The 142,542-nt window shown below is 34.9% G+C and overlaps 8 protein-coding genes and 2 long non-coding RNA genes across 12 annotated transcripts; 4 read left to right on the forward strand and 6 right to left on the reverse strand.

Moving 5' to 3' along the window:
• Nucleotides 1-529: 529 nt before the first annotated feature.
• Nucleotides 530-7,937, reverse strand: LOC147076953 (uncharacterized). Its single transcript, XR_015069743.1, has 3 exons — nucleotides 7,721-7,937; nucleotides 2,747-2,899; nucleotides 530-2,406 (listed from the first exon to the last, which is right to left on the reverse strand). It is a non-coding gene; the product is annotated as an uncharacterized LOC147076953 (long non-coding RNA).
• A 2,417-nt stretch (nucleotides 7,938-10,354) lies between these two features.
• Nucleotides 10,355-39,199, reverse strand: LOC147076954 (uncharacterized). Its single transcript, XM_085940951.1, has 10 exons — nucleotides 38,959-39,199; nucleotides 36,095-36,247; nucleotides 35,294-35,770; nucleotides 30,403-30,585; nucleotides 27,870-28,022; nucleotides 26,709-27,530; nucleotides 20,982-21,200; nucleotides 14,510-14,662; nucleotides 13,596-14,169; nucleotides 10,355-10,359 (listed from the first exon to the last, which is right to left on the reverse strand). The coding sequence occupies exons 1-10, from the start codon at nucleotides 39,133-39,135 to the stop codon at nucleotides 10,355-10,357; spliced, it is 2,916 nt and encodes a 971-aa protein (XP_085797077.1). The 5' UTR covers nucleotides 39,136-39,199.
• Nucleotides 39,200-50,410: 11,211 nt separating this feature from the next.
• LOC147076955 (uncharacterized) lies at nucleotides 50,411-56,437 on the reverse strand. 2 transcript variants are annotated; one of them, XM_085940582.1, is made up of 3 exons: nucleotides 56,184-56,437; nucleotides 52,029-52,178; nucleotides 50,411-51,910 (listed from the first exon to the last, which is right to left on the reverse strand). In XM_085940582.1, exons 1-3 carry the CDS (start codon nucleotides 56,358-56,360, stop codon nucleotides 50,708-50,710), a joined length of 1,530 nt encoding a protein of 509 aa, XP_085796708.1. In that variant the 5' UTR covers nucleotides 56,361-56,437; the 3' UTR covers nucleotides 50,411-50,707. The 2 variants fall into 2 exon arrangements, with proteins under 2 accessions (XP_085796708.1, XP_085796709.1); XM_085940583.1 differs by lacking the exon at nucleotides 52,029-52,178.
• Nucleotides 56,438-58,175: 1,738 nt separating this feature from the next.
• Nucleotides 58,176-72,552, forward strand: LOC147076956 (uncharacterized). The gene is made up of 5 exons (XM_085940584.1): nucleotides 58,176-58,410; nucleotides 61,817-61,969; nucleotides 64,469-64,627; nucleotides 71,609-71,641; nucleotides 71,945-72,552. The coding sequence occupies exons 1-4, from the start codon at nucleotides 58,261-58,263 to the stop codon at nucleotides 71,633-71,635; spliced, it is 489 nt and encodes a 162-aa protein (XP_085796710.1). The 5' UTR covers nucleotides 58,176-58,260; the 3' UTR covers nucleotides 71,636-71,641; nucleotides 71,945-72,552.
• A 10,264-nt stretch (nucleotides 72,553-82,816) lies between these two features.
• Nucleotides 82,817-84,314, reverse strand: LOC147076957 (uncharacterized). The gene is made up of 2 exons (XM_085940952.1): nucleotides 83,932-84,314; nucleotides 82,817-83,847 (listed from the first exon to the last, which is right to left on the reverse strand). Exons 1-2 carry the CDS (start codon nucleotides 84,104-84,106, stop codon nucleotides 82,817-82,819), a joined length of 1,206 nt encoding a protein of 401 aa, XP_085797078.1. The 5' UTR covers nucleotides 84,107-84,314.
• Nucleotides 84,315-85,004: 690 nt separating this feature from the next.
• Nucleotides 85,005-93,414, reverse strand: LOC147076958 (uncharacterized). The gene is made up of 4 exons (XM_085940953.1): nucleotides 93,238-93,414; nucleotides 91,141-91,494; nucleotides 86,017-86,169; nucleotides 85,005-85,025 (listed from the first exon to the last, which is right to left on the reverse strand). Exons 1-4 carry the CDS (start codon nucleotides 93,412-93,414, stop codon nucleotides 85,005-85,007), a joined length of 705 nt encoding a protein of 234 aa, XP_085797079.1.
• Nucleotides 93,415-94,466: 1,052 nt separating this feature from the next.
• LOC147076959 (uncharacterized) lies at nucleotides 94,467-102,180 on the forward strand. Its single transcript, XR_015069393.1, has 4 exons — nucleotides 94,467-94,669; nucleotides 96,762-96,905; nucleotides 98,315-98,458; nucleotides 99,666-102,180. It is a non-coding gene; the product is annotated as an uncharacterized LOC147076959 (long non-coding RNA).
• A 1,693-nt stretch (nucleotides 102,181-103,873) lies between these two features.
• LOC147076960 (uncharacterized) lies at nucleotides 103,874-107,811 on the reverse strand. Its single transcript, XM_085940586.1, has 2 exons — nucleotides 107,637-107,811; nucleotides 103,874-105,447 (listed from the first exon to the last, which is right to left on the reverse strand). Exons 1-2 carry the CDS (start codon nucleotides 107,791-107,793, stop codon nucleotides 104,792-104,794), a joined length of 813 nt encoding a protein of 270 aa, XP_085796712.1. The 5' UTR covers nucleotides 107,794-107,811; the 3' UTR covers nucleotides 103,874-104,791.
• A 1,137-nt stretch (nucleotides 107,812-108,948) lies between these two features.
• On the forward strand, nucleotides 108,949-116,770 carry LOC147076961 (uncharacterized). Its single transcript, XM_085941402.1, has 3 exons — nucleotides 108,949-109,190; nucleotides 114,951-115,103; nucleotides 115,204-116,770. Exons 1-3 carry the CDS (start codon nucleotides 109,017-109,019, stop codon nucleotides 116,656-116,658), a joined length of 1,782 nt encoding a protein of 593 aa, XP_085797528.1. The 5' UTR covers nucleotides 108,949-109,016; the 3' UTR covers nucleotides 116,659-116,770.
• A 14,932-nt stretch (nucleotides 116,771-131,702) lies between these two features.
• On the forward strand, nucleotides 131,703-138,324 carry LOC147076962 (uncharacterized). 2 transcript variants are annotated; one of them, XR_015069745.1, is made up of 4 exons: nucleotides 131,715-131,968; nucleotides 135,042-135,194; nucleotides 135,317-135,939; nucleotides 136,025-137,216. XR_015069745.1 is itself a non-coding variant. In XM_085941403.1 (3 exons), the coding sequence occupies exons 1-3, from the start codon at nucleotides 131,792-131,794 to the stop codon at nucleotides 135,569-135,571; spliced, it is 585 nt and encodes a 194-aa protein (XP_085797529.1). In that variant the 5' UTR covers nucleotides 131,703-131,791; the 3' UTR covers nucleotides 135,572-138,324. The 2 variants fall into 2 exon arrangements, 1 of the variants encoding a protein (XP_085797529.1); XM_085941403.1 differs by having other exon boundaries at nucleotides 131,703-131,968; nucleotides 135,317-138,324.
• Nucleotides 138,325-142,542: the final 4,218 nt, after the last annotated feature.

The raw sequence follows: 142,542 nt of genomic DNA on the forward strand, positions 1-142,542 counted from the left end.
ATGTAAATATATAAATGCCTTAATTTAACAGAGATGTTAATCATGAGCAACCACTAATTTATTTATCTCTTTAATGTAGTTTTAACATGGTAATTCAACCGCAATTTCTAATTTTTTTTCCCCGCGCGACGCAGAACAGCTGATCCGAATATTTCGGCGTTTTATTTTACGTGAATTTTCAAGGTCGAGAACTATATTTAGGTACTAAATTTTAATACCTTATTTCTTCATTCATTTGAAGTGCGATTAAGATTTATTGTTGCTTATGGGTAGAAACCCATGTAAGGCAAGGTCTCGAGATTCTCTACTAGTTATTTTTACAATATTTAATGGAATTCGCGGGTTTTTAGCATATAAAAAATCTGTATTTTATAACTACGCGTACATAAACATATGTACGAGTTTACAATATTTTTACAATAATAGCTTAGCTCTACCTTAATCTAATTTAATTAGTAGAAATTTTTATTGTTCATAATTGTACAGTACAAGAATTTATAAGTACTAATTTTTCTATTTTTATACATTTCTAATACTTCTACCAAGTGTAATCAAGCATGTACTTATAAACTTTCATGCAACCAATTTTTCACATGTTTTATTTTCAAAGTTCAATAGACAATAATCAAGTAATTCACATTTCAAAATAATAGTGACAAAAGTCTCCCGAATGAGTATATTGGGGTCTTTGATCACAGCGTTACAATTACGCATGAGAACTCTCGATTTCTGAACTGAAATTTTTACATAAATTTTTCATTACATTTATTAAAAAGTGTTAACAATAATACATTTATCTTCGATTACTAAACGATTATTCTTACTTACTACCTGTATATGGTCTTTTGACCAATTTTATTTCTTCTTCTGCCATAGTGTGTACTGAGAAGTTGTTTTTGACTTGCCAACAAGAACTATGGGACTTATATACATCTTATTAGTATTTTATCGCGAAGTGGTCGCACGGCTATTGAGTGGCATAATTGACTACATGGCTAGATTTGTATAGTTATGTCGTTAACCATACTCTTTTTCCAACACTAACTGAAGGTCGGCAGTTTTGTTCGTGTCACTTTCCCACTCGCCTTTTCCCCCCTAGGTTTCCTTCGAGGATCTTTTTCGGTATCCGTGACTCAGGCATGCGCTGGACATGGCCTGCCCAGTTTAGCCTCTGGAGATTTATGAAGTTGGAGAGTTGTGAATCTTTGACATGACTAATTTGCCTGAATTTTTTAAAACACACATCATATTGATTTGGCTTCTCATCAATTTGTTTTTATGTAACCTGAGACTTCTAAGATGCGGAAATTTCATAAAACACACATCGCATTGATGTGGTGTTTCACCAGTATGCGTCATTTTATGTATTTTGAGTTCACAATTGTTCACAAATTTTTCATTACACACATCGCATTGATATAGTTTTTCATCAGTATGCATCATTTTATGTGCTTTGAGATGATAAAATTGCATGAATTTTTTTAAACATACATCACATTGATGTGGCTTTTCAGCAGTATGTGTCATTTTATGTATTTTGAGACGATCAATCCGTATGAATTTTTTAAAACACACATCGCATTGATGTGGTTTTTCACCAGTTTGTGTCATTTTTTGTATGTTGAGATCACGAGTATGCATTATTTCATGTCTTTTAAGATTACCATTTGTCAGGAATTTTTTTAAACACACATCGCATTGATATGGTTTTTCACCAGTATGTGACATTTTATGTGTTTTAAGTTGACTCATTCTCAGGAATTTTTTTAAACACACATCGCATTGCTGTGGTTTTTCACCAGTATGTGTCATTTTATGTATGTTGAGATCACCAGTCTGTATGAATTTTTTTAAACACACATCGCATTGATGTGGTTTATCACCAGTATGTATTATTTTATGGTTTTTAAGATTACCATTTGTCAGGAATTTTTTTAAGCACTCATCGCATTGATATGGTTTTTCACCAGTATGTGACATTTTATGTATTTTAAGTTGACTCATTTTCAGGAATTTTTTTAAACACACATCGCATTGATGTGATTTTTCACCTGTATGTGACTTGGATGACTTAAGATGCTCAGACTTTATGCATGAAACGAAGTGACAATTAAGATGATTTACTGATTCAAACACTCCAAAACAGTCATGGCAAATAAAGTTACGTGGAAAATATGTCACTCTTCTCAACTTAATTCGAACCACCTTAGGCAAGTATAATTTTTGAATTTCCAATTTGACGTCCTGTTCATCGATAGTTATTTCTGAATGCTGTATCATCATACGTTTGATTTTACTGGTTGCATACTCTATGTTAGTGTTGACCGAGCGATTGTCAACTGTGTCTTTTCTTTCGATGTCCAGTGGTTTACTGTGACGTGCTGTGAAACATTGCTGGGTATAAACCTACAAAAAGAACAGGATTAATATTTTCATTGTATTACACAGTTGTAGAATACAAAGTAATTGTGTTATCTTATACTAACGATACTGTGTATTGTTGTTAAACGCATTTTTTGTAGTAGTACTTATTCCAGTTTTAAAAAATAGATTAGGACCGGTTTCGTCCGCCTCAGAGGGATATTTTCAACTATCTATCTATTTATTAAAAGTCGAAGAATTACTACAAAAAAAAAATTGCGTTTTATTAAACTAAAACAACAATACAATGCAGTTCCACCATGACTTGACAGTTAACAAAATAAAAGAGATACTGTGTGTTTTGACAGTTTATTGTTATAAATACCTGATCTAATGGCATGTATTGTGTATCAGAGCATCCAGGTTGCGGACTTTTATTAACGGTTTGGCGGATTGCGTTGTCAACAAATTCTTCTTTGATGACGATTACCTCATTATCATTCTCAGACTTTATATTGATCACACCGACATCACTTGTCTAAAATAACATTATTTAAAATTATGTAACACGACCAGTATTATGAATCTACTCGTAATATTCCGATTATTTTTATTACACTATTCGTACACATTGGTTGATTATTATTCTAAAAGAATAACAGGACGTTATTATTTGTTGACATTTATTGACATTATAATATTATTGTAAGTATTGTGTTTCAGGAGGAAAAAAAAATATAAAAATATGAAAACTAGTTATACAAAATAAATCCAATAACTATAAATACACAAATAATATTTAATTAAAGTGATTCGCAATTAGTGAAAAATCGTTGTTTACGGTTACAGAATTATGCCATGATGAGAGATAGGTATAATATTAGAATTAGAAATAATTTGTATATTGATTAAAACTACCTTACATTACCATTTTGGTGTGTCGGTAACTCCTTATATATTTCAAGTAAGAAAATGAATAAGTAATAAAAGTTATTTCATAATTATACACACTGACGATTAATTTCGACATTCGGTTTTACAAAATAAGATACGTCATGACATGACTGTACATTGTCTGTACATACTCAGTACATTGTACAGAATTAGCGAAGGTAAAGGAAAGTATGGCGTATTAAATTTCGCGGATTTTTAATAGTTGTTCAACAGTTTTAATTTGCAATAATTAAAATATTCCAAACCTACTGTTACACGCATGATTATTGGGCCTCTCCCGGTCTAAATTACGTGATTATTAGGTGTAACCATGTCACCTGACCTCCTAGTCAACAATGGCCGTACGTACGTCCAAAACTCCTTGATTAACTGTCAAAATGTTCAACACGTGCTTAGAACATAAGAATTGTATCTAATTATAATAATAGTATGTCAGAGAAGAATGTGATTTGCCGAATAAAAGAGACGAAAGCCAAAGGAATTTAAAATAAAGAGTATGTAAGAGCTTGTCCACATAGCGCGTTTTACGCGCGAGTGACAAATCGCGCGTTCTCCAGGTACATGTGACCTAATTCAGCTGTCCACAAGCGCTCGCGCGTTTTGACTCTCGCGCAACGATCGTTACAAATAAATTACATCACCTAGGTTGTAAAGTACGGAAAATAGGTATTGGAAGTAATTGCGAAATACAAAATCTCATAGAAACCGACTAACACCATCGAGTTGTAGTGCTATTTTCTACACTCGCGTTTGTTTTTTATGATGATTCAAAAATGAATTACGTCACCTATTGTTTTAATCGCGCCAACTACGCCGTATCTAGACGGAAGACATTTCTGGTTCTCGAGCGTAAATCGCGATGGAAATCGCGCCATGTGGACAGGCTCTAAGGGAAGCATGGCAACGCTGCTCGATATGAAAAGTCAGTCTAGGGTCGCGATTTAAAGAGTGAGCATCTGCCTTCATGACTCGGGAGTAGAAAAACAAATACAAATCGAGCATGGAAGTGAAAAATGGGATACGGAGTGAAAGGCGGATTAGAAGTTGTGAACGATAATAATTATTAATAACGAAACTTAAATTAAGAGCGTCAAACATTTGGAAGTGAAACTAACATGAGTAATTCGAGTGCTTAAAGTCAGACAACGTTATCTACAAAAAAGTGTTTTTTTTTTTTTGAGATAACGTTATTTTACATTTACGGCTACATGATAGTCAAACAACGTTATGTCAATCTTTTCTAATTTCTTATTAAATCGCCAGTAAAGTTTAACGCTAACTACATAAGTAACCCTTGTTTTCATATTTTTTTAAAACTATCCCTATAAATTTTAACATCATCATAAGCAAGATAAATGTACAATATACAATAAATTATAAAATATTGACATTAGGTTTTAAATAAACATTTCCCTTGTTGAGTTACAAGAATCTAAAATAACGATTTTTGGCTCTCCTGTAAAGTTGCACTTTTGTAGATAGTGTTGTTTGACACTAAGCCCTCGAATTAATCTAAGAATATAAATCGACCAAAATAAAACGAGTTTCATTCAATCCTACCATGAAACAGATTTCAATTTAGTTTAATTTTTGTGACTGCCGGGTCCTAGCAACATCCCGAGCTAGCCACAGGACCCGGGATATCTCACTACCTACCAACAGTATCTTATTCAATGGCTTTCTTGTCGACACGTTATTAAATTGTACCTTCTCATGTAATCATTATAATAATAATGAGTTAATGACTGTTGACATTTATTGACATAAATATTATTGTAAGTATTGTGTTTCAGGAGAAAAAGAAATATATATGTTGTCTATTTGTTCTCGATGTTTGTATAATGGTCTAATTATTCCATCTAACCAATTCATCACAACGCAATAACTACTATACTAGTTATATATTATATTCTCTACCGCTTCCCAAATAGTATAATCTGACAATTAGTATTCATACATTTATTATTAGATAATATTATATTTCTCGCAGTGATTATTTAAAATCAAATTTCATTGCTTTAGTCGATATTTTGACAGCTGTCAGTGGCGACGCGGTCATAACAAAAGTAGTATGTACTGTCACGACCTCGGACTTCGGGTCTTATACCTAGAGTACCTTTTAGGGGTGTAGAGTGGCCTGAACACGCCATTGGCCTCGTAGTCAAATAAACTGCACCGAGCCGCACCCTTGATCACCCAGAGGGACGTTTCTTTCCAGAAATAAGTCCCACGACCCGTGTCTTTGAGGCTGAGGACACGGTTCGTGGAAGACCAGGTGAATAAGTAAGAAAGTATGCGAGACGACGAATGCAATTGGGCTTCGCCACTTAAACAGCATAAAAAGTGACCAACTGTCGCTAATAATAATGTATGAAACATGTCAGTAGAATGTATAGAAAAAAACCGCCAATAAATTGTAATACCATGAATAAAGAATGAATGGGAAAAATAACTTGTATTGTGACTGAGAGAGAGGAATGTTAGATAGTGCAAGGAGAAGAAAAAGAGTTGTTAGAAAATAATTAAATAATGTTGAATATCTGCTGGCAACAATGCCATAAATTTGACCGTTGGAGATATTTCAACGTCGCCTTGAAAAAAACCGTTGAAAGCGGAAGACAAGATGGCGGGAGTGTTCGGAAAACAGCCAAACAATAAACTCACGAATTCTGTCCTCCGTAAAACAAATTTAAAAAAAATGTAATAATTATATAACATCCACTTAAATATACCCTGCCATATATAAAACAAATTCCGGTGTTACTTCGTCCACCCCAAATTCTAAAAACCATACTAACGATAAAAGTGACAGTTTACTAATTACTAACCTAAAATTATGATACCCACCTTCAAAAAAAATTGAAACTGAGCTAGGCCCGAAGTGTGGTGGTTTATCAGTACCTATATTGTTAAGATTGTGACTAGGCGATGCGCGGATTGTGCAAATGACGCGAGCCGAATGAAATATAATTTGTCATAAAAATCTAACATTCGTCCATTTCATGTTATGTTTATTGTTATATTACTAATAATAATAGTATGGTCATTGATATGCTTTCTTTTTCAAGTACATGCGGAACGTTTTTTAGTCATATTTACAAGATTTAAGAATATATTACTACGACGCCATCACAAAACAAATTGTTTTGCTCACAAGACGACTATCGCTCTCCGACTAGCAACACAGCCGAAATTACGTCCCACATAGTGTTGAAAATTATTTGCCGTTTCACTTAATATGTACGCTCTTAACCCAATGCTTACGGGCCGCACGAAATTGTGTTTTTACTAATTGCTTTTCAAATGCAAATTAACACGTTAATTAAAAAAATAATTAAAGGGGCCCGTAAACATTGGGTTAATAGTTAAGGCGTTATTTTCGGTAACTTTAAGATAAGGTTCGTAAGTTGAATTGTACAGTACCTACGCCAGGGCTCGAAATGGACCGGAGCGTACCGGAGCGCCGTTCTTGTTCGTGAAATCGGTATAATTATCGCTCCGTCTCGTGGAAAAAATAATTTGACCGAATGAGCTAGATAGGCCATATAATAGAAAATCGAATACATATATTTTTATAAAAAAAACACATACAATTTAAAAACTATGTGAATATCTTCAGAAAACTGTAGACCGCTCCGGTTCGTAAATTTTCCCATTTCGAGCGCTGACCTACGCTCTTAATCATTGATATAAATCAATACCTACTCAATTGTCTGTTTAATAGTATTACTAGGCACGATGCACTGTCACTAAAGTGGTACGAGTAGTATTCATTTTTGGGGTCTTGTGACTGGTTATCCACCGACGTGCACTGCCATCTGTCAGTGAAGGCAGTGTTGCCAACCGAACTACAATTATAGTTCATTTTGGTCCGCGTACTATTAAAGAAAGTACGTCAAAAATACATTTTTTTTAAATGGAATTAAATTCGCGGGTTAGCGTCTTTCGGTCGTAAGAGGTGTTAAAATAAAGCAGGGCATCGGAATTTCTCGAATTCTCCGTTATGTTTATGTGACAAACAAAAAAACTTACATTTTCAACACGTCCTATAATTTTTGCCGAAATACTATGATGTCTTGGACCGCGTACTGTAATTCGATGACAAAAAGATAGCAGAATTCAACAATGGCGACTGACAGCTGAAGACGGCAGACAACCAGTCACAAGCACCCATTTTTGCATTACCTACCTGCTGATTTCGGAAAATTGAAAGGAAAACCCATTGTATAAACCTTATTGTCACCTACCTTACATGATAAAACAATATGGTCCAGCAACACATTACAAGCAATATTTGTTGTCAACCTTGAAAAATAGTCGTGCTCACTTGCGTTTAGAAATTGATTGCGCGTTTGTCAACAAAATTATGAAAACCCTCGCCTTAACAAATTACGAATTTACTTACCTCTTCTACGTGGATACTATTGCTGTCGTCATCGATATTTTCCTGTTTGACTGACATGTCAAATCGACCCTTTCTTTTGAAGTGATTTACGTCAATCCATTGGTATGAACCGTCGCCGATTAATTCAGCCGTTTCGTCTGGCAATATTTCATCCTTAATATCGGTTTTTACTTCCATTTTATGCGGTATTTCGTATGGATCAATATCAGCTGTCAATAGCTTAACCATAGACTAATATAGCTTAACGTCCTCTGACGTTGAGCTTAACTGCTAAATATCAGTGTTGCCACCTATTTAATACACAGTCGAAGAAATAAGAATATAGTATTTCAACAACGATAATTATCGTAGTACGCGTTGTCATCAGAATTCTAAACTTTAGTACTTTTAGCGTATTTGTAATGTAGTAATTAAATCTTTGCGATATGAATACCTACACCTTTCCAATTCTTAACTTTATTGTATTTTGTGGGCACGTGGACCAAAATAATTGTCATACAGATACTATTGTTATAATTGATGGTTGGTGTCACTGATTTTCTAACTGTATTCCCATGCAAATTAATACCTACTTCAATAAATATTAATTTAAAACAAAAGAAAATTATGCCAGATGAAAAATAAGTTTTCCGAAATAGGGAAAATGCCGTTGAATTCGATGATATTGTAACCATTTTCATTTGAAAGAGAAGAGGGGATAGGGACTACGGGAAGCATAGGGACGTTGTCGATACCTTAATTTCAAAGTGGTACAAACTGAGTATGACTCGGTTGTTTTGTTATCGGTAGTTGATTTTTTGTATATTGTCATATCTGTTTTAAGTGGCAACACTGGCTAACGATAAAACGAGACTAAACTTGAAACAAATGTCAAAACAGACTGTCCTGGTTGGTGTACGTTTCTTAACCCTGTTTTAACTTTGCTGTGAATTGCAAAAAGGTGAGTAAAACGTATCGTTTTTATTTTTTTTAGTGTATAAGTTCATTTCCTACATTCATAAGCATAATTATACTATATTTTAACGTTTTGGTTGCATGTTTGGATCTTTTTCTCATTCGTCTCAATTTCTGAATATATCGGGGTTAATGGCGACCGGTAAAGGGTGAATAGAGACCCAATGGGGTGAATAGAGACCTCCTTCAAGGTAAATAGAGACGAGCTATGGGAAATAGAGACAGTGATTACACTATATGTAGAAAAAAATATATTTAAATAACGGTGATTGTTTATTAATTATTTTTGTTTGTATTCTTTTCCAGAACATTTCATCAAATTATACTAGATAAAATGCCACGTGTCTTTAAGCCAAATCCTCGAGGAAAAAGGTACACAAAACACAATGAAGAAATTATGCAGCAAGCGATCTATATTTTTTCGCAAATAAATCTGTCTCCAATGGGTTAATATCGAATAAAAACCTAGTATTCTAAACCTACCTATCAACTCTTTAATTTATATCATCAAATTCATCAATTCCCTACTCACTACATTTGTCTTTAATAACCCCCCTCTCGTCATATATTCACCACAAAGCTGGGTAAATAGAGACAAGAGACAAAAAAAATATTTAATTTAAAACCTTACAGTAAACACCATTTTTTGGCTGAATCAGGTAGAAGGGCGTTAAAAACTAATACTAAATTAATGATGTTTACAAAAATCATCTTAATTAACTAACACCACTGTCTCAAATTATCAAACCCGTCTCTATTCCCTCCAAGGCACGGTAGGTTCAGACTTTAGAAACATGCTCCTACCTTGTTATTAATTAATGCAATCACATTTATTATAACAGCAGTGATATGGTCACGTGTCTATTAGAAAGGTAGGTACAAATACCTAATTATTTAATGCTTTTACATATTACACGGAATAATTTCGACAACGCTTCGCTAAAATTACATATCTATTGAAATATGATTAAAATACATACAAACGAACTCAAGCAAGGACACAAAGAAAACACCAGAACACGATATTATTATCTAGGTACCTATTATATTATACCAACCAGTGGGTCTATTCTATACTTATCGAACACTAAAGTAATAAATAGTATCAAACTTAGGGTAGGTTTGTATCAAAATATTAGCACTTATTGTAACAATTACACGAAGCTGGTTTTTATTGTTGCAATAAGTGCGATATTTTAACAGCAGCAAGATAGTGCTGTTAAAATATAGCACTTATTGCAACAATAAAAACCAGCTTCGTGTAATTGTTACAATAAGTGCTAATATTTTGATACAAACCTACCCTAAGTTTGATAATATTTATCACTTTATCACTTTAGCGGTCGATAAGTATAGAATAGACCCACAGATGTAGAAAAGAACCCTCAGCCTAATGCAGCGATTGAGTATGCGAAGTACATGATAAATATTTTAATTTCGTAATAGTTAGAGGACAATTTATTTTAACGAGCCGAGAAAAAATGTAGTATGACGATATGTTAAAAAAACTATTAAAACAAAAGAAATTACCACCAGATTTGCCGATAAATTATATTGCCCGAACAAGGTATGCTAAATTGAATTAGAATATTTGTTGGACAGCAATTCAGTGACAAAAAGATGGCTACACTAGTCACGTGGAAGTCCGTCAGATTGCGTGAAATTACAGGTTCGTAGCATTCAACCTGAAATGGACAAATAAAAAAGGTCCATTTACCTGGATCACCCAATGTTAAAACTCCAATTTTTTTAGGTGCGTTTGTTTGTGCATCGTTTGTGCATGATTTTTTTTCGTTTGTGCACCTATAATAATCGAAAAATTCCAAACTATTATTCCGCCTCCCTGACCTAGATAAACTGTTTTACAAGTTTCACAATGCAGATAATAAACACCTCTTCTCTGAAGTGTATATTGATCTATCTAGTATCAACGATGAAACAAAGACAGATGACAAAATGACTAAGATGGTTATACATAATTATTATATCTTTCAAAATGAATGTTTGGTGTTCTCCCGAATGTCCAACTATTCGTACCTCAATATCCAAGTTAATTTCGGTTGAAATAGATCTCTGGCTGAGTGTTTATTTCCCGAATATGACTTTAAGCCAATCAAACCGGGCTGACGCCGTGCATCTCGCTCTCACATTCACGCTGTCTAGCTCTAAATCAATCACGCCCACTTTCATATATTTCGGCCGCCCGGAGTATTCTTTCAAATTTCGTCTTATTGATATTGTTTTTAAAGTTAATATTGTTTTAACAGTGAATTCATCAAATTTGGAGATATCATTCATAGCTGATACATCACCAGTTCGCCCTGAACTTACAGTAGAGTTGTGGAAGTGACTATTTTAACCTAAATAACTGCATTTTGTTTTGATAAATGACACAAAATCCCAACGGTTATATAAATTCTACAGTGTGACCCGGCAACTAATATGACGTAAAAAATAATTATTATTTCAAATTATAATTAATCAAACATTGTTTGTCTTTATTTTACTTTTAATCTAGGTATTTCTATGAAAATAAAGGCGATGCTATTATTTATTTTTGATTGCGCTGATAGTTAATTTAATTTAATATGACGTATGTTAGTAATTATTTATTTGGTGGGTATTATATACTTATGGCAGCACGCAGCCAATGGTAATTAATTTATACATGCTATTATTTTGTGTTGTTATTCCTTACAATAGTAAATATATAATATTTATTTGGTGGTTTGTAATAAGTTTAATTGTTAATTATAGAAATATATAGATATAATAATATACAGATAATATATATAAATAGATTTTTTTTTGGAAAAAAGTATTAATATAAAATTGTTAGCAAGTACGAGTGAGTGCCATCATAAAATATTGGAGATATCCGTGACGTCGGTAGTAGATAATATCTACTTTTATTTAATAAACAAAAACTGATCGCCGATAGTCGCTTGATTTTGAAGAATGCTGATGAGCAGGTATTAAAAGGCCAATAGTTAAAGTTTGTCGTCATAAGTATGTCACCTCATAGCATAGTGGATAATTCGTGGACTGGGGCGTAAACCCAGGAGATGCAGGGTTGATTCCTGCTGGGTGTCTTTCTTTTTTCAAAAAGATTTTTTCTATTGGTTATAATATATTTTCTCAGAAGTGATTTTAAAAATTATGTATGTTCAATTATTAGAATGGTACATTCTTAAATCTTGTGAATTATTCGTTCAATAAAAAAATAGTTAATTACTTTATTTTATTATTTATTACTTTTATTTATTTCTTATTTATTTAGTACTTAATCCGAAAAAACCGAAAAAGCGATTGCCGCATGTTATTATTACATACGAACTTGGGTAATTACGATCATTAAGTATTTAAATAGTAGAGGTAATTATTAACAATTATCGTGTAAATAAATATAACATTTGAGGAGAGTACTTTTTGACCACTCAGTAATCTGTGGGCCGTGCAGCAATACGCTACGGTCTTAAATCCCGAACGTCCAAATTTTGTCCCGAATATCCATTATTCTGAGAGAGCGCTAAAAAAATCCCGAATATCCACAGTGAGTACTTGTAAATAAAACGCATTTTCTGTGCATTTAATGATTTATACCAGTATATTAGTCTTGGAATCTATTCTCAGATAATGTTGCAATCATACAGTGTAGAAAGAATGATTGATACATCTACTGATATTAAAATATACAACAATGAAATTTGTTTTTCGTCTCCTGTAAAATTGACATTTGGTCTATTCGGGAAAAAAATCCTATAGCGACGAAAAGTGTGGCCTCTCCTGATCTATACCTATAGAACAATAGTTGGATATCAAAAGTCATTACACCATGTGAAAATCATTGACAAAGTTCACTGTTGGTGTCATAACTCACATATTATTTCAAAGAATATTGCGAGTATTTACTCCAAGGCCTCTAACTAATCAGGGAGCTCTATTTCTCATAGTGTCATGGCGGATTTCGCATCTCAAAAAGAAGTGAGTTTTCACTTCTTTAGTTAATGTCTTTGCTGATTTTGGCGATTTTTGTTAAATGTCGACTAAAAATATTAAAAAGAATAATTATTCAAAATGGAAATAAAAATAAGTGTATCTCCAGCCATAGGTGGAGTCGTAAGGAAAAGAGGAAAGTATCCTTAAACATGGAAGAAAAATAAAACCAAGATTAACAGCTCAGTACCAAATTGTGATATTGAATTTCCATTAATAATATCTTGTCTTTTAACATTCTTGTCCCATCTGTATAAAATATAAAGTCTAATATTTATTCTTTTCAGACTGAGTAACTTTATTAAGCCAAATAAAAAGAATCTGTCATTAGCTGATGCCAGCCAACTCGCTCTGGATCTATAGGCGCTATTGTTTGACGTAACTTACATGAGGTTGTAAAAATAATTTTACACTACCTAGTATATACATTTGAATGAAGTAATAATATGTTAAAATAATTTGGTAGTATTAGTTATTTTATTACTATGCATAATGGTACTGTAAAAATAAATTCAGCTCAATGCTTTAATGATTAGTTAATTTACGACCATGAGTATAAAATCTCCATTGAGTTATCAAAATAAACTTTACAATGAGTGAGACTTTTTTTTTCCAAGAAGTAATAATATTTTCGTACTGCATCGCACTGAGGTAGTTTTTCACCAGAATGTATCATTTTATGCCCTGTGGGATATGGATTTTTATGATTTTTTAAAAATACACATCTCATTGATTTCGTTTTTCACCAGTTCGATTCATTGTATATGTTTATTCACCAGTATGCGTCATTTTATGTATTTTTACTTTGAGAATTGTGTCATTTTGTGTTCTTTGAGATGACGAATTAGCATGAATTTTTTAAAACACACATCGCATTGATGTGGCCTTTCACCAGTATGTATCATTTTATGTGGTTTGAGACTACCAATCCGTGTGAATTTTTTAAAACACACATCGCATTGATGTGGTTTTTCACCAGTGTGTGTCATTTTATGTATTTTGAGACTACTAATTGACAAGAATTTTTTTAAACACAGATCGCATTGTTGTGGTTTATCACCAGTATGCAACATTTCATGTCCTTTAAGATTACCATTTGTCAGGAATTTTTTTAAACACACATCGCATTGATGTGATTTTTCACCTGTATGTGACTTGGATGACTTAAGATGCTCAGACTTTATGCATGAAACGTAGTGACAATTAAGATGATTTACTGATTCAAACACTCCAAAACAGTCATGGCAAATAAAGTTACGTGGAAAATATGTCACTCTTCTCAACTTAATTCGAACCACCTTAGGCAAGTATAATTTTTGAATTTCCAATTTGACGTCCTGTTCATCGATAGTTATTTCTGAATGCTGTATCATCATACGTTTGATTTTACTGGTTGCATACTCTATGTTAGTGTTGACCGAGCGATTGTCAACTGTGTCTTTTCTTTCGATGTCCAGTGGTTTACTGTGACGTGCTGTGAAACATTGCTGGGTATAAACCTACAAAAAGAACAGGATTAATATTTTCATTGTATTACACAGTTGTAGAATACAAAGTAATTGTGTTATCTTATACTAACGATACTGTGTATTGTTGTTAAACGCATTTTTTGTAGTAGTACTTATTCCAGTTTTAAAAAATAGATTAGGACCGGTTTCGTCCGCCTCAGAGGGATATTTTCAACTATCTATCTATTTATTAAAAGTCGAAGAATTACTACAAAAAAAAAATTGCGTTTTATTAAACTAAAACAACAATACAATGCAGTTCCACCATGACTTGACAGTTAACAAAATAAAAGAGATACTGTGTGTTTTGACAGTTTATTGTTATAAATACCTGATCTAATGGCATGTATTGTGTATCAGAGCATCCAGGTTGCGGACTTTTATTAACGGTTTGGCGGATTGCGTTGTCAACAAATTCTTCTTTGATGACGATTACCTCATTATCATTCTCAGACTTTATATTGATCACACCGACATCACTTGTCTAAAATAACATTATTTAAAATTATGTAACACGACCAGTATTATGAATCTACTCGTAATATTCCGATTATTTTTATTACACTATTCGTACACATTGGTTGATTATTATTCTAAAAGAATAACAGGACGTTATTATTTGTTGACATTTATTGACATTATAATATTATTGTAAGTATTGTGTTTCAGGAGGAAAAAAAAATATAAAAATATGAAAACTAGTTATACAAAATAAATCCAATAACTATAAATACACAAATAATATTTAATTAAAGTGATTTAATGTCTTCGCAATTAGTGAAAAATCGTTGTTTACGGTTACAGAATTATGCCATGATGAGAGATAGGTATAATATTAGAATTAGAAATAATTTGTATATTGATTAAAACTACCTTACATTACCATTTTGGTGTGTCGGTAACTCCTTATATATTTCAAGTAAGAAAATGAATAAGTAATAAAAGTTATTTCATAATTATACACACTGACGATTAATTTCGACATTCGGTTTTACAAAATAAGATACGTCATGACATGACTGTACATTGTCTGTACATACTCAGTACATTGTACAGAATTAGCGAAGGTAAAGGAAAGTATGGCGTATTAAATTTCGCGGATTTTTAATAGTTGTTCAACAGTTTTAATTTGCAATAATTAAAATATTCCAAACCTACTGTTACACGCATGATTATTGGGCCTCTCCCGGTCTAAATTACGTGATTATTAGGTGTAACCATGTCACCTGACCTCCTAGTCAACAATGGCCGTACGTACGTCCAAAACTCCTTGATTAACTGTCAAAATGTTCAACACGTGCTTAGAACATAAGAATTGTATCTAATTATAATAATAGTATGTCAGAGAAGAATGTGATTTGCCGAATAAAAGAGACGAAAGCCAAAGGAATTTAAAATAAAGAGTATGTAAGAGCTTGTCCACATAGCGCGTTTTACGCGCGAGTGACAAATCGCGCGTTCTCCAGGTACATGTGACCTAATTCAGCTGTCCACAAGCGCTCGCGCGTTTTGACTCTCGCGCAACGATCGCCTGCAAACGCCAGACTCTGGACAATCGCAGCGTTTACAGCCATTACAAAATGAAATACGACCGCTTGGCGCTCGAACGCGAGACTTTTTATTGCTACTCCCAAATAAATTACATCACCTAGGTTGTAAAGTACGGAAAATAGGTATTGGAAGTAATTGCGAAATACAAAATCTCATAGAAACCGACTAACACCATCGAGTTGTAGTGCTATTTTCTACACTCGCGTTTGTTTTTTATGATGATTCAAAAATGAATTACGTCACCTATTGTTTTAAACGCGCCAACTACGCCGTATCTAGACGGAAGACATTTCTGGTTCTCGAGCGTAAATCGCGATGGAAATCGCGCCATGTGGACAGGCTCTAAGGGAAGCATGGCAACGCTGCTCGATATGAAAAGTCAGTCTAGGGTCGCGATTTAAAGAGTGAGCATCTGCCTTCATGACTCGGGAGTAGAAAAACAAATACAAATCGAGCATGGAAGTGAAAAATGGGATACGGAGTGAAAGGCGGATTAGAAGTTGTGAACGATAATAATTATTAATAACGAAACTTAAATTAAGAGCGTCAAACATTTGGAAGTGAAACTAACATGAGTAATTCGAGTGCTTAAAGTCAGACAACGTTATCTACAAAAAAGTGTTTTTTTTTTTTTGAGATAACGTTATTTTACATTTACGGCTACATGATAGTCAAACAACGTTATGTCAATCTTTTCTAATTTCTTATTAAATCGCCAGTAAAGTTTAACGCTAACTACATAAGTAACCCTTGTTTTCATATTTTTTTAAAACTATCCCTATAAATTTTAACATCATCATAAGCAAGATAAATGTACAATATACAATAAATTATAAAATATTGACATTAGGTTTTAAATAAACATTTCCCTTGTTGAGTTACAAGAATCTAAAATAACGATTTTTGGCTCTCCTGTAAAGTTGCACTTTTGTAGATAGTGTTGTTTGACACTAAGCCCTCGAATTAATCTAAGAATATAAATCGACCAAAATAAAACGAGTTTCATTCAATCCTACCATGAAACAGATTTCAATTTAGTTTAATTTTTGTGACTGCCGGGTCCTAGCAACATCCCGAGCTAGCCACAGGACCCGGGATATCTCACTACCTACCAACAGTATCTTATTCAATGGCTTTCTTGTCGACACGTTATTAAATTGTACCTTCTCATGTAATCATTATAATAATAATGAGTTAATGACTGTTGACATTTATTGACATAAATATTATTGTAAGTATTGTGTTTCAGGAGAAAAAGAAATATATATGTTGTCTATTTGTTCTCGATGTTTGTATAATGGTCTAATTATTCCATCTAACCAATTCATCACAACGCAATAACTACTATACTAGTTATATATTATATTCTCTACCGCTTCCCAAATAGTATAATCTGACAATTAGTATTCATACATTTATTATTAGATAATATTATATTTCTCGCAGTGATTATTTAAAATCAAATTTCATTGCTTTAGTCGATATTTTGACAGCTGTCAGTGGCGACGCGGTCATAACAAAAGTAGTATGTACTGTCACGACCTCGGACTTCGGGTCTTATACCTAGAGTACCTTTTAGGGGTGTAGAGTGGCCTGAACACGCCATTGGCCTCGTAGTCAAATAAACTGCACCGAGCCGCACCTTTGATCACCCAGAGGGACGTTTCTTTCCAGAAATAAGTCCCACGACCCGTGTCTTTGAGGCTGAGGACACGGTTCGTGGAAGACCAGGTGAATAAGTAAGAAAGTATGCGAGACGACGAATGCAATTGGGCTTCGCCACTTAAACAGCATAAAAAGTGACCAACTGTCGCTAATAATAATGTATGAAACATGTCAGTAGAATGTATAGAAAAAAACCGCCAATAAATTGTAATACCATGAATAAAGAATGAATGGAAAAAATAACTTGTATTGTGACTGAGAGAGAGGAATGTTAGATAGTGCAAGGAGAAGAAAAAGAGTTGTTAGAAAATAATTAAATAATGTTGAATATCTGCTGGCAACAATGCCATAAATTTGACCGTTGGAGATATTTCAACGTCGCCTTGAAAAAAACCGTTGAAAGCGGAAGACAAGATGGCGGGAGTGTTCGGAAAACAGCCAAACAATAAACTCACGAATTCTGTCCTCCGTAAAACAAATTTAAAAAAAATGTAATAATTATATAACATCCACTTAAATATACCCTGCCATATATAAAACAAATTCCGGTGTTACTTCGTCCACCCCAAATTCTAAAAACCATACTAACGATAAAAGTGACAGTTTACTAATTACTAACCTAAAATTATGATACCCACCTTCAAAAAAAATTGAAACTGAGCTAGGCCCGAAGTGTGGTGGTTTATCAGTACCTATATGGTTAAGATTGTGACTAGGCGATGCGCGGATTGTGCAAATGACGCGAGCCGAATGAAATATAATTTGTCATAAAAATCTAACATTCGTCCATTTCATGTTATGTTTATTGTTATATTACTAATAATAATAGTATGGTCATTGATATGCTTTCTTTTTCAAGTACATGCGGAACGTTTTTTAGTCATATTTACAAGATTTAAGAATATATTACTACGACGCCATCACAAAACAAATTGTTTTGCTCACAAGACGACTATCGCTCTCCGACTAGCAACACAGCCGAAATTACGTCCCACATAGTGTTGAAAATTATTTGCCGTTTCACTTAAGGGGGGACATGCTCGTCGAAGGTCAAAATTGAGTTTTTATTGTATTTTCAAACCACGATCCTGGACACTCCTTAAACGTTGTAGATAATCTATTTATATAATTTTGAAGCCTTATTATCCTTTATAGTTATTTTAAACATTTGATGACTGCATAAAGTATTTTTGTTACATAAAATAGTATTCTTTTAAACCTCTCGCTCTAATGTTTTGGAATATAGTCATATTTCGGTACATAACTGTGCAGTGGTGTTACGATTTTTTACATTTATTAATTTTTAGACGCATTTATAAAACCATTGGTATAATTTATTACGAGATAATTTTTGTAAAATATTCACGATAAATAATTATATTGATAATCTCTGTGATCCCAAATTTGACAAGAATTAGGCATTTTATTATTCAAAAAATCGGCAAGATTAACACATTTGAAGATGATTCTAAAGATACTTATTATAAGCTATATCTTCGACCATTCAAGTGTGATAAACACCTTATGAATAATGATTGCTTTATAATAATTATTGACCTAAGAATAAGGTAGTGTTTTTTTGAAATACGCCATTTCTTTTGGCATTCCCCAGTGTTTATGCTACAACATACGGCCGTAGCCATAAATTGACAAACTATAATTGAAGTAGGGAGTAAAATGATATTGACGCGCGTGTTTGAACATGTACCGTTTAAAAAAAAATAAAAAAAAATTCGGTTAGGTACATGATCAAATACGCGCGTTAACATAATTTTACTCCCTACTTTAATTATAGTTTGTCAATTTATGGCTACGGCCGTATGTTGTAGCTTAACCACTGGGGAATGCCAAAAGAAATGGCGTATTTCAAAAAAACACTACCTTATTCTTAGGTCAATAATTATTATAAAGCAATCATTATTCATAAAATGTTTATCACACTTGAATGGTCGAAGATATAGCTTATAATAAGTATCTTTAGAATCATCTTCAAATGTGTTAATCTTGCCGATTTTTTGAATAATAAAATGCCTAATTCTTGTCAAATTTGGGATCACAGAGATTATCAATATAATTATTTATCGTGAATATTTTACAAAAATTATCTCGTAATAAATTATACCAATGGTTTTATAAATGCGTCTAAAAATTAATAAATGTAAAAAATCTTAACACCACTTTACAGTTATGTACCGAAATATGACTATATTCCAAAACATTAGAGCGAGAGGTTTAAAAGAATACTATTTTATGTAACAAAAATACTTTATGCAGTCATAAAATGTTTAAAATAACTATAAAGGATAATAAGGCTTCAATATTATATAAATAGATTATCTACAACGTTTAAGGAGTGTCCAGGATCATGGTTTGAAAATACAATAAAAACTCAATTTTGACCTTCGACGAGCATGTCCCCCCTTAATATGTACGCTCTTAACCCAATGCTTACGGGCCGCACGAAATTGTGTTTTTACTAATTGCTTTTCAAATGCAAATTAACACGTTAATTAAAAAAATAATTAAAGGGGCCCGTAAACATTGGGTTAATAGTTAAGGCGTTATTTTCGGTAACTTTAAGATAAGGTTCGTAAGTTGAATTGTACAGTACCTACGCCAGGGCTCGAAATGGACCGGAGCGCACCGGAGCGCCGTTCTTGTTCGTGAAATCGGTATAATTATCGCTCCGTCTCGTGGAAAAAATAATTTGACCGAATGAGCTAGATAGGCCATATAATAGAAAATCGAATACATATATTTTTATAAAAAAAACACATACAATTTAAAAACTATGTGAATATCTTCAGAAAACTGTAGACCGCTCCGGTTCGTAAATTTTCCCATTTCGAGCGCTGACCTACGCTCTTAATCATTGATATAAATCAATACCTACTCAATAGTCTGTTTAATAGTATTACTAGGCACGATGCACTGTCACTAAAGTGGTAGTATTCATTTTTGGGGTCTTGTGACTGGTTATCCACCGACGTGCACTGCCATCTGTCAGTGAAGGCAGTGTTGCCAACCGAACTACAATTATAGTTCATTTTGGTCCGCGTACTATTAAAGAAAGTACGTCAAAAATACATTTTTTTTAAATGGAATTAAATTCGCGGGTTAGCGTCTTTCGGTCGTAAGAGGTGTTAAAATAAAGCAGGGCATCGGAATTTCTCGAATTCTCCGTTATGTTTATGTGACAAACAAAAAAACTTACATTTTCAACACGTCCTATAATTTTTGCCGAAATACTATGATGTCTTGGACCGCGTACTGTAATTCGATGACAAAAAGATAGCAGAATTCAACAATGGCGACTGACAGCTGAAGACGGCAGACAACCAGTCACAAGCACCCATTTTTGCATTACCTACCTGCTGATTTCGGAAAATTGAAAGGAAAACCCATTGTATAAACCTTATTGTCACCTACCTTACATGATAAAACAATATGGTCCAGCAACACATTACAAGCAATATTTGTTGTCAACCTTGAAAAATAGTCGTGCTCACTTGCGTTTAGAAATTGATTGCGCGTTTGTCAACAAAATTATGAAAACCCTCGCCTTAACAAATTACGAATTTACTTACCTCTTCTACGTGGATACTATTGCTGTCGTCATCGATATTTTCCTGTTTGACTGACATGTCAAATCGACCCTTTCTTTTGAAGTGATTTACGTCAATCCATTGGTATGAACCGTCGCCGATTAATTCAGCCGTTTCGTCTGGCAATATTTCATCCTTAATATCGGTTTTTACTTCCATTTTATGCGGTATTTCGTATGGATCAATATCAGCTGTCAATAGCTTAACCATAGACTAATATAGCTTAACGTCCTCTGACGTTGAGCTTAACTGCTAAATATCAGTGTTGCCACCTATTTAATACACAGTCGAAGAAATAAGAATATAGTATTTCAACAACGATAATTATCGTAGTACGCGTTGTCATCAGAATTCTAAACTTTAGTACTTTTAGCGTATTTGTAATGTAGTAATTAAATCTTTGCGATATGAATACCTACACCTTTCCAATTCTTAACTTTATTGTATTTTGTGGGCACGTGGACCAAAATTGTCATACAGATACTATTGTTATAATTGATGGTTGGTGTCACTGATTTTCTAACTGTATTCCCATGCAAATTAATACCTACTTCAATAAATATTAATTTAAAAAAAAAGAAAATTATGCCAGATGAAAAATAAGTTTTCCGAAATAGGGAAAATGCCGTTGAATTCGATGATATTGTAACCATTTTCATTTGAAAGAGAAGAGGGGATAGGGACTACGGGAAGCATAGGGACGTTGTCGATACCTTAATTTCAAAGTGGTACAAACTGAGTATGACTCGGTTGTTTTGTTATCGGTAGTTGATTTTTTGTATATTGTCATATCTGTTTTAAATGGCAACACTGGCTAACGATAAAACGAGACTAAACTTGAAACAAATGTCAAAACAGACTGTCCTGGTTGGTGTACGTTTCTTAACCCTGTTTTAACTTTGCTGTGAATTGCAAAAAGGTGAGTAAAACGTATCGTTTTTATTTTTTTTAGTGTATAAGTTCATTTCCTACATTCATAAGCATAATTATACTATATTTTAACGTTTTGGTTGCATGTTTGGATCTTTTTCTCATTCGTCTCAATTTCTGAATATATCGGGGTTAATGGCGACCGGTAAAGGGTGAATAGAGACCCAATGGGGTGAATAGAGACCTCCTTCAAGGTAAATAGAGACGAGCTATGGGAAATAGAGACAGTGATTACACTATATGTAGAAAAAAATATATTTAAATAACGGTGATTGTTTATTAATTATTTTTGTTTGTATTCTTTTCCAGAACATTTCATCAAATTATACTAGATAAAATGCCACGTGTCTTTAAGCCAAATCCTCGAGGAAAAAGGTACACAAAACACAATGAAGAAATTATGCAGCAAGCGATCCATATTTTTTCGCAAATAAATCTGTCTCCAATGGGTTGATATCGAATAAAAACCTAGTATTCTAAACCTACCTATCAACTCTTTAATTTATATCATCAAATTCATCAATTCCCTACTCACTACATTTGTCTTTAATAACCCCCCTCTCGTCATATATTCACCACAAAGCTGGGTAAATAGAGACAAGAGACAAAAAAAATATTTAATTTAAAACCTTACAGTAAACACCATTTTTTGGCTGAATCAGGTAGAAGGGCGTTAAAAACTAATACTAAATTATAGATGTTTACAAAAATTATCAAAACCGTCTCTATTCCCTCCAAGGCACGGTAGGTTCAGACTTTAGAAACATGCTCCTACCTTGTTATTAATTAATGCAATCACATTTATTATAACAGCAGTGATATGGTCACGTGTCTATTAGAAAGGTAGGTACAAATACCTTATTATTTAATGCTTTTACATATTACACGGAATAATTTCGACAACGCTTCGCTAAAATTACATATCTATTGAAATATGATTAAAATACATACAAACGAACTCAAGCAAGGACACAAAGAAAACACCAGAACACGATATTATTATCTAGGTACCTATTATATTATACCAACCAGTGGGTCTATTCTATACTTATCGAACACTAAAGTAATAAATAGTATCAAACTTAGGGTAGGTTTGTATCAAAATATTAGCACTTATTGTAACAATTACACGAAGCTGGTTTTTATTGTTGCAATAAGTGCGATATTTTAACAGCAGCAAGATAGTGCTGTTAAAATATAGCACTTATTGCAACAATAAAAACCAGCTTCGTGTAATTGTTACAATAAGTGCTAATATTTTGATACAAACCTACCCTAAGTTTGATAATATTTATCACTTTATCACTTTAGCGGTCGATAAGTATAGAATAGACCCACAGATGTAGAAAAGAACCCTCAGCCTAATGCAGCGATTGAGTATGCGAAGTACATGATAAATATTTTAATTTCGTAATAGTTAGAGGACAATTTATTTTAACGAGCCGAGAAAAAATGTAGTATGACGATATGTTAAAAAAACTATTAAAACAAAAGAAATTACCACCAGATTTGCCGATAAATTATATTGCCCGAACAAGGTATGCTAAATTGAATTAGAATATTTGTTGGACAGCAATTCAGTGACAAAAAGATGGCTACACTAGTCACGTGGAAGTCCATCAGATTGCGTGAAATTACAGGTTCGTAGCATTCAACCTGAAATGGACAAATAAAAAAGGTCCATTTACCTGGATCACCCAATGTTAAAACTCCAATTTTTTTAGGTGCGTTTGTTTGTGCATCGTTTGTGCATGATTTTTTTTCGTTTGTGCACCTATAATAATCGAAAAATTCCAAACTATTATTCCGCCTCCCTGACCTAGATAAACTGTTTTACAAGTTTCACAATGCAGATAATAAACACCTCTTCTCTGAAGTGTATATTGATCTATCTAGTATCAACGATGAAACAAAGACAGATGACAAAATGACTAAGATGGTTATACATAATTATTATATCTTTCAAAATGAATGTTTGGTGTTCTCCCGAATGTCCAACTATTCGTACCTCAATATCCAAGTTAATTTCGGTTGAAATAGATCTCTGGCTGAGTGTTTATTTCCCGAATATGACTTTAAGCCAATCAAACCGGGCTGACGCCGTGCATCTCGCTCTCACATTCACGCTGTCTAGCTCTAAATCAATCACGCCTACTTTCATATATTTCGGCCGCCCGGAGTATTCTTTCAAATTTCGTCTTATTGATATTGTTTTTAAAGTTAATATTGTTTTAACAGTGAATTCATCAAATTTGGAGATATCATTCATAGCTGATACATCACCAGTTCGCCCTGAACTTACAGTAGAGTTGTGGAAGTGACTATTTTAACCTAAATAACTGCATTTTGTTTTGATAAATGACACAAAATCCCAACGGTTATATAAATTCTACAGTGTGACCCGGCAACTAATATGACGTAAAAAATAATTATTATTTCAAATTATAATTAATCAAACATTGTTTGTCTTTATTTTACTTTTAATCTAGGTATTTCTATGAAAATAAAGGCGATGCTATTATTTATTTTTGATTGCGCTGATAGTTAATTTAATTTAATATGACGTATGTTAGTAATTATTTATTTGGTGGGTATTATATACTTATGGCAGCACGCAGCCAATGGTAATTAATTTATACATGCTATTATTTTGTGTTGTTATTCCTTACAATAGTAAATATATAATATTTATTTGGTGGTTTGTAATAAGTTTAATTGTTAATTATAGAAATATATAGATATAATAATATACAGATAATATATATAAATAGATTTTTTTTTGGAAAAAAGTATTAATATAAAATTGTTAGCAAGTACGAGTGAGTGCCATCATAAAATATTGGAGATATCCGTGACGTCGGTAGTAGATAATATCTACTTTTATTTAATAAACAAAAACTGATCGCCGATAGTCGCTTGATTTTGAAGAATGCTGATGAGCAGGTATTAAAAGGCCAATAGTTAAAGTTTGTCGTCATAAGTATGTCACCTCATAGCATAGTGGATAATTCGTGGACTGGGGCGTAAACTCAGGAGATGCAGGGTTGATTCCTGCTGGGTGTCTTTCTTTTTTCAAAAAGATTTTTTCTATTGGTTATAATATATTTTCTCAGAAGTGATTTTAAAAATTATGTATGTTCAATTATTAGAATGGTACATTCTTAAATCTTGTGAATTATTCGTTCAATAAAAAAATAGTTAATTACTTAAAAACTATTTTATTACTTAATCCGAAAAAACCGAAAAAGCGATTGCCGCATGTTATTATTACATACGAACTTGGGTAATTACGATCATTAAGTATTTAAATAGTAGAGGTAATTATTAACAATTATCGTGTAAATAAATATAACATTTGAGGCGAGTACTTTTTGACCACTCAGTAATCTGTGGGCCGTGCAGCAATACGCTACGGTCTTAAATCCCGAACGTCCAAATTTTGTCCCGAATATCCATTATTCTGAGAGAGCGCTAAAAAAATCCCGAATATCCACAGTGAGTACTTGTAAATAAAACGCATTTTCTGTGCATTTAATGATTTATACCAGTATATTAGTCTTGGAATCTATTCTCAGATAATGTTGCAATCATACAGTGTAGAAAGAATGATTGATACATCTACTGATATTAAAATATACAACAATGAAATTTGTTTTTCGTCTCCTGTAAAATTGACATTTGGTCTATTCGGGAAAAAAATCCTATAGCGACGAAAAGTGTGGCCTCTCCTGATCTATACCTATAGAACAATAGTTGGATATCAAAAGTCATTACACCATGTGAAAATCATTGACAAAGTTCACTGTTGGTGTCATAACTCACATATTATTTCAAAGAATATTGCGAGTATTTACTCCAAGGCCTCTAACTAATCAGGGAGCTCTATTTCTCATAGTGTCATGGCGGATTTCGCATCTCAAAAAGAAGTGAGTTTTCACTTCTTTAGTTAATGTCTTTGCTGATTTTGGCGATTTTTGTTAAATGTCGACTAAAAATATTAAAAAGAATAATTATTCAAAATGGAAATAAAAATAAGTGTATCTCCAGCCATAGGTGGAGTCGTAAGGAAAAGAGGAAAGTATCCTTAAACATGGAAGAAAAATAAAACCAAGATTAACAGCTCAGTACCAAATTGTGATATTGAATTTCCATTAATAATATCTTGTCTTTTAACATTCTTGTCCCATCTGTATAAAATATAAAGTCTAATAATTATTCTTATCAGACTGAGTAACTTTCTTAAGCCGAATAAAAAGAATCTGTCATTAGCTGATGCCAGCCAACTCGCTCTGGATCTATAGGCGCTATTGTTTGACGTAACTTACATGAGGTTGTAAAAATAATTTTACACTACCTAGTATATACATTTGAATGAAGTAATAATATGTTAAAATAATTTGGTAGTATTAGTTATTTTATTACTATGCATAATGGTACTGTAAAAATAAATTCAGCTCAATGCTTTAATGATTAGTTAATTTACGACCATGAGTATAAAATCTCCATTGAGTTATCAAAATAAACTTTACAATGAGTGAGACTTTTTTTTTCCAAGAAGTAATAATATTTTCGTACTGCATCGCACTGAGGTAGTTTTTCACCAGAATGTATCATTTTATGCCCTGTGGGATATGGATTTTTATGATTTTTTAAAAATACACATCTCATTGATTTCGTTTTTCACCAGTTCGATTCATTGTATATGTTTATTCACCAGTATGCGTCATTTTATGTATTTTTACTTTGAGAATTGTGTCATTTTGTGTTCTTTGAGATGACTAATTTGCCTGAATTTTTTAAAACACAAATCATATTGATTTGGCTTTTCACCAATTTGTATTTATGACTTTTGAGTTGATAAATATTCCGAAATTTTTCATAACACACATCGCATTGATATGGTTTTTCACCAGTATGCGTCATTTTATGTACTTTGAGATGACGAATTAGCATGAATTTTTTAAAACACACATCGCATTGATGTGGCCTTAAACCAGTATGTATCATTTTATGTGGTTTGAGACTACCAATCCGTGTGAATTTTTTAAAACACACATCGCACTGATGTGGTTTTTCACCAGTGTGTGTCATTTTATGTATTTTGAGACTACTAATTGACAAGAATTTTTTTAAACACAGATCGCATTGTTGTGGTTTATCACCAGTATGCAACATTTCATGTCCTTTAAGATTACCATTTGTCAGGAATTTTTTTAAACACACATCGCATTGATGTGATTTTTCACCTGTATGTGACTTGGATGACTTAAGATGCTCAGACTTTATGCATGAAACGTAGTGACAATTAAGATGATTTACTGATTCAAACACTCCAAAACAGTCATGGCAAATAAAGTTACGTGGAAAATATGTCACTCTTCTCAACTTAATTCGAACCACCTTAGGCAAGTATAATTTTTGAATTTCCAATTTGACGTCCTGTTCATCGATAGTTATTTCTGAATGCTGTATCATCATACGTTTGATTTTACTGGTTGCATACTCTATGTTAGTGTTGACCGAGCGATTGTCAACTGTGTCTTTTCTTTCGATGTCCAGTGGTTTACTGTGACGTGCTGTGAAACATTGCTGGGTATAAACCTACAAAAAGAACAGGATTAATATTTTCATTGTATTACACAGTTGTAGAATACAAAGTAATTGTGTTATCTTATACTAACGATACTGTGTATTGTTGTTAAACGCATTTTTTGTAGTAGTACTTATTCCAGTTTTAAAAAATAGATTAGGACCGGTTTCGTCCGCCTCAGACGGATATTTTCAACTATCTATCTATTTATTAAAAGTCGAAGAATTACTACAAAAAAAAATTGCGTTTTATTAAACTAAAACAACAATACAATGCAGTTCCACCATGACTTGACAGTTAACAAAATAAAAGAGATACTATGTATTTTGACAGTTTATTGTTATAAATACCTGATCTAATGGCATGTATTGCGTATCAGAGCAGCCAGGTTGCGGACTCTTATTAACGGTTTGGCGGATTGCGTTGTCAGCAAATTCTTCTTTGATGACGATTCCTTCATTATTATTCTCAGACTTTATATTGATCACACCGACATCACTTATCTAAAATAACATTATTTAAAATTATGTAACATGACCACTATTATGAATCTACTCTTAATATTCCGATTATTTTATTACACTATTCGCACACACTGGTTGATTATTATACTTTACAAACAACATGACGTTATTTGTTATGGTACAGTCCGGCGTTTAATAATTGCAGTTAATTTATTTACAATTCGTTTCGGATAAATCACTGGATGGGTACTTTAAACTTGCCGATAAACAAATAAACTAAAAATGTCAGTGAGGGGTTTCATCATTAGATTGGTTACCTACAATATTGGTTTTACGAAAAAGCCGTGTTCTCTTTGCAAACAATAATCAAATTTTACCAAATTTATTTAGTCCCGCGGCATGGCTATTTACATAATACAATTTGAAGCTCAAAACATTTATTTTGTAGAAAATGTTTTGAAAAGATTATTAGTCTTATATCACGCCATTTTATGGTAGAAATGTAGCGTAAAGAGTTTGGGCGCAAATGCATTGTATGCCGGCGCTCCATTGGCACGCAAGTCAGACGATTTACAGTCTTCGGACTTTTTTTTCGCGTGGAGCACCCCAGGTCTGCGGACTTTTTAATCCGCAGACCAGGCTCGTTGGATTTCAAACATGTTTGATATTTTACCTCCGAGTTGCCAGACTTCGTCCGTCGATCGCAATGCAAATTTGATTTGACATTAATACGCAATCATTCGGACCGCAAAAAAATCTGTAATTGTTTTAAACATTTTCATTGATTTATTTGTTAATTTACACATTATAAAATGAGAGATTTACCAATTATTTTTTTATTTTTATTTATGAAATTCATAAAAGAAAACGTAAATCTTGTGTTGTTTTCACTGCTATATTATTTTACGCAAGTCTACATATAAATAACACAAAATTATAGGGTTATCAGAAGACATTACGATAATCGCAATTTTTGACTTTTGACAGCTCGACTTTTTTATTCGTTCATTGATCAGTAGCAGGGCATAGACAAATCGGACGATTTATTGTCCTCGGACTTTTGGCTCGCCAATGGAGCGCTGGCAGTAGCGATATAAAAACAGTACCATACTTGACCATCGTATTAAATTTCGCGGATTTTTAATAGCTGTTCAACAGCTTTAATTTGCAATAATTTAAATATCGCATACCTACTGTTACACCCATGATTATTGGGCCTCTCTCGGTCTAAATTACGTAATTATTACGTGTAACCATATCACCTGACCTCCTAGTAAACAATGGGCGTACATACGTCCAAAATTCCTTGATTAACTGTCAAAATATTCAACATGTACTCAGCACGTAAGAATTATATCTAATTATAATAATAGTATGTCAGAGAAGAATGTGATTTGCCGAATAAAAGAGACGAAAGCCAAAGGAATTTAATAATGAGTATGTAAGGGAAGGATGGCATCACTGTTGATGGAAAAAGGTCAGTCTAGGGTCGCCATTTAAATGGGAACATTGGCCCTCACGACTCAGAGAGTAAAACAAATAGAATTACCGGCGTACAACCTGTACCGAAATGATTTTGTATTCTTTTTTTTAATGATGAAAAGGTGAGATAGGTGAGAAATAAAAGTGACAGCGTGATGCATTTGACATTACTGATAAACGGCTAGCACTAAGCTTGAGCGATAAAACAGTAGGTAATTTTTATTGCTATTTGATTTTCTTTTTTTTACGAGAACATTCGCAGATTCAAATAAGTACAAAATAATATTGAGTGAAAGTCGTAACTCGCAACGATTGCCGCCGAAAACAGCGGCGATAAAATATCTTGCACCTATTCACCACTCCAAAAAAATACAATATACGAAGAGCGTTCGACAATAATTACGTCTTTCAGGTCGAATGGCGGTAGATGGCGCTCGATGATGATATCTCTATGATCATATCTATGCCATTCTGACATTTATTTATTATCCATACATATTATATGACAGGTATGTCATCGTATTTACACTCTGTGACACAGGACGCTAACATAAGAAACGGGTTTTTCGGCATAATATACCTATGTGCCAGATCGTCATCGTGTCTGTTTCAACCATTAATCATTAATACAAATCGATACATACTCAATTGTCTATGGTTAATAGTATTAATACGATGTACTGTGTTACTGTTACTAAAGAGGTAAGTGGGTATTTATTTTTACATTAATTACTGATTTCGTAAAATTGAGAGGAAAAAAGCACGTCATAAACCCTTTTGATAGGCACCTTCCATTTAAAACCATATGGTGCAGAAAAAGAATAAGAATTCTTTTTAACCTTGAAGAATAGTCGTGCTCACTTTCATTTATATTACGCATTTGTTAACAAAATTGTGTACATATACCCTCGCCTAAAAAAATTCGGAATCTACTTACCTCTTTTATGCAGACACCCTTGCTGTCGTCATCGATATTTTCCTGTTTGACTGACACGTCAAATCGACCCTTTCTTTTGAAGTGATTTACGTCATTCCATTGGTATGCTCCGTCACTGCTTACCTCCGCCGTGTCATCAGGCAATATTTCATCCTTAATTTCGGTTTTTACTTCCATTGTATGCTGCATTTATTATCAATATCAGCTGTCAACAGCTTAACGTCTTGTGACGAGTTTCACCGCTAAATACCAGTGTTGCCACCTTTTTAGTACGCTGTTCAAGACACTATGCGTTGTCATCACCTACGATTTTGTTTCTTACATGTGACATATAATGTGCAATTTTTCCTCAATATGTAAATATGCCGCGGCAATATAAACGAAAGACAGATAAAGAAGCTTACGACAAAGGGAAGTTATAATAAGCAGCTGAATTTGTAAAAAAAACAATCTATTGTCAGGATATGAAGCAACATACAATCATTAATCATGTTAACGAAAGAAGAGAAGACAGTAAGTACATAGTTTTAGCAGAAGTACAATATTACCCAAAGAGATTGGACTCCTCCCACAGAGGGAGCACACAAATTCAGTGCGTACTCGTTTTGTGGGCCAAAGTCGTATCCTACTGGAATAAGGTAAGTACCAAGGCCTGAACAAAAACGATGCATGAGTGCGAGTGAGAAAGTATTTGGCACCCTTATAATCTCTGCGACACGCGCTAGAGTAAGATAAAAAATCTACATTTTTTTGAGATGGTTTCCAAAATTATTGCCGGCAAATCGTGCTGAATCGCTTCACGTAGCATTGATAATCTGCGAGTTCGTGGTGGTAAATTTGCTATTTTTTGTGGTAAACATGTCAGTGATAAATATTTTAAGTTAATTAAGTAGGAAAGGTGGTTTTGCGTGTTGTATTAAAATATGGTAGCCGTACTGATAAATAAAAAGATGGTATTACGTTTCATAGGTAATTTGATACAAGTTCGTGACAATTTATTTGTATATTATTATTTATTTAATATCATTGACCTAGTGTTTCTTTAAAATAACTTAAATTATGGATATCTTTACCTAATTGGTTGCATTTTGACCGCTTAAAAATACTATATAACGTAAAAAAACAGAAAATTATATTTTAATTCTGAGTCTGCGTCTAGTGCGAGCACTTTAGGCGAGCACTAGCGAAATGGTCTATGGTCTCGAACATTTGTAGGCGAATGCGTTCACTCGCCAACAAACCAAACGCACGGCACGTAGCTTCATTTAGCAATGCAACGGGTGGCGTCTAGATGTATCTATAGTCTATGGTAAGTACACTTTGCTGCAAATGGAGCGTACTCAGACGTAAAAACGCGCCCAATTGAGTATTTTTTTAACAATACTTCAGCTTACAACCAATTAATTAATATAAACGTATTTTCATTATGAAAAGTTCCTGGAATACTAGCTTTATTAGGATTCAGGGTAAGAAAGAGTAATGCAAATGGAAGTATTTTATTTTTAATGGCAATACAAAAAACAACATATTTTGAAAAAATAGTTTCATAATAATATATAAAATAACATAGGTAGTATTATTGTTTAGATAAAACTGTCAAATACAAAACACAAATATGTTAAAAAATAATTAAGTACATAGTTAATTACACACAAAAACAGAAGTTTATTATATTACCTATTTACACATGTGTATTTTGAAAATATTTATTGAAATAAAACTATAACATGGGTTCGTTTTTGGCATATTGTTTATAAAATTACTTGTTTATATAAACCTATTAGACACAAAATACAGGTATGTTGAAAATTTGATTATATAAATAACTAAGTACAATATTTTATCAATTTTGCATATTACATAATTCGTACAAAAAAAACATTAAATAATTTATAACATTACAAAATTGCTACATTATACTCCACTAATACAATTTTTTGTTTCACCTCTTCTTAAATACATAATTAGTTCTGAAATGAATTATTTATCTATGTAAATAATAAACGTCATTAACTACCACTAACAGTTTTTACTTCGAAAAACACATCGAATATTTTGGGTTCAAAATAATATTATGACATTTTCACACTATACAATCATTTTGGACGTTTACGACAATACGCCATTTCTTGTCAACCCCCAGTGGTTAAGCTACAACATACGGCCGTAGCCATAAATTGATAAACTTAAATTTAAGTAGGGAGTAAGATCATGTTAACGCGCGTGTTTGAACATGTACCGTTTAAAAAAAGATTTTTTTTCGGTTAGGTACATGTTCAAACACGCGCGTTAACATGATCTTACTCCCTACTTCAGTTTTAGTTTTTCAATTTATGGCTACGGCCGTACGTTGTAGCTTAACCACTGGGGGACGACAAAAGAAATGGCGTATTTCAAAAAAACACTACCTTATTCTTAGGTCAATAATTATTATAAAGCAATCATTATTCGTAGGATATTTATCACACTTGAATGGTCAAAGACATAGCTTATAATAAGTATCTTTAGAATTATCTTCAAATGTGTTAATCTTGCCGATTTTTTGAATAATAAAATGCCTAATTCTTCTCAAATTTGGGATCACAGAGATTATCAATATAATTTTTTATCGTAAATATTTTACTAAAATTATCTCGTCATAAATTATACTAATGGTTTTATAAATGCGTTTAAAAATTAATAAACGTAAAAAATCGTAACACCACTGCACATTCATGTACCGAACTATGACTAAATTTTAAAATATTGGAGAGAGAGGTTTAAAAGAATACTGTTTTATGTAAAAAAAAAATACTTTATGCAGTCATCAAATGTTTAAAATAAATATAAAGGATAATAAGGCTTCAAAATTAGATAAATAGGTTATCTACAACGTTTAAGGAATGTCCAGGATCATGATTTGAAAATGCAATAAAAGCTTCATTTTGATCTACGCTGAGCAAGTCCCCCCTTAAGACATTTATTGTTAAAATTGTATATGTTCAATCTTGAAAATACATAAGTTTAATGGGGTAAATAATATTATAATATATAAATAATAATGTAAATTTAATATGAAATTGCTGTTTCTGATAGTAAAGACTTAATACATGGGTCATGGTTTATTTATGGCCTTTCCGCTTCATAAATCTAATTAGTCAGCCAAATATGAAACTGCCGTAAAACGTATGAGATCATGGTAGAATTACTTTGTCAATAGTGCGAAGCATTGTAATTTATGTGAAAAAATAAAATTAATCGGCAACTTACAAATGGAATAAATCAACTTTATTCAATTATTTGTTATTAAAAGTATTTTTCTGTTATATTTTCGTTTTTATTTTATTTTCCATAAAAATTGATCCCGAAAGTTTCGGAATTATGTTTATTAATCCCGGGATTCATAGGTATCAAAAATAACTTTACTCGGAATCCCGGGATTGGAATCCCTAAATAATAGTGTGTATATATTGTTCAGAAATGCTGTGACCAGTGGCGGCCGGTGATTTTTGAGGGTGCGCTTGAAACTTACCTTATTGAAAAATGAAATCAATTCGGCGTTATTTTTGATTTGAAAAAACGTTGACATTTGGGAAATTACCCGTATATTTTATATTTTTAATAGAACATGTTGCGAGTTACTTAAATCTTTATTGGATTAGTTTTAAGAAACGATTGCATCTCTTATAGTAGATAAATACCTCTTACTTTTAACGTAATCCATCTTATTCTATATAGGTACATTATCTTTAGCAATTTGTACACTGTATGAATAATGATTATTATGAAACTGCACTATGTGAAATAGTAACTAAGATTTATTAGCTTATCACTAGAATTCATGAATTAATAATTTTCTATACCTATTATAATTAACCGACGTCATTTTGCGTTTAGTCAGCACACATGATATTGAAATAATAATTTTCCAGAAATGCGGTAGGTAGGTACTTACCAAATTTATTGTTATCTTCACTGATTTAATTTGCAGTACATATAAATCAAAATATCTACATACATTGTATATTTCTTACCCATTTTAAATTTAGTAAATACTGAATTCTATTGTTTTTAGTTAAACAGGCATTTTACATACGAGATAGCTTAATATGATACTAAACATAAATTGAGCTTGAAGTCGCAGTGTCTATAATACTAAACCATAATTCAAATCTGTAATTGCTCTCTACTTAGAACAATATGATGCCATTTTACCCGGTCGGCGCACGATATTCTCGAACATAGGCATATACGTCAACGATTTGCACGGTTTAAGTTGTTTTATAATGGTTTTAGTTAATACTAAGCTTTGGGTTCATTTTAAGTAAACAAAATATATTGCCGGGGCGCAAACGATTTCAGTGAGGATGACGTATACGGAGCATAGTGCCTGTATTATCGCCGATTGGCAATATGGGCACATCGGTTTATGGTTTGCACTATAAGTGAGCGATAATATTAAAAACCTATGAAGAAAAAATATGAATACGATGATATACAAAAGGCCATGAAGAAGCAATACTGACCTGCGTTGCATAATGTCAGAATAAATTCAGCTCAATGCTTTAATGATTACTATACGACCATTCATATAAAAATATAAAAGAATCCATTGAGTTATCAAAATAAACGTAACATGGGTGAGGCTATAATTTTTTGAAGAGGTAGTTATATTTTCGTAGTGCATCGCACTGATGTAGTTTTTCACCAGTATGTATCATGTTATGCCTTCGGGATGATTATTTTTACTGATTTTTTTAAAATACACATCGCAATGATTTGGTTTTTCACCAGTTCGATTCATTTTATGTGTTTATTCACCAGTATGCGTCATTTTATGTTAGTTTACGAATTTACTATTTTCTTTAAAACACATCGCATTGATGTGGATTTTTACAAGTATGTGTCATTTTGTGTTCTTTGAGATGACTAATTTGCCTGAATTTTTCAAAACACATATGATATTGATTTGGCTTTTCACCAATTTGTTTTTATGTTTTTTGAGTCGATACATGTCCACAAATTTCTTATAACACACATCGCATTGATATAGTTTTTCACCAGTATGTATCTTTTTATGCATATTGAGATCAGCTTTCCGTATGAATTTTTTAAAACACACATCGCATTGATGTGGTTTTTCACCAGTATGTGTCATTTTATGTATTTTGAGACTACTAACTGACAAGAATTTTTTTAAACACACATCGCATTGATATGGTTTTTCACAGTAGTTTTTAGGCAAGTATAATTTTTGAATTTCCAATTTGACGTCCTGTTCATCGATAGTTATTTCCGAATGCTGTATTAAGCGATTGTCAAGTGTGTCTTTTCTTTCGATGTCTAGTGGTTTACTGTGACGTACTGTGAAACATTGCTGGGTATAAACCTACAAAAAGAACAGGATTAATATTTCCTTTGTATTACACAATTGTAGAATACAAAGTAATTATGTTAACTTATACTAAAGATACTGTTTATTGTTGTATTGTGGTACTTATTCCACATTTAATAAATATATTAGGACCGGTTTCGCCCGCCTCAGAGGGACATTTTCAACTGTCTATCTTTTTATTAAAAGTCGAAGAATTACTACAAAAAAAATTGCGTTTTATTAAATTAAAACAACAATACAATGCAGTTCCACCATGAATTGACGGTTAACAAAATAAAAGAGATACAATGTGTTTTGACAGTTTATTGTTATAAATACCTGATCTAATGGCATGTATTGTGTATCAGAGCAACCAGGTTGCGGACTCTTATTAACGGTTTGGCGGATTGCGTTGTCAACAAATTCTTCTTTGATGACGATTCCCTCATTATCAGTCTCAGACTTTATATTGATCACACCGACATCACTTATCTAAAATAACATTATTTAAAATTATGTAACATGACCACTATTATGAATCTACTCTTAATATTCCGATTATTTTATTACACTATTCGCACACACTGGTTGATTATTATACTTTACAAACATCATGACGTCATTTGTTAAGGTACAGTCCGGCGTTTAATAATTGCAGTTAATGTATTTACAATTCGTTTCGGATAAATCACTGGATGGGTACTTTAAACTTGCCGATATACAAATAAACTAAAAATGTCAGTGAGGGGTTTCATCATTAAATTGGTTACCTACAATGTTGATTTTACGAAAAAGCCGTGTTCTCTTTGCAAATAATAATCAAATTTTACTAAATTTATTTAGTCCCGCGGCATGGCTATTTACTTAATACAATTTGAGGCTCAAGACCTAGGGGCGGCATGGTATATGAAAGTATGGTGAAACCGGCAAGCATGGCGAAAAAGTATGGTGAAACAGGTTGGTAATCAATTTGCGGCAAAATTTCCACGTTAACATTATATTCTATGGGTACGTTATAATGACCAAAGTAAATCCTCCGTGATGCCCTGCATTTTTTTTATCGCGTCGCCATTTCTCGTGAGTTATCGGCTGTTGTCGGCATGCTTCATTCAGTTCTATGAGGAATCCAAATCGTTGCCTATCTCAACTTTTAATACATCTATGCTCAAAACATTAATTTTGTAGAAAATGTTTTGAAAAGATCTGTGGGTGCCTCACGGATCTTGAGGCAAAGTGTACTTTTAAGTTAACATCTTAAGTTTGTTTTAATACCCTAAAGCTATGTTACTGTGTAAAACTAGTATAAAGTATGTCTTTCAAATCAATCTCAAACCAATTGTCATTGGTATATTCTGCGGTTAGTGAACTCGGTTGAGCAAAACGCCTCACAATAACATGTTAATAATATTTCTTGCTAAATTCGCTATTCATAAGAATTTATACAATGCAAACGTATCAAAACAAGTCACTTATTATTGCGAGAGAATTACTAGAACGATTGTACAAAATGCAATAACGCAGTTTTGTATCATGATATACGTTATTAAATTAATTGATAATGTTGTGTCATAATTCAAACAGAGACAGAATTCTACGAAATTGTTAACAGAGCTTGAACTTACCCTCGGTCATGCGATAAACAATGACATGCAACCACCGGTCATTCGTCCCAAGCCAACTTGGCGTTTACTTCTATTCAATTTAAATTCAATTCACTATAAAAGCCGAGGAGGCGAATTATCAAAATAACACAAGTATAAACGCCGTTCTACTTTCTAGTCGCATCTACGATCTCACGATTGGTAATTTTCTCGCAACACACTTACGTTATTATTAATTATAATTTCATTAATCTCATTGTACGAGTCTGTATTAATGATTGTATCTTTTTGTGGTTAAGGGAATAAAACTGGGCCAACTTTATCACGTACAAATTCTGTAACCTACTGGGTCATCTTCACTACTTTATCCCTTACCTCAGTGGTGACCCCGAGATATTTTTTTTAGATTTTTAGTGGACCTATTAAAACACGTTAGGTGAAGTTAGGGAATCGTGCCTTAACTTCGTCTATATAAAAAATAGTGATTTATTGTATTATTTAGTATGAAAAGGGTATTATTTCAACATGAATTAAAATAAACACTATCATTGTGCATTATATAAGATCTATAAGACTTCATATTGGTGGATATTTTGGTGGCAAACCGACTTTCTGTTAAAAAAACCAGGTGAAGTTAGGGGGTTTTACGGTATTCATTTTTGGGGTTTCGTGACTGGTTATCCAACGTCGCGCACTGCCTTCTGTCAGTGAATGCAGTGTTGCCAACCGAACTATAATTATAGTTCATTTTGGTCCGCGTACTATTAAAAAGGTATAGTACATCAAAATACAATTTTGAAAAATGGAACTAATTGAATTCGCCAGTTAGCATTTTTCGGTCGTAAGAGGTGTTTAAATAAAGCAGGGCGTCGGAATTTCTCGAATTCAACGTTATGTTTATGTGACAAAGAAAAAACTCAACACGTCCTATAATTTTTGCCGAAATACTGTAATGTCATGGACCGCATACTATTATTCGATGACAAAAAGATAGCAGAATTAAACAATGGCGACTGACAGCTAAAGACGATGGACGACCAGTCACAAGCACCCGTTTTTGCATTACCTAGCTACTGATTTCGGAAAAATGAAAGGAAACACCATTGTATAAACCTTATTGTCACCTACCTTAGATGGTAAAACAATATGGCGGAGCCATACATTTCAAGCAATATCTGTTGTTAACCTTGAAGAATAGTCGTGTTCACTTTCTGAAACGGGTTTTTCGGCATAATATACCTATGTGCCAGATCGTCATTGTGTCTGTTTAAACCAATAATCATTAATAAAAATCGATACCTACTCATTTGTATATGGTTAATAGTGTTAAATTCGATGTACTGTGCTACTACTCGTATTACTAAAGTTTTTAGTGGGTATTTATTTTTACATTAATTACTGATTTCGTAAAATTGAGAGGAAAAAACCACGTTATAAACCCTTTTGATACCTTCCATTTCAAACAATATGGTGCAGCAAAGAATAAGATTTATTGTTGTTAACCTTGAAGAATAGTCGTGCCCCCTTTCGTTCAGTAATTGATTGCGCATTTGTCAACCAAATTATGAAATCCTCGCTCTAACAAATTACGAATTTACTTACTTCTTTTAAGTGGATACTATTGCTGTCGTCATCGATATTTTCCTGTTTGACTGACATGTCAAATCGACCCTTTCTTTTGAAGTGATTTACGTCAATCCATTGGTATGCACCGTCACCGATTAACTCAACCGCTTCGTCAGGCAATATTTCATCCTTAATTTCGGTTTTTACTTCCATTTTATGCGGTATTTAGTATGGATCAATAACAGCTGTCAACAGCTTAACGTCCTCTGACGTCGTGCTTAACTGCTAAATACCAGTGTTGCCACCTTTTTAATACACAGTCAATAGTATTTAATACACGATCATAGTATTTCAACAAAAATAATTATTATTGTAGTATGCGTTGTCAATCAGAATTCTAAACTTTAGTATTTTAAGCGTATTTGTTATGTAGTAATTAAATCTTTGCGATGTGAATACCTACTTTTTTCCGATTTTTAACATTATAGTATTTTGGGGGTACGTGGACCAAAATAGTTGTCATAAAGATGCTATTATTATATGACGGTTGGTGTCAATGATTATAGTACTGTATTCCCATGAAAATTATTACCTACTTCAATAAATATTAATTCAAAACAAAAGAAAATTGTGCCAGGTTAAAATTAATTTTCCGGAAATAGGGAAAATGCCGTTGAATTCAATGATATTGCAACCATTTTCATTCGGAAGAAATAGGCTCCTACCTTATTATTAATTAATGCAATCACAGTTATTATAACAGCAGTGATATGGCCACGTGTATAATAAAAAGGTAGGTACAAATAAGTACCTAATTATTTAATGCTTTTACATATTACACGGAATAATTTCGTCAACGCTTCACTTAAATTACATAGCTATTGAAACATGATTAAAATACATACAAACGAACTCAAGCAAGGACACAAAAAGAAAACAACAGAATACGATACCTATATTATGTACCTATAATATACCAACCAGATGCAGAGAAGAGCCCTCAGCCTAATGCAGCGATTGAGCATATAAAGTACATGATACATATCGTAATAGGTAATAGGACAATATTTATTTATTTAACGAGCCGAGAAAAAAAAAGTTGAATGACAATAGGTAGGTAAGTATGGTAAAAAAAGCTCTCAAAACGAAAGAAATTGCCAACAGATTTGCGGATAAATTATATTGCCCAAACGAGGTACTTATACTAAATTGTATTAGAATATTTTGTTAGACAGCAATTCAGTGACAAAAAGATGGCTACAATAGTCACGTGGAGGTCCGTCAGATTGCGCGAAATTACAGGTTCGTATCATTCAACCTGAATTGGACAAATCAAATCAATCAATGCGCAAAAGAGAGAAAATTATTTTTGACAGTAAAATTTTAAACACGTGTATTTCGATCTCCGCAAAACTTATTGAAATTATATAAAATGTAGCCCCAAGTATTCTCCAAATAAAAATCGCCGTTTTCGACCATTCCGGTGTATTATTGTTCACTTCCAAGTCCAAATGACAGACGATGTCAAAAACATCCATACCTACTGAGTGAGAAGAGGAAGCATCTTCTCGCTCTCTGACTTGATGGGAGAAGACAGTACCAACCTACATGAAATTAAAAACATAACAAGTGTATTAAATCATTTATTAGGTAACATTACAAAATTATTTAAACGTCCGTTAAGGATAAAAACCGTTATGATATTAAAAAAGAAATAATTACTTAGGTACCTACATCCTATATTATCTCCTATATATTATTATCCTAAGAGATTTTGGAAAATACGTCAACTTTTTTATTTAAATACCACTTTGTTGATTATTAAAGGAATTCACTTCAATTTTTGGAGTCCCGAATCTACTTTCATTTGAATCGGGCACAATCTGATAAAACTCGACACAATCACAGATAAAATCATTTTTAAATCGCGTTTTACATCAGTCACCATACATGTTCGCTACTTTACTGTCTATCTACCGCAAATTTATTATAATGTCGCTTAATACTTTCTGTATAATCGAAATTTCAGAAATCAGAATTAATATTCCACAAATCTATTTAAATCTGTAAGTAGCACATTGGCGCACTATTGAGTTTTAACTAGAAATAAATACATCTTTCCTCACTAATTACTACGAAAATATAATCTAAAACCATGTCACTACTTTTTATCTGTCAAACTTATAGACTAATAAATGATTGTCATTTGTTTTCTTTCGCAAAACAAGTGCATTTGACGTGTCAGAATTCAATTTTAGAATTTGCAGAATTAATCGAAAAAATGTGACATTTCTATTAGCACCCATAAATAATCAATATCAATCAAGATGAGTTTTCTTTTAATTAATAACAAATTTGATTTTTTTTAAATACTTCTTTGTGGCTGTTTACGCACTATTTTTTATTGAATAATTACCTAGGCTACTAATTTCCATAGATATAGTCATATTAAGTTGCTATTGCAAACAATGAAATAAATTAATACGAATTGTTATAGTTGACAAAATTTGTGATATTGTATATCTACCTATTTTTACCATCCTTATCATCATCAATCTGGACCTATCCACTGCTGGATGAAAGCCTTCTCAGCCTTATTCTACTCCTTACTTACACATGAAAATCAGTGATATTATACTATCTATATTTATAATACCATTTTTATCACGAGCCTTAATAAATCCACTGCTGGAGGACGGCCTCTCTACGTTGATTGTATTCTTGATAGTCTTGAATTTCATCATCATCATCAATCCACTGCTGGACGAAGGGTTCTGCAACGTGATTCTACGACTATCGGTTTAACGAATTTGTGATATTATACCTATTTCTATGATCCTTATCATCATCGACCTGAACCAATCCACTGCTGGATAAAGGCCTCCCATAGCCTGATTATACTCCTTTCTGTCATATGAATTGCTGTATTTATCAAAATCGGTGATATTATATTTATCAACATATCCATATCGTCACCATCATCAACCACAATCAATCCACTGCTGGATGAAGGGTTCCGCTACCTGAGTCTACTACTATAGGTTTAATGAATTTGTGATATTATACCTATTTCTATCGTCCTTATCATCATCAACCTGAACCAATCCACTGCTGGATAAAGGCCTCCCTAGCCTGATTCTACTCCTTTATGTCATTTGAATTGCTGTATGTATCAAAATTGGTGATATTATATTATATCTATTTATATTGCCATTAGCATCATGAGCCTGAATCAATCCACTGATGGATGAAGGCCTTTCTAATTTGTTTGTATTTCTGTCGATCATATGAATTGCTATATTTATCAAAATTGCTGATATTATATTTACTCATTCATAATATCGTCATTATCATCATCAACCAAGATCAATCCATTGCTGGATGAAGGTTATCCCAACCTAATTCAACTCTTATAATCACATAAACTGCCATATTTTTTTTAAATTTGTGATTTTATATACCTACCTATTTATATCGTCATCAACCTGTATCAATCTACTGCTGAATGAAGGCCTCTTTAAGCTGATTCCACATTTTTAGGTTTTATAAATTCCTGTTTTTATCAGAATTTGTCTATTCCTCTCAGATATAATATGTATTGCTTTATTATTTATTAACATTTGTCTCAATATGAATGTCCCGCACCGGGAAACTATATTGGCTAAGGTTAATTTTGAATTCAAAATTTGATTTGTAAATATTATTCTATTTTTTACATACATTTATTTTTTATAGACAATGAAACAAAACAATGTTTAAATTTGTTTTGGTACTGTTCGGTTATACCGGAGGCAGCGGAAAACGCATTTTGAAAATAGTCGATAAACTGGATTATTTGTTAGTTTGGGTTAGTTTAGGTTCGGTTAGGTTGGGTTAGGTTAGGTTAGGTTAGGTTAGGTTTGGTTAGGTTAACCTAACAAATAATCCAGTTTATCGGCTATTTTCAAAATGCGTTTTCCGCTGCCTCCGGTATAACCGAACAGTACCTTTGTTTTTTATGCTGCTAACCTTTTTCTATTATGTAAATAGGACCCGAAAGAGATTAATATTTGGATATAATGGGTCGCTTTTTATGATAATCACATAATATTGCTGTATATTCGAATGAATGAGATGTATAATTATTTATCATATTTAAATGCACATACCTACACATATATTGTATTAAAATTAATATGTCATTGATAGCAATCGGCGATTGTCAGCTGTTCTGCTAGGCCTAGCAGCCTGAAGTGGTGTCAGGCGATATTGTGAAGGCCTGACTCCAGAATAGACTACGCATATGACTCCAAATTTGTATTGGCAGTGACGAGATGCAAATCGTAAAACTGACAAATCAGCGAAATGTCAAAATGTCTGACGTAAATGAAAATCCATCCCGAAGGGAAAACTATGGCGCCGTTTATGCATACTTCACAATTATATTAATATACAATACCGCCAAGCCGTCTGCAAGACCTAGCGAGACAGACTGGCGAGAGCCAGCTGGCTCAGCTAGTATATATAATTATAATTACATAAGTATACTATTTTCTCTTATTTCCATTTCTACTACAGTAGAGTAGGTATTATTACTATAGTCGTAATAGGTGAATTTTGACATACTAATAATTAAATTACTAAAGTCGTCAGGTTCGTATCATTCAACCTGAATTAAACAAATCAAATCACACTGTTGGATTTGTATGATTTGGGACTGTTTGGTAGAATGTCCACGGAAACGCTTTTCTGACGTTTGACAGATCGTCGTTAGCCTATGAACCGTCCGAATCGGATTGACGTTTCATGTCAAACCATTTCTGATGGTCCGAGAACGGTTTGATTTTCAATGGTACACTGAAGCAAACAGCGGCGCACCCAGGATTTAATATTGGGGGGGGGCAAGGAGGAGAATGTAAATTAGTTCCATAGGCTCTTTTTCTTCTTCACAGTTTATCGGTCTTTTTTGCACTCGGTGTACCTACACCATGGTCCCTAAATCCTGAAACGGGCCCGCCAAATATCCTATCCTGGGCCCCCTACCTACCGCTAAGATTAAGGAAAGTGTGAAACACTACATTAACGTTTTTCAAATTGTGTTTTAGTTCAAATTAAGGGTACTTATACAGTGAATTATTGAGGATTTTTAATACATCTACTTTAATAATGAAGCTGTCGAGTATCGACACATAATAATTAAAAAAATATATTGCACAATTATATAAGTAATTGAAAATGTTCATGGACATGAAGTGTAATAGCGCCGCAGGCGACTTTTTCTTACTAATAAAGCTAATTTATGATATGTGTTTATCTCACTTATCTGTTCAACCCGATACACCGAGCCCCCAGGCTAGAGCCCTGTCAGCCCTCCCCAGCCATGACCTACACCACTCCGGAATTCGGGTGGACACCGAGAATTTTTTGACAGTTCCATTAGGGATTGGGTTTCTAAAAAAACCTGACATTAGTGTTTCAAAATTTTTGTGTTAGAAATTAAAATCTAAGAAATTTTTCTAAAACGGGTGCTGGAGAATTACAAATCACTTTTTTGCCGTGTTTTTATTTGTCTAAGCCCAAAGGTATAGTTTATTGGCTTTCAATTTCAATGTTTAAAATCATTCTGATAATTTTCATGTTTGGGGAGTGCCAGGGCCCCTTGCCCCCCCACCCTGGGTGCGCCACTGGAACCAAACGTCAAATTGTTGTTTTTATTTAATAAAACGCAATTTTTCTGTAGTACTTATTCCACTTTTAATCAATATATTAGGACCGGTTTCGTCCGCCTCAGTGGGACATTTTCTTTTTCAGTTGAAAATGTCCCACTGAGGCGGACGAAACCGGTCCTAATATATTGATTAAAAGTGAAATAAGTACTACAAAAAATTGCGTTTAATTAAATAAAAACAACAATACAATGTAGTTCCACCATGAATTGACAGTTAACAAAACAAAAGAAATCAAACGTCAAATCTCAAACCATTTCTGGAGTATGTTCTACTTATACAATTTGTACGTAGGTATATTGTATATGGTTTAGTTTGATTCAGGTTGAATGATACGAACCTTACCTACTATACAATATCTTCTTGGCTACGCGTTAAAACCGTGAACTAACTAGCTCCTCACATTTTGAACGGCACTTCGATTATAGCGACGTTCGGTTAGCGACGAGTTGTCCACGTGTTAAAACTGTGAACTTACAAGCTCCTATTGCAGATAATTATTAGGTACTGCTGCTAAGTTGGGTGGTGTTGTTGTTTTGATAAGGATATCGTTATTATCAATTTGTATGTAGGCTTCTTTTATGCTACGAGAGTACCTATATAAATTAACCATAGAATTAACAAAAAACTTTCTTTAAGGTCTGCCATGAGAGTTTTATCACGTAGATATTGCTTAGGGGGTGGGAGGGAGACATGATCCCCTGGGAGACTTGTTCACCCACCAAGAAATCGTAATTGTGTTAAAAAATTCTTTCAATATTGGTAACACTGGCTGCCCGCCATATACCATAGACGTCAGAGTATATTCAGAACTGTCGAAATCAATTAAGTAAAGAACACGTCTGACCGAACTCTTTTTGACAATTTAGACAAGTTTTTTAATTATTAAAAGCATAAATTATCATGTAGAGTTTAAGGTCAATAAAATATTTTCTTTTAATAACTAGAGGTATTATTTATGATTATGATTATCATACATATGTGGGATCCCCCCTAATCAAATCTCCCATATGTAGTGATCAAGTCACCCTCATTGGGGGTGATGTTGAAATTTCAATGTTGAAATTTCAACTTTTTTCGAGTGCATTCATTTGTGCATCGTTAGTGCACGTTTGTGCACGCGTTTTTTTCGTTTGTGCACGCACATTAAGGGGGTTATTCGCATTTCAATTTGGGTGACCCAGCTAAATGCTGGATACTTGTGTCACTAAACATGTGTTTTTCCTTAAATTTAAATTGTAAACACTTGTGCGTTGGTAGTGAACGTTAGTGCACGATTTTGTCTTGCTTTTTCACCTATATTCAGCGCGCTATTTAATTTTAAAGTTTGTATGCAAAACCTGACTGGGTAGGTTTAAAAAAATATTATTGAACAACATATCGTTGGATAAAAACATATTGCATTTTTCAAAAGTATGCATACCTAATTGTATTCTAATAACTTAACGGTATTTATTTTTATTACAGATCATTTTAAAAAACAGTAGGTAAGTATAATTATATAATTTACTGCATTTTTCCTTATGAAACTGACATTGATCCATTCAAAATCAAAAAAAAATAGATAAATGTTAAGAAAGTTGAATGATTTTGTAATTTGGACACTTTTGTGTAATCAAATTGTCAATTTTGAGGTAGTCTATTATAAACCGACATATTTAGTGAGCCTTTTGGCTATTTTGAGGAGACTCTTTTGACTAGATGTTCCAAACGGATGCGGTTGTTTTTGTTCGGGACATTTTGACGGGTTACTTAGTGAAAATGGAAAAATGCGAATTTTTCGCGTAATTTAAATGGAAAAACAAGAAAAACTTCATGAAAAATCATGTAAATAAATTACTCAAAGGTGTGCATTTAAAAAAATGTGGAAAAAAAATGTTTGGTTTTTAAACTTGATGGCCACTCAAAATCTAATTACTAGCTTAATATAAGAAATAAAAATTTTAAAAATCGTGCTAAAAGTTTACATAAATAAACTTAATCGGATGCACTAAACAAAAAAATTTTAAGGCAAATTTAATGGTTCAAGTATCAAGTCACTAAATTTTAAAAAATAATATCTCTCACGATATAATCGATAAAACAAAAAAAGCACGTGCACAAACGTAAGCCAAGAATAGACAAATTGATGACCTAATAAAAAGTTAAAAAAGTTTGTTGGGTGATTCTACTTAACGTTCATCAAATATTTCATATCGAATAACTCACGCACTATATGAGAAAAAAAATTAAAAAGTATGCAGAATTGCGCAATAGCTATGCAACAAGATATTTCACTTAAAAATATTTTTTTAAACCCACCCAGTCAGGTTTTGCATACAAACTTTAAAATTAAATAGCGCGCTGAATATACGTGAAAAAGCAAAACAAAATCGTGCACTGACGTTCACTACCAACGCACAAGTGTTTACATTTTAAATTTAGGAAAAACACATGTTTAGTGACACAAGTATCCAGCATTTAGCTGGGTCACCCAAATTGAAATGCGAATAACCCCCTTAATGTGCGTGCACAAACGAAAAAAACGCGTGCACAAACGTGCACTAACAATGCACAAACGAATGCACTCGAAAAAAGTTGAAATTTCAACATTGGGTGACCCAACGTTTAGCTGGAACACCCAATTTGAAATTGGAATTTTTCGGTTATTATAGGTGCACAAACGATGCACAAACAAATGCACGCAAAAAAAGTTGGAGTTTTAACATTGGGTGTTCCAGGTAAATGGACCTCACTTTTCCCTTACCTGACAATTTGTTAAATATATATTTTTAAAATCAGTTATCCACATTTTGTGAATTATAAACGAATACCTAGATAAATTTTGCAACTAAGTGGTTATAAAGAATTACTACAATCACAGTAGGAGAAAAGTTATAACAACAAATATAAAACGGGGATCAAGTCTCCCTCCCTTCCCCTACCTATGTAGTTCAGCTACAATAATTCTGCGGTTAAAATGAGGTTAATAGGGGAGTCACAGTTTTCCAAATTAAACAACACAGAAAAGAAAAATAAATAGAACTCTGATCCAAGGTCCTGCAAACGCTGCAAATTGAAGCAGGATTTTAGAAGTGTGCGTTAATAGGGTGGACGGACAAAACATAGAGCCGCATCATTGATGTCTACTTTTTATTAGAAATATTTCATACGAAACAATATAATATTATAAATACATATTACTAATATTGGTGTTTTAACACGTTTTTTAAATTAACAAACTTTTCACACACAGTTATGAATATACTTTATAGAAATTGAAAAAAAGGATATTAATTGTATTTTGTAGTAAGTATATTTCTATGTTTGTACATTGTACAGAATAATTATGAAAAATATTAAATATAATTATTAAAACCTCATCAAACTTATACGTGACATAATATATAAGATTAAGTAATAACAAGATAAGTACATAAATATTTACATACAAAGGTAATTCTAAATAGGCATAACATTAATCGCATTTATAATTATATATTAACAGAAAATATCATTATATAACATATAAATCAAATATCAAGTTTTTTGACTATTCTGTCGCATGTATAATGGAAGATCTCTCTAAACATGGCATCATCACTTCCCTTCCGAATAAATATGGGTAGGTACAAAAAGAAATTTTAAATAATTGCTTACTTGATGACAAAACGGTATCTAAATACACTACATTAACGGTGAGCAATAATTAATAACTGAAACATTTAATCACTTGATTTTTTATAATTAAAATGAATATTGACAGTAAATAAATGCACATTTACCTATGCATATTGCATATGCAACAATAAATCATTATGATAAACGAAAACAGTTATCCCTAATTGATTATTATAAATATTGTCTAATATTCCCTGTCTGAAATGCGGCCCTGTTATTCAAACAAAATACACGCATTATATGCATTACAGTGGTGTGCGTCGCACTCGTCAATAACGTTTAACATTGTCTGTGCGTGAACGTCAAATGCCATGCAGAAAATAAATTTTAATGCATGTTACGATATTGACATAAATATTCAAAATAACAATAAAAATATGCTTACTTGTGAAATGTAGTTGTACTATTTGTTTTATTTTTCATATTTGTATCATTACCACAACTTTTTACTGAACAGATTGCTATTTTCAATTTTAAATGAACATAAAACCGACAGTAGTTGTCAGGGCAACGCACAAGTTTAGAATAACGTTTTATTAACACGCGTTTAATGTTATCCTTACCCGAGATCGGTTGCCTGCGTAGCCTTACCAGTTGGGTATTTCAGTTCCCATTATTTCTGAGTTCCCTGTTAAACAATTAGTATAAAATATTAATCGGCACTGGAGTCAATATTAATACACGTGTGGTGAATATTAAATTTAAGGTGCATTCAAAAATTAAATTAAACCTTTTTGATTGGCGGCTCTCGTAGTGCAGTGCATAAGGCGCCTGCCTTTCACCCGAGAGTTCCTGGGTTCGATTCCCGGTCAGGACACACAATATTTATGTGTTTTTCTCAAAGCCCGGGTGTTTGTGATTGTTCAAAATTACTAACAACCACCTTGTACGAAAAAGCAAGGACATGGTTATTAATAATTCTAAAAAAAAAAACCTTTTTTGATGTAGGTAGAGTATTCGTTTTATAACTTTTTTGCACTTTTTACTAGACTAATACGCCTCTATGCCTGATTACCTCACATAAAATTAGATCAAATGATATTCACTCGTATTAATATCTGTAGTAATAAGAAAATATAATATGTAAAAAAAAATTTGAATATTATTACATCACTAATATCATCCTGCCACCGGAGTGCAAAGTTATGAAGCAGCAACTCTACTTATCTATAAACAGTTTAGTGTGTCAAGCGCCGGTTACTATCAAAAATCACATGGCAAAAAGAAAAATAAAAAGAATCACGAAATAGTTTTTTTTAATTCGGAAAATTAGGAATTAATTTTTAGAACGCGATCGCCAAGTACCTACGCGTTGAAGAGGCACTAAAGATTTAAATTTATTATAAATAAAGTTGAGGTCTTGCGTCTCTTTGATGACACGTTTAGGAACTGCTGGTTTACCGAGAGCTGCGAATCTAGCGTCACGAATCAGCTGCTCGCCGTACGCGCTCGCGTATGACGGCACATCACTACTTCGTTGATCGAATGAATTTTTTATATGTCGTAAATATACAAGATAAAATCACGATACAGAATGACGTGGATGTGGATGGATGAGTTCGTCTTGATGGGTCTATGGGAGGTTTATAGCGCTCTCAGGGACCTCATGATTCTGATCTGATGATAAATTAGTCGAATAGGTTGAGTCGTCTTTGTTATAAAAATTGGTCAGAGTAATGTACTGAGACCGCCAAAAAGTGTCAAAGCAATAATAATGCTCCCCTAGCTCTTCACGTCGCCGTACTGCGGACGTGAAGATCGTGATACGCTCGATTAAGTGCTTTTGTGTCGTCTTTAGAAGGGATTAAAACTCAGTAACAGACCATAACAAAACTGCATAAATTTTGTCGTCATCCATCATATTTTCCAGATGTAGCCCTCTGCGACTAATCCCTATTTCCAGATTCAAATAAATCGGTCGACATAAAGGATTTGGCACTGACGACGAGATTGTATTAACATAATAATCATAAATATATTTTAGCTTAATATGTAATTGGAAAATATTATAGAATTTCAATACTTTATGAAGCGATTACTAATAATTTCATTTGCAATATTTATTAGGTCAATTTATTTTTTTGGATACTTTGATGATGTGAGATAAAGTCATATTCAGTCCAAATTTTTTATAATGTTAAAATTTATTCAAATAAAGTACTATTGCACTCACAATATTATACATAGCAATAGTAAGCGAAGCGAGTTTGACTTTATTTAAATCTATGTTGTTTTTGTCACCCTGTAAAATGTATAAACGCATATCGACAACAATTATCAATAACAATCAATAATCATCTTATTTGTCGATTTCTGTAAATGAAAGATTTTATGTGATTTTTCACCAGTGTGTCATTTGAAGTATTTCCAAAATACCGCTTTTTAAATTTTTCTATAAGACATCGCTAGATGTATTTTTTTTATCCAGTATGATTAATCTTATGTTTTTTGAGATAACCAATTAGCAGAAATTTTTTAAAACACACATCGCATTGGTAAGGTTTTTCATCAGTATGTGTCAGTGTATGTAATTTGAGTTCAGATATTCGACAGAATTTTTTAAAACACACATCGCACTGATGTTGTTTTTCACCGGTATGTGTCATTTTATGTACGTTGAGATGACCAGTTCGTCTGAATTTTTTAAAACACACATCGCACTGATAAGGTTTTTCGCCAGTGTGTGTCATTTTATGTTCTTTGAGATGACTAATTGTCATGAATGTTTTTAAACACACACCGCATTGATGTGGTTTTTCACCAGTATGTGTGATTTTATGTAGTTTAAATTCATTAATTCGTATGAATTTTTTAAAACACACATCGCACTGATGGCGTGTTTCACCAGTATGTGTCATTTTATGTAGTTTCAGCTCACCACTTTGTATAAATTTTTGAAAACACACATCACACTGGTGTGGTTTTTCACCAGTATGTGTCATTTTATGTTTTTTCAATACATCAATTCGGATGAATTTTTTAAAACACACATCGCACTGATATGGTTTCTCACCAGTGTGAGTCATTTTATGTTTTTTGAGATCACCAATACGTAGGAATTTTTTTAAACAAATATCACAATGTTGTAGTTTTTCACCAGTGTGTATCATTTTATGTTGTTTGAGTTCAAAAATTCGTAAGAATTTTTTAAAGCATACGTCGCATTGATGTGGTTTTTCACCAGTATGTGTCATGTTATGTGCTTTGAAATCAGTAATTCTTACAAATTTTTTAGAACACACAACGCATTGATGTGATTTTTCACCAGTATGTGTCTTAGATGAATTAAGATGCTGAGATTTTATGCATGACACCGAGTGACTATTTAGATCATTTAAAGTTTCAAACATTCCATAACAACCATGGCAAATAAAGTTACGTGGAAAATACGTAACTCTTGTCAACATAATTCGAACCACCTTTGTCAAGCATAATTTCTGAATTTCCAATTTGACGTTTTGTTTATCGTTAATAGATATCTCTGAATGCTGTATCATCATCCTTTTGATTTTATTGGTTGCAGATGCTATGTTATTGTTGACCAAGCTATTGTCAACTGTGTCTTTTCTAACGATGTCCAGTGGTTTTCTGTGATGTACAGTGAAACATTGCTGTTTATAAACCTAGAAAAAGAACAGGACTGATATATTCAATTGTATTGTACAGTTGTACAGCACAAAGTAATTGTGTTAACTTATACTAACGATACTATGTGTTTTGACAGTTTATTGTTATAAATACCTGATCTAATGGTATGTATTGTGTATCAGAGTAACGTTGAGGACTCGTATTAACGTTTTGGCGGTTTGCATTGTCAACAAATTCTTCTTTGATGACGATTCCTTCATTATCATTCTCAGACTTTATATTGATCAGAACATTTTCGCGCATCTAAAATAACAATATTAATATTATGTAATAGTATCACCATGATGAAACTACTCGTAATTTTTTGATTGTTTTATAGCACTATTCGCAACACATTGGTTGATTATTATTATATAAGAATAACATGACGTTATTTGTTAAGGAATAGTCAGGCGTTTAATAATTGCGCTCCATGTATTTGGTCTTAGTTCCAGATAAATCGCTAGATAGGTACTAATACCTTAAGGAACTCACTGCGGTATGATGAGTGAAGCCTGGTACTTTGGGGATAAGAGAGACATGGTTGTAGGTTTTGATGTCACATAATATTAGACAGATAGTATAATATTGATAACACAGATATTTGGTTGTATAGCGGTCCGCGCGGACGCGTTTATTCATTGAAAAACATTGGGCATTTACACATCAGGGGTGAACATTGATTCAGTATAACTAAGATAATCGCGATTATTATAGGGGTCATTTTTACGCTAAAAAGTTTTTGTTTGTCGCAAATTATGGAGGTCGGTTATTTAAGGGCACGTGATAATTAATTGGTTTGTACAGCACTGTCACTGAGGGGTTCATTAACCTTTGGGCATGACACTGGGCCGCACTAAATCGGGGTAGCACTTTTAATAGGCTAGGATAATAATATTTGTTTGACGATTGAAACTCAAAAAAAAAAAAAAAATCGCACGTGTCTTAACACTTAAAGAATAAATTGCTGTCTTCCTTTTTTAAAAATACATCCCTTCTCGCAGGGGACGAAAATGTAGGCGCGGAGCAGGGGTTGGGCTTCGGGCATGTACGACGACAACTTAGCGGTATAGTTTTGTCGTCTCTGCGGAGTGACCTTGCTTTTCGCGGCGATAGCTTCGCCTGCAGGTATATTTTGTTCCACACTTCGAGGGTGCTTTTATTTACTTTTGTAGTAATGTTTCTTTGCGGGCAGGGTTTGTCAATATTTATCAGGGGTTGAAAACTTGCGGGGCATACAGTGATTTTACGGGACGGTAGTCGTTTTATGTAAGGTTTCTGATATGGGATTGGCGACGTCTCTTCGCGAGGGGTTGTATTTGGTATCAGTACTTACTGTTAAATTGCGGATATACCAATACACTAAAAATGACAGTGGGCGCGTGGGGTTTCATTATTTGATTGAGTATGTACCGAAACTGTTGATTTTACAAAAATGTCGTGAATTATTTGCAAACAAGAATCATAATATATATTATACTAAATTTAAAGATCGGGCTCCAAACATTAATTTGGTACAAACAGTCTTGAAACAGCATTGTTCTAATCTTACGGTAGAATGTAGCGTAAACATTCAATTTGGGCGCACATACATTCTAGCGATATAAAAACCGTGCCATCCATCAGTCGACATCCATATGCCAATCCGCCGACCGCTAACAGCTGCGAAAGCTTAACGAAATTTGGAATTTAAAGTGTTACTTAGTTATATGGTAGGTACCTTAATCAATGGGGCGCATCATTTACTTAACAAATTTTCGAGTGAAGTCAATTCGCCGATTATTATTATCATGGTTTGTGTTTGATAGGTCCATTGGGGAGTTCTGAAGAAACATTTTTATACTAGTCGAAATGATTTTGTATGTTTTTTTAAATGATGAAAAAGTTAGGTATGTGAACAATTAAAGTGACAGCGTGATGCTTTCGACATCACTGGTAAACTGCTAGTACTTAGTTCGAGCGATAAAACATAATTTATTTTCCTTTTTGTGTTACAATACTTGCAAAATCAAATAATTACAATACCTATACTATGGAGTGAAAGTCGTAACTCGCAACTCGCAACTCGCTTTTTACCGTTCAATTTTTTGAAAGGAGGTTTACAGGTTACAGTCCACATTCAGTTAGGGCGCAATTGCGCATGGCGATATAACCTGCCGACACCAATTGGCTGCATACAGCCTACTACCATTACGTCGACCTATAAACGGCTGCGAAAGCTTCACGAACCGACTGAAATTGTGTAGGTACTGTGACAACCCCGTATGGTCCCCATTTGGGGATGTTTTTGTGTATCTTGAGAGGCCCGAATCGGTATCGAAGCCAACAAATAATAACGGCTGATTGCGAAAATAATTAAACAATGTTTAATACCACTAATAAATATCTGACCGGCAAAATTGTCCAAAAAAAAATACGAATGGCAACGTCGCATTTGGCACGGCTCGCGAGTGTAACCGTTTTTGTTTGAGCGGGAGAAGCGTCTTTGACAGCACGCAGAGAAAACGTTGTTCGCTCGCGCAACACACATTTCGTACGGATAAAGTAAATTATTCAAAATGTAACCATATAGTATATAATAAACGTAAATAAACCTCGCCGTTTCTGATAACAATTCCGGTGTCTTAATTATCCACCTTCCATCCCGAATCCAGACGAAAAAAAACCATACTAAAAACACAAAGTGACAGTTGAGAAATTCACACGCAAAATGGAGGGAAGTGATAGTACGTATAAGTCAGTTGAAGTCAACTCGCCGATAGCCATTCTTATTGTCTGTGTTTGACAGGTCCATTCGGGAGTTCTGAAGGAACAATATAATACTTATCGCAATGATTTTGTATTTGTTTTTTTAAAGGTTGGGTATGTGATTAATGCGTTTGGCATTACTGATAGACTGTTAGCTCTTAGCTCGAGCGATACTACAATATTTACCTATTTTCCTTTGCGTGTTACAACAATTAATACTAGCAGATTCAAATACATATTATGGAGTGAAAGTAGTACTTAACTCGCAACACTCTAGCACTCACTACTAAATAAAACAAATATAATATACAGACAGCATTTGCGCAATGAAAGTCTTTAATCATCGATAAAAATAACACCTACTCAATTGTCCATGATTAAGGGGGGTCTTGCTCAGCGTACGTCAAAATGGAGCTTTTATGCTATTTTGAAAGCATGATCCTGGACATTCCTTAAACGTTGTTGATAATCTATTTACATAATTTTGAAGCCGTATTATCCTTCATATTTATTTTAAACATTTGATGACTGTATAAAGTATTTTTACTACATAAAATAGTATTCTTTTAAACCTCTCGCTCTAATGTTTTAGAATATAGTCATATTTCAGTACGTCCATGTGAACTGGTGTTAGGATTTTTTACATTTATTAATTTTTAAACGCATTTATAAAACAATCAGTATAATTTATGTCGACATTAATATAGTGAAATATTAACGATAAAAAATGATATTGATAATTAAAAAAATGGGCAAGATTTACACATTTAAAGATACTGATTATAAGCTATGTCTTCGATCATTCAAATGTGATAAACATTCTACGAATAATGTTTGCTTTATAATAATTATTGACCTAAGAATACGGCCGTATTTTTTTGAAATACGCCATTTATATTGGCATTTCTCAGTGGCTAAGCTACAACATACGGCCGTAGCCATAAATTGACAAACGATAAATGAAGTAGGGAGTAAGATCATAGTAACGCGCGTGTTTGAACATATATCTTTTTTTTAAAAAATCGGTTAGGTACATGTTCACACAATACTTTATGCAGTCATCAAATGTTTAAAATAAATATAAAGGTTAATAAGGCTTCAAAATTATGTAAATAGATTATCTACAACGTTTAAGGACTCTCCAGGATCATGCTTTGAAAATAGCATAAAAGCTCCATTTTGACGTACGTTGAGCATGTGGGCCGTTAATGTTGTAAGTTGTAAGATATACTGTCACTCAACAACAGACTATTTTACTACATTCTGATACCTATCAATAAGTAACGTGGTTAGTAATTGAATATTTTTTTAACATTACCTACTGATTTATTGAAATGGGAAGGAAAACCCACCGTATAAACTTTTTTGTTCTCTCCGACTAAAAAACAATATGGTCCAGCAATAGAATACAAGAAATTGTTGTTAACCTTGAAGAATAGCCGTGATCACTTTCATTTTGACTGCGCATTTGCTAACAAAATTGTGTATACCCTCGCCTAAACAAATTAGGAATCTACTAACCTCTTTTATGGGCATAGGTTTGCTGTCGCCATCGCTATTTTCCTGTTTGACTGAAACATCAAATCGACCTTCACCTTTGAAGTGATTTACGTCAACCCATTGGTACGCACCATCGCCGATTATATCAGCTGTTTCGTCAGGCAATATTTCATCCTTAATTTCGGTTTTTACTTCCATTTTATGCGGTATTTAATATCAATATTAGCTGTCAATAGCTTAACGTCATCTGACGTCGAGTTTCACTGCTAAATACCAGTGTTGCCACCTTTATTTTTACGCTGTCTATGAAATTAAGCGTTATCATCAGAATTCTATTGAAAATGTACCTACCTATACGTTTTTGTTTCTCAGAACAAAAAACGGAGTAAATGATAAATTTATAACGCTTTCAAAATCAGGCAAGTAGGTACCTCTTCCCACACAAATGCTATCCAGCGAATTCAACAAATTCCACTTTAATTCATATTACAGGGCTTTTTTTACCTCCTGAGAACTTTTTTTTGTCAGTTTTTCTTCTATCACAACATCAATTATTTTTATTTTGGAAATATCGAAATTTTAGAAACCTACCTTTAGCGCATTTTTTATATAGAAATAATTATATATTTCAGCTAAATTTAATATACATTTTAACGGTTTTCAAAATTGTAGTATCTTAGACGTGTTAGGTATAAGGTGAGTCGGGGTAAGTGTGACATAGAATTTAATGAGATGAATTTCAACCTGGTGCATGATGAATAGGTATGTTTTAAACAGTTGAAAACTTTACCATATGATCTATAATATCATTACAATTAATATGTACAGATGGAACCCACTGTATATCTTATTATAATACGACATTTTAATATTTTTTGATTACTAGTCAGTTTGTTACACTTATCCCAATATTGGGGTAAGTGTAACTAAATTCACCATTATTCCAAAAGTTCTTCGAAACCATAACGTATTACATACATAGAAAGGTAATATATCATTTAATGGATATTGATTCTTAAATTAAAACTTTTGTATAGATTTTCAACAAAAATGGTCTTTATCATTTTTTGGGGTAAGTGGGAATCATTTTTGTTTGGAAGAGGTACCTGAATAAAAAGGGGTCTCGGAGTTTCTCAAAAGAACCATCCTTTTCTTTAAATTACTTTGTATTGAATACATCATGCATAAGCTGTAAAAACAACAATTTAAATATCTCCATGTACCTATTTGAATATAGGATACCTAATGAAATTTGTTTTTCGTCTCCTGAACATTTTGACATTAATTTGGTCTGATCGACGATATTACAACGCTTACTATATTTTCCCCCCAAATACTATACTCTTGGAGGCTTTGTACTAGAGGTTTGTTGGAAATACTGTCACCCGTTTGTGTACTCAAGTTTCGGATGAAACTACCCATACCTAGGTACTTAGTATTTGTGGCCCAATAAACTTATTCCAAAAAACTTGTGATGATAATATCATCGCGAGTCGCTGTTCTGTGCACTCGCCAGTTGGTAGACTTTCAACACTATTGACATTAAATGCGCACGAACGAAATTGCACAAATTGAATGTAGGTATATTTTAATTTATTAATCTATTGCGTTCGAATTTATGGATAATACTAGGTCATAAATTGTGTATCGCAGCAGCAGCAGCAGCAGCAGTGGTGAGATGACGCACAGGCTTAGGCTTGTTATACCGCTCAAAACATGTGTAAAATTTAAAAAAAACACTGTTATTCATTTTTTTTAACAATAATATTGTAACCTAACAGAAAAACAACTCATAAATTTAAAATTTTATACTTAATAAATGGGACTTTTCGACATTATTCCAAATACTAGTAAGTATTTTGGAACATGTTTATATACCATAATTTTTTTATACTGGTAGTAAGTATACAGTCTTCAAAATCGACCAGTTTTCCCATCTCTACTCTGTACTATAATTCCACTTTGAAAAGATGGCAGCACTGATCCGATAATGACATCGAAGTATCAGTTAAAAAGTATTGATCCTGACATCCCTACTATTATCATTAAATGTCATGTTAAGCCTTCCATCAAGTCTGTGACGCATTATTGCTTTAAAATGGATATAAAACGTGAACCAGATGAATACGAAGCTAATGCAGAAGATCAGCAATGGTTTGACGTGCCAATAGTCCATCCAGACCGGCCGGACGCCGACATGTATATTAAACAAGAGAATTCCGACGATGACGTCAGCTGCATCTTTGAAGTTAGTGTTTTAAAACGTATTTATTGTGAGTTTTATGATAGAAACATTTCACGCCTCATATTTGTGGAGTCGTGTGATCAGTTTGACAGAGTTTGCCAACTGTCAATATTCGTTTTTAGTTCAAAATGTAAATACCAAATAAAACGCTTGTTGCGCGAGGTGGCCATAAGTTCACATGAAGTGATCGTAATGTGTTTCTACATAAGTTTACCTTTGTTGATTACAATTAATTATATTGTAATATGCAATGACATTAATATGAACGAAGCATCTGAAAAAAATTAAACTCACTTTTTTGTCGGGTATGCCGAATGGCATAATCTGTTCTAACGCCATTACAATAAAGGTGATATTGCTATAAATTCCCAAAGCTTTTTGTCGGTCTGCCGAATGGCATACTTAATTCATATTATCATCATATTATTATCAATATCGTTCGCTCATATAAACATTGACACTAGAAACACTGTTCTAACGCCATTACAATAAAGGTGATATTGCATAATGGAAATTGCATGACGTCTACGTAAACATGTTCGAATGTCGCAATGCGCGAATTTACTTGCTAGCTTCTGTATTGAATGCATTGTCCATTACTAATGTCATTGGTAATATGTCATGCATTTTTCATTACCTACTTAATGATTATGGTTAGGTTACCTGGGTATATAATTACGTGTCACGCGACTGGTTGTCATGTCATTATTAAGTGCAGGAGCTCAGCGCATCTATTCTATACACACGGCTGCTATCGAGGATAGTTTATGTAGGTATTGAGATACCTATTATAATTGTTACAATATTATAGTCATCAAAACTGTCAAGGTATCTCGCTTTAAAAGTTAACACAGCCAAGAGATTGCTTTTAAAACAGCACTTTTTGACGATCAGACGGTTAACGTACCTATTGCAACAATTAACCGCCTACATTGCATTAATATGATAAACTACCCTTGATATCCGATGTTAGCTATTGAATAGATGCGAAGCACCGGTTCGTGAAAAGATTAAGCCGGCTCGCACATCACAACTCGCCTCGTGTGCCTGACCGCCATAAAACAAAACTTCCGAGAACGGGCGGCCTGTGTCTCATGACACAACCTCGCACATCTATCTAGCGACAGTCGCGCATAGATATTTCAATGCGGTGATCGGCGAGCCGATATAGGAATGACCAATTCGTAGGTGTTTCTTTGTGATTTCGACCTCCGACTCGGAGCCCGAGAAGGATGCAACATGTCGAATGCAACAGCCAGATGTTTTTTCAGACGAAACAGTTGCATTCGATCAATCTGCGAAGCTCCATTTGGCAACGCGTATTATGTTGTTTCGTTAAATAACGGTGACGTCACATCGACGTATTCGATACGTTTTTAGGCGAGACGAGTTCCGATATGCGAGCCGACTAAGAGTAGCGTTCAGGTTCAGGTTATATTATGAAAACGATTACATTAGTAATTTAAAACCAAGCGTTGCTTCTGAAGTCATAATAATTTAAATTTTTGATTAATTAATTAGAGTTTCGCACCAATCCGTAGTATTTAAACAGCCTTAATTATTTTACCTCGAACACACTTGGAAAACGTTACAATAAAATATCACACTGTCTATAACCTCAGCGATAGGTAGGGAGGGCGCCAAAATTCCTAGCCCCGGGGGCCGCTTCAAGTAGTGGGGCATTGCCCACTGAAGAAGGAAGCCGAGACATCACTCGACTGGTCCTACTTTTCGCCCCTCCCGTTGTCTATGGATGACCTGTCATTGTCTATAGCAGGGTTTCCCAAACTATGTTCCGCCGAACCTGAATAAGTGTTCCGCGACCACTAATAGTAAAAAATTTCGCTTGCGGCGCTGTTTCACTTTAATCATACTAATATTTGAGATTTGATTATTGTCGATATTTGACATGTCCATAATTGTGTATATCACATAAAAGTCAGTGTATTAAAAATACAAAAAATCGTTAAAAATACCCTTAATTTGACCTCGAACACCATTTGGAATATACAACTCTAGATAGTCACAATGCCTTTAACCTTAGCGATAAGTAGGGGGTCCGCCAATGATCCTAGTCTGGGGGCCCGCTTCGGGATGTGGGGGCCATGATTAAGGTACAGACGGAGGACCATCTTTTATCACACCGTAGTATACTCACGCAGACCCATTGTTTACAAAAAGGATGTTTCAACGACATCAACGTATACGCATGTTGTCCTCTTTTCACTATAAGCGCAATAAGTAGGCGGAAGCAAGACAAACGGCTGTTTCTCGTAGTAATTGTGCAATGCGTTTTGCCTCACTATCTTTCGTATCTGTGTTCGCACCAACTCTGGCTGAGAGACCTTCGTACAATATATAAATTATGCTTACATACTGCAGTCTGCAATTTAGAAGAGATCATTATTTAGCTACGTATTTTTTTAGACTTATACGAGGTATATGTGATAACTCTGGCATTCTGGGCAGTGTTTACCTCGTGTGTGTCCCTGATAACTATCTTAGAAATAGGGAGCATCAGTTGTTTATTCTCCTAAGGTCCAGAACCAACCTGCCACTGGTAATGCCAATTGGGAAGGCGATAACCATGTTCAACCAAATTGTTTAAAGTGTTGACATATTCCACTTGCGTGAGGGTGAGTTTAGGTGAACGCTATTTTATAAATTCTTTAAATAGGGTATCCTTAGCAAACTCGGTGTACTTTTTTGAACTTCTATAGTTGTATAATTGTATTTTCACTGCTTTTGTATGTTTATATTATGTTCTCTTCTTATATTTTCATTTTTATCCCTTTTATTACTTTTATTATTTTTATTTATTCTTTATAATATTGTTTCATGTCATTTTGTGAACTTATTAAATTTATAATTTGTAATGTCCATAGTATTTTAAAAATCATCATCATCAGCCGGGGTCAACCCACTGCTGGATGAAGGCCTCCCCAAGTTTTCTCCAACTCTCTCGGTCCTGTGTCGTTCGCTGCCACGTATTTTCGCCGAACTTTACCAGTTCGTCCATCCAGCGGCTTTTAGGGCGACCCTGTGGCCGTTTCGTACCCCTTGGGTACCATTGGATGACGGCATTTGTCCAGCGGCCGTCCTTTCGGCGAGCAATGTGCCCCGCCCATCTCCATTTCAGCTGTTTGGCAACGTCTATTACATCGCGTACTCTTGTCTGCTTCCTAACCCATTCGTTTCTCTTACGGTCCTTTCGCGGGATGCCCAACATGCACCTCTCCATGCCTCTCTGTGTGACTCTTAGCCTTTGGACATCTCTCGTGTTGAGGGTCCACGTCTCGCAGCCATACGTAAGCACGTAAGCACGAACAATAAATAAACAATATTCTTCCTACCCAATAGGTACGACCTTGATATTATAAAAGCATATTTGTACCTGTTTGTTTTTTAGAGTCCTGAAATGAACCTTGCCAATATTCAATCTGCGACTAATTATAAACAAAATGCTTTCAAGACGGAATTCGTTGAAGGCACAGTACGGAGAAACAATTGTGAGGATCCACAACTTGGTAACTTACATTCGGAATCCAAGCCAGCAAATCAGGTACATACACACTTAATTTCAAGTAGAAATAGAAAGAGCCTATTTTATGTTATTTGATTTTTTTTAGCATGCGCATGATAATTATATTATAGGTACCTATGTTGGTAATCCCCTCAAATATTAACACGGTCAGTTGCCGTTCTGATTTTTTTTACTCACGCTATTTCGGTCATTTTTATGTTCACTGTAATTACTTATTGTCGAACAAGAACTTCTTGTCCACATGCTAAAACTGTGAACTAACAATCCTCTCCAGTGCAGCTAATCGCACTTCTATTTTCAAATAAGGAACGCCCCAAATTTATCATTTAATTTTACTCTCGCGTGGTGTACAGATTTATTCTATCAATGTACGTAATTTAAAGTTATTTTAATAAAAATATGTCTAAAACGACCAGGAGTGAGGTTAGAATTATTATTAGTAAACTTTTAGTTTATTGCAAAGAAGAACAGTAGTCGTCTGGAAAGAGAGCCAATACATTATTTAAACACGCCTTTAGCATGCGTTGCCGCCATGACGTTCTCCGTGGACTCGAATGCAGTTTTAAACGATTTTACACAAGTATGCCGAAATGTATTATCATTGGCTCCTTATCTACTCAGTATAATGGATATTTTGTTTTTATTTAGTTCGCAAATTAGCAAATAAATGTCCAAGCAGTTGTGTAAAGTTCTCTGTAAATAAACATTAAACTTATACTGTGAAGTCACTTGCAACTCATTCATAACTAATTGGTTTTAATGTTAGTTTATTATTTCTATAGTATTTTGTTTTCAAACGGGAACCCTATGCATATTTCTATTCTTCTTCTTCGATGGCGCTACAGCTCAAGTCGAACCCTGGCCTCCTCCACCGTCGTCCTCCAGCCGGAACGGTCCTCCGCACGTCTTTTCCAGAGCAGCTGGTTTTTTAGCAGCTGGTTGGCATCTTTTGTAATGTTATCACCCCATCGTGTGCGTGGCTTTCCCACTGGCCTTTTCCCCCCTGGGTTTCCTTCGAGGATCTCCTTCGGTATCCGTGACTCAGGCATGCGCTGGACATGGTCTGCCCAGTTTAGCCTCTGGAGTTTTATGAAGGTGGAGAGTTTTGAATCTTGTTATAAGCGGTATAGTTCCGTGTTGTACCTAATTCTCCACTCCCCACCACCATTCATGGGTCCGTATATCCACCTCAGGATCTTTCTCTCAAAGCAGTCCACCATTTCAGCTGCTTTCATATTTAGCGTCCATGACTCGCACCCTTCATGCATATTTCTATTACTGATTTGTAATACATGACAATCGGATATGTCAATCTATACTTATATCACATTGTTTAAATAATCGGTTACTGTAAATTGTTAGGTTTAAAAACATTTTTTTCACATGAGTTTGGGGTGTTTTAGAAGTTTAATACTATTACATGTTGTGTGAAATTTTACCTAGAATATAGAGGATTCTTTTTTGTTTTAATATACTATACTCCATCATATTCAGTTATATATGATCATAATAATATGGGCCTCCACGAGTCGAGGTTGTATCAACAGATTTTGTTTTTATGAGAAATGGATGTTAGCCACTTGCTCAACCTATTAGGTCCATACTCTGACTCATACATACATTGATAAATAAAATGTGTACTTGCCAGACCCAGGATTCGAAATTGGGACCTACAACGTTTAAGCCGCGCGGCCATCGTAGGTGTTTGTTATAATATATTGACCGTATATTATGATGTGGACTTATCAGTTTTTTTTTATTAAAACCCTTTATATTATGTAATTAAGTAATTATATGAATCTGCTATTATTATTGTGTAATATAATAGTTAAAGTGTGAAGTTCTCTTCGAATGAACCTGCAATGCAAATTCAGTTGTAAACTAACTTAATTTGTAGACCAGAGGTCCTTTTTACAACGTTTTTATTAGCTCGTATTCTTATTTGTCCTCTGGTTCTTTGTCCGGTACAAATCTTGCAATCGATTTTTAACAAACTTCCCGACTAGCTAGACATTTGAAACTTTTAGAATATACCAAAATACGATGCCAATGCATTTTTTTAATACTTTTAGCCATCTTTAAGTAGAATTGAATTCATTTTCAGTTAATTCTATTTTGTATGAGAAGTTATTTCGACACCATTATTTGTTGCTAAGCGAATGGTCCTAGCAACTAAATTATTAATATATACGTGCGTTACTATGGAAATCAAAATGACATTTCAGTGTTTTATCTATCAAGTACATTTTTGTTTTGATCGTTTAAGCTAGTCTAGTTTATATGATTCAACAAAAAATTAAAAAACGTATATAAAAAGTTCTTTTTATCTTGTAATTATTTTGCTTTAATTTCATACATTTAAGCTACATCTGTATAAAAGAATATTTTATCAATATCTTTATATACAGACACATTATGTTTTATTTATTTTATATATATATGTTTTTTTTTACTGAATATTATTAACAAATCCTATGTCGTTGTGTTTTGTTATATAAAATGATTTATTATTTTCAGAACTACGGAATAAACGTTGCCAATATTAAAACTGAAGTTGTTTCTCGACGGGATGATTTCACGTACGAGTTTGTTACAGATGCAATAAATCAAACCAATTCTGAAGATTCACAGGCCGGTAGCTCATATTCAGAATTTGGACCAACAACAAAAAATCAGGTATCTACATAGTAATTTGTACCTAAATAGATTCTGTGTAATCATTATGATCGTACTATGTAATCATCGAACACCGTATATCTTATACTTATACGAGATATAAATGAGAACTCTGGCATTATGGGCAGTGTTCACCTGTATGTCCCTGATAACTACCTATCGTAGAAATAGAGAGCATCAGTTGTATATTTTCCCAAGGTGCAGAACCAACCTACCACTGGTAATGCCAATTGGGAGGGCGATAACTATATTCAACCAAATTGCTTCGGGTGTTGAAATATTCCACTTGCGTGGACGCTGTTTTATAATTTCTTGAAATAGGGTCTTCTAAGCAAACTCAGTATACTTTGAACTTATATAGATTTATAATTATATTTTCGCTGCTTTCGTATGTTTATATTACGTTCTCTTTTTATATTTAGGTACATTTTTATCGATTTTATTACTTTTTTTTCTTTTCTTTCTTCTTTATAATAATGTTTCATGACATGTTGTGAACGTCTTTAATTTATAATTGGTTCACAATATGTTAAAAAATAAAATAAATTGAAAAATCTTTCAATACAAAAAATATTTATTCTCATAGTACGAAACTTTTAAAATATAAAATTTATTGTGTACATTGAAGTAAATGGTCCCTTTTAAAGGTATACCCATAACCGAACAAACAAAAACTTAAAGTTTATTAATGGTAGGTATATACAGTGTAAGTATTAAGCGTCGGCCTATGGCGTCGTGGGCCCCAGGTTCGAACCCTAAGGCCCTCCTCCCACGGAGCAACTGAAGTCCGACTGAACTGAAACTAAAATTCCAACCAGTATCTAGCTAATGTATTTCAATGGCGGCTCGTTGACGGCGAGACTGGAATCTCTCAGTTTCAAATCGGTCGTGAAGAGACGCGACATGCTGGTCGCGCGGTCTCTGAAGTTTCAGTCGCCGTAAAACAGTGGTACCAACATTATTAGATTCAGTGAAAAATCATATTTTCTTATCAAAATTGGTAGCACTGCGAACATGTGTCATGCTGTAAAAATTATTAACAACCCCAGACGCAAGCCCTCCGCAAGAGCCGATTTTAGTGAGTAATGTTTTACCAATTGCATAGCCAACACGCAAGTGTTGCCATAATATAATTTATAAAAACATCGCTTGTAAAATTATAACATTGGAATAAATATTCGATATCTGGCAACACTACGACACTCACACTGTCACACATATTTTCGAATAACCCTGGAAAGGGTCGCGGAGGAAGCGTGAAGGGGGCGAGGCAAGTGCGTAAAAAAGTTCGTCATGTTTTGAGGGACAAATACTTGTAATAGCTCTATCTATATTTTACTATAATCTAAGCCCAGACGTTTAAAGTACAAGATAAGCAAAATTAAAATAATCTAATTCTATTCGAATAAACGCAGCAGCATGCGTGTTGTCGGTTTTTGTACAAAACAGCTAATGGTCCAGTTTGAGGTTATGTGATTATTATTTCAAGTGGTTTCAGTAGCGCCGTGTGCGAAGAATCACATTGGCCTGTTTATAAGTTCCTTCACAAACCAGTTCCGTCAGATTTCAGTTGCGCCGTAGCAGGAGGGTCTAAGTCTGGCAACTACACATATTGTTTTTAATTTTGTCTATGAGCCAGAGTATAGAACTACCTACCTTATAGGTTAAGCAAGTGGCTGACATCCATTTCTTGTTAAAACAAAATCTATAATTTTATTACAAACCTCCAATCTGTGAAGGCCCATCTTATTAGGATCGGACATGGTTGAATAATGATTTGTTATGACCATTTTTTTAGTTTACTGCTGCAAGTACTGCAAGAAACAACACTGCAAGCCTCAAATCGTCGTCAACTATTACAGAAGTACCTACGCGTTGTGGTGACATACAGGTTGATGGACAAAACATTAAGCCCGAGATAAGGGAATATAATGACGCACCCACAACTATGTCGAGTATGTGTCTCTCTAATAAACTTGATGATTTTCAATCTAATGTAACAAACGAAGAAGTATTGTTACCTGTCATCAAAACATATAAGTGTAGTAAATGCAATTTCTCATGTGCGCTATCAAGTAGTCTGAAAATACACGAAATGACTCATTTTGTTGAGAAGCCATTTAAATGTGACAAATGCAATTACGCGTGTACAACAGCCGGTGGTTTGAAATCACACAAAATGATTCATTCTGAGACGAAGCCATTTATATGTAACGAATGTAGTTATTCTTGTTTACGATCTAATCAAATGAAGAGACATGTTTTGACTCATTCAGGTGAAAAGCCATTCAAATGTGATACGTGTGACTTCGCATTTATAACTCTACATGAATTGAAAATGCACAAAATTACTCATTCTAGTGTAAATAGATTTAAATGTGACCAATGTAATTATTCGTGTAAAAAATCAAATGGCATGAAATCACATAAAATGATCCATTCAGGTGAAAAGCCATTTAAATGTAACGTATGTTCTTATTCGTGTATAACATCCAGTAATATGAAATTACACAAAATGATTCATTTTGGTCAAATGCAATTTAAGTGCGAACTATGTAATTATTCCTGTATACAACCTAGTCAGATGAAAATACATAGAATGACTCATTCTGGTGAAAAGCCATTTATATGTGATACATGTAATTATTCATGTAGGACATCATATGACATGAAAATGCACAAAACGACGCACTCTAGTGATAAGCCATTTAAATGCCAAGTATGTAATTACTCATGCAAACGATTAAAAAGCCTGAAAATACACACAATAGTTCATTCAAAAGAAAAATCTTAGAAATGTCTAAAATCTAAATACATATTTAAAAACTTAATGTATTAGTTGCGTGTCAAATTTCAACTCGTATGTTTTGGAAAATATAACTTCATATATTTTTTTGTAATTATTAATAACCATGTCCTTGCTTTTGCGTACTTACAAGGTAGTTGTTAGATATTTTAAACAATCACAAACACTCAGACTTTAAGAAAATTACATAAATATTATATTGTGTCCTAACGGGGTCGAACCCAGAGCTGCCGGATAGAAGACCAGTGCCTTACGCACTGCACCACGAGGTCGCCTAACTTTGTTCATTTTATTTTAGTCAGCTTTGTATAGTAATCATCTAAGATGATACTTCAGTGTAACGGCAAATAATTTTCAACTATAGGCGCGACGAAATTTTGGACTCGCTGGCAATCGGAAAGCGAACGTCGAGGTGTGAATACGTCAATTTGTTTCGTGATGGCGACGGGGGTGTTAATTCTTAAATCGTGTAAAGATGACTAAAAACGTTACCCATTTACATGAAAAAGAAAACATGTTAATGAATATATTATTATTGTTACTAACAGAACATTAAATAGACGCATGTTGGATTTATATGACAAATTATATTTCGTTCATGAGAATATACATCAATATAATGTGCATTATATAAATTTGTATACACATCTCTGACAAGTAGAGATATACAAACACATAGTAAAATAAGGCTTCTTGGCGTTATGTGTAAAATGCATACTCCGATTCTTTGGCAATACTGCCCATGGGACAGAAGCTAGCAGTAGCGGTCAAAATCAAATGACAAAGACGTAATAGGATTCCAAATCGCTGGCATGGTCATGCTATGTGTTTCCGGAAATAATCCCTTGAATATTGCCTGCAGAGGGTGGGTTGAGGTTGACGAAGGGTTTACAATCTTCGAACCCCAGTATTGAGAGAAAACGACTTTGGAGAAGAAAACAAATGAACAATAATTGTACTAATGACCATTCATAGACCATGCCTCAACTGAGGTATAGCCTTAACAGCAAATAAATTTATCAAGGATAACTGTTGATACCGAGAAGAATGGGTGGACTCACATGTATGTCGGTGGTAGAACCTCCTCCAGTATTATTTCGGTTAGAGGGATGTGTGTGACGTCATTACTGACAGGGTAAATTATAACACAGAAACTTTTAATTTGACGGGTTCTCCGCGGAGACATTTAATTACATTAAGTTGGTCCTTATACAAGTTTGGAGCACAAGGGTTCAGCATGAGCGAGATAAAGAAACGTTAAATTGACGAAGTTACGCAATGCATGTCGACGGCTGGCGTGTACACGGCATTCCACTGGGTCACACTTCACTTTGTATTATTTGTTCACACAATGGCGCGATCGGCGCCGGGGCACTTTATCGGGGACGCGGTGCGCGTTCCGGGATAATTATGGGAATCAATATTAACACATTATCGGCAAAAGGGGTGCACTGATATCAATTTAGGCCACGGCCGTTTTTTTTCCTCAAAAAAAAACCTGTTGGTTGGTAAGGAGACGCGGGGGCGGACCGCCACGGCTGTGGGGTAAGGGGAAACTGTTTGGCCGACCAACGGGACTTACGTCCGTCCGCCGTACTTGGTTGGATGCAGGTACCTGCAGTTTGCACTTGAAAGGGACTTCGTGTAAAAAATGCGTTCGTAACAACAATGTTTGAAACGTTCCGTTTGTACTGCAGGGCTGTGCAACCTTTTAGTTGGGGAGGTGTTTCGATATTGATGTTAAATTGTTGATCTAGAATTTGAAACTGTCGCGCCGGGGTCTTTTCTTTTTTTGTCTGGTAACACTGTTTAATCATCGATAAACTATATATTAATTTTATTTTATTTTATTTTATGGTGTTAACTACCTCTCAATTATGCATGGTGGAAATTCATTCATATTGAATGCATTGTATCTAATAAAAAAAAATCACTACTATAAAATCGCATTTTACTTAATAATTAATTAATATGTTAGTATAATTGTTAGAATATTAATACTATCGACTGAAGGTACTTGATGGAATTTTAATTTAAATTCTAATGGATTCAAGCTCTGTACTATTCCATTTAAGATTCTTAGTGTTCGAGTTTCGTTATATCCTATATGATGTTTTACATATGAGACTATATCGTCGCCCCAAAAGCAAAAGGGCGCTTGTGCATAAATTATGTTTTGAGATAAACGCATTTTAAGTGTTTTTGGAGTGAAAAAAATCGTGGAGAGATTTTTAATTAATATTTTGAAATGAAATTTGGAACACATGTGACCTAATTACTGAAGATTGAAATGCAATTTTTTTTTTTTATGATTTGTCAATTTTTGATTTTTAAGAGGTTTTAAGTTACATGTTACCTTTTTCCTATATGCATTTATGAATAGCTTTTGCGAGCGTCCACTTTACCCTTATTGTGATCTTCCAAAATATTTATTTGGACCTCTTTGTCCGCTGCCTACATGTTTTTAAATTTTTCACAAATTTCACAAGTGCCTTTTTTCTGCAACGAAATTATTTTTTTTGTACAAAGACCCTTACTCACTTTTAAATAATTACACTTCGCGAGTGGAGAACTACAAGGTTCTAAGTGTTTGTCCTTGGAAAAACAAAAGTAACAATGACGCAGCTTAGAATACTACTTCATTGTTGGGTTTGTTTTTTCAAGGACGAACACTTGTTACCTTTTTCCTATATTACTTCTATAAACATTGCACATAGTTTCTAAAATTGTATACATGTTACCCTTTCCTATACATTAAATGAAGATCAGTTTACAAATACGCATGTAACCTTTATTTTTTTTGCTCAATTGTGAATTCATGGGTTTTTCTTCACAAATGCCGTTTTGCCCATAATGTAGAGAAAAAAAATACGAAGAAAACTGCATTCAAAACCGTCAAAATTGCACATGTGCCCTTTTGCTTTTGGGGCGACGATATTATGGTCAATGTTATTGATACAAAATTTATATATGTATGTATGAGAATGTATGGACGAGGATTTAGGTATGTATAGGTGTATATTATATGAGTTTATGTAATATTATATTAGGCGAGTTTATATGTAATTTTTTTAAAAAATGTTTTAAAAAAGTAGGTACCATATAAGAATATTATTAAAGACTAATATCTCATTAGTTAACCCCATAAATTATTTTTCTTAGAATTGACGATTTACACCTCTTGGGTGTAGTATTTTTATTGTTTATAAAAAATAATGATCTATTATTAGGTTTTGACGATGTATTATAATATGCTATCGAGTGCATTGTTATTAATAAGATAAAATTTTTACTAATTAGGTTTTTTACTGACACTTCAACTATTCGTAATTTGTTTATTGTATTTTTTGTGACCTTTGACTTGATAGGTGGGTAATGGAGTTTTTGCCTACTTTCTTCTATTGATTTATTATATAAGCTAGAGTAAAGAGTGTTCGTCGTGAGTGTGTGCACTTTTTGGTGAGTGCACACGGCGCCTGAAGATGCCGAAAGGCGAAATCAGGGTTGCAAAAAACTACTTAAATGGAATGGTACAGAGCTTGAATCCATTAGAATAAGTATTAGAGTTTAGCAAGAGTAATTGAATTTGGTAAATAGATACAAATATGTTGTAGGTACGATTTTTTGACATAGGTAATATTATGGTTTCGAGTAAATTTGTCTCCCTTTCTTTCTTCTCGGGATTTTATTATAATACTAGAAAAAAAGACGAGGTGGCAGTGCCAACTGTCAACATTCATGGATGTGGTTTGGTTCTGCGTATGTAAAATTATTATAACTATTGACATACTCCTGGACTTGACCACATAGTCAATTAACAGAATAGGAAAAACTTATGACCAGTGGCGAAGACTCCATACTAGGCGATTATTTGAAGCCTACTTTCTTAAGAAAAATATTTTTAATGGCATATTGACTTATTTATATAATCACTTGATTATAATATAAGATTAGAATATATTATATTCTATAAAATAAATTATTTTGCCAACGAGAGATGCCGTATGTGTAGGAATGTATTACAAAAATAATAACAAAACAATCTGCAAAGGTTTTAAAAAATATACAATAGCGCGCCATCTGTCTTGACGTAAATAATTATTAATAATAAATAATAAATCGGGTTATGTTTCAAATAATTCTCAATTTTTTTCATTGGACTTTACGTCATGTAGCCCCGCCCAGTCTATCCAATTGTATGAACTAAGGTAAGCTACGTTCGCAGAGCCTAATACTTAATAATTAAACAATTTTAAAAAAAATCTATATATTTTCAAAAATAAAAAGAACTTTTATGTAATGATTTTTGATGTGTTTAAATGTTTTGAAAAAATACGTACCTACTTAATTTAAACTGATCGCTTAATTTTATGTAGTCAGTGAGTTTTTGAAGTTTCATTAAATTGGTATGTCGTTGTCATTAGTGTGTACCTATTCATTAGTAGTAATATCGTAGGTATTTTGTTCTTATTTCTCGTAAGTATACCTGACATGTGTGTTCTTTTTATCAGATCTCCACAGCCTACCTCTTTCCAAAAGTCACCTTTCGCCACTGCTATGGCGTATCACTTGGCTATCTGGATAAAAAGGAATATATTATGTTAGATTTAGAATACTAATTACAATATGTACCTAGATATAAAATTTTAAACCAATAGCTTTAAGTACCACCTATTAAATTAAAGATTCATAGCATTAAAATTGTAATTAATTTTGTAATAGGAATAGCTTGTTTATCTATGTAAGATTTTTTTATGAGTTTAAAAGAGATGGATGTAAAAGATGTAATAGTGGAAGAGAGTTAGCATGAAAGTTCTTTTGCAATAACTGTACTCGCCAAATTATCACGCGAGCGTTTTAAAACATTTAAAAGTCAGTCGAAAAAATTCGTAATCACAAGCAGACGTTGAGTTGAGTTCACAAACTCTCGCGTCAAAAATAAAACTAATGTCGACCATTAATTATTAGAATATAAATAGTATTAAGATATAGTTAATTAAGGAACTAAGTTTAAGGAACTATAGACATGATAATAATAAATATATGTCACTGTTTAACATAAGTTTCTTCCTTGTAAAAAGAAATAATAACCATTAAAATACAAAGCCACGTGCTTACCAAAAAGCAAAGATTTTTATTTAATCTAATTTTGTGAATCCTGAGTTCAACCAATACATTGAGCTAGCCCAGAACTCGAGATATCTCACTATCCTACGTCATTTTGTTTTCTTTCACGGCCCTATTAAACTAAACGACCATCATTTTCGTGTCAAATTATACCAAGGCCTGAACAAAAACGAACCACGAGTGCGAGTGAGTAAGCATTTGACATGCTTATATTATTATCCCCACTGTATGCGTTAGAGTAAGATAGAATTTCTACGGCTGAATTAAATATTTTCTGTAAACGTAGCCGGTAAATATGAATTCTGATTACATTCATTTAAAAACTGCTAGTACGTGTTGCTGAAATTTATTGTTTTTGTGTAAAATAAAATGTTGGTGGTTGGTAGGTAATTACTTTTAATTGTTTTAGTAGAACATATTATGGTTAACGACGTTGTGTTTAAATTTGGTAGCCGTCCTGAGAAACAACACGATTTTATATATCTACCTATTTCAAATTTGCGTTGACTTGTACTATCTTTTGTTTCACCTTACTTTATATAAGACGTCTTCTCCCTGTCTCGCTCTCTCGTACACATTTACATGATATTACGTTTTACCTAATGCATTACAGGTAAATCAAGCCAATTACATTAGGTATAATGTAATACAGGTAAAAATGCCATATAAATTAATAAAACACTGACATCAATCTACCCACCTTCTTCAAAATAGAATACGATAAAGAAAAACAATTGATTACCTACCTATCCTCTTGGAATCGACTTACTAATATTAAAATATTATCAACAACTCAATAAGTACGTCTATCTCCGACATGAAAAGTCAATTGACTGTGATATGCATATCGAGATTGCTCGCAGAACCAAAGTGGGATGGAGAGCATTTGGATGCCTGAATAACTAAAACGATGCATAAGTGCGAGTGAGAAAGTATTCGGCAACCTTATAATCTCTGCGCCACGCGCTAGAGTAAGATAAACGGTTTACAGATGTGGGAGATGGTTTGCTACGGTGTAGCCGGCAAATCTTAGCTTATTGCATAACTAAGCATCGATACCGTGTTGCTAAAATTGCTATTTTTTGTGTTAAACATAAAGTCAGTGGTAAATATTTTTAGTTAATTAAGTAGAATAGATGGTTCTGTGTGTTGTATTAACATATGGTAGCCGTACTGATAAGCAAGAAGATGGTATTACGTTTCATAGTTGAAGTTGATACTATGATACATCTAGTGCGAGCACTAGCAAAATGGTCTATGGTCTCAAACATTTGTGTACGAATGCGTTCGCTCGCCCACAAACCAAACGCACGGCACGCAGCTTCATTTAGCAATGCAACGGGTGGCGTCTAGATGTATCTATAGTCTAAGGCCTGAATAGTATCTTCGAAAGTGACCTCCCAGTGTGGCTTAAGTATGAAGTGTTCAACAAACGTGTGCTACCATCACTCACGTAAGTATATGTATGAAGCATGGACTGCACAATTATTCTATATACAAGGCGGCTATCGAAGATAGTTTATAATATTTTTTGAGTATAATAATTTTTATTTAAAAGTTATCACGGCCAGGAGAGGTGCTGTTAAAACAAAGCATTTTTTAACAGTTAACAATTAATAACCGCCTCAATACATAAATATGATAAACAAGCCTCGATAGCCTTCGGTTGACGCCGATGGCAGCCTTATATAGAATATATGTGCAGAAATCAAAAATTTAATTGCCACAAAAGAGTGCCCACGCGCTATGATAGAAATCGCTAAGCAGATGAAATGATAATAGGGTGGTCATGTCGCTCGGTGAGTGGATAACCGCTGGTCGAATTTAATCATATACCTACTCACACTACTACACACGTGTTTCTCAGCACTCTAATTCACGGAGCGGGGAGATTTTAAATATTAATTGTTTACTAACAAGATAAAATCACGAACAGAGAGACGTGGATGCAAGCATTGATAGCCTTAATCTATCAGATTTCTATATTAAATATGACTTTTTATATTAATTCGCCAAGTATTTGCGAATTTCCAGTCTCCTGAATGGTCCATAACCCCTTTGGAAAGTTCATGGTGCCCTCAGGAGACTTCGGGATTTTGATCCCTACATAAATTAGTCGAATCGGTTAAGGCATCTTTCCCCATGCTTGATATGAAATCTGGTCCGCGTAATGTATTGACACCGCCAAAAAATGGTGCCAGCAAGAATATTGCTCCTCTAGCTCTTTACGTCGCCGTACTGGGACGTGAAGATCTCTGCATAGTTTTTGTATGAAACGTAGGTCCTCGTGATACGGTCAATTGTGCGGTGTGGGTGGTTTGGCTTGGAGGGGACTTTATTGTGCTGTCTTTACAAGGGATCAAGACTCAGTAACAGGCCATAGCAAATTTAATTAACAAATAAGATACTTATATTATTATAAATTTAATGCCGAAGAATGCTTATCATCTTGATTTTTCTTAATCTTAAAAATTGTATGATAATAATAGGTAAGTAACGCAATATGTCGAGAAAATGACAGAGACCTACGGAATATAATAAATGACTCTCATTTTTAGGTTAGGTCCTGTCCGGACAGTAAAAAATTGTTATTACTTTGACAGATCGTCAGAAGTGGTTTAACGTTTCAGACAAAACCACTTCTGACCAGTGGCGCACCCAGGATTTAATATTGGGGGGGGGGCCAAGGAGGAGAATGTAAATTAATCCCATTTTCTTCTTCACAGCCTAATTTCTCGTTTATCGGCCTGTTGTCTATTGCACTTGTCTATTATCGGTGTACCTACACCATGGTTCCCACATCCTGAAACGGGCCCTCAGGCTAGGATATTTGGCGGGCCCCCTACCTACCGCTAAGATTAAAGGCAGTGTGAAACACTACATTAACGTTTTTCAAATTGTGTTTTAGTTCAAATTAAGGGTACTCATACAGTGAATTATTGGCAATTTTTAATACATCTACTTTAATGATGGAGCTGTCGCGTATGGACACAAAATAATCAAAAAATATATTGCACAATTATATAATTGAAAATTTTCATGGCCATGAAGTATAATAGCGCCGCAGGCGACTTTTTTTACTATTAAAGCTAATTTATGATGTGTGTTTATCTCACTTATCTGGTCAACCCGGCACGCCGGGCCCCCCCAGCCCGGGCCCCCAGGCTAGAGCCCTGTCAGCCTTCCCCAGCCATGACCTACACTACTCCGGAATTCGGGTGGACACCGAGAATTTTTTGACATTTCCATTAGGGATTGGGTTTCTAAAAAAACCTGACATAAGTGTTTCGAAATTTTTGTGTTAGAAATTTAAATCTAAGAAATTTTTCTAAAAAGGGTGCTGGAGAATTACAGATCATTTTTTTGCCGTGTTTTTATTTGTCTAAGCCCAAAGGTATAGTTTATCGGCTTTCAATTTCAATGTTTAAAATTATTCTGTTAATTTTGGGGGGTGCCAGGGCCCCTTGCCCCCCCGCCTGGGTGCGCCACTGCTTCTGACGGTCAGAGAATGGTTTGAAGTTTGCTAGAACAGTCAACCAAACGACTATTTCTGGTTTACTTACTACGCATGCGCATTGCGTCAATTTGACGAAAAACATCAAATTATTGGAAGCCTTATGTACCTACCTACTGGAATTTTTGTGTTCCTGTTTCTTTGTGTTGTCTTTATTAAATTTAATTATACATAATAGTAAGTACTTAGTGTAAAGTAATATATTTATCGGCATCTTTAGAAGTAGTAATTCGTATGTTGTATAATGCAGCTTTTGGGATTGCCGGAACTACGGCTCGCATCCCGGAGCCCCTAAAGGACGCACCGAAACTCATAACTCGAAGAAGGGACAATCGCTGAACAAATCTACCTTGTCATCCGGCGGTGTGGTACAAAACGTCCGCAAGGTCGACCTTGATGAAGTTGGATCGATTCAATGGTTAAGTTCAGCGGAAGGACATGAAAACACAACGCACAGGATCGAGAGAAGTGGAATCAGCTTGGAGAGGCATTCATCCAGCAGTGAATAGTTTCAGGCTGATGATTATAGACGTAATGCGTAACATTGTCAAACCTAATATCAGTGTGCATTGTATTTAGCCGTTTATCAACCATTTATACGTTGTGATGTGATGGAACGGCGGGATCAACTGCATATAAAAACTTTTTATATTTAAACTGGCTTTATTAGAAGGTACCTAATAATATATATTATAATGGATTATGTTTTAGACAATAACTTAGATATATAGCTGGGAGAGTGTGTGAGGAGAGGTATGGTTGCTTGACTCCAATGAATAAACAGATTGGCGTGTGAATTAATATCCCCTGACTTTATTTACTCCATACTATACAAATTTTACAGGACGATTAGAATGTATTGTTACTGATTCTAAATTATAATAATTGATAATTACGAAGATTGTGGCTGAGCTAAATGACGGCTTGACGGACGTTATTGCGTTGCAAGAGATTTGAATTGAATGTATATTGGTAGGTAAAAATACCTCCGTTTTATATTGATTGAATACAATGGAAGGGCGTTAAGATAAGGCTGAGGTCAGCACCTTCTTGGACGTGCTTACGTAGCGGTCATGCGTCTCGCCGTTCCCTGGGTCTTTCTTCCGAAAGAAATCGCTTACAAATGTGCAATTTGATCTGTTCCGTATTACAATGTAACCAGAACTCGCGAATTTAGCGATTTGATAAAATATTGTGGGCTTGCGTCTGAATCAAAGGTCACTTTGTCTAGATGTCGAGAAAGGTGACTTTGCTGACGTACCTGTTGAAACATATATTTGGTGAAGGGTACATACATGATATCATTTATGTAGCGGCAGAATAATAGAGAATTAAATATTTGTTGTTTAAGATATCAAATTGCTCTGCGATTATACATTCCCTAGCGAATCCATTTTCTAATAAACAACTGAGCAAATCGGTCGGCGAAATCAGAGACGGTGTAGTATTACATATCACAATACTTTATTAGTATTACGGTGTATGAGCTGAATAATCACTTTTCATGTATTATATTTTTGTACAACTATAATAACAAATAATATTTCATTTCACTACTCGATTTAAAACGCTGATTCTGTATTTAGTTTAATATGATTATGTAACAGATTTTAATGTTAATCTACTAACTTTTATTGTATAAATAACGAAGAATAATTAATCTCAAGTCACTCAAATCAAGTAGGTAGCTCGTAACTATCATTGTATAATACGCTGCTAATAAATCCCACCCTGCTACTTCGAAGACTTCGTCATTATCATTATCCTCTACCTACACATCGACACCACACATCAGTGACCACCAACATTTACATTGTAAGTTCACATAATGGAAGGTAGGTGTTACTTAAATAAACTAGGGATGTTTTCGGATTCACGGTGGGCAGCCACAGATATAGTAATTGAATGCAGTCGATGCGTCCTTATTTAAGGTTCAATTATTAACAACCGAATTGAAAAGTAATTTTGATTCCATATAAAACAAACATTAGGTGTCAATATTACGCATAGCATTCTCAGGAGTTTTAGTTTATTTAGATAATTGGATACATAATAGGTATAAAACAATATCGATTAGAAAAAGGTTTGAAACAATGAGCGATAAAGATACATTGCATTCCAGATGATTATTAGATTGATATGAACAATGGTGTGATAAGCAAGTCTTCGAAATCAAACGCATTGGCAGACATTAACTCTTTAGTGCCAGACCCAATTGCTCACGTTAGTGTCACCCGTGTCCATATGGACACGCAATTATTGTAGTACAGTTTACTTTGCCTAATTGTTATTTTAAAATAACAATTTGGTTTATAAACGTTAGTCAGTTGAAATAAGTACACTGCTTCAATTGTTCGTCATTTGAATGATCTAGCTGCCATAATAAAATTAATATTAAGTGTCAAAGTGGCCATTCATTTTATAATCACAAAAACATGGACTTATGTTAAAAGTAACCGTGGTTTTCTGATTATATTGTTTCAAAGAATAATATTTCTGTCATTGAATGCATTATAAACATGTGCAGTTTCATTATATGTAATTAGAAATGGAACTATTTTTGTTTATGTGGTGTTATTGCATAATCAATTAATGCGTGTCCATATGGACACGCGTGCCACTTAACACTACAAATTTAAATTATGATTTATTATCACTATATTTTTTATAAAATATATTATTCTCATTTTGTCAAATTATTTAGTTTCTGGGATATGTCCAAGATTCAAGAAAGAGAAATGCTGGTAAACAATGCATTGGATGCACTTTATGATGCTAGTGATGATGATAATGTCGACGAATATAATATTATTATTTATCTCACCGCCGACCAAATTCTGTGGTTTTAACAGATGAGGATGGTGGTGGAACAATCGATAATTTAAATCATAGACGATTAAAAGCAGATACACACGAGAAATCTAGGAATGCAAGAACATAGATAGACCAATATGATATTTTATACTGCAACTGGAGATTCTACACGCAATTACACCTAGAGGCACAAAATATCAATTTTACGGGAAAAATGTGGAAAATAAGAACGCTGATGGATCTTGATAGGATGGATATTCAAAACTATGTACATCAAAATCAATGGTTCTAGCAGATATACAATTTAATGGGTTAAATTATTTTATTCAAAAAAATAGAAAAAATCGACGCTGTGACCGATTTTTTGAAAGAAAAAGAAACATCTGAAATCAGAACGCAGTGAAGAAAATGCAATATTAGCTTGTGTGTAATGTGTATTGAAAACTATCATACTTTATAATAATTCTACTAATAAACCATAGAATCAAAAAAAAAATATGATAACATTAGTGTCACGCGTGTCCATATGGACACGGCTATTATCTCAAAACTTAAAAATGATATGAAAATTTTATTTTCACTATTCATTCTCTGTTATATTACAGATACATAAAAAATGTAAATAAACAATTTTTAAAACAAATAAAAATTCATGTTACACCATCAACAAAATTGATGTGTCCATGTGGACACCTGTGCCACTAATTAGTTAATTATGCTGCTTATTAATACTTTATAAGAACACAAAGTAGAGAGGCTATAACAGTATCTATCGCCACCAGGATTACCTACTTGATATTATTTCGCTGATGGCTGTCGTCAACCGTTTGAAGACTAAAGCAGACGTAAAATTATCACTTTTGGTCGTAATAATAACCGTCGATTTAACTACTTATCGCCATGATGCTCGGCTCATGGAACCTTTTTATTACGAGCACAGTAGGTACTTGAAAAGTTTTTTCGTATTTTTAAACATAATATAATAAAAGCCGCCTGAATATTGTCTTCAAAAGTGACCTTCCACTGTGCCTAAAGCGCAAAGTGTTCAACCAGTGTGCTTCCCGTGATCACATATGCGTGGGAAACATGGACCATAAGTAAAAGAGAGATCCAGAAACTTAGAGTAGCACAACGTGGTATGGAGAGGTGCATGCTGGGCATAACGCGAAAGAACAAAAAGAGGAATGTGTGGATAAGGAAGCAGACAAGAGTTTGCGATGTAATAGAGTTTATTAAAAGCCTTAAATGGAGATGGGCTGGACACATAGTTTGAAGAAGAGACAATCGTTGGACAAATCTAGTCATCCAGTGGTATCCAAGAAGTACAAAACGTCCGCAAGGTAGACCTAGAGGCCGCTGGATCGATGAAATGATAAAGTTCTGCCGAAGTACGCGGCAACGCAATTTACAGGACCGAGAGAAGTGGAAGCAGCTTGAAGAGGCCTTCATCCAGCAGTGGATAGATTCAGGCTGATGATGATATATGGAGAAATCTAGAAAATCATACCTACATATTATCTATTTAAACATTACTTGGACAAATATTAACAAAACAGTTTAAAATAGACCTAAATTGACCTAATAATTGCAAAAAATGTGATCTTCAGTCATAAAGTAATTGAATTTCTATAGTATTCTTCAACTACAAAATAAGCTAACTAATATTATATTACAAAATTGTTTAGATAGTTTAGAAAATCTAATTAAGATAATATATACCTAGTAATACCCTGAAGAATGAGAGGAAGGAACTCACATGTATGTTGGTGGTAGAATCTTCTTCAGTATTATTTTTGATTGGGGGATGTGTGACGTCACAGGTTTAATTTATATAAAACACATCTTCGATTCAAAAGCCTCCGCGCGGAGAATATATTCAATTACATTAAATTATACAGGTTAGGAATATAAGTTTAGTGTTCAGCATGACTGAGATAAAGTAACATTTAAATGACAGGGACCACGCGGAGCATGTGGGTGGCCTGCGGGCACGCGGCATTCGAATAGGCAACACTTCACTTTGCATTCTTATTCACATGGACGCGTTTGCACATTATTTAATTTAGTTTCGCGGGCACTTTGATAGTTTTCGATAACCGCGCGTGATTCGAGACGTAATAATCGGCAGGCGGGCGAATCCACGCGTCACTTTCCCGCCACCCGCGGTACACGGCAACGCGCCGCTTCGGTATTTTAGTGACACCCCCAGTCGTAGGTAGATTCCAACTGGCTTTATTTTTGAAAGGCATCTATTAATTTTGGCGGGTCCATTCTACGGAGGGGAAGGGCAGGGGGGCGCGGGTTATTCGAGAAATTTCTAACTCTGCTGGGGCGGTGGTCAGTATTCGAGGTCGCCTGAAATTTCTTAGAAAAACGAGCAGGTATTCAGCCCTGTTCTCGCCTGTCGAAATGCGTTGTAACAATGTCATTTCGTACATCAGAGGAGACGAACCATTATTAGTGGCTGTTTGATTAGGTTGCGGATTTGGAATTTGAAACTGCGGACCAAGGGTTTTTTCGTCTGGTGACACTAGGTACACACTTAATAGCTACTAAATCGTTTTTAGATTATTATTATTATTCTGTGTTGATATTCGCAACGACATGATATTTTCAAAATGACAAAAGTGCATAGGTACATATTAATTGTTTTTATCTAGGCTCCGCGCAGAATATGTGCGTCAAAACCTGTTGATTGCTTGCAAATTCGAATACTGTAGGTATTTCGCAAATTGACTTGTGACATTATATTATATTGTGGCCCAGCTCAAGTTGTTGAGAGAACCCAGGGTGTCAAAATAAATAAAATTTAGGAAAAGTGTTCTGAGTAAGTAGCACAGTTTAAAGAAATAAATAAAACTCACACATTGTTTACACATTCTATTGTTTTAATTTATTAATTATAATTTACAATTCATTTATAACCACTGAATCGTAATAGTCACTTCTTATCTCGTCACTTATATTCTGCTTAATTTGTAATAGATATGTTTCTTAGTTCTTTCTTAATCGCTATATCTTTTTAATTTTATTTTTTTAGATTGCTTTACGTCACTTTTTTAGTATCGAGTTGTAAATAGTAAAATTATCCAACAAAAAGGGTCTCTATTGAAGTGCCGCTGGTTTAATGATCGTCTGTCAGGACGACACTTAAAATTTTGGTTGTTATTAATTAATTTTATAAATTTAAAAATTGCCTCTTCATAAGTGCCAGCTATTCATACTACAAACTACGCGAGAAGTGTGTACGACACAGCCTCCGATTCGATGGATACGTTTTCCGCAAGATTGACTTTACGACTTTCAGCTATTTTAATACGAAATTCTTCACACAAAGTGACGTGGATATTGGCTGTTTTTATCGGCAGGCTGACTGACGTTTTCCGATAGTCAGGGGTTTTTATAAGATGTCTCTAAGACTTGTTTTTGTCATTCTGTTAAATGAATGAACGCATATCGATAACCGCTACTAACACATTGTGTTGTCTTATGAGAATTCGGAATGTGAGACGAGGAGGGGTTAGGTTAAACAACTCAGTGTGTTTAATTATCACATTTATCAGCGGTTTATCACCTGTATGTCTAATTTTATGTCTTTTGAGTTGAATATTTGCAGATTTTTAAAAAAAAAACTCACATTGTATTGAGTGGTTTTTCACCAGGATGTCTCACTTTATGTCTTATAGATCATTAATTAGTATAAATTTTTTAAAACACACATCGCATTGAGGTGACAATATATGTTTTTTTAGATAACCACTAAGCATGATTTTTTTTAAAACTCACATGCCATCAGTGTATATTATTTTATATCATTCGAGAACATTATTTTTTATATTTTTTTTAAAACACATATCGCATCGCAAGTATGTGACATTTTATGTATTGCGAGATAACTACTATGCATGATTTTTTAACAAACATCGCATTATTGTGGTTTTTCACCAATGTGGGTCATTTTATGTCTTTTCAAATTACTAGAATTTATGAATTTTTTTAAACACACATTGCATTGATATGGTTTTTCACCAGTGTGTGTACGTTTATGTAACTTGAGACTATTAACATGCAGAAATTTCATAAAACACACAGCGCATTGGTGTGGCTTTTCACCAGTATGCGTCATTTTATGTTCCTTGAGATGACTTATTGTCGTGAATTTTTTTAAACACACATTGCATAGATGTGGTTTTTCAACAATGTGGGTCATTTTATGTCTTTTCAATTTACTAGAATTAATGAATTTTTTTAAACACACATTGCATTGATATGGTTTTTCACCAGTGTGTGTTAGTTTATGTAACTTGAGACTATTAACATGCAGAAATTTCATAAAACACACAGCGCATTGATGTGGCTTTTCACCAGTGTGCGTCATTTTATGTGTTTTGAGAGAGCTAATCGACATGATTTTTTTTAAACACACATCGCATTGATATGGCTTTTCACCAGTATGCGTCATTTTATGTACTCTGAGTTGATTATTTCGCATGAATTTTTTTAAACACACGTCGCACTGATGTGGTTTTTCACCAGTATGATACTTTTTATGTATTTCGAGATAACTACGAAGCATGAATTTTTTGAAACACACATCGCATTGATGTGGCTTTTCACCAGTATGCGTCATTTTATGTACTTTGAGTTGATTATTTCGGATGAATTTTTTTAAACACACATCGCACTGATGTGGTTTTTCACTAGTATGATACTTTTTATGTATTTCGAGATAACCACTATCCATGAATTTTTTTAAACAAACATCGCATTGATATGGCTTTTCACCAGTATGTGTCATTTTGTGTACTTTAAGTTTACTATGTTGGATGAATTTTTTGAAACAAACATCGCATTGATGTGGCTTTTCACCAGTATGCGTCATTTTATGTACTCCGAGTTGATTATTTCGCATGAATCTTTTTAAACACACATCGCACTGATATGGCTTTTCACCAGTATGTAACATTTTATGTATTTTGAGATAACCACTTTGCTTGAATTTTTTATAACAAACATCGCACTGATTTGGTTTTTCATCAGTATGTGTCATTTTATGAGCCTTGAGAGTACTAATTCTCGTGAATTTTTTAAGACACACATCGCATTGATGTGGCTTTTCACCAGTATGTGTCATTTTATGTATTTTGAGATCACTACTTTGTATGAATTTTTTAAAACACACATCGCACTGATGTAGTTTTTTACTATTATATAGCATGTGATCATCACGCTGCAAGATTTTATTTGTGCGAATATTGCATGTATTTAATTGATCCCCAATATGCGTCTTAGATGACTTAAATTGCTGAGACTTCTTGCATGAAACGCAGTGACTATTTAGATGATATGCAGATTCAAATACTCCACAACAATTATGGCAAATAAAGTTACGTGGAAAATATGTAACTCTTCTCAACTTAATTCGAACCACCTTTGGCATGCATAATTTATGAACTTCTTGTTCATCGATAGTTATTTCCGAATGCTGTATCATTATTTTTTTGTATCTATTGATTGCATGTGCTATTTTGTTGTTGCACGGGGTATTGTCAACCGTTTTATTTCGAACGATGTCCAGTGGTTTATTCCGATGAACTGCGAAACAATTCTGGGTAGAAATCTACAAAAAGAATAGGAATGTTATATTTAAAGCAATAGTAGCAATAGCAATAAACGAAATATAATATGATCCTAATATAGCATTGATCCTTTTGTTTTTTGAAAGTTAATTGTTGTAAATGTGTTGTTTTTGTCAACCGACATGTTACACTGCGCTCACTTTTTGACATTTATGATTAGTGCATATACCTGGTCTGGCAAATCATTATGAATAGAACCACGCATGAGCGTAAATAAATTATTAAAATTTACTTAGAAAACCTGTCGTCGATTTACGCAACGTATAACTGCATTTTATCGCAAAAATCCGTTTAGCGATGAGGCATATTTTTGGTTAACGGGTTTATAAATAAGGAAAAATGCCACATATGCAATGAGGGCAATTCACAAGACTCCATTAACTATATCAAAAAAATCCACCCTTTAGTGCGGTTTACTCGCTAGTGGCATCATCGCGATATGTTTCTTTAAAAGTCGGGCCAAAGTTCGTGTAACGTTCAACAGAGGTCGTTGTCGAACTGTAATCAATATATATTTTTTGAAATAATATGGATTCATCCGAAAGAACAGTGATTTAAACACGGTGGGCGCGCTATGTGCCATACGACGACCGGAATTTTGAAATCTTTGGATTATTTCATGTTGAGCATTGTGAATTCACTAATTTATGCTGATAAACAACAATTGACACTTTGGAAGGCAACAGTGTTCGAAAAAAAGAAGTCTAAATTGAGTGCCTAGAATTTGGTCCGTTTGTTTTCAACAAGATAATGCGGTGGTCATACGCCCGAAATCAATTTCAGATATCAATGCCATTCAGGTATCGACTTTTTTCCAATACTATATCGCAGGGGGGGCAAACTACGGCCCGCGGTCTGCATGTGGCCCGCCGGCTATTTTTGTGCGGCCCGATATCATTAATTGTACTCCTGATAACGAATAGCTTTTTTATATTTTTTTGAAAAATATTGACAATAGATTAAAATCTGTTTAGTAATAGTACGCGAACCATTTTCAATAGATAATGATAGTGTACCGACAGAGCTACAACTTGAGATTATTGATCTGCAGTATGACACTGATTTAAGAGAATTGCTTCAAATTTTGCAATGGCCTTAATTCAGACAAATTCGACCAACGTAAAGATTATGCAAGAAAAATGTTCGTTATTTTTGGATCAACCTATATATGTAAACAAACATTTTCGATCATGAACTCGAATATAAATTCTGTAAGATCAAATGTCTTCGATGTCCATGTACAAGCAGTTTTGAGAATATCAACTACAAAATTAACACCTGAATTTTAAAAAAAAGTTTCATTCTTCCAATTAATTTTTTTGTATTGTTTATTTTCGTGAAAATAAATAGTGTATATTTAAAAATGGTATTTTACTTGCGGCTTGCCGCTCATTTAAAATTCTTGAATTTGGCCCTCCAACCAAAAAGTTTGCCCCCCCCTGCTCTATCGGGCTTGAGAAAAACCTTTTTTATAATTAATTGAACGTACCTGATTTAATAGCATGTAATATGGAACAGAGCAGCCTGGTTGAGGATTCTCAATATTGATTTGGTGTATTGTGTTCCCAACAAATTCTTCTTTGATGACGATTTCCTCATCATTATTTTCAGACTTTATATTCATCAGGTCGTTTTCAGGATTCTGAAAATAACAACAATATTATATTGTAACAGTATCACCATTATGGTCAGCCAGAAAGGCTGCACTTCTGTCTGCTATCAGTGGCCGCCAATGTCTTACGTTCTTACTAAGGCAGGTGAATGTATAATCATCGAACGAAATTCCGTCCCAATGCCATGTCATAAGTTTAGCTGCATCACATCGCATACTTTTGTACGTATTAAACACCGGCCAGACTTTCGCAAAGCGACTCAACTGCCAACAAAGCCAATACCGCATTCCATCCATAAAAATTGACAAGAAATGCTACAAATTTCGTTGTGGAGTCCACGGATCCTTAAGAATCCAAAGTATCTTTTCTGAAGCTGACTTTTCATCAACAATTTCATGGAGTGAGTATTTTTCTCCGAAATCAGGACAGCGAGACAGAATAGAGATAGCAATGACAGACAAAAATATTCAGTTGTAACCAGAAAATAGGAAGGACGTTTTCATTGATATCATAAAGACAAATACAGACTTGAAACCCTCAAATAGCCGAGTGAGACAAGGTCTCAGAACTTTACAAAAAAGTTTTTGCAAAATATTAATATCAAGATAATATTATACTAAATATGGTTATGCGGCAAAATTTAGGATCAACACATTCACTTGGTACAAAACAAAATCTAAAAAGCTTTGTCTATTCTCTCCTCATTTCGTGGTAGGTACTTATTTCATTAAGTCTAAAATTTGTTTCCCAAACTATGTTCCGGCATATTCCAAGATATTAAACTGTATATTAATACTTAATAATATAATAAATAATCATTAGATTACATTACAAATAAAGAGATAGGCTGGGAGAAGTGTATTGATATTTGTACAGATGGTGCTCGATCAATGGTAGGAAAGATGAAAAGTATTGTATCACGTATCCAGAAAGTAGCTACAAGAGCCACCAGCATTCATTGTGTTTTGTATAGGCAATCACTGGTGACTAAAAAAATCCACAAATTTAAAAAATGTTATTGATGAAGCCGTAAAAGTAATAAATTAATTATGTAAAATCAAGCCCACTTCAATCCAGATTATTTTAAAAAATTACGATGTAATGGGTAGTGGACACAAAGCACTTTTATTACATACTGAAGTGAGATGGCTATCCAGAGAAAAATCACTATTAAGACTTTATGAACTTCGAAGGGAGTTATTGGTCTTCTTGAAAGAACAAAATAATTCAGGACAAAGTTTTAACAAATCCTTCATGGTTGATAAAACTTGCATATCTGGAAGATATTTTTACCAAGTGCAATGAAGTTATTACAAGGGAAATGTATTACAACTTCTAATACAAGAGATAAAATTGCATCTTTTGATAAAAACATATAAATTTGGATTTCATCAATTGAATCTAATAACTTTCGATTGTTTTCCTGCCTTAGATAAATGTTTGAATGAATTAAATTCTAATGTAGATGAAGAAGTGTCCAAGGTAATTTTATAACACCTACATAACATGAAAACAACTGTTGCAATATTTTCAGAAAACTAGTAAGGACGATTCCTGGGTTTGGAATCCATTTTCCGAGACAGCTAAACCAGTAGGCTAAAGGGGGGACGTGCGTACGTGTTTGAACATGTACCGTTTTTTAAAAAAATATTTTTTTTTCAGTTAAGTTCAAACACGCGCGTTAACATGATCTTACTCCCTACTTAATTTATCGTTTGTAAATTTATGGCAACGGCCGTATGTTGTAGCTTAGCCACTGGGCCACAAAATACTACCTTATTTTTAGGTCAATAATTATTATAAAGCAAACATTATTCGTAGGATGTTTATCATATTTGAATGGTCAAAAACATAGCTTAAAATCAGTTTCTTTAGAATTATCTTTAAATTTGTTAATCGTGCCCATTTTTTAATAATAAAATGCCTAATTTTTGTCAAATTTGGGATCACAAAGAATATTAAATTTATTTTTTTATCGTAAATATGTCACTATATAATGTTATCATTAATTTTACGAATGGTTTTAGTAAGAAAAGTGGAAAAATCGTCGGCACCAGTAACAGTTGGTACATATGACCTCTGCTCTGTTATAGAACTGGATGTCAAAGGAATAGGTAAACCAACACAGTTCATGGCATCCGCTAAATCAAAAGAGCTCGTAAAACAACGACCTATACAGATAGGTGCAAAGATGAGAATAGAGCAGGATCAGCTCTCGTGATACCAGAAGTAGGTTTAAACAAGAGCTGGAAGATAAGCCAAGCAATACCTTTAATAACTGTGGAGCTAATCGCGAAACATCGATAGTTTCTCTGCTGAACCAGCTGTCATATAAGCAGACTCCAAAAGCGCTTCACAACAATTTACCGCAGCTACTCGCTCACATAACTGTAAAAGCATAGCATACCACATCCTTGGCCAGATCGAGGCCAAGAAAAATAGAGGAGGGGACCTATGCCTTCAATGGATGTCATCGCACATGAGTACTTATTGAGGGCAATGATAGCGCGGGTAATCTGGCAAAGGAAGCTGGCCAAACAGGGATGCATTATCAGTGGGAACCAGAAAACCTGAACTGGAATGAGGCCATAAAGATAATACGCCAAAGCATGTGGATAGATTTTTAGCACAGGGCAATCCTAAAAAGGGCAAAATGGAGTAAGTCCATTGTACCATCCCCACGTTCGATGCCCTGGTTTCTCCAAAGAGTAATGAGCTAAAGCTGATACCGAGGCTAAGAACGGGACACACAGTGGGTAAGAGATGTGATGTCCTCGTGGGAAAAAGCGATTTGCAGCTCTGCGATGAATGTGATGTTTTGGAGGGCATTGTACATATAGCAGTACAATGCCCTAAATATGAACAACACAGAGTTCAGCTGCGAATTGCGGATATCTTTGAGAATTTTGACGAATTGAAAGGTACCCTGGAGGTGGGCAGGACGGAAGAGCTTGGTAGAATAATTATTGTAAAGTTCTTTGAATGAATAATTGGAGTGAGGGCCTGGTCGGCGAACCTCTTCTGGATGAGACGAGGCGATATGATAGCGGGTCGCAGTCAAAGCCTCGGTAAAATCATAAAGTATATGACTATATTGTGTTGTTTTATTTCTCAGGAACTTATTCATTAAGTATCTGATGTTGTGAAAGAAATTGTTTGAAATTAAGTATATAAACGTATTTAAAACAAAATTAAAGCTGTTGGAGTCAGGGAATTAGAATTAATGGAGAAATAAGAGCGTGGAGAAACAGGCAACCGAATTCGAGTATGGGAGAGAATGGGATAAACTTAAACATGTGTTAAGAATACGCATGTCTTTCGTTCTGACAACTGCTCACACACTATTTCTCGTCTATGAATAGTTCATTTTTGTAGGTCACTCACACATTCGACACCCTGCGTCAAAATATAGTGCATTAGACAATAGCCTATCGGAATTGTATTTATTAATCTGATCTGTGGTTAAATAGTAATGCCTCCAAGCATTAAAAACATTAGTAAAAACGCTAAACGCTAGATGCCTATCGAAAAATGCTATATCTGGTAAGAAAAATGCTAAGTTCCCAACGCTACGCTACCAATTATAGAGTTTGTCAAACTGACTACATAGTATTATTGGCATGTAGTGTAAACGCATTTACATATAATAACGGCATGGATTCTAAATGACAATGCCACTGTCATAGATTAGTTTGCCACATTATATTCGATTACGTTCGTAAACGCTACAGCATAATGCCAGCGCTCCATTGGCGAGCCAAAAGTCCGAGGACAATAAATCGTTCGATTTGTCAACGAACGAATAAAAAGTCGACCTTTCAAAACTCAAAAGTTGTGATTATCGTAAAGTCTTCCGACAATCCGATAATTTTGTGTTATTTATATGTAAACTTGCATAAAATAATATAGCAGTGAAAACAACACAAGTTTTACGTTTAATTTTATGAAGTTCATAAATGCAAATAAAAAAAATAATTGGTAAATCTCTCATTTTCTAATATGTCAATTGACAAATTATTCAGTGAAAAAGTTTTAAAAAATTACAGATTTTTTTTCGGTCCGAATGATCGCGGAATTATTTCAAATCTAATTTGTATAGTGCTGGACGGATGAAGTCTGGCAACTCGGAGAGTAAAATACCAAACATGTTTGAAATTCAGCGAACCTGGTTTGCAGAAGAAAAAGTCCGCAGATCTGGGGTTCTCCACGCGAAAAAAAAGTGCAAAGACTGTAAAACGTCTGACTTGCGTGCGCCGGCTTAAATGAGCGGATTAGCGGAGCGCTGGCTTAAATTATGTAATATCATAGCCAACCTAACGCACTACGCATAGGTACATATTTATGACACATTGTCATTCGTAGATTAAAGGAAAAAAAAATATTTTTGGCGGGCCAAAACTGACGGCTGTTTTGAGTAAAGACCTTTTTAGATACCTATACGTATCAAAAGATGACAATATACAATACATTATAATATAGGTACCTAACAACAATTGGTTGGGCCATTTATATTCCCATTCCACTCCTTATCTCCTCACCCACCTCCTAATCACCAGTGTTATTGTCACCAGACAATCAATAAGCAATTAAGAATCATGAGAGACGGTGTTACAAAGAACATTCAGTTGCGTCTCGATAGCGGGCGTAAGCGGGCTTCTAATAGCTTTCTGTCGCTTAAGGATTGACTCAATATATACAGACTCATTCAGAATCTACCATCATCATTCATACACCCTCACATATAATCCATAAAACTGTGTCGCAAAGTGCGTGAGTATACGAACCGGGTGACCCTAAATAACAATACCGCGCGAGTGGAAGTTGACACCAAACCATGGAGTCATCATACATCATCACAAAGGTCAGTGTCTGGCATTTTGTTCCATCACCCCCACCCCTAGATCAGACTTCCTCAATTTCCCTCAAACTAATTACAGTCCACTTAAAAAGCTCAACCAACAATAATCAAATGAGAACGTGTGAATATATGAGGTACCTACCTTTGAATCACTGTCAAACGTCGACGCATTTTGAAACAAGAGACTGCTCTCATCGACGGCTTGTGCGCATGGATATGCCACTTCATCGAAAGTCAGCGACGCATCGTGCACACTTTTATGATACTTCAAAACGTTCGCTGATGGAAAAAAGATATAACACACGTTGCAAACAAAGTTTCTATCGAAAAATGAAGCTCTGTTCAACCTCAGGCGGACTTCTTTCGTAGAAGCAAGCGCTATTTCTTTTTTGATGTCCAGCTCTTGAACTTCAATTTCACCAAACGACTGTGCGGATTGTCTCTCGGAGATATCAGGTGCTATTAAACCATCCATGTCGCGGTTTACAAACGGAATCTGTCAAGAAATAAAATACAAACATATATCAATCGAAACATTAAAAAATAATTACAAGATAAAAAGAACTTTTTATATACTTACGTTTTTAAATTTTCTGTTGAATCATATAAACTTGACTTAAATAGCTTAAACGATCAAAAAAATTTGTACTTGATAGAAATATCACTAAAAGGTCATTTTGACATTATTATCATAGGTAATGATTTCCATAGTGACGCACGTATATATTAATAATTTAGTTACTAGTACCCCTGATCCCTTGCAACCAAATAATGGTGTCGAAATAACTTATCATACAAAACAGAATTAACTGAAAATGAATTCAATTCTACTTAAAGATGGCTAAAAGTATTAATAAAAATGCATTGGCATCGTGTTCTGATATATTCTAAAAGTTTCAAATGTCTAGCTAGTCGGAAAGTTGGTTAAAAATCGATTGCAAAATTTGTACCGGACAAAGAACCACCGGACAAATAAGAATACGAGCTAAGAAAAACGTTGCAATCAATGGAAAGTTACCCGACTATGACCACCCAGGTGTTAAGTATTCACAATTATATAGGCACGTCAATGAGGTTTGATATTGTCGCTGCGCTCATGGAGACACCCTTTCAGTCCACATTCAGTAGGAGCGCACTTGCATCATGGCGATATAAAATGTCGTTGGCTGAAAACATTTTCTAACTAATCTGCAGACACCAATTGGCTGAATACCGCCTACTACTATTACGTCGACCAATAAACGGCTGCGAAAGCTTCACAAACTGACTGAAATTGTGTACGCATAAGTCAGTTGAAGTCTACTCCCCGATAGCCATTCTGATGGTTAGTGTTCGACAGGTCCATTCGGGAGTTCTGAATGAACAATATTATTATTATGCTTATCGCAATGATTTTGTATTTTTTTAATGATGAAAAGGTTGGGTACCTACCTTTTTGCATTTGACATTACCTACCGATAAACTGTTAGCCCTTAGCTCGAACGATAAAACAATAATTATTATCCTTGTGTTACGACAATATTCACAGATTCAAATACATATATGGAGTGAAAGTCGTAACTCGCAACGATTGCCAAGTCTACATTCGGAACTTTTCGTGCGTCTCACGAATTGAACACAGGGCATGCGTTATCGGCTCTCAAATCGGTTTGAAAACGGCCGCCATTTTGTGATGAAAGAACTAGCGCACTGCTATCCGACCGGCTTGGATTTCTATTCAATACCCCAGCAGCTTCGTATTTCTTCGGTATGATTCGGGTGGTTCGTGCAGTTTCTTGTCAATAAATATATTTATTTGAGTCTATTGGTAGTCAATATTAAGAATAGTTGATCATATTTGATGCATATTAGTATTGAAATATTACGATTTTTTTGCAAAATGTCGTCTAAAATGATGATAACTAAATGTGGACCCTAGCTATTGTCGCCGAACACAGCGGCGATAAAATCTTTTGCACTAACTGCTAAATAAAAATATATCATATACAGACATCGTTTGCACACTGAAAGTCTTTAATTATTGATAAAAATAATACCTACCTACTCAATTTATTATGGTTGATAGTGTTAATACGATGTAGGTAAATAGGTACTGTGTCACTTGACTGTCCAGCAATGGAATACTAGCAATTTATTGTTGATAAAATTGGATAATAGTCGTGCTCACTTTCATTTAGATTGCGCATTTGTTAACAAACTTATGTATACCCTCGCCTAAACAAATTAGGAATCTACCTACCTCTTTTAAGTGGATACTTTCGAAGTCGTCATCGATATTTTCTTGTTTGACTAACACGTCATATCGACCCTTTCTTTTGAAGTGATTTTCGTCAATCCTTTGGTATGCACCGTCGCCGATTACCTCCGCCGTTTCGTCAACCAATATTTCATCCTTAATTTCGGTTTTTACTTCCATTTTATGCTGTATTTAATAACAATATCAGCTGTCAATCGCTCAATGTCATCTAACATCGAGTTTCACAGCTACATACCAGTGCTGCCACCTTTTAATTTCGCAATCCAAGCAATAGTGATTCAACAAATAAAAATTATAAAATGAAAATTTAAAAAAAAAAAAATTCGAGACCCTTTTATATTTAGGTACATATTAAGACAAAAGGAGGTAGTATCCAGTGCTTTTTTAATTCTTTCTAAGAACTTTTTTCTCGGCTTGCCAAATTTCACAGCATCAATCATTTTTATTAGGGAACATTCGAGATTTTAGGTACCTAACTACCTTTACCGAATTTATAAATATCGAAATTTTATCTTTCAGATAAAAATACGTTTTTACCGATTTTCAAAATTGTAGGTAAGGTAAATGTACCGGTAGTTGACTTTTTTTAAAATATAAGAAACGTAGACGCGGGATTGCTCTAAATTGTAAAGTTCAGACAAGTAGAGCCATCTGTGGACGGATTGAGGAACTAACGCATCACCATATTATGTCATAGGAGCGTCATAGCAGCTATTTGAAAACAACACATCACACCGTAAGCATTTTATTTTTAAATACTTACAAAAAAACAATTAAAAGTATAAGTTGGCGATGAAGTTATGTTAAGACTATTTTTCTACGTTTAGTTTACTGAAATTATAATAAAGACTCTGCTTCTTACAAAGAGATTGAAAGACTCGGGTCAGATTAAAGGAGTCTAATCTCATTGGCTTCTTACCTGTGATTTAATTGTCTTGGGAGAATTGTAAACGAGAGACACATATTATGCACTTTTTCATTCAGACTAAAAATTAAAAGTGAGCTGGTCACTGTGATAATGTTACGACAATGAAAAAAAGTACAACAGGTCATTTCTTCTCAAGTTACCCTACCGTCTCAAGTAATACAGTTTTACTATACTGTAACAAACTGCCAATAATTTTTTTTTTAATAATAATAATAATGGCGATCATTTTTAACAATCGAATAATATTGTTTATACGACTGGCAGCATTTTCATCTTTTGGTTTATAGTCTATGGTCACGTAATAATTGTGACGTAATCGATATCTCGGACAAAATGGATATAAAACGTGAACAAGGCGAAGGAGAATTGACTGTAAAAGATAGGACGTACGAAGATTATTTGTTTGATGTACCATTGAAGCGATCAAACACCCCGGACTCCCATCAAAATATACACGAAGCCCTAGATGTCAAATTTAGGTTTGAGGTTAGTTTTCAACAACAATCTGTTTACTCAGCGCCATCTTTAGATTAATCTTGAGTCGGCAATGGTTTCCTACAACGCAGCCTTACCATGTTATTATATTTTTATGTTGACAATAAACTACAACAATTACATACGTCTAAAAACATGCGGCAATACTATTGTGTGTTTTTTGACATGGTGCATGTTCCGTTGTTATTTTTATTAAAATAATAATTATCATCGATGCCTTGCGTTTCTACGGCATGCGCATGTTTAAGAGCATACATAAATGAAACGGCAAATAATTTTCAACAGTAGGTGGGACGAAATTTATCACTCGTCGCCAATCGGAGATCGAAAGTCAAGGTGTAAGCACGTCAATTTGTTTTGTGATGGCGTCGGAGAAATATATTCTTAAATCGTGTTCAGATGACTAAAAAACGTTACCCATTTACTTGAAAAAGAAAACATGTCAATGAATATACTATTATTATTACTAATATAACAATAACATTAAATGGACGTGTGTTGAATTTTTATGACAAATTATATTTCGTTCGGCTCGCGCCCTATCCCATTGCCGACTCAAGTAGAAAGCCGTTACATTCACAACGAATGGTCCTACTTTTTCCGCCCCTCCCATTGTTGTCTAGGGATGACCTGTCATTGCCTGTCATTTTTTTATAAAGTGCTCATACTGACGCGTCTGTCGTGTTCACACGGGGGATAGTTTGATTAGAATAGATAAGTTACATGATAAATAATACACTAGCATTAACACACATTCTACAAATGTAATGCATAGATCAATGCTACATATTTTTTGGAAATCTATATTACCACCAGTTTATTGTATCAAGGACTAGTCCGAATTTTACAGCTGATGAATAACAGGAATGTGTATTATTTATAATTTAATAATATATTTGATTTGAGAATTTTTTATAATAAAATTTGAAACGAGAAAGGGCGAATCTATATATCAAGCAATCTGGGATCTGATTTTGACAGCTGAACAGTAGGCCACTCGTTGCTTGTGCAAAAAGATATGCTCAGGCTTGATTAATCTAAAAATGGCGCTGTAAATACCATTAGACATTGAACTATAGCTGTTAAAAATTACCAATATTTTCGTAACACCCCAACTCTAGGGTGGCCGATTTCAAAAACATATTTACGTTAATGAGATCCATCGCGTTCTCCACCCCATGTGAGGACATGGAAACCAGTCTTTAAAGTTATACCATAGATTAGACTGGTATGGTCTATGTTTAGCTATTTTTTGTATTGTCAAATTATTGGTACTCAGAATTATACCTACTCCGTTTTTTACGTGCATGGATTTACTGTTGACAGTAAGTATTATCGCGGCCATAACAAGAAAATGTGTGGGTAAAACATGTGCACATAAACCGCACGATGGCAGCCAGATTTAGACGTCGGCCTATAGCGTCGTGGGTCCCAGGTTCGAATCCTGGGTCTAACAAGAATACGTATTGTTTTTCAATTTGTACATGAGTCAGAGTATGGACCTAAAAGGTTTAGCAAGTGGCTGACATCCATTTCTCGTAAAAACAAAATCTGTTAATACAAACCTCCACTTTGTGAAGGCCTATATGAACCTATTAGGATTGAACATAGTCGGAAACATGTATCATCCTGCAGTTGCAAGCTTGCATGCATGAATCAAAAAAAATTTGAAGCTTCTGAATTTTCATGTGACAATCAGATGAATGGTATAGGAACCATAAGAATAAAAGAAGATAGAATGAAGAAGAAGATGGCTTTTCTAATTCAGAAACCTCCGCGGGTGGGCACACAACAATTTACTAAAGATTCATTGCAATCTGATGAATGGTATAGGAACGCATACGGGACAGACAGACAAACAAACATCAAATTGTATATATATATTATATAATATTTCATCAAATAGCCACATATTTTGAAATATAATATTCTTTAAGCATGTTTTTTTACTATTGGAGCAAATTTGTGGTGTGTTGTTTATACCACTTAACTGACCGACCCGCCAAGAGTCCTGTCAACCTCTTTCCCCCTACGGGAGCCATGGTTAGAAAAGTTGACCTCAGTATGTTTTTCTTATTTACAGAATACTACAACGGACACAACCAATGTAAAAACCGAACCTGTCCATCTGCTGGAAAACTTCAAAGAAGAATTCGACGATGGAGCGAAGCAGCCATTCAAATGCGAACTCTCAGTACCTGGGTGCTCTTATTCTGAAGTTTATCAGGTAACTAACTATCAACGCTAATTCCTCGTAGTCCAACGCGTATGGCACTGACTCCTCATTCGGATACTTAGGATTTTATTGCCGATAAGATCGCACTATATACTTATTTGTCTTTTTTTAAAGCGTGTATATGTGGATGTTTTAAGGTGATTCCTCTCCCTACCAGAGGCACCTAGCAGAAAAATACGAAGCTTGCAATTTGAGTCATTTTTTTGATAATTTACAAATAAACTGTATTAATTAATAAATATGTTTATATGTACATAAATCTTATCTAGGTATGGTCGTAATAATGAAGCTCGGTTTGATATGAATAAAAAGGACTTACAATATAGAAACAGGAGGTACAATATAGAAAACTTAATAAACTAAATTTTATAAATATTTATTTAGATAGGATCCTTTAACAAATTCACATTTTATAACATTTTTTTTTAAATTGTAAGTTTATCTTTAACTTAAAATAAAAAATATTTTTCTCTTTAATATTTTCTGAAATATGTGTATTATACAGCTTAAATTGTAAATTATCAAAAAATTATCTCAAATTGCAATATTTTTTCCGGTAGGTGCCTCTGGTAGGTAGAGTATTCGCCTTAATGGTTGCTAATAGCGCTCGAAATGTCCTGAAACTCCTTTCCTCTTTATAACCGTGATGGTCATATAGAAAAATCCAAACAAATCGCCGGAGTCCGATTACGAATATAGCACGAAAAGACGAAAAGTGTAGATAGGTATTTTGAGTCAGTTTTCTCCAAAATGAATTTGAAGATTATACATCATTATAAATAAACAGGGATCTCAGAATTAATGGGAATTGGAATACTTAACGGGTGTGAAATGACAGGCAACCGATATCGAGTCTGGAAAAATATGGGACAACCAAAAACACGTGTCAAGAATACATCATTCTAAACGTGTCCTTCGATCTGACAACTGCTTTTAGATTATGCACTGATGCTTATTCAATATTGGTGTATTTGAAGGTTGCAACACACTACTGGCCTGCGATTTCTTAACTATCGACTCGTGTGTCACCCGACGACATGACGTAATTGTGACGCACACGGCTCAACATATATATTATTATGCTGAAACACCTATTTGTGGGACAATGGATAACGCCAGTATTTGAGTAGCGTTAATTTCTCGAATGCTATTATCACTCCGGTAGTACGTCACAATGATGTCATATGACGTCTCGTCGACTGGGTAACTTCAACTCGCTAGTTATAACATAAGGCCCCTGCACGTCTAAAATGTGTAGTTTAATTTCGTAGGACACTTACACATTCAAAACCCTGCTTAAAAACAACGTGTATAGTGTAAAGCCAAAATGAATTCAGAATTCCGTGGAAACGAATGTAATTTGGTATTATATTTGTTTATGTCTTGTCATATTTTTTCAGAATACTCCAAACTTTGATATGAATCTTAAACATGAAGCTGATTTCACGGTGAGAAATTACAACGATGAAGTGGGTGATCATGCTATTTCCTTGCCATCCCATGTTAGTTATGTTGGTGAATGTTCCAGTGATTATAATACTGAGGTATTTATTTAACACTGTTTTTTTTTAATAATGACCTAATGTTAGTCAATAATGAGTTGTGTATTGAACAAATTCAGATACACCAAGAGCAAATTGAGTAACTCATATATAAATTCTAATATGCGTTTATTAATTTTATTATAATATAATATAAGATACGTATCTTTCTCAAATGATCCATTAGTATTATTAAAAGTAATAAATATATTTGAAATAAATTCAGGCAAAATTATTTAAAAACATATATATATATGTACGCAATCATGAAAATATTAGAAACATTTTATGCACCGTGCCACCGTCATCTTTATATTAATAAAGCATGAGCATAACTTTTTGCACAATGCAACGAGTGGTCCACTTTTCAGCTGTCAAAATCAGATCCCAGATTACTCGACATATTGTTTCGCCCTTTCTCTTTTTAAATTGAACTATAAAAAATTCTCAAATCAAATATATTAACTATCAGTGTTATTAATACATTATATACATTCCTGCTATTCATCAGCACTGTCAAAGTCAGACTAGTCCTTCACACAAAAACCGCTGGTAATATCGATTTCCAAAATATATGTAGCATTGATCTATGCATTTCATTTGTAGAAGGTGTGTTAATGGCAGTGTATTATTTATCATGTAACTTATCTATTCAAAGCAAACCATTCCCTGTGTGAACACGACAGACGCGTCAGCATGAGCACTCTATAGAACAATGACCGGCAATGACAGTTCATACATATACAACAACGAGAGGGGCGGAAAAAGTAAGACCAGTCGTTGTGAATGTATCGGCTTTCTACTTGAGTCGGCAATGACCGTGCCCATGAGCAAACACAAGATTCGAGGGAGATTTCAGTTTTTAGTCAAATCATAACCCGCATAAAAGATGACAACCTGCAAAAACTCGAGATGTTTGGTAGAGTTGAAGATCACAGGGGTCGAGTAAGATCTCACATTAGATGAACAGACCAAATCAAGAGTCTCGTATTGGCTGTCAGTCGGCCAAACCAGTCATAAGGTCCTGATAAAGAAGACGCCCATGAGATATGGACTTTTGTTAGCAATATAATGCTTGTAATATTTTCTATATAGCAGTTATATTTTAGACGTTAAAAACATAACTCAAGTATTTTATGCTTAAACCTTAAAATATTTCTGTATTTTTTTTTTTTTAATTAAGATTTACCGAAACTTTATCTTTTTACAGATTATTTCTCAGCAGTATTACCCAGGCCTCTACAATACCACGAGTGTTCCACAGAGTTGTATGAACTTAGGCCAGCATTATAAACAGAAAAATCTAACACAATGTATAAAATCTACAAATTATGACATCCAAGACAGGACAATACCTAATTTAGACGTTACTATAGAAGACCGAAACATAAAACATGAAGTGTCATTACTCAATTGTACAAAAGAGATCAGAATTAACCTTAAAGAAGTAATGCATTTTCCATGTAATTTTGTATGCAGTATCTGTTATGCAGTTTTTGGATCTCGTTTTGCTCTCAACAATCACATAATTGTTCACAACAATTTGGTTGACGGTTCAATTGAAAGTATAGAAAATAAACTGACACAATTTTCCTGCGATATATGTGAATATAAATGCTTGTCGTTGAGTTGTCTGAAAATACACAAATTAAAACATACCGGTGAAAAACCATATCAGTGCGATCTTTGTCCATACAAATGTACTCAACTTAGTTATCTAAAAGTACATAGGATTACTCATACTGGCCAAAAACCACATAAATGTGATATGTGTTCATTAGAATTTTCGCAGGCCAGTAATCTCAGGGCACATAAAAGAAAGCAGCATTCCGACAAAACGCCTTTCAAATGTGGTATATGTTCTTTTACATGCCTACTTTTCTCTAACTTACAAACACACAAAATAACTCATTCCGGTGAAAAACCATTTATATGTGATATTTGTCAATGTGAATTTACTCATCTTAGTCATCTCAAGCGACATAAAAGATCGCATACTGGAGAAAAACCCTTTAAATGCAATGTTTGTTCGTTTGAATGTTCTCAGGTTGGTAGTCTCAATGCACATACAATGAGGCATACGGGTGAAAAACCTTACAAATGCGATGTGTGCGTATATGAATGTATTACCAAGAGTAGCCTTAGAACTCATAAAATGATTCACAATGGCGAAAAACCGTATGATTGTAGTGTTTGCTTGAAAAAATTTAGACAGCTCGTTCATCTCAAAGCGCATCAAATGATTCATACTGGAGAGAAGCCTTACAAATGCGATGTATGCCCGTTTGAATGTTCGCAGCCTACTAATCTCAAGGCGCATAAAATTCTACATACCGATGAAAAACCATTTAAATGCGATGTATGTTCTTATTCATGTCGCCATTTTAATAACTTACAAATACATAAAACTACTCATAATGGTCAGAAGCCATACAAATGTGAAATTTGTTCATTTGCATGCTCGCAGATCAGCAATCTCAAAGTTCATAAAATGAAACACACTGGTGAAAAGCCGTACAAATGTGATATGTGCTCATACGCGTGCGTAACTTATCAGAACCTGAAAAAGCATCAAATAATTCATAGTGATCTGAAGCCATTCGAATGTGATCTTTGCCCATATAAATCCACACAGATGAGTCATCTTAAATACCATAAAAGAACGCACACTGCTTAAAATCAAATATTGTACATGCTTATAAAAATAGAAAAAATAAGTGCGTTTGTTCAATTTTTATATATGCCTTCGACATTTAGATGGTAACGGCGAACGATAGAAACTAGACACAATTGAAATGAGAAATTCATACTCGTAGAATACAATTTTTAATAAATACTCTAATCATCGAAAAAGCTGAGATTATAACCGTCTTTTTTAAGTCAGAGAGTCTGCTCTAGAGTCAAATTTATTGTTATGTAGCCCACAGAAGAGCTGACAAACCCGGAAGTCGTATTTCATTTTGTCGGTATGAATTAAGGAAAGGAGAACGATGAATGAAGTAGCAATTCTTTCTGAATGAGCGATTGTACGTCCAAAAGGAAGTTTCGCTTGAGTGTTTTACTGCTATATGCCGCGCGTGTCGCTGAATCCGGAAGATGAATCAATCACTGTGTACCCACTTCCGGTAAACGCATTACAAGTAGAAAAATAATACATGATCATAGTCCAAATAGAAAACATAAAAATAATTTTGTGTAATTATTAATACATAATATCTCTTTTAGATTTTGTTACAAAATTTTATGTGAATAGTATTTTTCTTTTTGATGTAAATATAATTTTAAAATATGTACATAATATATGCCAGTGGCGAGGGTTGGAGGTAGGCTGTTAAAATTCTGGATAAATAATGACAACAAAATTTGTTTTCTCAAATGTATTTAATACATAGCTATTGTGTAAGATACGTAGGGCTCGGCAATCGTTTGAGAGCCATATTCAACTTTTAATTTTAATAATATGTCCATTAGTACCTATACAACACCCACGGTGGCTGCGCGGCTTAAGCGTTGGACTATAACGCCGTGGGTCCCAGGTACGAATCTTGGGTCTGGCAAGTACACATTTTGTTTTTCAATTTGTGTGTGTCAGGGTATGGACCTAATAGGTTGAGCAAGTAGTTAACATCCATTTCTCGTAAAAAACAAAATCTGTCAATACAAACCTCTACTGACTACCAACTCTGTGGAGGCCCATATGATCATATTAGGATCGGACATGGTCGAAAGAAAAAAGTAAAGAAGGAGTTACAATGTTTAGTGTACACTATTTAGGGCGAATATTAACAGCCTTTCTCCACCCTTCGACACTGCTAACCTTCTTCTATTATCTCAATGGGACCCGAAGGAGATTAATATCGCGTTATATTGGATAGCTATTTATGATAAACACGATTGAGATGTATAATTATTTATCATATTTAAATGCACATACCTACACATATATTGTAGTAAAATTAAAATGACAGTGGTATCAATCGGCAATTGCCAGCTATTCTGCTAGGCTTAGCAGTCTGAAATGGTGTCAGATGATATTGAGAAGGCCAGACTCCAGAATAGACTACGCACATGACTCCAAATTTGTATTGGCAGTGACGACATGCAGATCGTAAAACTGACAAATCAGATAAATTTTCAGTTGTCTGACGTGAATGAAAATCCATCCCGAAGGCAAAACTATGGCGCCGTCTATACACACTTTACAATTACTATATTAAAATCCAACACCAAGTCACTATGACGAAAAGCTGTCTGCAAGACCTAGCGAGACAGACTGGCGAGAGCCAGCTGGGTCAGCTAGTATTCTTAAATCGTGTTAAGATGACTAAAAAACGTTACCCATTTACTTGAAAAAGAAAACATGTCAATGAATATACTATTATTATTACTAATATAACAATAACATTAAATGGACGTGTGTTGAATTTTTATGACAAATTATATTTCGTTCGGCTCGCGTTATTTGCACTATCCGCGCATCGCCTAGTCACGATCTTTTTAGACCATGCCTCAACTGAAGTATAGCCTAAAACGTAAAGTACGTCTTGAGGTTAGAGGTCAATAAGTGAAACAATAGTTACATTTACTGCATGTATCTATTGGCATACAAACTAGGTATTCTATAACATACTCGCGACATACGGCCACCATTTTTAGAAATCGTCACCGATATTCATGCAACCGTTTTTGGCTCGATGACATTGAGCTTCTTTACAAGCTACAAGCCAGCAAATTTACAATCTGCTTGTAAACTCGCCCAGTGTCATTATTGTAAACAATCTATCGAGAAAAGTTGAAAGCCGGGCTACTTTTCACGCTACATGCTGGCGTGTGGGCGATCTGCGTCTGCGCAATAGAGCCCGCGTTTAAACTCGCCAACAAGCAGCTTGTAAAAGAGCTCAATGTCATCGACGCATTTAGTGTAAAAACTTGTTGAAACACTTCATTTGTGTAGAGCTACGATACGAAGTTCACAGACTGACGCGATTCAGGCAAATTGTATGCCCCTATCCCATTGCCGACTCAAGCAGAAAGCCAATACAGTCACAACGACTGGTTTTACTTTTTCCGCCCCTCCCATTGTTGTCTAAGGATGACCTGTCATTGCCTGTCATTTTTCTATAAAGTGCTCATACTGACGCGTCTGTCGTAATCACACGGGGGATAGTTTGATTAGAATAGATAAGTTACATGATAAATAATACACTAGCATTAACACACATTCTACAAATGTAATGCATAGATCAATGCTACATATTTTCCCCCTTTCACCCTTCGACACTGGTGCATCATGTTTTTTTATTAATTTATATTGTTTTATTACGTTTATTAAAGTAAGTTAGTGTTCATTGTAACTGGTTATTAATAATTGTTATTATATAAATTATGACACATTGTTATGATAATAAAAATAACACTACCTTTTAAAATTCTATTTATTGTATATTATAATGTCTTCGTTTACAAAAAATAAACTATAAAGCAATACATGTTGAATTAAATATTTTTTTCCTTAAAGTCTATTATATTATAATTATATTGGAGTATGCAGACGACGGAGTCGTGTTTGACTCAACGATCGACAGGCTCACCGCGAACTCGAAACGTGTGTGTCTTCATCTGAATGCAGCTAAGACCGAATCCATGTGCAGTGCTGCATACATCGACGCCGACACTCATCTGCGGGTTTCCGGTCTGCCCGTTGAGCTGGTGTCCAGGTTCAAATACTTTGGTGCTACGGTTGCCAACGATTGTGGTATATCTAGTGAGCTTGGAATCCGCATGTGTATGGCGGGTTTGCATTCAACCAACTTGGAGTCGCATGGAGGTCAAGGCTGTATTCTGTGAGGACCAATTGTCATTTTTTTAACGCGTGCGTGCTACCTGTGCTCCTGTGGGCTGTGAGACATGGCATCTTACTAAGCTTCAAGAGTCTCGGCTTTTGAGCTTTGAAAATCGATGTCCCCACCGAATCTTAGGGGTACATTGGTACGACCGCGTTACAAACATCCGAATTCATGAGCAGAGACAGCAGCCTTCGGTGATTGAGGTTAACACGAATAGACGCTTTACGTGGCTGGGACACGTATTCCGGATGCCGCCAAAGAGTGCGACACTTCGTACCCTTGTGGCACAGCCTCAAGGGTTCAGTCGCCGTGGCCGGCCATCCCTCACCTTGCAGCGGTGCTACAGGAGCGACGTACGTGCTGCAGGTCTGACATGGCGAGAGGCGCAAGAGTTGGCGATGGACCGATGGAAGTGGCGCAAACTTGTGCTTGCCCTCTGCCCCAATATTGGGTCGTGACAGGGTGGAAGAGAAGAGAAGACATAATTTTCTTAGTCGATTAAATATTCGTCATCACACTCCGAGGACCTTGGAGAGTTTCCTTGTGGAGTAAATGTCGTAGGTGAATATACTACAGTATATGTACGGTTACTACACAACGAACTTGAAGGTTCCATAGACATTTCATATTTACACAACACACTGAACAGCTCAGTCTTTGCTTTAAGCCTTAAAACCGGTGGTAACTTCTTCAAAACTGACTTTATGTGATCGCTGAACGAATTGACTTCATCATCATCAGTACTACTTGAGTAGTATTCACCATGCAAACTTTTTAATAGAGTTTGTCTTTGATTTTCCATTTTTTTAATGGGAAAATGGTCGTGCTGTGTCCGCCTTTTCTTGCTTTGTGAAATTTCTCCTGTACTCCGTGATGGAGATACAGTTGGATTGTCTTCTTCAGTTATCGCCGGTGTGGATTCTTCATTAAAGATGTCTATCTTTGTGTCAGGAACATAATGATGTTCAATCTCTGGGCTTGATATATTTGATACTTCATTGTTTTGAGATGGTACGTCTAAAAATCTTAATCTATGCCATTTCGAATTTTTAGGTTGAGCCGAACTTTTTGAGCCGCCTTTTCTTTTGCGTTTGTATCGGCTGTAGGAATCTTTTATGTTCTTCCATCTTTTCTTGCATTCATCACCTGAAATTGATAGAAAGTATTATTTTTTTTTTGTGATTTTACCAAGGTTTTGACTGCGACTCGCTGTCATATCGCCTCTTCTCTTCTAGAAGGGGATCCATCGATCAGGTAATCACTCCTATTCTGTTAAATAACTTTACAATTTTGCCTAGCTCTTCCGTCTCACCCACCGCCAGGACACCCTTCAATTCGTCGACATTCTCATAGATATCCGCAAGTCGCAGCTGTACTCTGTGAAGTTCATATTTAGGGCATTGTAGTGCTATATGTACAATGTTTTCTAAAACATGACATTCATCACAGAGTTGCGATTCGCTTCTTCCCATGAGGACATCAAATCTTTTGCCCATGGTGTGCCCTGTTCTTAGCCTCAGTATTAACTTAAGCTCATTCCTCGTCAAAGAAGACTCTACAAACCAGGGCACCTCTCGTGGTGATGGTAGAATAGACTTACTCCATTTCCCCTTTTCTAATGATGCCCTATGGTGAAAATCTATCCACATACTTTGGCACATTTTCTTTATAGCCTTATTCTAGTCCAGGTTTTCTATATCCACTGATATGGTACCCCTGAATGGCCAGCTTCCTTTGCCAGATCATCTTAATAATTATTGTTAATTAACACTTTGGACGTTGAAGACATACCTGGCGCGTAATGACCAGGCGGCCGATCGATGTAATTAACGTGCATTTGAAAGGTAGTAATTAAAAAATCATTATCTAGTCAGCAGCGAATGAGTTAAACTCATGCAGTTTTGTTGTTTATCCGCTGTTTAAGAGCGTACATAAGTGAAACGGCAAATAATTTTCAACATTATGTGAGACGTAATTTCGGCCGCGTTTCCATTCGGAGAGCGATAGTTGACTTGTGAGCACGCAAATTTCTTTTGTAATGGCGTCGGAGGAATATATTCTTAAATCGTGTAAAGATGACTAAAAAACGTGTTGCATGTACTTGATAAAGAAAACATGTCAATGAATATACTATTATTATTAGTAATATAACAATAAACATAAAATTAAATGGACACATGTTGGATTTTTATGACAAATTATATTTCGTTCGGCTTGCGTCATTTGCACAATCCGCGCATCGCCTTGACACGATCTTTTTAGACTATGCCTCAGCTGAGGTATAGCCTTAACGGACTGACTAAAAATGTAAACAAAGATGGTGCGTGTAAGAACCTGCAGGTTAAGGCAGTGTTTACCAACCGAATTCTACAAGAATTCGGAAAAGCTCACAACTCAAAGCTATAAGTGCGAATGAGAAATCATATGGCACGCTTATATTTTCGCAATATGCGTTAGAGTGAAATAGAATTTCTACGGCTGAATTAAATATTTTTTAGAAACGTCGCCAGTAAATATCGATTTGAATGATTACATTCATTTTAAAATTGCGAGCATGTGTTCCTGAAATTTGTTGTATTTATTTTAGTTAATTTAGTACAAAATATGGTTAGTTAGGTTGTATTTAAATTTGGTAGCCGCACTGAGAAGCAACATTATAGTATACGTTTCATAGTTAAGTCTACAACGATCAACTAATCTGTTCTTTGGTTTACACAATGTCCCACTGGGTTAGCATAATAGAGCATTACTTCCTATTATGTACTACTAATAATCAAATGGAGAAACTACCTACACATTAAAAATGTTTTCAAAGACTAATATAGACTAATTTGCTAATAGTAGGTACATAATGGTTCAATTTTGTCTCGCCTTCGCCTGCATATTTTCTTCCAAAAGAATTTGCTTCCAAATGTGCAATTTGATTTGTTCCGTATTATACATTGTAGCAAGAATTCGCGAATTAAGCGAATTGATAAAAAATATGCAGGCTTGCGTCTGAAGCAAAGGACACATTGTCTAGATGACGACAAATTAGACTTCCGACGTACGTGTTCAAACATGATTTTGATGAAGGGTACATAAATGATATAAGTAGTTTACATTGTAAGTTCAACTTAATGCTATGTAGGTATTACTTAAATAAATTAGGCACGTTTGAGATTCACGATGGGCAGCCACAGATATAAGTACGTTAATTTAAAAACTATTATTTGTTTGAAACAGAAAAAAAATATTGTCAATAAAGTGTAAATTAGTCGGCGAAATTAAGAACTAAAAATGTTAAACGTCAAACCCGTTTTGATTGTAAAAACAAAATAATTATAAATACTCACCAGTTTTATCCAATGCATTTCCTATATTATTCCATATACATTCCCTTATTAACCTATCTTTGTACGACAATAGAGTAAAGTCGTAAATAGGTGAATTTTGACTTACTAAATCAATTAGTAGGTAGTCTTCTTCATTAGAAAAGTTCTCGCACGCCATTTTGAGTAGCTAAAGAAGTAATCTGACCATAGACTAATATACGAAATCTGACAGCTGATCTTTACGTGACCAATGTTGCCATCTTTTTGTCACTTTACTGTTCCAAAAATTATGGTACTACAATAATTACTTCAGGTAAAAATTTCTAACGGCGAATCTGTAGAAATCTGTTTCGTTTCAAGGACTTTTTTTCTCAGCTCCTTAAATAATATTCCTCCATTACGACATTAAAAGTAAGTAGGTACATAACATTTCGCATGCTCAATCACCGCATTGGGCCGAGGTTTCTTCTCTGCATCTGATTGGTATGTAGGTATTAGTGTTCTTGCTTTTCCTTTGCATTCATACTTGGGTAGGTACGTATATATTATTTTTAAAATGGCCAAGAGCTACGAAATCTTACAGAAGCGTACCTACCTCTACTCGTAGATTTCAATGTTTCCATTTAAAAAAAAATTGGAGCTGTCTTAAGCGTTAATGACATTGAGCTACTTTACGAGCTGCTTGTTGGTAAATTTATAATCTGCCTGTAAATTCGTCCAGTGTCATCATCGAACAAGCTGGCAAGCAGATTGTGAACAGTCTACCGAGAAAAGTTGAAAACCGGTCAACTATACACGCTACACGCCAGCGTGTGGGCCTACTGCGTCTGCGCAGTAGAGCATAGTAGCCACATCCCGGTAAAAAAACGAGCTACGTTCTGTCAAAATAGTCGCTAGCTTGTTGGCTTCTCAGCGAATGGAAAGTTTTATGTGTCATCATCACAATCGCAGTAGCTGAGTCATCCGCTTTTAAATCCGCCAACGAACAGCTCATAAAGTAGCTCAATGTAATTGACGCATTAGAGAAGAAAATTTGGTAGGTAGCCTAGAAATAAAACCTCTTCGCAAGAATTAAAGAAATCTCTAGTTATTTTTATGTACTTATAATAGAATCTCGATCTAAGAGCTAAGAGGTTACCTAGTAAAAAATTGTATCATTATTTTGTTCTCAAATTCTACGTAAGTAATTTTATTTGGTGATACAAAAACAAAATACGTTTTCAATTACCTAATAGAATTCTGATGACAACGCGTAGGGGGGTAAGTACCTACTATAATAAATATTTTTTGTTGAAATATTTTCTAGGACTCCGAAAGAAAAGGTAGCAACACTGGTATTGAAACACGACGCCAGAGGAGATTAAGCTATTGACAGCTAATTAATATTGATCACCGCATAAAATGGAAGTAAAAACCGAAATTAACGATGAAATATTACCTGACGGAACGGGTGAGGTAATCAGAGACGGTGCATACCAATGGACTGACGAGAATCACTTCAAGAGCAAAGGTCTATTTGACGTGTCAGTCAAACAGGAAAATATAGATGACAGCAAACATATCCCCATAAAAGAGGTAACTAGATTCCTAATTTGTTTAGGCGAGGGTATACCGACACAATTTTGTTGACAAATGCGCAGTCTAAATAAAAGTGAGCACGACTATAATAGTCAATTCAAGGTTAACAAAAATTGCTATAGGTATTCTATTGCTGGACCATATTACAAAAAGGTTTATACGGTGAATGTTCCTTCCAATTTCAAAAAGTCATTAGGTACCTAAGGTAAATATAAATTCTCACAAAAGCGTCAATTGCATTGAGCTACTTTACGAGCTGTTTGTTGGCGAATTTACAATCTGCCTGTAAAGTCGCCCAGTGTCATCATCGAACAAGCTAACAAGCAGATTGTAAACACTCTACCGAGAAAAGTAGAAAACCGGTCGACTTTACACGCTACACGCCGGCGTGTGGGTCTACTGCGTCTGCGCAGTAGAGACCTCACGGTAAAAAAACGAACTACGTTCTGTCAAAATAGTAGCTGGCTTGTGGCTTCTCAGCGAATGGAAAGTTTTGTGTGTCATCATCACAATCGCAGTAGCTGAATCGCCCTCTTTTAAATTCGCCAACAAACAGCTCGTAAAGTAGCTCAATGTAATTGACGCTTTACTAACCACGTTACTTATTGATACCTACAGAATGCTTTCGTAAAATAGCCTATTGTTGGGTGACAGTCAAGTGATACAGTGCATCTTAGGCCCGTTTCAGACGGGACACCGGTGTCGTACTCGTATATAATGAGGCCTTTGTGTTATGTTTATGAACGATCCAGAGCTAATGAATGAGTCAACGCATAATTTTGCGTTTTAAATTAGAACATAAAACTGGCTGCGGTATTAAAAACAAGTGTATCGGCGACTTGAGAATGTAGCGGCCAACGGAAAAGAGTGTCGGACACGCGTTGACTCATTAGCTCTGGGGCGTTCATAAATATAATCCAAAGGCCCCTTCATTCGAATACAAAGGTCTCCTTCTTAGACTATAGATACATATAGACGCCACCCGTTGCATTGCTAAATGAAGCCGCGTGCCTTGCGTTTGGTTTGTGAGCGAGCGAACGCATTCGTCTACAAATGTTCGAGACCATAGACCATTTCGCTAGTGCTCGCCCAAAGTGCTCGCACTAGACGCTCAGAATTAAAATATAATTTTCTATTTTTTTACGTTATATAGTATTTTTAAGCGGTCAAAATGCAACCATTAGATAAAGATATCCATAATTTAAGTTATTTTAAAAAAACACTAGGTCACTGATATTAAAATATATAATAAAATAAAAAGAAATTATCACGAACATGTATCAACTTACTTATGAAACGTAATACCATCTTCTTGCTTATCAGTACGGCTACCACATTTTAAGACAACACACAGAACCATCTTTTCTACTTAATTAACCAAAAATATTTACCACTGACTTTATGTTTAACACAAAAAATATCAATTTTAGCAACACGAGCTCGCAAGTTATCGACGCTATGTGAAGCGTTTCGCCCCGATTTGATGGCGATACTTTTGGAAACTGGCTTGTAGCTAGTAGACCTTTTATCTTACTCTAGCGCGTGTCGCAGAGATTGTAAGGGTGCCGAATACTTTCTCACTCGCACTCATGCATCGTTTTTGTTCAGGCCTTGGTCTCCTTATTATATACGAGCGCGACACCGGTGTTTCGTCTGAAACGGGCCTTATTAACACTATTTCCTAACCATAGTCATTTGTGTATTACTTTATCAATGATTAAGGACTTTGATTGTTCAATTGCTGTCTGTATATTATATTTTTTTTTATTTAGTAGTGAGTGCAAGAGAGTTGCGAGTTACAACTTTCACTCCATATTATGTATTTGAATCTGCTAGTATTAATTGTCGTAACACGCAAAGGATAATAGGTAAATATTGTTTTATCGCTCGAGCCAAGAGCTAGCAGTTTATCAGTAATGTCAAACGCATTACTCACATACGCAACCTTTAAAAAAATCATACAAAATCATTGCGATATGCCATTGCCGTCTCAAGTAGAAAACCGATACATTCACAACGACTGGTCCTACTTTTTCCGCCCCTCCCGTTGTTGTCTATGGATGACCTGTCACTGTTCTATATAGTCTCATACTGTCGTCGTATGTCGTGTTCACACAGGGAATGGTTTGATTTGAATAGATAAGTTACATGATAAATAATACACTACTTAGCATTAACACACCTACAAATGTAATGCATAGATCAATGCTTCATATATTTTGGAAATCGATATTACCAGCGGTTTTTGTGTGAAGGACTAGTCTGACTTTGACAGCTGAGGAATAACAAGAATGTATATTATTTATAAATAATACTGATAGTTAATATATAAGATATGAGAATTTTTTATAATTCAATTTGAAACGAGAAAGGGCGAATCAATATGGCAAGCAATCTGGGATCTGATTTTGACAGCTGAACAGTGGACCACTCATTGCTTGTGCAAAAAGATATGCTCAGGCTTCATTAATGTAAAGACGGCGCTGGATAGGCATAATATTGTAGGTACCTTCATAAATCCCGAATGGATCTGTCAAATACAAACTATGAGAATGGAAATTGGCGAGTTGACTTCAACTGACATGCGTACACAATTTCAGTCGATTCGTGATCCGTTTATTATTGGTAGTAGGCAGTGACGTCCCTAGATAAAATGCCGCCCCCGGCAGCGCCAAAATGTCGTTCCATTTTTTATACAGTATTTATATCCTTTCATAAGTACAATATCTAAGAAATGTGTTGTATGGATACATTATAACAAAATATCAGACTGTAATTATTCGCAAATCTGCACGTGTCATTTCTGGTCACCAAGGACGTCGAAGGGCAACGGAAGTAAACTAGATATCGCGAACCAGACAAAACCAATGAGTTGAATCTTTTAATGGAAAGATATTTTCGTTATTACTAAGTGGCTATTTCTATATAGGTATTCCAAATGATTCTCCTCGATTTGCCGCTCTTCGAGCAACTGCCGCTCCCAAGCCACGCTCAATCTGCTTACCCCCACGGGACGTCACCGGTAGTAGGCAGTATGCAGCCAATTAGTTTCAGCAGTAATCGCCATGATGCAACTGCGAACTAAACTTAATTTGGACTGTAACCCCCTTTCACATGATACGGTTTAGACCGTACGAATAAAAATTGAACGATAAAAAGCGAGTTACGACTTTCAATCCAAATTATATTGTATTTGAATTTGCAAGTATTGTAACACGGGAAAGAAAAAAAATATTGTTTTATCGCTCGAGCTGAGAGCTAGCAGTTTATCAGTAATGTCAAACGCATCACGCTGTCACTTTAATTTCTCACATAGGTAGTAAGATCTCCCTCCATTTGCGAAAGTGAAAAGATGCTGTTACTTTTCTCGCTCAGTAGGTTTTATCGCCTGCGTTCTGGACTTGGAGGTGAACAAATTAAACACCGGAATTGTAATCGGAAACGGCGAGATTTATTTACGTTAATATCTACCAATTTATTATTTATTTATTTATTCTCGCAATCAACCCTTACTATGTGTCGGCTTGATAATAGTTCGGGTTTCTCTAGATCCACAGAGACATCCCCAAATGGGGACCATTCGGGGGTGTAACAGTAGGTACCTGACATTTCATCATTGAAAAAACATACAAAATCATTTCGACAGGTATAGTATTGATCAGGGCTTTTTTGTAATGTAACGCGGTGGAACGGCGTTCCGGCACGTTTTTTCACGGTATTTTTAATATTTCAAAAGCAATTAGACAAAACAATGTTCACGCTTACATAGTACAAGTTAATTTTCCTGGATTATCTCATATGAAAAAACATATCCTGAAGAACTATCTCGTTTGATATACCTATTCTTTGAATTATATTACCATTTCTTCAAGCAAATATTCCCAAATGAATCTAATTATTACCACATAAAGAGCTTCGTTCAAGACTAAAACAGTTTCGGCAGTTTTGTTCATCAAACTCGTCGGACCACCTTTGACAATTTTCGATCCTATCAAAATACGTTGATCGGTGGTTACTCAGTGTAAAACATTCGGCCATAGACTCTAACACTAATAAAAGGAATTGAGACAATTTGCTAGACGAGAATTGAACTGAATTTTGGAAATCACCATTGTCACCACAAAGGCGTTTACAGGGCTCTAGCCTTGGGGATTGATTAGATTAGTGAGATAAACGCACATCACAAATTTTGCTTTAATCGTAAAAAAAAATCGCCTGCGGCTCTAATTTCCTTCAGGCGTATTAGTATTTTTAATTATGTGGTTGTGTAATTGCATTTTTTGGTTAATGATTGTTACACACTGAATACCCTTAATTTTACCTCGAAAAGCATTTGGAAAACGCTACTAGATATATAGCGTCACCCTGCCTTTAACCTTAGTAATAGGTAGAGGGCCCGCCAAAGATCCTGAACTGGGGGACCGTTTCAAGATGTGGGGGCCATGGAAATCACTATACAATACTATACTTTTATTTAAGTATTTATGATGTTTTTACAATTTTATTTTTTAAAACTTTAGTTGTTTATTTGTATTAATGTTTGTTTGTTTATTTTTTCGTGCGCTTCGTGGCATTCACATGATATTTGAACATACATTTCTTTAGTAGTTAAGAAGTTTGGCAATAAGTGCGTTCCGGCACCTTTATTTTTCAAAAAAAGCCCTGGTATTATTTCTTCAGAACTCCCCTATAGACCTGTCATACACAAACCATGATAATGATAATCGGCGAGTTGACTTCACACAAAAATTTGTTGAGTAAATGATGCGCCCCATTAATTTAGGCACCTACCATATAACTAAGTAACACTTTCACTTCAAATGTTCGTTAAGCTTTCGCAGCTGTTCGAAGTCGGCGGATAGGCAAATGGATGTCGGCTGATTTGTTTGGTACGGTTTTTATATTGCTATGATGCATTTGCGCCCAACACTAATGTGTACGCTACATTTCTACCTTGAAATGGGCAAATAATGCTTTTTTAAAAACCCTTTGAAACAAATTAATGTTTTGAGCCCGACCTTTTGCTAAACAGCTATACCGCTCAACAAAATTAATTTAGTATAATTTAATGTGATTTTTGGTTGCAAAGAAATCACAGCACGCTAACTGTCATTTTTAGTGTATTGGTATATACGCAGTTTAACAGTAGGCACCTATCTAGCGATTTATCTGGTACTAAGACCAAATCGACTGTGTTTAGGAAAAAGGTCATAACCCTCGATTTTTCGAAAAGTGCTTTTATTATTTATTAACATTGTATACAACTAAATACACGTTCTATAAAAAGGAAGTAAGCCGCAAATTCTGAATTATTATCTAAATTCAGGTTTTAATTGAGTTTAATTAATTTTTAATTTATGGAAAAAAGCATTTATCCTCAATTTTAATGATTTTTCTGTAATAACCTCTTTAGTTATTATGAGTTCGAAAATATATTACACCAAATCATCAATCATGTATCAATCAATGTCTGTGCCTATTTAAAAAAAATAATAAACTAAAATTTCTCAAAAAACGTTTTTTGCCACTGTTGTAAAATTTGTTCTGCGAGGGTTACGCCCTTTTTCCTAAACAAGGTCGAAATACATGGAGCGCAATTATTAAACGCTTGACTGTACCTTAACAAATAACGTCCTGTTATTCTTATAGAATAATAATCAACCAATGTGTTGCGAATAGTGCTATATAACAATCAAAACATTACGACTAGTTTCATCATGGTGCTACTGTTACATAATATTAATAATGTTATTTTAGATGCGTGAAAACGGTCTGATCAATATAAAGTCTGAGAATGATAATGAAGGAATCGTCATCAAAGAAGAATTTGTTGACAACGCAAACCGCCAAAACGTTAATGCGAGTCCTCAACCTGGCTATTCTGATACACAATATATGCCATTAGATCAGGTATTTATAACAATTAACTATCAAAACACATGAACATAATTACTTTATACTCTACAATTGTACAATACAATTGAATATATCAACCCTGTTCTTATTGTAGGCTTATACCCAGCAATGTTTCACTGTACATCACAGTAAACCACTGAACATCGACAGAAAAGACACAGTTGACAATAGCTTGGACACCAACAACATAGCACCTGCAACCAATAAAATCAAAAGTATGATGATACAGCATTCAGAGATATCTATTAAAGATGAACAAAACGTAAAATTGGAAGTTCAGAAATTATGCTTGACAAAGGTGGTTCGAATTATGTTGACAAGAGTTACATATTTTCCACGTAACTTTATTTGCCATGATTGTTATGGAATGTTCGAATCTGTAAATCATCTAAATAGTCACTCCATTTCATGCATAAAGTCTCAGCATCTTAAGTCATCTAAGACACATACTAGTGAAAAACCACATCAATGCGTTGTGTGTTTTAAAAAATTCATAAGAATTACTGATCTCAAAGCACATAACATGACACATACTGGTGAAAAACCACATCAGTGTGACGTATGTTTTAAAAAATTCATACGAGTTTTTGAACTTAAACAACATAAAATGATACATACTGGTGAAAAACTACATCATTGCGATGTTTGTCTAAAAAAATTCCTACGTATTGGTGATCTCAAAAAACATAAAATGACTCACACTGGTGAGAAACCATATCAGTGCGATGTGTGCTTTAAAAAATTCATACGAATTGATGTACTGAAAAAACATAAAATGACACATACTGGTGAAAAACCACACCAGTGTGATGTGTGTTTTCAAAAATTTATACAAAGTGGTGAGCTCAAACTACACAAAATGACACATACTGGTGAAAAACGCCATCAGTGCGATGTGTGTTTTAAAAAATTCATACGAATCGGTGAATTCAAAATACACAAAATGACTCATACTGGTGAAAAACCACATCGTTGCGATACGTGTTTTAAAAAATTCTTGAGAAATAGTGAACTCAAAATACATAAATTGACACATTCTGGTGAAAAACCGCATCAATGCGGTGTGTGTTTAAAAAAATTCATGACAATTAGTCACCTCAAAGAACATGAAATGACACATACTGGCGAAAAACCTTATCAGTGCGATGTGTGTTTAAAAAAATTTACACGAATTGGTCATCTGAACGTACATAAAATGACACATACTGGTGAAAAACAACATCAGTGCAATGTATGTTTTAAAAAATTCATGCAAATTTCTTTACTCGACGTACATAAAATCACACACACTGGTGGAAAACCACATCAATGCGATGTGTGTTTTAAAAAATTCTTTCGAATGGCTGACCTCAAATTACATACACTGACACATACTGCTGAAAAACCACACCAATGCGATGTGTGTTTTAAAAAATTCAAACGACTTGGTTATATGAAAGTACATAAATTGACACATACTGATGAAAAACCTTACCAATGCGATGTGTGTTTTAAAAATTTTCTGCTAATTGGTTATCTCAAAAAACATAAAATGACTCATTCTAATTAAAAAAAAACATCTAGCGATTGAAATCGGTAATATCAAAATACTTCAAATGACACACTGGTGAAAAATCACATAAAATCTTTCATTTGCAGAAATCTATAAATAAGATGATTATTGATTGTTGTTATTGATAATTTATTATTGTCTATATGCGTTTATACATTTTACAGAGTGACAAAAACAACATAGATTTAAATAGAGTCAAAATAGCTTCGCTTACCATTGCTGTGTATAATATTACGAATGCAACATAGTACTCTATTTGAATAAATTTTACAACATAATAAAAAAGTCGGACTCAGTAAGACTTTAACTTTGAAATTCTATAGTATTTTCCAATTACATATTAAGCTTATATACATAAAATATACATATATATGATTATTAAGATTGTTAAGAGTAACTATAGAAGATAATATATACTTATATACCTACTAAAAATAATTATTTATGATTTTTACATGTTTTTTATATATTTTTTAAGATCGTCTCCTTTTCCGCCCGTTTGTGAACCCTTCCATATAATACGATTTCTCCAAGCCTTCAAAAACAGGCGTTTTACCTTAAGTACCCACATGCTCCGAATAGATCAAAATTGAGGTTTTATGGTATTTTTAGAGCATAAGCCTGGACATTTCTTAAACGTTTTAGATAATCTATTTATATTATTTTGAAGCCTTATTGATATAATCTATTTATATTATTATGAAGGTATTTTTATTACACTAACGGTGGCCGCGCGGCATAAGCGTTGAGCTATCATGCCGTGGGTCCCGGTTCGAATCCTGGGTCTGGCAAGTACACATATTGTTTTTCAATGTGTGTGGGTCAGGGTATGGACCAAATAGGTTGAGCAAGTGGCTGAAATCCAATTATCGTAAAAACAAAAATCTGTTAATACAAACCTCTACTCTGTGGAGGCCCATATGATCCTTATAGGATCGGACATGGTCGGAAAAAAAATATTAGGCATCCTACAGCAAGTCATAGCAAATAGTTATAATGGTTGAAGTTCGAGTTTGGTGCAGATGTCTTACGTTAAACATTTTTAATTGTTTTTGTGAGAATCACTTATTATGTTTGCAAAATGAATACAGTGTGATTGAAACAATGCATCCCATTGATTCCCATTACTCTAGAAAAAAGTCTACCAAATTTCGCCTGTCTTGTAATTTAAGTATTACAAAACTTTGGAATGAGTATAATAAATTAGAACTTTCTGCCAATTTAAGTCAAATATGAATATTTTAGAAACATTTTCTTTATGGATTATAATATATCATTTAAGTCACCGGGAACCGACATGTGCTCCTAATGTAGGTAGGGATATCATCAAAAGAAGGCGTGAAGACACCGTTATTAACATGAATTATTTCAAGATTTTAATAATTCTATATTATTTACTCATAGTGATGATGATGATTGATGATTATGATTGATTTATAATATATACGTAATTATTTTGTAAGAAAATAAAATTATAGTAGGTAAACCTACGCAGGAGTTGGCGATGGACCGAGGAAAGTGGCATAAGTCACATAAGTTATTTCCCTCTGAAAAGCGGGGTATAAAAACACATAAGTCTGACTTATGTGATTATGCACAAAATTTAAATTTTAAGTGGCAACAACGGATGACTTATGGTGTTAGTCGCCGTTAGCCAGTTCATTTAGATGAGTGTAGTATTGATGTTCTGAACTCATAAAAGGCGTGTAAACTATTTAAATTGATCAATACGTTATACTTAAATACAAAATAATGTCAGAGAGATCAAAAAAAAAATACTTGTATTATCATTGATAAAGTTGCAAGGTAAGTTTACCACACTTTAGTAACATTATTTTATTTTTTCATAAACATAATTTTATTAGGAGTGTGCTTTTAATTTCACACAATATACAATTTGAATTTAAGTTTCATTTGTTAACGTTAACAACATATTAATGTGATTGTGAAATTTCATCACAAGCAAAAAAAATGCCATTTGACTCCGCGTATGAGTTTTTGGATAAAGATCGACCTTTTATCTCTAGTGATACTAACCATATCAATAACTGACATTAATCCGGATACATCGAGCCAGAATCTTCAATGTTTGGCTTCAGCACATAAACATAATTATTTGTATGCCCAAAATGAAAGTACAGTACAAGGTTCTAGCTCTGATGACTCTGTCATTGACCCGTCATATATTCCTCCATGCCATGTTATAACTGACACTATAGCACCAGGGTCGGAACATAATGAAATTGAAGTAATAGTTTCACAAAAGTCTCCGCAATCATAAAAAAACGACACAAGATGTATACGTGAAGAAAGAAAACGCGAAAGGAACAGTGGCCAAGAATACCATTCATAGGCTGGGAAGTTAATTAGAAAACGTATTCAACTCCTTTTATCTAAACGCAGAATGTTGTGCCAAGATCGAATCATAGAAGGTCATCGCATCCAGCTTTTTGAAGAATATTTGAATCTCACACAGCATGACAAAAGGAGTGCTTACATATCGTCATTAATTTCCATTCAAAATACGGCCCATTCACCGACCTAGATTTCAAGATCCCAGTAAAGAAAAATTTAGGTTAAAATCCTATAATTATTCATTGGATATTGAAGGTAGTAAAATTAAAGTATGCAAAGGTTGTTTTCCAAAAACGTTTGGTGAAACAGACAGTTTTGTTAATCTTGTCACCACAAAAAAATAAACAACTGTAGGTGGCACACAAACCATTGCCAATCTAGGTCAGTATATCCTTTCAAATAAATGGAGCGATGAAAACTTTATGAAAGTTTCTGAACACATAAATAAATTTCCATCTTATGAAAGCCACTATACTCTTGCCATCACATTTAACCATAAAAAAATGTTCGATATGAACAAAGCGGAAACTGAGAATTATATATCTATTCTCTACAGCAGGGGTTCGCGACGAGTGCCAGTCGTGGAATGTGTTGATTTGTTCTTTTTTACTTTTGGTATAATTGGCGTGTAGGGTACCGGGGCTTGGCCCCTATCCCTTTCATCTGTATTGTTGGCGTGTGATGGAAGTCTGCTCCCTTGCGGGATATCTTTTATGTCTTTTTATTGGCGTGTTGGTTCAAAATTGGCGTTTTCAGTTGGAAAAAAGGGTACTTTATTTCTTCTTTCTTCGTTCTTCTCATTGTCGCTCGTTCGTTTCAGTGCTGGTTTACGATGTTGATCTGGTTCTTCTGTTTGTTGATCTTGTTATGATGTGTTGGCGCTTAATGATTTGATCTGTCTGGTTTTTCTTGTCGGACTGGATTTTTTTCAGCTTCTTCGGTCAGTGTCGAGGTCCTCGTCGTCCTCTTGAGTCAAGGCGGACAGAGGTTCCCCGTCACATGGCATCGACATCTTCCGAGACCCTCTGCATGTTGGTATTTTTGATCGGAGCTGTCGGAGGGGTAATCGGATTCGTCGACGTCCAGGTCCTCATTGCCCTCTTGAGTCTGGCGAGGCGGCCAGAGGTTCCCTGTTGTATGTCGATTTCTTCCAAGACCCTCAGCATGTTGGTGTCTTAGTCGGAGTCGTCAATGTCATACCCGTCGAGAGGCTAATCGAAGCCATCAATGTCAATGTACAAACCCTCATTGTCCTCTTGAGTCTGGCGAGGCGGCCAGATGTTTCCTGTCATATGGCACTGATCTCGTCCGAGACCCCTGCATGTTGGTATTCTTGATCGGACTTCGAAAGGGTAATCGGATTCTTCGATGTCCAGGTCCTCATCGTCTTCTTGAGTCGAGGCGACCAGAGGTTCCCTGTTGTCTGCATCGATTTCGTCCGAGACCCTCTGGATGTTGGTTTTCTTTTTTCTCCAGGTTGTCTTTTTGCATTTTCGGGCCGGGCTGATGTCTGGAGTGTCGGAATCCGGCGAAATCGCGGAATCATTTCAGCGAAGGTGGTGGGGGATCGTGTTGGAATTCCGAATTTTATATCGGTTTTGTTGTAGGAAGTTAACGTCATTTCAAACTATGAAAGGATTGACTACAAGGCTGAAATATGCAGTTATGTCGTTACGATTCTACTACTACAAACACCAACTAGAAATCAACGTATTTGGGTTGGTGTCAGTAAGTAAATTATACAAGATCTTTAACCATTCGATATTTTTTGGAAAAAAATAATAAAGTTTGCACAGTTAACGAATTTGGCATTTATAAAACATTCACCAAAATCATTTATCATGTCAGTCATGTTCGATTGCTCGGTTCAATGAGGCAAATTGAGCATAGAGTACAAGATAATATATAGGTATACTAATATTTGGTCCACTGCGAAATCACTTCATTCATTTAAAAAAATGTGAGGTGGCTTGTACAAAAAAAATGCAAAATTATAGGTACTGGAGATTAGTGAAATTTTTAACACAGGAGGTCGGAACTGACAAAAAATGAAAAACACAGATGGGTATGTACACGTTTTTATCTTTATTTATTTATATTAAATACTTCATGTTAATTCAGGATCACTTAAAAAGGCACACTGATTGGTACTTAGTACAACACGTTTATTATTTATATTTTAAGTTAACTTTGTAAAGTATTGGTACCTATTGCTAAAGTCTATAATATAAATACATATAAAGGTGTAGGTACTAAAACAGTAGCTAGGTATACTCTTCAAGACATTCAGATGATTGAAGGCTATAAAATAACAGCTACATGCAGTGGCGCACCCAGGACTTAATATTGGAGGGGGGCAAGGAGGAGAATGTAAATTAGTCTCATAGGATCTTTTTCTTCTTCACAGCCTAATTTCTCGTTTATCGGCCTTTTGTCTATTGCACTCGGTGTACCTACACCATGGTCCCCACATCCTGAAACGGGTTCTCAGGTTAGGATATTTGGCGGGCCCCCTACCTATCGCTAAGATAAAAGGTAGTGTGAAACACTACATTAAAGGTTTTTCAAATTGTGTTTTAGTTCAAATTAAGGATACTTACACAGTGAATTATTGGCGATTTTTAATACATCTACTTTATAATGGAGCTGTCGAATATCTAAATATAGTATATCTGAGTATATAAAATATATTGCACAATCATATAAGTCATTGAAAATGTTCATGGCCATGAAGTAGACTTTATTACTATTAAAGCTAATTTATGATGTGTGTTTATCTCACTTATCTGATCAACACGACACGCCGGGCCCCCCACAGCCCGGGCCCCCAAGCTAGAACCCTGTCAGTCCTCTCCAGCCATGACCTACACCACTCCGGAATTCGGGTGGACACTGAGAATGTTTTGACAGTTCCATTAGGGATTGGGTTTCTAAAACAACCTGACATTAGTGTTTCGAAATTTTTGCGTTAGAAATTAAAATCTAAGAGATTTTTCTAAAAAGGGTGCTGGGGAATTATTACAAATCATTTTTTTGCCGTGTTGTTATTTGTCTAAGCCCAAAGGTATAGTTTATTGGCATTCAATTTCAATGTTTACAATCATTCCGAAAATTTTCATGTTTGGGGGGTGCCAGGGCCCCTGGGTGCGCCACTGAGATTGATTAATAAAATAAAAAAATAAATTTCTTTCATTCCTTCAGTAGATTCAAATTTGCCATATTAATATGACTATATATAGTAATCTATAGAAATTAGTAGCCTTTAGGTAATTATTCAATAAAAAAATAGTGTGTGAACAGCCACAAAGTATTTTAAAAAAATCAAATTTGGAATACAATTATGTTATCTATGTAATTAAACCAATGGCAGTGCTGGCAGACTATGCGAGGATTTAGAATCGTTCCATAATTATAGTTTTTTCACCGCAAAACAATTAAGTGCGCCAATGTGTGCTTACATGAATAAAAATAATTAGTTCTATCTGTCAATAAAGGATTAGAAGGTATTAAGCGACGAAGATGTAATTGTTTTAGGCATGAACAGTAAATATGGCGATCGTATACGGTATGTAAGAAAATATCGGATTTAAACGTCACGTTTCTGTAAAATCATGGAAAATTTCTGAAATGTGTTCAATTCAAACAGTAGATAATTCCGTAGCGCACATAGCGAAGTGAAGATGTAAAAATAACAATAACATGTTGCTTAAATGAGCAGTTGGTGCATTCCACTTCTCGCAACTGTCAGCGGCGCCAAATTAAAGCTGTTATTAGTATATCCAGGGCTTAAAAAAAAAAACAAAGGTGCCGGAACTCACTACTTGCGAAACTTCTTACCTACTAAAGAAAATCATATTCAAATATCATTTAAAGCAACTTTTCCTATGCTACCAAGCGCATAAAAAATTAAAAAAACAAACAAATACAAATAAACAACTAAAGTTATAAAAAAAAAAAAAAACACTATGTATGCGTGAACATTATATCGTCTAATTGCTTTTAAAACGTTAAAAATACCATGAAAGAAGATGCCAGAATGCCGTTCCACCGCGTTACATTACAAAAAAAGCCCTGAGTATATCTTTAGAAGTACATAGTTATATATATTATATATAGTTATATTGCCAAGAAACATCCGTGTGGTGATGTGAAATACTCGGCAAAATATGTACGATTGTTTTGATCTGACTGAGAAGCATGTTGATTCGTTGGGGGGATGTCCAAAAAAGGATTATTGCGATCAATGTTCTCATTGTCTTCTAGTTGTTTGCCATCATGATAGGTAAGCCTTTCTCTACTTGGGATAGACTCGCGAACGATGTTTTGGTACCTATGTTATGTGTGGTGGCATTATAACAAGGAGCTTGTCAAAGCTGTCAACAGACATTCTCGTATAATTAAAAAAAAATCAGGGTATGTTCTCAAATCCTCGTAGGATTTGTGGAATTGACCCTTTGATAGTCGACCAGTAATCAGTGGATGCACCCAGTATCTTCGTTTCCGATTTTTTTGGCGCAATTTTAGAAGAAGGGCACACACACGCAACCTCGACGAAATCCATTTTGAGTTTTGACGTTTGTTCGCGTAGGCATTAAATTATTCGATGCGTGCGCATTGCCTACGATATAAATCGGGCCATGCGCGCTCAAACATGCCGGCCAGTAAAAAAAATGGACCATGCGCGAGCAAACCAACGATTGTCCGAATGCGACCGACCGGTTATGTAACCGTTCAAGCGCGGTAGGCCTTAAGCCGCGTTGACACGGTCCAAGTACGATCCAAGTAGACTTGGATAGGAATAATTAGTATGAAGATGTCTCATCCAAGTGACAGCTCCATACTATTTATTCCTATCCAAGTTCACTTGGATGAGTAGGACGCGGTCCAAGTAGCTTGGATAGGAATAATTAGTATGAAGATGTCACATACGAGTGCCATCCAAGTTAACTTGGATAGGAATAAATAGTATGAAGCTGTCAATTGGATGAGACATCTTCATACCTACTAATTATTCCTATCCAAGTCTACTTGGATCGTACTTGGACCGTGTCAACGCGGCTTTATGGTCGTCATCATCATCATTATCAGCCGGGGTCAATCCACTGCTGGATGAAGGCCTCCCCAAGCTTTCTCCAACTCTCTCGGTCCTGTGTCGTTCGCTGCCACGTATTTCTTTAGGTGAAATTAAATTACTAAAGTCGTCCGGTTCGTATCATTCAACCTGAATTGAACAAATCAAATCACACCGGTTGGTAGAATGTCCACGGAAACGCTTTTCTGACGTTTGACAGATCGTCATTAGTCTATGAACCGTCCGAATTGGTTTGATGTTTCATGTCAAACCATTTCTGATGGTCCGAGAGTGGTTTGATTTTCAATGATACACTGAACCAAACGTCAAATCTCAAACCAGTGCCCGTGTATTTTCTAAACATACTATTTGTACGTATATTGCTATGGCTGAGTAAAGCCATCTTTTTGTCACTGAATATTGCTGTCCAACAAAATCAAGAACAATTTTATTTGTACAACCCATTCGAAGAATATAATTTTTCGGCAAATCTGATGGTAATTTCTTTCGTTAATTAATAATAATTGTAATAATATTAATAATAAATGTATAATTAATAGTAATTTACATGGGAATACAGTCCGAAAATCAATTACACCAATAACTCACACGTCACATAATAAATATAGGTAGTTTCTGTATGAAAATTAATTTTTGTTCACGTAGGTACTGATAAATCCAGGGCTCCGGTCTAGCTCAGACAAAGTTCAATTCGAACCCTGGTATCACAATTTTTTTTTTAGTAACTGGTAAACTGTCGCTTTTTATTCTTAGTATGGTTTTTTTTAGGATTTGGGGCTGGGTAAAATAACGCACCGGAATTAGTTTTATAACGGCAGGGTATATTTACGTCGATGTCATATAATTATTACATAGTTTTATAGTTTCTTTTACGGACACAATATGCTTTTTTTAAAGAATTATTATAGGTTATTCATAACACACAATTTATAAGCGCAATTGATTCCAAAATATTTATATCCCCGAGCTGGTTACTTATAATATACAATAGCCGCGAAATACTATCGACACGCGATTTTTTTTTAATAGTTTATGTTACCGAGTACGAAATACGTGTCCCGCATCTTACTATTTTCGTCATACTGAAGCCATCTTGAAATTCATCCCCAACGGTTTTTTTCTTGGGCGACGTTGCATATCTCCAACGGTCAAAGACAATGTTGCCGGCCGACTTTTAACATTATTTTCTATTTCGGAATCAACGCTGTTAAATTGTTTACATTTATTTTGTACGGCACACTTACGCGTTATTACAACGTAGTGTCCGTACTGCGGATTTTTTTATAGATCTTAATTTTACATATCTTACGATTTAGTTATGACGTAATACTCTTTTTCTTCTCCTAGCATGGCCTAACATTCCTCTCTTTCATTCACAATACAGGTTATTACAATTTATTGGCGTTTTGCCTACACATTCTACTGACATGTTTAAGTGGCAAAAGCCCAATTTCATTCGTCGTCTCGCATGTTTTCTTATTTATTCAGGCCTGGTCTTCCACGAACCGTGTCCTCAGCCTCAAAGACACGGGCCGTGGGACTTATTTCTGGAAAGAAACGTCCCTCTGGGTGGTCAAGGGTGCGGCTCGGTGCAGTTTATTTGACTACGAGGCCAAGGGCGTGTTCAGGCCACTCTACACCCCTAAAAGGTACTCTAGGTATAAGACCCGAAGTCCGAGGTCGTGACAATTTGACCTCTCTGGATTTTGGCGTGAACATAATCCTTGGTCTCAAATAGGCCACCGTTCCCACCACTTGACAAACCGTTGGGTATATCGTATACAGTGTTTAGTTTTACATTTATTTTAATTATTTTTAGTTCAATAATTACTCATATATTCCAGCCTCGGAATGTTTACTTTAATCAGATTTCTATTATTTATATTCAGTATTCTACAAGTTATTTCGTCAATAGACTTCTCCAGAATCAGAGTGTCTAAGGTCTAGGCGTTCGTTCTAGAGGGTGACACGATCGGGGCTATGACTCGCCACATCCAACCTATTTAGAACGTGAGTCGCGAATCTCAAGAACCGAAAAGGGAGGCAGACGTCGTCTCGGCTTGTAATCAAGCATCACTCCTAAAGGACCGATGTAGACACCAGCATGCGCCTTTTTAGTCCGCCCAGCCGAGGAGAGGGTTATTACCAATGCATTGGTCGCAATCCATGGGTTTAGACGGGACTTCCAGTTCGCTTGGGTGACGATACATACACATGTATTCGTTTACATATTTATATATTTCCAGATCTACTAAAGATCTAGCAAATACATCAGAGAAATTCAAATCGAACTTAATTCTCAGGTAGGCTATCAGGGTGTCGGGTTATATGTTTTATTAAGCCATATCGTGTGATCAGTGGACTCGCTTATCCGTCCAAATTTAATATGCAGGCATCAGTTAGACCGATGTGAGAATTGCAAACTAATTTATTCCCCCTTTCTACGGCATCGGCTCTCATCTGATCACGTGGCCATACGTCTTACCCTCTGATAGTCTAGAAGATACATTTTATAATAGTTACCTATCGAACCTAAATAGATACTAAAAGGAATCTAGCTTAATACTCTAATTTAACATCTAATCGTGGGACAATTACTTGCTTACCTAGTTTTAACTTGTGGTTTATGCATAATATTATTAATGTTATATCTAAATTAAGTATATATATTTTTTTTAACTAACAAGTAGGTATCGTCTTGACGATCTCAGTATGGTTTCTTTGATATTATTTATATGGGTATCAGATGGTGAATATTGTTTATTTTTCTTTGTTTTCACGGCCGAACAATCCTGTCAATATCTAGCTCGTGATACTGGGAGGTTGTCGGCGCAAATGGGCGTATTTTTTTTCAAGTCATCCACATATACAGCCTGTGGTTTTGGTCGTAATATGTGGGTCCGGATGCATGTTTATAAAGTTAAGTATTAGTATAATATATTATTTTTCATAATTCTAAGTGTAATCGCCTTTCGTTCCCGCGCGTGACGTCTTATGTCACTATGCAGAAGTCCGCATTTATTTTCGTAAAATTGGTTAAGTTTATATTATATTATGCTGATATAGTAATAAGTTTGATTCTGATCTCCCTCATGCGCGGCGTCCTACGCCACAACACGAGGGTCCGGGTTTTATATTTTATGTGGTTACATACAATACGTATCGCGTCTTTCGTTTCTTTTTATTTCTTATTTTTTTTTATTACTCGTTTTTGTTAGTTATTTCGTACGTGTTTCAGTGACCTTCTGGTACGTCGATTCACGTAGAACGGTCCGCAGGGAAAAAGCGTTTCGGCAGTCGGCGCCTCCCGCTACGTCTAAGTTCTTGAGGGTTTAGGTCGGCAGACCTATGTCTTGTAACCGCCCTTTCATTGTCCGCAGTTGGTGTGTCAACTGTCGGATCATTTCCAGCTGAGAGGGGTGAGAGAGGCCTTCTAGCACGCCCCTTCTGTCCGCTCCTAGGGCATTTAAGTGGCTTTTTGATAGGTTGGTGTTCGACTTCTGTTGAAGGCGTCCCCTGAACGAAAGTATCTAACACGTTTTCAATCCTATCGTACGTCACTAGTCCGTCAGACGTTGCTTGCGCGGCGTGATCGTCGACGGACGTCACCTTGGCAACGTCGATCATCGAATCAGCTTCGCAGGGCACAGACGTCGTTGATTTAGCACCTTGTCGTTTCTTTCTTTTCTTCGCTCCCTTGCGAGCGACCGGCAATGCTCTTGGTGAGCCTCCTGTTATCTCCTGTTCCACTCGTGACGGGTCGCTTTCAGGTCGATCGTGTTGCGATGACGTATTCGGAGAGTGATCAATTCTCATGTCTACATCAGGCGTCTTTGACCCAAGTTGTTCTAGGACGTCGTCTCGAGGGTTGGGGTTTAGAGGAGGCGGTACCCTGGGCTCCGTCGGATCGCTACATATTTCATCACGTAATTCTTTATTACTAACACTTTTTATATCATTTAAATCCGCAGGTAAACGCTTACATACTAGACATACAGCATCTATTTTATTCATTTCGACACTGTAAAAGTCACTCTTACAAGTCGCACATACGCTATTCGTTACCTTATTTATTTTTTTAATATGTGTATTTTTATTCTCCTTATATGCTAGATGAGTTTTATCAAAGTCATTTATCTCGTTAAGGCGAATTCTGTTTATTTCGTTCTTAGCAATAATACTTCCCGGTAATTCCGGCGTATTTGTAGTGTAGAGTAAATCAGCTGTGTTTCGTAGTAAGGGCATTTTTTTTATATCCGAAGGGGCACCTGTTTTCTTTGTACTTTGTTGCGGCGAGATTACCCGCTGTACCCCCGCGTTAACGGTGCCGTCTCCCTGCCCCGCGCAGTCAGCTGATTTCCTTCCCGTGTATCGTGGAGATAATTCCCCCCGTACTCTTGCGTTAACGCTGCCGTTGCCTCCCCGCCCCGTACGATGAGATGCATAAAATGATCGTACGCGGTGTTTATTTGAAATGATGGCGTTATATTTTCTCCCCATATCCAACATATCTTTATAAATATTATTTCTGGTTTGTTCCGACTTATTTAATTGAGCCGGTGTAATACAGAATTTATCAATAACAGGTTTGCCAGTGTCAGCGTTAAATCTACTTACGGTTTTTACTGATGCCTCTGCTGTTTTTACTGCTTGTCGATGGATCCTCGCATTTTTAATCTCACAAACATTCATCTCCTTTTTAAACACAGTATTTGTTATTTGATTACTACCAATTATATTTACTGCTTCGATTGGCTCACCTCGCGGCTTTTTTTCAACTTTTCTATACCGGCGTGCGGCAATATTTATATTGTTTAGCTTGCAAATGGCTAAAGTTTTATTCATAATCGGTCGAAAAAAACCACCAGGCGGTGCGTCACGAATGCTTTTTTTTAATATAGACGCTACATTTACAGCCCCTAGGAGAGGGTCCTGTTTCATAACTTTTTCAGCTATCGGAAGGATGTCCTGACTAACGTTACACTTCTTTCCACTTTTGAACACAGGCTTTTGCACAAGTACTTGAAGAGAGTCCTGCGCGACGGTACCTTTGCCAGTGCCGTATGCAGCACGTCGACTGCCATCTGCGAGCCTCAGACGGTGGTCGGGTTCTGCATCTAATCTTCATTCCCTCGGTGTCTCCTGTGTTCGCTGGATCCTTCGTTTCAGTACCTCGCACTCGGAATGTTCATGATACTCAGGGCAATAGTAACACTTCCGAGCTCCGTTAGCATATGAGTAACTTCCACGGCCCCTAGTTCCAAATGAACCCCGTCGAGGGTATTGGCCTCTATACCCGTAACTCGTCTGAGCCGGCGGTGCTTCATAATTAGTGGTCACTTCGTTCTCCGTTTTTGTAGCGAGTGGTGCGAGGCGTGTATGCGATACCTCGGCGGACCGTGGTTTCGCGTGTCCCCCGGTTTGTTCCATTCGTTTTGTCTGCTCGCCTCGCCACTGACAACTGCATGTTTGAGGTGTGCCTCTTTGAGTGGGTGTTGGTACGGCGATGGTCGGGTTTGTTTTTATCATCCGTAGGTCACGAACGACTTCTAGTAGTTCTTCGAGTGTCTGCCACTTGCACGCTCCCACCCACAATTGTACTCTTTCTGTAAAAAGTTCGTAAAATATGTCGGCGAGGTCTTTACTACTTGCAGTAGGCATTAACGCCTTGGCGAGGTCTCGCTTGTTTAAGAGGAAGGCATAAGGGTCTTCTTCAGGACGCTGTGCTGTGGTTTTCAGTTCGTCTTGTTGTTCTCTGGTCCTGGCAGGTGACTCAAAGTGACGGCGGAGTCGGTTGGTAAAGGTCTCCCACCCATCGTCTGGAGACACTGTTCTGGCCCAGGACTTGGCTTCGCCTTTCAGCTGCCCCAAGGCACGTCCTGTCCAGTTATCCTCTGGGGTTCTATCCAACCGGAAGAACTCTTCGCATCCGGCCAGAAATGTAGCCACCCTATGTTTGGGGTTACCCCCAAACGTCACTTGTAGTTCTGGCTTATGTGCCCACGGTTTATATGGTAGTTCTGGTCGGGGCACTACCATCGGAAGTACACATGGTATACTAGGTGTGGTCACTTCGGTGCGCGGACTGTCATTAACAAATGGTCGCATTGTTTCGAAATTAGTCGCGAACGCGTTGTCCGTGGAGGCCACTTCCGTGTCGATAATCGGGTCGGCCATGTTTAAAGAGTCTTCAGATGTCTCCTTGTTGGTGTCGGCCTTCGTTTGCGAACGTGTCCGCATTGACATGTGCACTCGTTTAGTTTTTTTTTTTTTTTTAAAAAAACAACAAAAAAAAAATATTTTTATTTTAATTTTTTTCGGTCCTCATGGTTGCGGGATCGGCAAATCCGTACAATTCACAAGCCGCATATGTTGGGCGCCACATGATAAATCCAGGGTTCCGGTCTAGCTCAGACAAAGTTCAATTCGAACCCTGGTATCACAATTTTTTTTTAGTAACTGGTAAACTGTCGCTTTTTATTCTTAGTATGGTTTTTTTTAGGATTTGGGGCTGGGTAAAATAACGCACCGGAATTAGTTTTATAACGGCAGGGTATATTTACGTCGATGTCATATAATTATTACATAGTTTTATAGTTTCTTTTACAGACACAATATGTTTTTTTTAAAGAATTATTATAGGTTATTCATAACACACAATTTATAAGCGCAATTGATTCCAAAATATTTATATCCCCGAGCTGGTTACTTATAATATACAATAGCCGCGAAATACTATCGACACGTGATTTTTTTTTTAATAGTTTATGTTACCGAGTACGAAATACGTGTCCCGCATCTTACTATTTTCGTCATACTGAAGCCATCTTGAAATTCATCCCCAACGGTTTTTTTCTTGGGCGACGTTGCATATCTCCAACGGTCAAAGACAATGTTGCCGGACGACTTTTAACATTATTTTCTATTTCGGAATCAACGCTGTTAAATTGTTTACATTTATTTTGTACGGCACACTTACGCGTTATTACAACGTAGTGTCCGTACTGCGGATTTTTTTATAGATCCTAATTTTACATATCTTACGATTTAGTTATGACGTAATACTCTTTTTCTTCTCCTAGCACGGCCTAACATTCCTCTCTTTCATTCACAATACAAGTTATTACAATTTATTGGCGTTTTGCCTACACATTCTACTGACATGTTTAAGTGGCAAAAGCCCAATTTCATTCGTCGTCTCGCATGTTTTCTTATTTATTCAGGCCTGGTCTTCCACGAACCGTGTCCTCAGCCTCAAAGACAGGGGCCGTGGGACTTATTTCTGGAAAGAAACGTCCCTCTGGGTGGTCAAGGGTGCGGCTCGGTACAGTTTATTTGACTACGAGGCCAAGGGCGTGTTCAGGCCACTCTACACCCCTAAAAGGTACTCTAGGTATAAGACGTGACAGTACCTACCGTCAAAATACTATAATATTAAAAATCGGAAAGCAGTTAGTATTCACATCGGAAAAGAATTATTCGACAATCAAACTCATGCTAAAAGTACTAAAATTTGGAATTCTGATGACAACGCGTACAATAATTATTGTTGAAATTCTATATAATTATTACCTCTTGGAATGCGAACTAAAAAGGTGGCAACACTGGAATATAGAAGTGATAAGGAGTGTTAGAAGACGTTAAGCTAGTGACAGCTGATATTGATATTAAATACCGCGCAAAATGGAAGTAAAAACCGATATTAAGGATGAGATATTGCCAGACGACACGGCGGAGTTGATCGGAGACGGTGCATATCAATGGATTGACGTAAATCACTTCAAAAGAAAAGGTGGATTTGACATGTCAGTCAAACAGGAAAATATCGATGACGATAACAATAGTATCCACTTAAAAGAGGTAAGTGGATTCCTAATTGTTGTTTGACATCAAAAAGGCTTATACAATGGTTTTTCAAATTAGTGAAAGTGACACAGTTTATCGTAATGTGCGAAAACTTTACGGTGATGGGCAGCGGCTTCCTAGAACTAGATCCCCTCCTTTCGCATTTCAGTATTCATTCCCCTCGCCTTGAACGCATTTGACATATCTTATAAGTGCGCGGTATCAGTCATTTAGACGTGATAATAATGGCGAAAGTTTTGAAAAGTGACAGCAGGAAGTATATAAGTCATCTTATCTCCTACGTACTATGAAGAAGAAAACGACAAAATAACATTTTTCGGCTGCTTAACAACGTAATCGAAATGTTGCCGCGATGACAGCTACAAAACTCACTTAAAATTTTAATGTGACGATATAAAATTTATCCTAAACTAGTTTGGATACAGTAGATCTGTATTTCACGCCCTTGATTCTCTGTGGAGGTGTCACGAGGACGCCTCCGAGTTCGGTTTGCAAGCCCCTCAGAAGAAGGGTGATTGCGCCTCTGACTTGGACGTGCAAGTCGAGGGGTAGAACCCCCGCAAGAGCTGCCAGTGCATCTGTTGATGTTGTACGGTAGACCTTTGCCAATGAAATCAGGGCTGTAGCAAGGCATGTAGCATCCTCTTAACATGCGCTGTGGATGCCTTCGTGTGCCAAACGCTGGAGGCATATCCAGCGATTCCCACAAAGAAGCTTTAGGGCCAAGTTACTGCCGGCCATGCACGCCAGCTTTTGGTTGGCCGCATTTGCCTTTGCTACGCTCGTCGACCAGTGCCACAATTGGACATTTGCATCTGCCCCTATAATGATTTGTTTGCCTTGACAGGCTTCAAGTATTATGTCTAGCTGCTCCGTACAAAACAGGGTAGAGAAGCTGTATTTAAAGTAAGTTGAGATAATTACGAAAGAGTTCCTCCTGTTATCAGCAATCTCTGCTACCGCGAAGAGATCTTCGGAGAGGTGCAGCACGGCCAGTGCGGGATTTATGATGCATATGCACGACATAGCCTTGTCGCTGGCTTGTATGACCCTTGTTCCATTTAGTCCTCGACTGGTACCAACAGTATACGGCTCTTGTATTAGCAGTACGTCCAGGTTCTCGTCGCCAGCCGTTTTTAGTAATTCAGCTGAAGTATCTCTGCCCCTACCCACATTGATTTGGCCGAAGCAGATCATTGTGTGGCATAATTCGTACGGCTATGCTCCATAGCTACCGCGTGGAGCCAAGCAGGTCACTCAGGATCGTTCAGGGAGTGGCCGCTTGGCTTCCTGAACTTAGTGCATGCCGGACACATAGGCGGTTCTTTGGTTTTAGGACAGTCTGCTATGTCGTGTCCTTCTGAGGTGCAGTGGCCACATGTGACTACCTTTACGGAGCACCTTGAGGCCATGTGGCCGTATAGGTATGTGGCATTTGTGGCACTTGAGCACTCCACAAAAGTCTCTAATGTGGAACGACTCCCACCCCATGTAGAGTCGTCCATCGACTAGCAGTGCCTCGCGCACTCTGGGTGAGACCGTCATCACCATGTGACAGGTCTCTGATCTTGTGGCTCAGTTTGATAGACGATGTCTCCTCCTCATTAGGGCTTATATTGCTTATGTTGTTGATTGTTGCCTCTTTGAGGTCGCTCTCTTTGGTGTTAGACGTTACACTGAATATTATGACTCTTGGTAGCTTTTTATCTGCCACTCGGGCCCTCAAACCGGTTTCCGTAAGTCCCGGAGCGGTCAGCAATAGTTTGGCCTCATTGTCGGACTTAGAGTGGACAATTACTCCGCCACCTCTGATGTTCCGGATTCCGGTTATTTGGACTTTAAGCTTGTCCGGGCAATTGTTTTTCTTACGACCTCTTTTGTTTTGGTCGAGTCTTGTGATAACACCGACCGACGGCGTTCGGTTGTCATATAATATAATATAAAATTATTAATTATTGGGATTATTTGTAATTATTTGAAATTTGCGAAAATATAAAGGTACAGGAAGGTACAAGTAGAAGGTACAAGTATAAAAATACAGGGTTTCAGGAAGTGGGAAATAATATCTTCTAATCCTGACTATACTCACAATACTTCGAAATCGAAAACCATCGATAAGATCAACAGGAGCGCTGCCCCAAAAGTTTCCGGTCTTCAGTAATAGGTACTATTAACCATAAACATTTGAGTAGGCATTGACTTTTACCAATGATTTAATGACTTCTATATTGTATTGTTTTGTAGTGGTGAATACAAGAGATCGTTGCGAGTTACGACTTTCGCTCCATATTATTTTCTATTTGAATCTACGAATATTCTCGTTACCCGACAAGGACAATAAATATTGTTTTATCGCTCGAGCTAAGCGCTAGCAGTTTATCAGTGATGTTGATAATCGGCGAGTAAACTTCAACCGTAAGTTGGTCGAGTAAATGATGAACCCTCTTGATTAACCAAATATCTAAGTAACACTTTTAGTTAAATTTAGATGAATTTTGTTGCTAACACATTTTAAGACATTTCGTAAGGCTTTTGCAGCTGTTCATTGGACGGCGTATTTTCAAATAGATGTCGGCTGATAAGTATGGTATGGTTTTTATATCGCTACCATGCATTTGCGCCCAAACTGTTTACACTACATTCCAACCCTAAAATGGGATGAGATTAACCCATGCTCTTTTCTACCAAAGTATTGTTTTTAGTCTCAAATTGTCATGATAAATGGTAAATAGCCATGCATGCCGCGTCAAATTTGCAAAAAAAACACGGCATTTTCGTAAAATCTACCGTATATGTACCTAGGTAGGTAATCCATCAAATGATGAGACCCCTCACTGACATTTTTAGTTTATTTGTATATCGGCAGGTTAAAGGTACCTACCTGTCCAATGAATTATCCGAAACTAAGACTAAATACGTGAACCGCATTTATCAAACGCAGGACTATACCTTAAAAAATGACGTCATGATATTCTTAAAGTATTATAATCAACCAATTTGTACGAATAGTTTAATAAAATTATATTATTATAAAAAAAATTACATAATATTATTAATGTTATTTTAGATGCGCGAAAACGGTCTGATCAATATAAAGTCTGAGAATAGTAATGAAGTAATCGTCATCAAAGAGGAATTTTTTGACAACGCAATCCGCCAAACCGGTAAAAAGAGTCCTCAACCTGGCTGTTCCGATCCTCAATATATGCCAATAGATCAGGTATTTACATACATTACTTTTCAAAACACATTGTATAGTTAGTATTAGTGAATACAATTATTACTTTGTACTCTAAAATTGTTTAATACAATTAATGAATTAGCAAACTGTTCTTTGTGTAGGTTTATAGCCAGCAATGTTTAACAGTACGTCACAGTAAATCAGTAGACATCGGAAGAAAGGAGACAGTTGACAATAGCTTGGACAACGACATCATAGCACCTGCAACCAGTAATATCAAACGTATGATGACACAGCATTCAGAAATAACTATCGATGAACAGAACTTCAAATTGGAAATTCAGAAATTATACTTGCCTAAGGTGGTGCGAATTCAGTTGAGAAGAGTTACATATTTTCCACGTAACTTTGTTTGAGAGGATTGTTATGGAGTGTTTGAATCTGAAAATTATCTAAATTGTCACTACGTTTCATGCATGAAATCTCAGCTTCCCAATTCATCCAAGTCGCAGACGGATGAAAAACATTATAAATGCGATGTATGTTTTAAAAAATTCATAAAAATTAGTAACCTGAAAAAACATAAAATGACACATTCTGGTGATAAACCACATCAATGCGGATTGTGTTTAAAAAAATTCATGACAATTAGTCATCTCAAAAGACATAAAATGACACATGTTGGTGAAAAACCTCATCAATGTGTTAAGTGTTTAAAAAAATTCATGACAATTGATCATCTCAAAGAACATAAAACGAAACATACTACTGAAAAACCACATCAGTGCGATGTGTGTTTTAAAAAATTCATGCGAAATCTAAGTCTAAAAGAACATAAAATGACACATACTGGTGAAAAACCACACCAGTGCGATGTGTGTTTTAAAGAATTCATGCGAAATCGTAATCTAAAAGTTCATAAAATGATACATTCTGGTGAAAAACAACATCAGTGCGATGTGTGTTTCAAGAAGTTTATGCAAAGTCATGATCTTAAAAAACATAAAATGACACATACTGGTGAAAAGCCATATCAATGCGATGTGTGTTTTAAAAAATTCAAGAGAAATTGTGATCTTAAAGTACATATAATGATGCATTCTGGTGATAAACCACATCAATGCGGATTGTGTTTAAAAAAATTCATGACAATTAGTCATCTCAAAAGACATAAAATGACACATGTTGGTGAAAAACCTCATCAATGCATTGAGTGTTTAAAAAAATTCATGACAATTGATCTTCTCAAAGAACATAAAATGAAACATACTACTGAAAAACCACATCAGTGCGATGTGTGTTTTAAAAAATTCATGCAAAATCGTTGTCTAAAAGAACATAAAATGACACATACTGGTGAAAAACCACACCAGTGCGATGTGTGTTTTAAAAAATTCATGCGAAATCGTGATCTAAAAGTACATAAAATGACACATACTGGTGAAAAACCACATCAGTGCGATGTGTGTTTAAAAAAGTTCATGAAACATCGTGATCTTAAAATACATATAATGACACATACTGGTGAAAAACCACATCAGTGCGATGTGTGTTTCAAAAAGTTCATGCGATATCGTGGTCTTAAAGTACATACAATGACACATACTGGTGAAAAACCACATCAGTGCGATGTGTGTTTCAAAAAGTTCATGGAAAATCAAGATCTTAAAATACATAGAATGACACATACTGGAGAAAAACCACATCAGTGCGAGGTGTGTTTTAAAAAGTTCATGCGATATCGTGGTCTTAAAGTACATAAAATGACACATACTGGTGAAAAACCACATCAGTGCGATGTGTGTTTGAAAAAGTTCTTGCAAAATCATGATCTTAAAAAACATAGAATGATACATACTGGTGAAAAACCACATCAGTGCGATGTGTGTTTTAAAAAATTTAACCGAAATAGTAATCTCAACCAACATAAAAAAACACATTGTAGTGAAAAACCACATTAATGCAAGTTGTGTTTTAAAAAATTTAAACGAATTAGTAATTTCAAAGCACATAAAATGATACTTACAAGAAAATTGTGTAAGTCTAACATCGCTACTTTACAAAAGAGACAAAAAACAGTGTAAATTTGTCAATAATATATTCAAATATAATAAAACATACAGGTAATATTACAAATAGACGAAGAAACATAAAAAGAATATAAAATTTAGAAAAAAATACTCAAAATTACATTAAAACTGTAGATACACATATTTCTCTGAGTACATTATTAACCAGAAACTTATTTAAAGATTTTATTACGAAACTGACGCTATTAAGTTTAAAAATGATGCATACTTATACTTAATAAAACTTACGAAAGCTTTTAAAATAAAATTTAACAGTAGTTATTTACTCAAATTACCAGCTAAAAACTAAATATGACACTGTTTGCAATAAAATATTAAGTTGTTAAAATTAATATTGTAATAATCGTTCATGTGGTTGTTTATCATAAAAATCATATTAACAAGAGTGCATACTTTGTTTTAGTGTTTGCAAATCTTGTCGTTTTCTTCCGTCTCGAATATATAGTTGTGGTAAAATGTTTGCTTGTTGGCCTCGTTATTATTCAATGTTCTTCTGGTTTCGTAATGTTCTTCGGTGTGTCTTGATTATGTGTGTCTATGTTATTGTTCTCTTAGGACTGTAAAAGAGAGCTTTTAAATGTGTTACTTGCGGGTCACCCACTTTCCAGCCACGTCTCATCGACGGTAATGTAAATGTAATCGAGCATTTGAAAGTGTATTGTTTCTGTTTTGTGCGAAACAACCGTCACTCCAAAAACATACCTATTACCTTAGATGAATTTTTTTTTGATAGATGCGTTTTTTTGGAATAATTTCACTTTCAAAGAAATATACAAGTATTGAAGCCTACTGATTAGCTGTCACTACTCCACCTTCTGTTTCATTCCACAGAAAACAGTAATCTTCTTTTGTTTTTATATTATACACTGTAAAGTTATGTACAGGGAAATCACGTGTGTGTTGTAGAGTTCTCCTTTCGAGCATTATTTTTTGTTTGGGGAGTGAGGGACATCATAACATTTGTTGTACTGATTCAGACACCTTCGCGGGTGTAGGCACATCAACTGACGAAAGTTTCATTGCAATCGGACGAATGGTATATGAACCATACGAATAAAAGAATATACAATAAAGAAGCCGAAGAAAAAGAAGATTGTTGTACTAATTCAGAAACCTTTGCGGGTGTTACCACAACAACTGACGAAGGTTTCATCGCAATCGGATGAATGGTGGAACCATATGAATAAAAGAAGATATAATGAATAAGAAAAAGATAATTTTTCTAATTCAGAAACATTTGCGGGTGTGCACACAACAATTTACCAAAATTTCATCGATATCGGATGAATGATTAAGGAACGCATAGGACAGACAGACAGGCAGACTTTCATTTTTATGTATAAGATATACTCTATAATCTGCGCGCAAGTGCAAGCAATAAGTTGACAAAGTTTTATCGCAATCGGATGAACGGTATGACAGCGCATGAAATACGAACAAACAAACAAATAAATATTGATTTTTATATTATAGATTATAATCAAGGAATCGATATTTCAAAATTAGAAGTATTTTTTTTATATACTAGGTTATACTAGGAAAATTATCTAAAAGTAGGTATGATATATTTACAGTCTTAGAGGTATAGACTTAATAGTGCGTATACGTTCAAGTAGCGTAGTTATTTATATTTATTAATGTGTATTATTTCAGCATAATAAACATGATATTAAAATATATTTAGTGGAAACTATATGATCGGAGAATTTTTTTTGTTTAATTATTCTTATGTAAGTAAGTACATTATTTTAATGTGTTTTAAAATTCGATTTTTAAGAATACTTAATAACATGATACAATAAGATCACAGTGTTTTAAAATTATGTAGGGAATCGATATTGCAAAATTATAACTATTTTTTCATGCGGTGAACGTGATAACGCAAGTCCACACGGATGTTATCCTACCTAATAACATCCCTCGTTCGCTTCGGATGAATTAGCCACCCCCACTCTCCGTGAAATGACAGCGTATGTTGGTTGTTCCATTAGGCGGCTATAGACGGACAGTTCTCGTAACAGGTTGAACATGGCACAGACAATAACTGTTCAATAACTGTACGTTAGTGGCCACACCACAGATCAGTTTAACTACCCCATTTAAATTTGTCGAACTGTCAACAGACGTGCCCATATACGTACCGTTATTGTCTGTGGCAGATCAAGTGTCAAAAACTGTGGAGGTTATGTTCGCGGAGATCATACGCAGGGGTACCTACCTAGTGTTAAATTAGTTTTAAGTAGGGTATATTGAACGATATTGATTTTGTTAGATTTATTATGATTACAATTTATTGTTTGTGTAAATATATGTCCAGATTCTTTTATTTTGAATAAATTATTCATATTATACTAATTGTTGTTTTAATAAAATGTCATTAAGATAAAATACATACGTATTGTTTTATTTAAATCAGGGTTATATACATTAAATTTATGTAATATGTTTTATTCAATCACCAAAACATTGGTTTTGAATAATATATATTAATTTGGTACAGACATATTTTAACATTAGCATAATACTAAATTTACGTACATATTTCTTTTGTCTAGATTTATTTTACATCAACAATAAGAACATCGTATTTTGTTACATCCAAAATTTATATATTTTTATTACTATTGCCATTTTTCATCGTAAGGGCAACTATAAAAAACCTAGTTGACACTTCACAATATTCGTAATTATATAATATGAGTAGCAAAAGAATACGCAACAAAAATAATATACTTTTTATCGAACGAACTTAGAAGATTATGACAGAACTGTCACAATTTGCCGCCAAATCGCGCCAGCTACTCCTACTTTACGACACAGCTAGCTAACGTCACCCGAAAACTTTCGGTGAGTTGAAATTCCAACAGTTTTACAAAAACACGGGAGTGGGAGGTCGCTAGCAGTTTGAACATGGCACACATCTGACAGGTCGAGAAGTGTCCGTCTATGGGCGCAGCAGACTATCTACCAAAGATAACTATATGGCCGCCATTACGTATTAACTGGCATGTTCAACCTCTTACGAAAACTGTACGTATATGGCCACCTATTATAACAGATCGAGACACGCCGTGGTTTGGTAATGGCATACATTTATCGATGCCTGATGCCCGATGATTATACACGATTATATGATAATTGCATGTAATATACACAGAATAAAATGTTAAACAATGACTACACAGTATTAAAAAACACATTTTACCTTTTGAAGCAATCGATTAGCTTTTAAAATGCCAATTTTCTATCGGCCCACAGAGTGGGCAGCATGGGAACGCGCGTAATTTTTTTTACCATGGTAAGGGAAAGGTTAAAAGAATGAATGCCGATGAAAGAATTTGAAAAATAATGTAAATGGTATTATATAGATCAATAATTTTATTATATACCTAGTTATAAAATTGAATAGCATGTAAGCATTATAAATAATAAGTCTTATATTAAATAGGTAAACTCGTTAGAAAATAAATAATAGTATAATGTAATTATGTGACCGCGTGAAAAAAAATCAACGCTTGTAAAATATGTCATTTCAAGTCTCTGACTACTGAGTCATATCCAGATAAGTCGTCCACAGGCCAAACGGCCGCAATGATCCCTTTGTTATCACAATAGGTTACTGTTCCAGGTTGTTTCTTTTGGGTGAGGTGATGGTTTCAGTAGATTGTGATAGAATGTAGGCCGAAAAGAATTCAGTTTGCGTCTCTAGCTAAAATTGAAGTGACCTTGCTCCGCGAAAGTATTTTAATTTATAAAATCGTTGTTTCATAATATTAAATATTTAAGAACATAATTGAATAATCGACAACTTTACTATAAAACTAAATAATCATTAGGATTATAAATAAACACCTGTTAATTGTATAATAAAGAGCGGAAAATATACAAATAAATATAATTACCAGTCAACCAGTGGTTTTATTAATTACTCTGTTCATCCGTAATCATATAGAGAAAACTCAGCTTACCTCCAACCTTCGCCATCAATATTGCTCTGCGTTTATCTTCCTAATCATACAACAGTATTTTCAACTAGGCAGACAGTTAAATTAAGACAAGAAAGCGAGTTAATTCTTTTTTCAAAATCGTCAAACGCCATTACGCAAATTTGCAGCATTGAATTCGATCGAAGCGCCACCTTGCAGATTTTTTCCGAACTAACTTTCTATACAAAACAGAATTAACTGAAAATGAATTCAATTCATCGTGTTCTGATATGTTCTAAACGTTTCAAATTTCTAGCTGGTCGGGAAGTTTATTAAAAATCGTTTGCAAGATTTGTACTTGACGAACAAGAAAACTTGGTAATAAAGAAGTTAACCTTTCCGACGAACACCATGTTTAATAGTGTTCCTTCAGAACGCCTCAATGGATAAGTCAAACCCAAACCATGAGAATGATAATCGACCTGTTGACTTCAACCGTAAGTTTGTTTAGTAAATGATGCGCCATCTTGATTTACCAAATATCCAAGTACCTAACGCTTTTAGCAAAATTCGGATGAATTCGATGCGTAATCAATTTAAGAGTTCGTAAGGCTTTTACTGCTGTTCATTGGTCAGTGGATTAGTCAATGGATGTCGGCTGATTAGTATGGTATGGTTTTTAAATCACTATGATGGATTTACGCCCAACACGAATGAGTAAGCTACATTTCCACCATAAATGGGGTACGATTAGACCAATGCTCTTCAAAACTTTTTGTAGGTACCATTCTACTCAATTATTAGCATATAAGTGTGCAGAAAGGATATCACTGAACATATAAAGCCACGTGCTTATAACAAAAAAAAAAAGACAAAGATTTTTCATTTAACCTAATTTTTTTTTGTGAATCCTGAGTTCGACACAGTTCTGAGCTATCCCAGAACTTTTAAACAAAATACTATAATAATATTATAAATCGGAAAGAAGTTGGTATTTATATAGGAAAAATTATTCTACATTCAACAATATAAATTCTGATGACAACGCGTACTATAATTTTTGTTGAAAAATATTATATTATTCTTGCTTGGAATCAGTGTTGCCAACCGTACTATAATTATAGTATTTGTACTATAATTTTGGTCCGCGTACTATGTACGATAAAAAACAGGTATAGTATGCCCAAAATACTATAATTTTGAATATCTGGAAAAATATGTAAAAAGTACTAAAATTTCGATATTTCCGTTCGACAAATGGGTTCAAAGTACTAAGTAATTTTGCAATATAAGAAGATTTGGAGAACTTTGAAAAATAATTGCTGGAAAAACGTAAAAAAATCCCTTGACTTTGGTTTAAAAAGAAATTTC

The sequence above is a fragment of the Rhyacophila brunnea genome, unplaced genomic scaffold (genome assembly GCF_057557595.1).
Source record: "Rhyacophila brunnea isolate RB1 unplaced genomic scaffold, BYU_Rbru_1.0 scaffold_13, whole genome shotgun sequence".
Lineage (NCBI taxonomy): Eukaryota > Metazoa > Arthropoda > Insecta > Trichoptera > Rhyacophilidae > Rhyacophila > Rhyacophila brunnea.

Coding starts and splice junctions, on each gene's coding strand:
- LOC147076962 (XM_085941403.1), top strand. CDS start 131,792: ATGGAAGTAAAAACCGATATTAAGGATGAGATATTGCCAGACGACACG. Junction 131,969..135,041: donor ATAGTATCCACTTAAAAGAG/GTAAGTGGATTC, acceptor ATGTTATTTTAG/ATGCGCGAAAACGGTCTGAT. Junction 135,195..135,316: donor AATATATGCCAATAGATCAG/GTATTTACATAC, acceptor TTCTTTGTGTAG/GTTTATAGCCAGCAATGTTT.
- LOC147076961 (XM_085941402.1), top strand. CDS start 109,017: ATGGAAGTAAAAACCGAAATTAACGATGAAATATTACCTGACGGAACG. Junction 109,191..114,950: donor AACATATCCCCATAAAAGAG/GTAACTAGATTC, acceptor ATGTTATTTTAG/ATGCGTGAAAACGGTCTGAT. Junction 115,104..115,203: donor AATATATGCCATTAGATCAG/GTATTTATAACA, acceptor TTCTTATTGTAG/GCTTATACCCAGCAATGTTT.
- LOC147076955 (XM_085940582.1), bottom strand. CDS start 56,360: ATGGAAGTAAAAACCGAAATTAAGGATGAAATATTGCCTGACGAAACA. Junction 52,179..56,183: donor AACCTATGCCCATAAAAGAG/GTTAGTAGATTC, acceptor TTGTTATTTTAG/ATGCGCGAAAATGTTCTGAT. Junction 51,911..52,028: donor AATACATACCATTAGATCAG/GTATTTATAACA, acceptor TTCTTTTTCTAG/GTTTATAAACAGCAATGTTT.
- LOC147076956 (XM_085940584.1), top strand. CDS start 58,261: ATGGATATAAAACGTGAACCAGATGAATACGAAGCTAATGCAGAAGAT. Junction 58,411..61,816: donor ACGTCAGCTGCATCTTTGAA/GTTAGTGTTTTA, acceptor TTTGTTTTTTAG/AGTCCTGAAATGAACCTTGC. Junction 64,628..71,608: donor GACCAACAACAAAAAATCAG/GTATCTACATAG, acceptor TACGTCATGTAG/CCCCGCCCAGTCTATCCAAT.
- LOC147076957 (XM_085940952.1), bottom strand. CDS start 84,106: ATGCTATATAATAGTAAAAAACTACATCAGTGCGATGTGTGTTTTAAA. Junction 83,848..83,931: donor CAAGGCTCATAAAATGACAC/ATACTGATGAAA, acceptor ATAAAATGTTAC/ATACTGGTGAAAAGCCATAT.
- LOC147076954 (XM_085940951.1), bottom strand. CDS start 39,135: ATGGAAGTAAAAACCGAAATTAAGGATGAAATATTGCCTGACGAAGCG. Junction 36,248..38,958: donor ATAGTATCCACTTAAAAGAA/GTAAGTAAATTC, acceptor ATGTTATTTTAG/ATAAGTGATGTCGGTGTGAT. Junction 21,201..26,708: donor TAAAAAATTCAGGCAAATTA/GTCATCTCAAAG, acceptor TCTATGGTTAAG/CTATTGACAGCTGATATTGA.
- LOC147076960 (XM_085940586.1), bottom strand. CDS start 107,793: ATGGCGTGCGAGAACTTTTCTAATGAAGAAGACTACCTACTAATTGAT. Junction 105,448..107,636: donor AAATGCATTGGATAAAACTG/GTGAGTATTTAT, acceptor TATCAATTTCAG/GTGATGAATGCAAGAAAAGA.
- LOC147076958 (XM_085940953.1), bottom strand. CDS start 93,414: ATGGAAGTAAAAACCGAAATTAAGGATGAAATATTGGTTGACGAAACG. Junction 86,170..91,140: donor CGTTTGACAGTGATTCAAAG/GTAGGTACCTCA, acceptor TGTTATTTTCAG/AATCCTGAAAACGACCTGAT. Junction 85,026..86,016: donor ATTACATGCTATTAAATCAG/GTACGTTCAATT, acceptor TATTGATTACAG/TTCGACAACGACCTCTGTTG.